Consider the following 144,179-nt stretch of genomic DNA (forward strand, 5'->3'; position numbering starts at 1 on the left):
GTATTAGTGTCTTAATTTGCTAAGAAAGAGGGCAAATATGTCAAAATGTATGACGTGATATTGCGCTAAAACGAGACCAAAACATCCTCTATGTCACAGTCACACTCACGAATCGGACAATAAAGCGATCAATGGTATGTCATTCGAGATAACACAATCTCAACACAATAGCTTCCATCGGCTTCTCGTATCGCTTTTGTTGGTGTGTCTGCCACACCGTAATCTGTAATACATACGGGCAAAATGCACTTCGGTATCGGTAAAACACTATTAATTTTGTTTTATTTGTTTCTAATTGGTTTCTCTTGGAAAATTTACAGGAGATATTGCTTTGCAGGTTACTGCTTAAATGAAGCTCTGGCACATGAATCATGACGAATGTACCCCACATCAATCCATATTTTAACTTTGTTAAAATTTATGTCTTTTGGAGACCCCGAAGTGGCAAAACTGCATTCCCCCGCAGCATTCTCGCTACTTTACAAAACCAGTTTGACTTGTATTATCGACTTGGAAAAGACAGATGTATGAAACATCAGTGAACATGTTTCCTGAAGAGAGTTTTTTTTTATTATTATTTAAGCCTATACGTCCACGGGAGCCCTCCGAATTTACTCCATCCTCTCTCTGTATTTCGACACTAAATAAAAAAATATCGTGTTTAAAAACCACCGGCAAGGCAAGTTGCGTTTTTGGTATAATAAAGCAACTTTTATATCTATATTTCATATTTATCTATATTAATAATATTATTAATGTTATTATTATTATTATTATTGTTCTGCAGTTTGTAATAATGTTCTAGCACAGTAAAGGCTATAACCCAACAGGAGCATGCCTAGGATACCCTTTTCCCTTTTGGTTTTATGTATTCAAAAATAGTTTATTGTCTTTAGAACTCTTAAAAGATTACTTCTCTTTGTATCAGGGGCGGAAATTTCTCCCAAAAGGTAGGGGGACAAGGGTCTGGAAAATTTGACAAGCAAAAAAATGAAACGCTATTACCTAAAAATTAAAGGTCATTTTGACGAAAATATATTTGACAAGCAAAATGTGCTGCGTGTGTTATTCTCGATAGATAGCACCCCCTGGAATTCCGGCAGATGTGACAAAACGAAAAAGAAACGTTACCCCAAAAATCATTTTGTAGTGCAATCCTTTTTGTTTATTTCCTGTAAAATGTATTGATGTAAATTTGAAAAACGAAAAAGGTTCAATGTAAAATTTTGGTCCCAAGAAATCAAACAAGCTTCAGCCTCTTCCAAGTGCCAAGGCCTCCTCTATATAATGTAGATGCTGCCTTTAATAAGTGCCCTTTTCCAGATGAGGGCTTCATTTAGACGATATTCTAAATATATATTGTCAAAACAAAATAAACGGTTTTTTGGCAACTTCGACAGGCCACCGTCACGTACACGAACTTATATTATGAGAAATAAAACAATGCCTTCTATGTTTTTTTTTCAAGAGGAGAACGCAAAGAGGCTTTACTGTGTGTAGTAGAAACAGTGGCGTAACTACGGGGGCATGGGGGGCACGTGCCCCCCAATCGGCTGGCCAAAAAAAAGGGGGGAAAGGAAGAAAAAGCGGGAGAAAGGAAGAGAAACGTAGTGGGGTAAGAAGAAATTATGTTCATTATAAATGTTATATTATATTATAATTATGTTATATTACATGAAAAAGCATTTTTTTCAAACTTTATGAAACATTATTTGCTCACAGGGCCTATGACTTTATTGTTCCTGGTGCTGGCATATACCGTTTAAAGAGATAAAAAATCCTGATGTACTAAAACCTCCTGTTTTCAAATCAATACTGTACACCAAATACATTACCTCGCAATTCGAGTCATAATTTTTTCATGTAGTGACATTTGCTATTTTTATGACTACTTAAATTGATTGCCCTATTTAAGGTCTAATATAAATCATTTCCTGTCCGTGCTAACGTTCGCATTAGTTATTTGGTGAGATGTCTACTCTTCAATGAATTTCTAAAATCAGTCCTTAAAATGTCTAGTTTTCTGATCTCAATATCAAAAATTTTCAGCTCGCGCTTCGCGCTCGCATCATTTGGTTAATGAAATACGTACAGTCTTAGTGAATTCCTGCAAACAAACAAGACTTAGAATGCCCCTCTTTAGGTCTGAATTTCCGAAATTTTCAGCTCGCGCTTCGCACTCGCAGTATTTGATTAGTGAGATGCGTATGATAATCATGATTACCATGTCTCCAAAAAATGCTTAATGTGTTTATATGTAATTGTAACAAAATCAACAAAGGTTGGTACTAGCATTAGATGACTTTGCTGAGATATGTATAATCTTAATGGATTCCTAAAATATATTCCCCATTTTGGGTCAATATATACAAAAATTTCAGCTCGCGCTTCGCATTGTATAGCGAGGCAGGTACATATCATGATTACAAAAAAAATTGCTTATAATGTCCCTTTTTAGGTCTGAATATCAAAAATGTTCAGCTCGCGCTTCGCGCTCACATTATTCAATCAGTGAGATACATATCCGTTTAATAGCACTGCATGTCCTTAAAATGTTTCTATTAGGTCAGTATACCTAAAAACTTAGCGCGCTTCGCTCCCTAAGTGACTCGATTTTTTTGCTGGTGCCCCCCCCCCCCATTGCCGTGGCCCACGGTACGTCACTGAGAAGAAATGTATCTTTCTTCCGATTGGGCTCTCAAAATATTTAAATTCAACATAAGAGTGGAATCAATAAAGGGCCGTGTGGCTGTTCTTCAATTTACCACAGCTCCTCTACATGTCAATTGAAGAGTATTTTCTCCTCAATCTATTCCAAGGTATCAATACAAACAAAAGTAATCTTTTAAGAGTTCTAAAGACAATAAACTATTTTTTAATACATAAAACCAAAAAGGGAAAGGGTATCCTCGGCATGCTCCTGTTGGGTTATAGCCTTTACTGTGCTAGAGCACTATTACAAACGGCCGAACAATAATAGTAATAATAATTATAACAATAATAATATTAATAATAATTATAATAACAATAATAATATTAATAATAATTATAATAATATCAATAATGATGAATGTAAATATAAAGATATAGATATAAAAGTTGCTTTATTATAACAAAAAAACGCAATTTGCCTTGCCGATGGCTTTAAAACAAGATATTTTTTTGTATTTAAAGTCGAAATACGGAGAGGGGATGGGGTAAATTCGAAAGGCTCCCGTTGGCTTAAATAAACAAAAATATTTTTTTTTCAGGAATCATGTTGTCTGATGTCTCATACATCTGTGTTTTCCAAGTAGATAATACAAGTCAAACTGGTTTTGTAAAGTAGCGGGAATGCCGGGGAGATGCAGTTTTGCCACTTTGGGGTCTCCAAAAGATATATATTTTAACAAAGTTAAAATATGGATTGAGGTAGGTTACATTCGTCAGGATTCATGTGCCAGAGCTTCATTTAAGCAGTAACCTGCAAAGCAATGTCTCCTGTAAATTTTCCAAGAGAAACAAATAAAACAAAATTAATAGTGTTTTACCGATACCGAAATGCATTTTGCCCGTGTGTATCACAGATTACGATGTGGCAGACACACCAACAAAAGCGATACGAGAAGCCGATGGAAGCTATTGTGTTGAGATTGTGTTATCTCGAATGACATACCATTGATCGCTTTATTGTCCGATTCGTGAGTGTGACTGTGACATAGAGGATGTTTTGGTCTCGTTTTAGCGCAATATCACGTCATACATTTTGACATATTTGCCCTCTTTCTTAGCAAATTAAGACACTAATACTGTCATGAAACATATCGATGTTTTCGCTTATATATTCTCTTTCATGTAGAATGTTGACATTTCGTATTAATTGCCGTTATTTCTAAAACAGTTCAGGATTCTTGAAAAAATACTCTTTTTTTAATTATAATTTGCATAATTTATGTAAATTAGGTAATAATAAACAAGGATAGCCCAATTATTTTATGACAGTTTTCTTCCCTGTCTTACCCTAAGTCTTTATTTCCAATTTTAGGGCAGTTCTGGTGAAATATTTATTCTGAATTACTTGTTTTTCCTATATTGACATAATATGCAAATTTATGCAAATTACTTGCTTATTTGCATAGATACAGCGTGTCTCTTTGGATGAATCTTTTTCTTTTGACTCAAGGAACATTTGTGCCAAGTGGGACATTTGTACTCAAAAATGCAGCGTTCAACCTCTTAACAAGTCTACTAGTACAGCCATTTCACTTATGTACGATGGGAATGTATGGTGATAATATAATTACAAGTCCACCCCAGAAAAATTTTGATTTGAATAAAAAAATAGAGATAAATCAAACAAGCATAACACTGACTATTTCATCAAATCCTATGTAAAAATAAGAAAATTATGACATTTTGAAGTTTCGCTTATTTCTCACAAAACAGTATTATGTACAACTCAGTGATATGCAAATGAGAGAGTTGATGATGTCACTCATTCACTGTTTCTTTTTTTATTGTTTGAATTCTACAATATTTCAATTTTCTCAGATTTGAAAATAAGGTCCCTCTTGGTTAAACCACAATATCTTCAAACAATGGTAATTCCACATGTTCATGGAGAAATGAAACCTTGTTTCTCATGACAATAAAGAGAAAATGGAAATATTTCATATTTCATATAATATAATACAAAAGAAATAGTGAGTGTGTGATGTCATCAGTCCCTTCATTGGCATACCGACCTGGATGTGCATATGACTGTTATGTGAAATTAAGCGAAACTTTAAAATCTCATAACTTTCTTATTTTACAACCGATTTTGATGAAATTTGCAGCGTTATACTTGTTTGATTTTTCTCTTTTTATTCAAATCAAATTTTGGTTGGGGTGGATCTGTCCTTTATAACAAAGCTTAAACCAGATTTAAGATTATCAAGCGCTAGTACTCCATGTACTTTGAATTAGTCTTGCGATGAGCGAAAAATCGAAATTTTGGTTTATTTGACGTTACACTGACGGCTGTTCATATGAAAGCTGTATCATAAACAAAACGGAGTGGAATGGATACACATTGACAGACATGACGAAGAATGTGTTTACATTGCATGTTACATGATAACAGTGATAACATGTGAGATATAGACAGGTGTAATTAGTGTATGATTTTATCTTTCCTTTTTAAAGGGAATATTATTTGTCTCCCCCCATCCACTGTGCTATTTAGTGGAGTTGAAAGAAACTTTTTTTAGAAAGAGTTAATGTTGATAATGATAAATTCTATTTACCCAGCTAGGGTGGGAACTTGAACTATTAATTCATATTCTAACGGGTCTACATATTAATTCATGATATTTATTAACTTTATCCATTATTCAAAGCAAGAAGGGAAGGAAGTCCTTTTTTTTTTTGGGGGGGGGGGTATGACCCGACCGGGGATCGAACCCTTGACCTTTCCTTCACGAGGCGGGCGCTTTGCCTCCGAACCATCATGTTCGGTTTTTGTTTAAAGTAATGTTCGCTCGAAAACGTGAATATTTGGTTCAGGTTTATCTAATACACATTAATGGGCGAAATCATCTATAATAAGTCAAGAATGTCATATGATAATGCAATTTCAGATTTTTGATTTTCGGATCAATTATGTAAATTGGCTATTTTTGTGACTTGAAACATAATAACTATAACCACATTACCCACTCCGATTCCATGTGCAGATGTTAGAGATTAGTTTCTCTCTATTTCTATGCAAAATAATGGGGGGGGGGGAAGCATAACTTCGTGAAACGAAGATTTTAAGTGCTGTGAAATCATTATTTCACACTTTCACTTTACAACATGGATAAGAGTGTTTATGGGAATTTCGACATGTTTCATGGTTGGACAGTTTACCAAGTATGTTCATTTACAAATGCAATCTTCATGTTTTGTTGATACATAATGGACTTTAAATCTCCCTCTCTCTCCCTTTCCCTAGCCCCCCTCTCTCAACCCCTTTCTACATATCTCTATCCATTTCTCCTCCTTCTACAGTCATGAAATGTTCTCGATCTTTTTTTTCACGAAACATTAAACCCATGTCCCATTGACACATCCATCACTTCTCATTCTTTCAAGACACAAAATGCTAATGGATTTACGACAGCTTCTGACGGAAAACCTCGCATATAATTTCCATTATTTCTCCTTCTGTTTCCTGATTTCTTCGAGTGTACAGGTAACGTCTTACGACTATGAGATTTTACAGAGAATATTTCATGAATTCTTCTTGAATATTATTATCCTCTAAAAACCGAGATCCGCTAATAAGAACAATTCTGTTCTGTTCAAATACCATTTCTTTTATTTTTTTTGGTTGCCCTTCTGTTTACTTTTTTAAAATCGTGATCTTATTTGCATATGTTTTGTTCTTCGAGGCCGAAAGCTTGTCGAATAACATCTCATTTGAAGGCTACGTATCGCATCAATCCAATCATTTTACATAAATATATTATATTTTCTCTATCTGTCACACTCTCCGTCCTTCACCCTCTCCTCTCGATTGCAATTACATTCTCCAATCATTAAAACTTTCACTTGCCGTTTACGAAAAGCAACAAACCATGGGATCAAGCAGAATTCGTAAACATCTCGATTAGAAGCTTACCAATAATCCTATCAATTTCCATATTCATATTCTAGGGATTAAACGGGACCTATTCATGTCGAGGGAAACTCACAAGATGGATGAAGAAGCGCGGGTATAAGCTTTCGGGATGGTTTTTCGCATGCATCTGCATTTGCAGAAGATTATCAGGAATATGACTTTTTTTCTCTTTATCTTGGGGGAATTCATGGTCATTCGATCAATATTCAGAAATGCAACTTGAATTAATTAGGAATGATACGTTGACACAAAAAATAATGACTTGCATGTTGCTTTCTATAGCCAGCAGTCCATACTACGAATTCGTGTTTAATTTAAACTCTGGTTTAAAGTTATGGTTTAATTATGGATAGCCAATCGTGACACAATTCTCTCACAAAAGAGGTTCTATTTGTCAGCACGAATGGTGCTTAAGTCATTCTGACTTAACTGACTAAAAATAATTACTTATTTTTGTTCCACCATTAAAAGATGGGGGGCGCTTAATACAAATATGGAACATACCATGTAAACTTATTTTTTTTATGTTGGCTTCCCATAATTTTGATAACAAATTAGAGCTACGGTCTCAGATAAATAAGGGCCAGTGGCTACAAAATCGCAATATACACATGTATAGCATGGACCAATCTCTTTCCATTAGCGTTCCATATAGAGTGACAGAGGGCAGTATTGGTAATTGTCAGTATTTGCTTTGCTTTTCTCATATTTTAAAATCGCTTTCATCTAGGATTAACATGTTGGTGATTTCTTAATGCAGTGTTTGAAAAAAGGGATTTCTTAACCTCGTATTTTCTTTATCAAAAGGTAGTTATAACCCCTTGTATTAAAAAAAGGCATATCACATTCCGAAGAGTATAATAGAAGGCAGTATATCATCATTATTCGCTTTGCTTTTCCGACCCATATTTTTGTATAAAAATCTCTTTGATTTGGGACTAACATGTTTATAATCTCGCATAGTGTTCGAAAAGCTTTCTTAACCTCATATATTCTCCAACGGAACGTAACATGAAAGCAGCTTCTATAAGAAAACGTATCAATGTTGCCATTTCATGATACCTATTTAGACCCTTGTAACCCTCGCGGGACCCTCGTCGGTGTTTACCTCCTCGAAACATCCTTGGTCCCCATTCTCTTCTTGATAATTGGACGGTTCCACCGCCGAATTTGACGCGCGCTATTTCTTCAATTCGTTATTTTCTTCGCGCTATGTATTTCCAACCTTAACATGTTCGTTGCCATGGAAACACCTGAAGGCAATCGATGTTTAATTGTCCGAGAGTCGTCCTAACGGATAATCACGATGGTTATATTTCTCTTTCATCTGTATGAAAACTGTATTCCCCTAAAGAATGAATTTTATATACATGTAAAAGAAAGGGATCGAGGCTTCGCCGTTTCATTGTCGTGACAAACACACGGACAGAAGGGTAATTATGCCTTCTCTGGAGATTAACGTTAGAGGACGGAATATGCTTAGGCTGACTATGCCGAACAAACCCCTTTGATTTTACCTTTATGCTTATTTTGAGCCCCTGCTGTACCCAATTCACTTATCAATAAAATTTAATGATGATTATTCCCAATAATTACTATTATTTTCTAAACAAATATGTTTATAAGTATCAAAAGACCCCTTGGAATGGAATGTTAATTTTAATGATAATAATTACTGTATATTAATAACAGTTTTGGTAATTATATGCCTATTGATAAAATATGATTAATTGGTGTTGTTGATAAGAATAAAGATGATGATAAAAATAACACTGTACAGATTATTGATAATCACGCTAACGAAAATAACAATAGAATAACAGTGACAACAATGATGGCAACAACTGATAACACACAGGTATTCATGACTTCACATTTTATTTATGTTTCCTTTTCTTTCCTCCGTGCTTTCTTTTATCAGAATTATTGTTATCTTCAAAATATTTTTTCTTCTCTAACAACAATGTTAAAACCAAATATTATATATCGCCTTGTGGCGTCTACCTACTGCAACTATATTCTTCCTCATCTGCAATACCCAAAGAAATAAAGCAGGGAACAAGAAGAAAGATTTGATATAAAGTATAATTGACCTAGATTTCATGTTAAAATGAATCATGCGGTTTTACTTGGTGAAGTTCTGGATGGCATCAATCGTAATTTTGTCGTTCCAGTACCATCTTCGCCTTCTCTCTTTTAAATCTAATAAGTCTGAATCAGTAAACGAAAGCTAAGGTTTGCTAAAGGATAAGGTTACTCGACTCTGCGGCATAAATTCTCTTGAACTTCTGTGTAATCTTCATTTCGGCACGATGGTACAACATTCAACGGAAGGAATGAGGAAGATAGAGACTTTATTTCCTCTTCTTTTTTGCTATTTTATTTCAAACTTGAGTTTTCTAGTCGCTATTGGGAAATCTTCTAAATGGAAGCCTTTCCCTGACGTCAAATTGGCTCTAATAAAACCAGAAAAATGAGGTCGACATATCTATGAATTTTTTTTTTATACTAAAACACATATAGAATAATCGAATTATGGATTTAAAGCACCACTCAGACATCGTGACGTCAGATGAGAGTTTTCCCTTCGCCTAAATAACCATTGTGTAATCATATATGATTGAATCTATTTGTTGTCTTATACATGTTTATAAAAGAGTGTTTGAAGCAATTTGTTCAGTTGCATTATTCGGTTTGCACACAATAAAAAAAAAATGTTAGATCTCTGTGAATAGCTCTTATTTTGATGAATATTTCATGTGACGTCACAATAGCAAAATTAAAAAAAAACCTTCATTATGTTTTTTTTTTCTTTATGACATCCGAATACATGAGGAAGAACCCGCTCTTACATTTATCTCGTGTTTTTTCATGTATCAGAATACTGCCCTCTATATAGCAATATTTGACACATTGTCTGATGGTCACCCTGTTGCAGGTGTCACACTATGTATTGATATTTTCACCTCTACTCGCGTATTGAATAGAGGAAAACAAATCAATCAAACAAACAATGAATATATGAAATAAGAAGGGAAGTAGTCTGGATGACTAATGTTACTAATTCTACCACTGTTAATGAAATATATTTGAAACTCCATATTTGACCATCAAAGCAATTGTTAACCACTTCATTTTGAAAATAAATCAACTTGTATGGGAGCATCTCTAGGTGAGATCTCAATCATTTTTTGAAACAATAAAATAGGCCCAATTCCCCCTGTTAAGAAGTTCCAAAAGAAAAAAAAGATATATAATACCCCCCCCCATTATTTTGGCTAGGGAACTTTCAGCGATTGCTGTTCTTAAAAGTTTAATGGCGAATTATATAACTGCATACATTTTAATCAATCAGCTAGATCAAATTAAAAATCTTGGGTCCTTTCAGAATACATACAATCTTGATTTAAAAAAAAAACACATTTTCTTTGTCCGATGATCATGATGATAGCACTCATTTTTCAATTGTGTTTAAAAGTACAATTCGAACTGGGTCCATAAGTCTGAAATACCTTTTACACAAGATAAAATATAATGAATATTGGAAAGCAGTGACTAAAAATATACTTCCGTGCCGAAATTGGATGCATTTTTGTGACTTTAAATTATTTTTGTGTCGTAGAATTTGAAGACTTAACCCAGATTTTCGGAAAACTGGTTCTCAAACATGTCAAAAGCATGAATACATGAGGGGATTTTACAAATGATTATGAAAAAAATAAGAAGATCTTATTCACATGTACACGCAGTACTTTGCGTAGATCTCGTGGGAGGCAGTGAAATACAATCTTCTTATCGAGTTCCTATTTACATCTTTCTTTTTTCCCCTTTTTAAAAATTCATTTTAAGATGTTTCTTATGTCATTTCTTCATAATTTATTTCCTCTAGTAATTGTTGTATTCCATCGCATTCTTTCTGATTCTTTCATTTATTCACTCTTCATGCTCGTTCTTTCATTTATCAATTTAATTGTTTATCTGGCATTTCTTCTTTTTTCCATCTTCCTGTCTATATTTTTGCTTCTTGCATATTCTTCACCTTCTCCTTCCTTTTCTTTTTCTCTTCTTCTTCTTTTCTTCTTCCAGTTTCCTCCTTCTTCTTCTCCTCCTCATCCTTCTTCTTTTCTTCTCTTTCTTCTTCTTTTTAATCTTTTATTCTTCATGTTCTTCTTCATTTTCTTTTTCTTCTTCTCCTCCTCCTCCTTCTTATTCCTCATCTCTTCTTTTCTTTTCTTTCACGTCTCTGCTCTCCTTCATTATCTTATGATATTACATTTTTTCCTACTTTTCCTATCCTGATATCTTTCTCTCGATTGATCCCCATTTCTGCTTACTCATCCAAAAATTCAATTGTCAATTTTCGTCCTTGACATACTTTCCAATGCTTGCTATTATTTGAATGAAATAAGGGCGACCTATCATTAACATATACATCATCGGGATGCGTCGGGAACGTGTAGGCCTATACAATGTTAGTGAAAGGAAAATGAATATAACGAGATGTCAAGATATACAAAAGCAGAGCAAAAAGTCAAACCGCAAGGAAAGAAGTTCGTGCAGATACAAGTGACCCGGTAAGTAATCACAGAGGAAACTGTTTTATATATTCATCTTTATCTAGGTATAGATTAGAAGAAAATATAAGGTCGTGTTAAAGGGGAAGTTCACCCTGAAGAAAACTTTGTTGCAAAAATAGCAAAAAAAATAGTAAAAAATATTGGTGAAGGTTTGAGGAAAATCCGTTAAAGAGTAAGAAAGTTATTAGAGTTCAAAGTTTTGGATTTGTGACGTCATAAACGAGCAGCTGCCCCATGTGTTATGTAATATAAAATGCATGAATTTCAAATTTTGCATGGATCCTGATGACTTAATTTTGTTTTCTATTCATGATCGGGTGTGAAATAATTTGTCCATTGATATACAAAAGGTACAGTGAAAACCATTTTCAATTTTCTGAGAAAATGACATTTTATTGATTTTTTACCATTCGCAATGTAGGAATGCTGCTCGCATATGACGTCACAAATCAAATAATTGAAATTCTAATAACTTTTTAATTATTTGAATTTTTCTCAAACCTTCGGCAATATTTTTTATTATTTTTTCTGCTATTTTTACAATAAAGTTTTTGTCAGGGTGAACTTCCCCTTTAAACAGACACGATGGGCGAACGAAATAAGGGCAAGTTGAAAGGGAAGATAATGGGATTCAGTGAGGGGGGGGGGGGGTGGGGGAGAGACAGGTCCCTTCAAACGATTTTGTTAGCAGCGAGCGATGGTTGAAATTTGAAAAGCCATCCCCCCCAAAAAAGAAAAAAAAATTAAAGGGGGATGCTACCTGAGCACCCCCAGGTGAATCTTAGTGGTGCTTCTCAGGGCCATCATTATCAGAGAGAGAGAGAGAGAAAGAAGGGGGAGAGAAGGGGGGGGGGGGGTGTAAGTGCAGAAAGGGGGCAGAGAAGAGGGATAGGGGGTTCTGAAGTGTGAATTGAGATGGATACTACCTTAGGAGAAATTTATCATTGATTTAAACTTTTACCCCCCCCCAAAATGCTACATAGATGGAAACCTTCATTCCCTCTTTTCGGTACACCATTACCATTTCAATTAGCTATTTTCTTTAGCCTTCAAGTAAATTGATTGAATTTACTCGACACTCATTCTTGATGTCTTCCGACTTTGCATGGAAATATATCAGAGTGCCATTATTTGCCACGACTTAATGCTTGACTTCACGAAAAAGTAAATAATGAAGTGATCTAATAATTTTCAGCCAGTAGTCATACTGTTTACAATCGTTTTCAGGAATTAAAGAGAGAAAGTTTGTCACTTAACACGTAATATTTTTATCCTGTCAGTAACCTAGAGTCCATTTTTTGAAAATTGAGGGAGGCAGACATGCAGTACGGGGCAAAACTTCTTAAGAAAAAAAAATGCGAGCGAACGAAAAGCGCGAACAAAAATCTTAAACCTCGTATTATAAAAATCTGTTTTAAAATAAAGTTTGACGCATCAATTTTATAAAAAATACCATCATATTTCACCTTTTCTGTGTCCCTTTCCTCTTTTTACTTAGCATGCTTAGTGGTCTTGACAGTTTTAGGGGATGCATGTGCCCCGCCTTCAACCTGACTGCACGCCAAAACATCTTATTGGAGATTGAAGCTTTATTTTCAAGTCATGATTTTACCAGAAAATTACATCCCATAATCTTAGCACCGGAGTTTACCTCTGCCATTATATTTTCTTTTTGTTTGTCCTAGTAGAATACTTACTACAAACCGACCGATGGTATGTCATTGGATATAAAGTAAGATCTTTGCTTGGTCTTGAGTAGGTTTCACCCGTTTTGTCATGTGACATGTCAGCTGACATTGATTGGAGAGTGACTTCCGGCAGGCCATTCCATCCAAGCATCCCGAATCATCCTCGTCCCTCTACTCTCACATCTTTCATCTATTTTTCCTCTTTCAGTCTATCTCCTTATCCCCTTTTTACCTCTCCTCAATGCATTGTTACAAACTTCAAGAGAGAGAGAGAGAGAGAGAAAATTATGAAAATGAGAAGTTGATGTGACTTTGGGAAGAGGATGTACGAAATTTGAATATATTTGTTTAGATCAATAAGCAAAAAAAAATACTCTGAGAGGGAATATATTATGTTATTGAGATACAGTGGAGAGTTTGATGGAGAGGGGAGGACTTATGTATAAAAATATTTATAAAGAAGAAAAAACAACATAAGCACGAACACTCAAACAAACAACCAGGGAAAAAAGCAATCACAATTAATTTGGTACCAATAAAACAAAATCATTTTGATTTTATTGTACTCACATAGTCTCCTCATGAATATTCATCAGCTCACTGAAAGCAAAAAAAGAAACCATACACGATATAGCAGGCCCACTGGAGATATATCTTTGGATAAAACCCGTGAACAATTTGTACCATTATACCATTTTGATTTTGCATATAAAACAGACTAGTATTATACTCCATGAATTTCGTGCTCCGCTTGCTCGTGGGCAACATCAGTATAAATACACAGATGCATGCGACCTTGTACGCAATCTTGAAAAATTTACATACATTTATATTTTCTGTACAGTTCAGCGTCTTAGTCACAAGAAAAAAAAACAAAATCGAGACAATTTGGCGTGGAATAAAAGTACAAAACATGACAAAGAAATACAATTCGATAACTGTGCATGGCATTCTACTAGCAAAGAAAGAATAATGATATGGTATATAATATCTACAGTACTGTTTGAAATAAAACTATCCGGCTAAACCTAGATAGCGATTTCTTCTACATGTTAAAATATAATTATATCTCAAATACGATAAAGACTATAGCAATATCACTGTAATGAGCGTATAATAATCGTAAACTCTATCAAACCAATAACTAGTTAGAATATTATGCATCAAAATATGGCAATTAATATGTATATAACCATCATTATCACAATCCTATCACTTTCAAATATTGAGAATTGTTATCAGCGATAAAAAAAAAGAAAAGCAAACTAAAAAAAAATTTACATTCATTACATTTTTTGAAAGAACATGTTATTCCGTCTATTGGCAGCCTCGGATCTTGATTGTCACTACTTTTTTTTCAAAACACAGCAAAACCTCGACGTAGTCAATGTCTATCATAAGGATTGGTGTGGAGCCGGAAAATAATGATAAAAACCCATCAGGTTAGCCTAACAAAAACCACATCGTGCTATGTTCAACCAATAGGCCCATGGCTCAACGACATTGACTATCAATTTTATAACATACTCCTATAACCATGATAACTGAGAACACAGGGATAAATTGATAGAATGATAGAAGCAATAATTGAAAAGGGGAAAATAAAGGGACATTGCTTCACGTAAAGGTCTATATATCAGAGAATATGTAGTCTAGTGTGTGCTGGATGATAGAAATGAAATCAAAATTTTTGAAAAGTTGAAGACACTTCTACCGAGGTCTGATATTTCATGATTCCTCGTGGAGAGTCAATACACCAAGACATCAAACTAATGGTGCAACCGATAAAAACTGTCTCGCAATTGAAATACTATGGTAATAAATAAAAAAAATACATTTCTCAACCATTACCTATAATTGCACCAATACAATGACACAATAAATTCTTGACGTAATGTTTGCTTTCGATACTGCATTTAATGGAAGACCTATTTTTTTCTCTCCGATTCTATATTCATTTTGTTTCTGTGAAACTTCACATTTCATCATGAAATACTGACGTTTGAAAAAGGTTAAGGTACGAGAGATATTCACGATGTGGACTTTCAAGCCATGTTTAGTATTGTGGGTATCACATGAAATATGGCGCTTCGTAAAGTTGTTTTGGAAGGACAGGAATAGAGTGAGTCATGATAAGTTCTCAATAAACATACTTTTGAAAAAAATAATATTAATGTTGACGAATATTCAGACTTTCTACCAAATTTGTTTTTATAAAGCACACTCTTAAAGAGGACTCATCCAAAGAATATAACTTTTCAGCAAATATTTTCCACTTGGAGAAATTGTCAATTGCATCCAAATATCGGACAGCAGGACTTTAACCAATAATTTGCTGGGATAAACATTTCTTAATTACATTCACTAAATTGATTGGTCAGTTGGTTATTGTGAAAAAGAATTTTAATGCTATACGGAATGCTAGAATTTTTTTCTCCGTTATTTAACATTACTGACAAGGATGATTTAGCGAAATAATCAGTTTCATTATACACCGTGGGTTAATGAGCAGCAGCTGGCACACCATATGGGCGTGACAAAAGCAAAATAGCCCATCATTTCTATGGTATAAAACCATAAAAAACGAGTATTTACTGTTATAATCGAACGATGTTTACATGTTTTACAAAGTACGTCAACTGAAGCAGGTAAAGATAAATTGTTAACATTACTAAAGAAAGATTTCAAATAAAAATGACAACTGCACGATGAATACATAGCAATTTGAAATTATATACTCTAAAAACACTGAGTAAAGTTTTACCCAATATTTGGTAGAAAGGGAACATGCATGTTTGTTGGGTATTTCTTAACCCCATATTGGGCTATTTCAACGCAACATTGCGTAAAATTTACAAAATATAGGGTTCCACTCAAAATATATTTTTACCTAACCAACATGCATGTTCCCATTTTACCCAATGTTGGGTAAACCTTTTTTTATAACTTTACAGTACTGAAGGCACATCGATAAACGCTTTTATCTTATTTACACACATTTAATTGAAATATTTGTAATTGGGTTATCTAGAAAATGCTATTTTTTGTAAAATCCAGTATACCACACAAACATTACGAAATTAAATTTTCTGAATAGTAAAATAGAAAAAATAATGTAAATTTCGATAGAAGAGGTTAAAATCATATTTGTTTCCAAAATCCATGCAAGCATAACTTTGAACATGAAATGCTATTATCACAGTGGAATATTGTAAATGAGTTTATTGAACTTACTGTACATAAGATTTTACAAATACATTCTTTCAATCCAAAGCCTCTTGTTTCCATAATATTGATTTCATTGCTAAAATATTAATATCTATCTGAAGCAAACATTGTGATCCTTACTAATTAAGTGAAGACCATTCGATGATTACCATTAACATTTGACATCAACGGTTCCCTAATAGTGTTAATGTGCAATTGATATGCTGTATAAAAGGACAACTTTTCTTATAATGTAGCATAGACATAATGGTATTTTATGTAACTTTTTACACTATTCAAACGAATAATTTCATGAATGTATTTTCCCTTGGATATTTGATTTAATAGTTACATCCCAGAAATCATACTTTAAAATGTAAAAAGGGGTGTAGATCGGAGTGGGTACACTGTAAAACAATTGTAACCAGCACATGCATGGGTAATTATGTGTCCAACCAATTTGGGGCAGTATTTGCTTATTGTCTAGTAAGCTAAAAAAAAAAAAAAAAAACAGCAATTACTTTAGAATGGGATAAATTTTCATCACACTGGATAAATAAAAATGCCTTAAAGAAATGCACAATGTTGGTTGGACACATAATTACCCACATGGAGCATTTTTACCCAACATTTTTTCAGCGTATGGGGGAGGGGCGCGGTACAATGCAATGTTCACTACTCGATGGGGATCCTAGGTTTGCGTTATACAACGTAAGGTATACATTAAAATCAGCCTGTATAAGAGCCTATGTGAATGACACAATTCAGTAGTCAACAACGACCAAAACCACCACCCGCCCAAACACACACAAAGCAGACTTAACATTTTTGGGCACTTTTGGGAGATCTGTAAAAATTTCGCTTACCCACTCCCCCCAAAACGCGAAGACATTATAATGAATAGCATCATGTGTTGCTATCATTCAATCAAACTTTTTCTCTTTGCACACAGCGTGGCTCATTGTTTGCAAAACAAATGTGAATTTAAATTTCAGTACATGTGTCGAGAGAACTGCTGTTTATGTTGCATTAGTAAATCGATAATCAATGGTTGCTGTTCAAGAGGAAAAAGCCATCTGGTCTCTCCAGTCGCCATATTGAATTTAACCTCGCATTTCTTTTAGTGACATGGTGCATGTATGATTAAAATGAAAATTCCTCTAGTTCAATCGACATACAAGTTAATAGTGACCAAAATGGCCAGTTTGTCCAAGAATTAGCCAAAGTCAATCGTCGACAAGCTAAAATATTGCGAAAATATTAGAGATGATTATTCATTTATAATTTTCAGTTTCTTCAATTTTGGCTCCACAATATGAAATTGATTCATGAAGTGAAACTGTATGAAAACGATTGAAATGAAGGGGTGGGGATGGAGAAAAAAATTATGGTGGCGGAAAGAATAAGAAAGGCCACGAGTTTTTTTTTTTTAAGTGTAGTACATGTATGTGCAGATGTGGATGGAATACTAATATGATGAATGAACTCTGTCGTGGATTTTCCCTTGCCAAAAATGAAAATAATAAACAAAGTGAGCCATTTATCATCAATATTGTATGGGAAATTAATTAAACGATTTTCGCTCCATGCCCGAAATCGTCCAACAAATCGATTTCAAGCTGAAGACTTGACTACGAGGTTGCAATCCATTAATCGCTCTCGGGGTGCGATTTGTTAACAAGAACGTGATGAACATCTTAAAAAGCTGCTCTGTCCGTGACATGAATACGTCGAAGAATCGAAAATGATTCCCGTTGTTCACCATATTCATTGTTTTGGCTATCCACAACATACCTGCCATGCTACGCTGTTTTCTCTGTTTAACAAAATGTTGAATAATAAAGTTTGAAGGTTTGTATGCGAGCCAGATGGGGAGCCCGCGGTCTGCGGGGTCGGTCGTGTAGGGGCGCGTTTGCCGGTAAGGGGACTTCATGGAAAGTGCACAAAAAAACAATATTTCAGGCTTCCCCGACTCTCTATATTTGTTATCGGCCCTCCTTGGGTTTTGGTTTCCCATTGAAATTCTGAACTGTTTTTTTTTATAGATATTATCAGAGGACAATGCATCCGGGTATAGTATGTGACCGTTTGTAATCATTTATTGAAATGTTTTATTCTTTTAATGTTGCATTTACTTCACTTGTATTATCCAATCAAGTATAGATTTGTTTTGTATTTTTAAAAATATTATTGTATATGTTTACCGACTTGCTTAAAAACAGCCTACCGGCTGAAAGCAGTTTAACCATTTGTCATTTGTCTTAATTTCGCTCACTGAATGCTATGACATTACGACTGTTCCCTAATCATCAAAATGTATTAATATAGAATTATAATTTAAAAAGGAACAAATATAAATAACTTTCATACGAATTTTTTTTTTAGTATTGGCCATACAGGCCATAACTTGGCATTTAAACATTTTTACCATGGAAGGCTATTAGTGCAAATGACCAATTTTATATGAAATTGGATTCGATTCTCGCACCTGGGGACTCTGAGAACTGAGCATGCGCAGAACTTTAAAGTCCATGCCCCAATCTGATGCTTCGTGATACCGTCCGAGAAACGAGTGTCGACGTTGGTTTTTATATTTTCTTCAAATTCTTTGTCAGCTGGTTTATAGCTGTATAACATTCACTTGGTCTTTTAGCAGATAGTCTGATTTTAATGTTGTCTGACATCATCGAGGCAAGACCCACATGATCTTCTTTTAATTTGAACCATGTAATGGCCAACTGGCTCGACCATCATTGGTCGAAGGCTCACTTAGGTTATACACTCTTAAAAAGTTGGACAACATACTGTCCACACAACGATTGGCTATTTTTTTTTAAATCCAACTCTAGGGGCTAGTTTTCAACCACTACTGTGTAGTATTCACCCAAAGCACACATGAACGGTTTTAAAACTACCCAGAATTTGATAAAGTTTCAACCAATTGTTGTGTGGACAGTATCTTGCCCAACATTTTAAGAGTGTACATTTGGTTAAATACCCAAATGGTATCATTTACACTAAGTTTATATTGACTTTGCTCACACATTGATGAATATTAACCATTTGATCATAATTACATATATGCATGGACAAATTAAGGTTTATGTGCTAATTAGATATTTGACGAAATGGGTTATAGCCTATAACTGGAAATAATATAAATTGTAAATGGCACAGCGGCCACGGTGTAGGCGAACTAGAATTGATACACGTGGAATGAGACCGAAATATGGAAAGTCCAACATGAGTGTATAGGCCAAGTGATAACCACTATGTACGTTGAAAAGTGGTGCAACAAGTTTTAAATTCTGGTCATGTTTAAATTGAATTTGCGAACACTAAGTCTTACTTTATTGTCAGACAGAAACAGTATCGCTATGTGACCGGTATATATACGTCACAATATGAGACCGGCCCTTTAAACTTATCGGCTTGCCTGGATGACGTGCGTGCCTGGATGCTGATCATAGGTGTGTGTTGACGACTAGCTCTTGGCGGTCATCACACCCCCTAGTTCTTGACAAATTGTCCAATTATACGAAACCCTACTCCAATTTCTCATGTTAATTTTCGTTTGCCAGCTTGGACGTATGCGCTGTGTATTTTATTTAGACCCATAACGACGACAAATTTACATTCTTGTCAGTATCAGGGAAGACCTCTAACAACAAAATAATTCATGACTAAATAACATTTCATTGAAAGCCTACAGCTATAATATATCATATTAATAATTTTTTTTTTCAAACTAGAAAGAAATTCTGATTAGGTACATGTATATTAATGTGTGTGTGTGTATGGGTGTTTGGGCAAGGTGGGTGGGAGGGGTAGGCCTACGTTGATGGTTCCATAGATAAATAAAGTGTACTTTTCACGCGCTTCAAATCCAAATTTCTTTTCAAGATAGTATAACGTGTAACGGGTTATGCTCGAAGCAGAAACTGCCAACATTGGGAAAGGAGTCGTTTTGGATAATTGGTGTGGAATACAGTCGGATGCGAGGAATTTCCGAATGAACAGATGAAGGCATTTGGCAAACTTTTCTGATTCCCTTTCCCCAGACCCATGGAGATCGCCACTCGTGTGGTCAACCCGCCTCTTGCATCTTCAAAAGCATTCGATTTCTTCTAATTTGCTCTAACGAAGACTCTCGCGCCTTGTGGCGAAGTCCAGCTACGCACAATTTACTCTCGCCATGGGAGGGTGGAGACAGGCATCCGCATAGCAACAGTACCGCAGCCCATAGCAACTGGATCGCATCACCGGCATTGATGGACTGGTCAGCGATCTTCAGTCGCGAGCGGAAATGGTATTCCATGGGGGCGCTGGGTGGAACGAGAATGTTATTTGTGGGGGGGGGGGCGTCCATCTTTGTTTCAGTGATCTATCGCCGAATGACTTGAGCCCAAAATGTAACCAATAATTCGCATTGGAGGGAGGGTAAATATTAGTAGTACATCAGATTATTATCCTTTTGTTGCATTCTGCGTCATTTCCCGATACTCATGGTGGTGTATACCCTTATTATCAGGCCACGGTGATGGAAATGATTACAGATAACCGATTCATACAAAATCCAAGGATTATTACATAACGCTTGCTGCATTGTAACGCATGACATCGTGTTTATTATTAGCTACTATGCATGGTGGATTATGATGGCAAAATGTACACAATCATCGATTCTACATGTCTAATCCGACACGGCCTAATTGCTATAGCCTTGTACAAAAAATACAATCGATTGCAGAATCAACATTGAGCATGATAAGTCCAATTAAATCTATGTACAAATAATAGCAAACAGTTGTAATATCATCTGGATCTCTTTAAACACGTCTATTAATGTAATATCTTTAAAAAATATAAAGTTGCAGAAAAAATTCAATGATGACCAAAATGTTGATTTCCTTGAAGAACTGAACTGCAACATTTTGCCATTACAGAGGGGTTTGGATGTGTAAAGTAGGAAAATGTCATCAATGTTCTTTTTGTCACTAGATTAATCTAAGGGAATACAAAGAAAAAAAAGGATGGTTATCACGATTGCGTTCACATTCTCAATTCGAAAGCAGGCAAGGACAAGAATCACGATCGAATTCTAGTCTGCAGGCACAGACCCTGATTGAAACTGTGATCAGCAAGTGTGTCTCCGCGCAAAGACTAGCACTTGCTGTTTCAATTCAGGCACCAATTCAGACCCTTTACTCGAGTGAAGGGTTTGCACGGCAGACTAATCGAATTCACTGGTCAAAAGTCTACAGAATTACGAGGTTAGTACACCCTATGCCGGGTCACTGAATTCATGTTATCTACCCTCAACCTGATCTGAAGTTTCACCTACTATTAATGTAACTCCCTTTAAGCGAATTAATCAATTAGATATCGTATTTCAACTACAGAACCATTTATCAAGAGCGATCCACCCATGGTCACGACGTCATAACTTGCCATTAGGCTCTTTTAGATATACCCTCGATCTCTTTTTACGTCAATTACAGCGTGGCTTCTGGGACTATTCAACTGAAAATTATTATGTGATATGATGTCTGGAATGATAGACACACTCTTTCTTCATTGCACCAAAACAGGGACCAGCATTTTGACACAAATATGCGTGTGCTCAACCGTAAAATGCAAATACTCGTTTTCCACTGTGACAGTATCAATGGCGTCATGCCTTCTTGGGTATTAAAAGGAAAAAAAGAAGTATTTGAATAGGGAAATAGAATCAAAACAGATATTTATTTGGCGAACGGGAGGTACACGTGGGAAAACGCTGATTTAATAATGAACAAGGCCTCAACGGTCTCGTGAACTGGTGAAAGCGGAGAATCCCATTTTCGAACGTTTGGGATATAATACATTTTTCTTCGGATTATCATACTTCAAATATCAGACAAGACAATGCAAACATGATAATAAATGGCTGTTCCATGGAATGCATTTGATAGTTTGCCGACTCCCATTAAGCCCTGTTATCTTGTTTTTGTTACATGCTTGCCTTTCACATTATGAAAACAATACATTTTGAAGTCATTAATATACTCGGTTATATACTCTTTTTATTCTTGACCATGTTGAATGTATCCCTGTAACTTCATAATTAATATTATAGAAACTCTGGTTCCTTTTTGGCAGGGTAGAAATCTAATGGTATCATACCTGGACAATGACGATTTTTGTTTTCGAAATGAAAAAGGGTGATGGTTGTATGGCTGCCGATGATTATAAATTTGTACGAAATTTGATTCATATTTAATTTAATAACCGCTAGTAAAGGGTGCTTCTCTCAGATAGCCTGTATGTAAACTGAAGTAACTTACCTAGTTTCTGTTGGAGATATATAAATGAAAGCCAACCCAATTTCGTCATGACCCGGAAAACTTTGTACAGCAGTTGTGGATAGACAAACAGAATATAGCTATAATCAATTATTCTTCGATCAATTAAAATTATTCCGAAAATGATTCCAGAGCTAAACAAACAGCAGTTGGCACGCACAATATAAACGCGAGTTATTGATCAATCTAATAAGTGTGTGTATTGGCAGCTCAAAATCGATGCTTGCTCTGGACACATGCTGTAAATGGCGGAAAATGTCTACATCTGTCGGACAGAAGTGTGTGTTTGCTAAACGGCTTCTTAATGTATGATAATCTTTAAACCACCAAATCATATGAGTGACAATTATTGTTCAAAATGATATTATGTGATTCGTATAGGCTTTGTACAATACTGTATTCGTGGTATTAGGCAATTGAGAATCATAGCAACCCAAGATAAGAATTACAAATTGTGATTTCATGAAAAATATGAGAACGATCAGTCATGAAGGACTTAAAACAAATGGCGTAGATGTACATGCTCCTTGAACCGATGTGCTATAAGCTAAAACATAAACATTAGACCCTGTTACAAATAACGAAAACGGCGAATAATAACATGCAATCACAATTATCATTGTGCTCATAAACCTAAACATGCTAAATGTAGAACTCTGGAGAACCGCTCAAAATATTAAAACCTATTACGGACTGTATCTTCTTTGTGTAATAATAGGGCTAACTCGGTCAAGATGGGTTTTTTAAGCAAAACGATATAAACCTGGGCACGCTTTTGATACAGTCACGACCGTCATTTTCTTTTGAGATAAACACGTCACCACACAACAACTGAACAAAATGCTATGTATGTAAGCTACCAGGTACTTATTTCTCGACATTTGTGTCGTGCATGCAGAGAGAATAGAATCAAACAACATGGTTGAGTGATCAATTTTATTCATTTGAGTAGATACACGTCATAAAGAAGAAGAAACACTCGATACTTTTTTCTAAGATGAAGGGGACAAGGTCAAGAGCTGTCATTTGTTATAATCATAATAACCTTTCGATTCATCTCTTCTCGGTCATTACTGTTTCAATTTAAGCACGGAAAGGGAAAAAAGGACAACCCATGCATCTTCCATAACTACATGTAGTCAGTGGTATCAAGTATTGATGATTATTGGTTTCAACGAACTTATTCATGTTCGATCTAAATAAAGTTTAACGCTACACGTTTGACTATAATTCAATAAAAATGGCCATCGATATATTAATACGTTGTAAAGATGTTAGAGGGACAATACATTGAGTGTTGACACTTCATCTTAAAGAACAATCTGAGAATTAGTTAGATCAATCTATCGGTAAAATAAATCATACATTGATAATTCAGCCAAAAAGTGAAATTCCATCCAAATTTTTCCGGAAAGAACTTCATGTAAAAGCACGTAACATCTTTGCATTATCTAAAGAGGCTGCCCCTAAGTTCACAAGTACTGCGCGAAGAATTGTGGGCTGTAAGCATAAGTTGTGAAACGGTGACCTTGGCAACGCTCAAATATTATTCCAAGCATGGTTATGCAGGTGTGAAATACTTTTCATCTATCTTCCAAAAGCAACAATGTTGACAATGACGGGGAACAAAGGTAAAATCTAGATGTTTGACGTTGTCAGTGTTTCCAACATTTCAAACTGATGCAATATCCAATTGACAAAACATTCCATGTGCATGTAACGCCAATTAAGACGGCAAGGCGAAATCAATTTCAGTTACTGGAAAATCCACTTGTTACTTCCACCTGGTTGTTTTATGGCAATATCCAGATATTGTACACAAGGACACCACTGACGAATTGTAAAAACGCAGACAGGTTTGACAAAAAGATTATATTCCAAGAACTGATTTCCATTTGATCACAGAATGTTCACAAAAATAGGACACAAAATCTAGTTATTTAGTAGAAAACATCGAATGTGATGGCCTTATTCTCCGGCAACCTCCCCAAGTTCCCTTCTCCAAATCACAGTTGCTTTACTTGAAATTCCGCCAAAATGACGGAAAAGGAGCTCCCAAGACTTTCCCCAGTCATAACTTTAACAAGATAGCGTGCTGATGATACAAGTTGTGAAGAAAAAGAGACACCAGCTTGACGGGTGTCATGTTTTTAAAAACGCAACTGAACTTGTTCTTTCTCGTAGTGAGGCTTCCCTCCTCATTCGTTTTTGCTGTCTTTCCTCAAAGTTTGATTTGAGTACCCAAACTATGAGTCCTATGAACGCACTGACGGCCAGTAAACAGATAATGACCGATTCGTACTCTGCCTTCGGAGGTAGCTCTGCGTAATAGCTGTTCTTAAAGCCCGGTTCGTTCCCGGGCTCTTCGACAACCGAGCCTTGCCGGGACATACCCGGTGCTGCCGTGCTGTTTACTGGTAGAACCATGATACACACGAGTAGCGCTGTAACCCACCTGTGGAATGTCATTTGTGCCGCTGGACTTATAGCCAGCTTCGACTCACATCGTCCCCGAGGCCTCCCCTCTCGGGCCTCCCCCGTTAATCGTCTTACCGAGTGAAAAGCGGAAGGGATCGCTCTTGAGACACCACTCACTAAGTTGAACATGAGACGTCCAACTCTTACATCTGTCCATTGGGGAAATGTTGGACGCAGTCGAGTGTGGAACACAACATGGTCCTTCTCGTCGGGTGCACCGTGGCTGGGTAGTTGACATCGTGGCGTCTCAAACTTGGCGCCACCATCATCACGGCTCGCGACACTGGACGTAAAATTTGATCGAGAGAGCCTGTCAGGTGCATCGCTTGCCAACACCATATCTCTATGTAGTCTGATATTCAACGAATCCCTCTTCAATAATCTATCATCTTTGTATGACTCTGTATTCGTGTAAGAGTTAGAGGAAGTATCTATGAGAGATGAAGTGTTCGAATGTAGATACGTCTCATCATCCTGTCGACTGTGGTGTATATGAAGCTGTTGAGTGCTTCCCGCGTCTTCCTGTCCAGCTACCAGCCTTGTCGCCTTCTCGCGATGTCTCCGAGACCACCTCTTAAGCAGAGCCCTCCTTCGGTGGAGGCAGCAACAGAAATGAGTCAATTCACCGCGATTTGGCGACTTACAACACGACACACGCGTCACAGGTGACGTCACACTTTGAGTCATGGGTCGTGCGTTTGTGTAGAATGGTATTTGGTTAGTCGGCGAGCCATTCTGCTTTACGGTCCTTCCCGTACGCCTACTCACGCCCCAGTAAGGCTGCAACTGCTCCATGGCATGGCTGCTAAATCCTCATCCTCAAACAGACACAGCGAGCGCCCTATAAAGACAAACAAGAAAACAGAGAAGATATGAGAGTAGATATTGGAGTAGAATACTCTCACGTCTTTAGATCAAACAGAATAAAGGCAAACTAAAAAGTAAAGAGATCAGCATTTCTTTCTCTCCTTGAAATGTTCAATTGTGAAGCAGCGAGGTTGAAAACCCTATTGTATTACAAATCTGTGTGTGTATTCACCGTGCTCTGTTTGTCTTTTATACATGCACAGCGGAACAGGAATACCGAATTAGCTTTTACACATGTACATGTATAACAATCATCATTTTCACCGGGTGCCTGGCTGAAATTCTATCAAATGCCAGGTGAACGGTGAACGAGTCTAAACTTTGAATAAAACCAGGTAAAAGTTCGTCTGGCAGTAAGATAGTTGGTATGTTGAAAGTGACTATAGCATAGGAAAACATTAATATGGAACAATGACGTTGAAATCAACCAGCAGTAGAAATTTGTCATTATGTAACAATAATGTTGTAAGTGACCAGCAATTTAAATCTTTTAATGACCAGCAGTAAAAAATGTTATTATGTAACAATAGATAATGTTGAACTATGACCAGCGGTAACCTCCGTAATGATTACGTAGCAGTAAGTTTTCTTTATAATACTTTTTAGCACCACTTGCCACATATTCGTTGTGCTTGATTCCAAATAGAAAGCCTACCTTTCAATATGAATATCAGGGGGCGTTTCATCAACATTTTTGTCCGACAAGTTGTCAGATCTGACAACTTTCCTTGATAATGATTGGCTGAGAGTCACTGTTACCATAGTAACTGTCGGATAAAACAGTACTTGTCGGACAAAACGTCCGACAAATCCTTTCATAAAACACTCCCCAGGAGTCAGAATAGAAAATTGTCTTTGAACGTGTGAGTCATGTTTATGAAATAAAATTTAATTTGAATTTTAAAAGTTTTACTTTCATTCCTTAGAACACTGATCAGACTCTTGCAGGGGATGCAGGAAGTCGGAGATCAGTGTATATATATTATGTATATAAATGAATAAATAAATATATATATATATATATATATATATATATATATATATATATATAGTGGAAATGTTTTGCTCGGAGTTGGTCCAATAAACAATTCAAAGAGATATAAAAATTCCGTAATGAAAAGTACTTTACATTACGGAGTTTTTGTTTGTCTTTGAATTATATATATATATATATATATACCAATAATCTAAATTACAACAAACACATTGAACGAGAATAAGTAAAGGAAATTCCCTTCATTATCATGATTTTCTAATTCCTACAATATATTTTTGCGACAATCCTAGCCGCCCCTCACAAAAAGTACAACTGACCCTTTTCATGTAGGCCTATTTGGATTGGAAAACATACAATACTCATAATGTAGTCAAGGCAACTTTACATAATTCAGTACCAGCAACATTCATCGTCTGCATCATGTTGGTTTGCATCACAATCGAAATGTAATCGTGGCAATACTGACATGACTGAGATGAAAATAAGATACATACTAGAGTGACCTTGCCATATTACACATTACACCGTCTACTCTCATGTGCGCAAACCCTCCCCAATTTCCCTCACTCGCTCCCCCCTCGCTGAACATCCTTTCTCTCTTTCCTTTTTACCTTTCGCTTTCATGCGTATTGGGTGTAACCACATTATATCAGAGGCGTCATTTTCGGCTGGCGCTCTATGTCTATACTTTCATGACGCAATGAATGATCCCGTGGAAACAACGTAGAATTAAAATGATATTCCTTTTTATTCATTTAGTTATGTTACTATTGTAATTTTTGTCGCGAATCGGCTGAATAGAACAGATCTCAATGCAACATGAAAAGAAGGGACGAACGGGGAAAGAGGTGGAGAGGAGGCGGGGGGGGGGGCAGAGAAAAAGGAGAAAAGAAAGAAACAGGGAGGGAGAGGGGGCAGACAGAGACAAGGAGTGCGGGTGGGGGTGTGGAGAGAAATGTTGTCTATTGTTATACCTAGTGCGAATCATTCGACACGAACTTGGTTATCTATCCCCACCATTATATTCAGTGGTAGCACCATGGGATGGAAGAGGCACGTCCAGTTATCATCTCTCCACCTCGCGCTTCGCACTCGGACTATTTATTTGTTGAGATATCACATTCATAATTCACTGCAAAAAGTCCTTATTAGGTCTCTTTCTGGAGAGTATTATGTAGGCCTACATGTATATAAAAAATGCACACGTTTTGCGCTCGATTTTGTGCAAACAAATGGCCCAAAAATGTGTCCGCCTTTGCCCAAAACGTTCCTTTGCCCCTTAATTGCCCCCTAGTTTGAAAAATACTGGTGGCGTCACTGAATACCCAGGGTGATACGGAGATACCAAAACGTGTACAGAAAAGTGAATTATATAATTAAAGTTGTATACATGTGAAATAAAGTACTTTTTAAAAGCACAACGGAAAGTCGTGATAATTAAACAAAAGCGCATTTTGGCGTTTTGATATCTAATTCGTGTTTTGATTGAAAAAAAAGAGACAGGATTGTGGCTCGTCAAAGCAGTCAAAACTGGGTCACATTATACATGTAGGCCATTATACTACTTGTGTGTATTACTACATTTTCAGATCGACAAGAATTATAGTATTTGGTTAGGATTCCGTAACATTTAATTCACGTTAACATTGTTAAAGCATGCATAAGTCACTCGTATACCGTCATTATGTTTTGAAATCACATCATATAATTTCATGCCACCCCTCCCCTTTCTTGAAAAAATAACAGGCTATTTTGGAGGAAGGGGCAGAATATTGTGAAAAGCAAAATATGACATAACGTTGGATAAGGTTCGCATCGTTGGATAAGCTTGAAAGCAAAACAATAATAATAAAAAAGGTTACCGGCAACCATGGCAACCCTACACAATTGCTATTTATAAACGAGATCTTCCAAAAATCTGAAGTTTATCTGACATTTCACTCGGTTAGATATATGGTCAGGTAAAGAATATGTAGTACCGGGCAATATATAATTCTATTTCATCGTTGTTAGCATATTGATTTTTATCTTTGTTTTCGATGTAGATGCACTTACGGATTGAATCTAGATGCTGATTTAATAAAACATGTGACCACAAGGACGTTCAATCTGGTTGGAGATGACTTTCAGTTATTGGATTTCCATTTCTTGCCAAAAAACATTCTACCTTCAAATGTTGAAGCAAACAATCATTTTCAGAAAATGTCAAAATATATTTATGAGTTATTTTGTTAAGAGCTTGGAAGGAGAATGAAAAAGAGGGAGATATCTAGAAATAAGAGCATGAAGATGGTGACATTGAGGGAGAGTACATGGAGTAAAATAGGATGCAGAAAGAAATATACAGAGTGGGGAAAGAATGACAGAAAGAGAGAGAGAGGGTGGGGGGTCACATAACAAGTGGAAAAAGGCCATTCCCAATAAAAGGCTTTTAAAGAAAATAATTTCAGTTATCAACTTGATATTAATTAGTAAAACAGACAATGATGTGAAAACACAGAAGTGTGTGAAAGCACATTATGAAAAATTAATGAAAACACAAAATAGGAGAAGTAAATATATTGATTGAGTATACAAAAAAATATATACACTGTAAAAATGAAGTGCTAATTTATCACGAGTGCTGATTTTCTAGTTCAAGTTTAAACTAGAAGATTAGCACTCTTACTACAGTCACTACAAGCGCTGTAAGTGCTAAATTATCACTTCATCTTTTACACTGTATATATATATATATATATATAATATATATATATATAATATATACGGGTTAAAATGTATCAAAATTCGAATTAAAACTTGGCAAATTACAAGAGAGCCGAGTGAGGGTGCCCCACAGTCATAACAGTGACGTCACAATTCTCCATTCGAGACTTTTCCTACTTTCATAAAAAAAACTAGAACGTCAGTTTCAGTCTGATATGCCTATGGTTTATATCATACTTCATTGAATATCCATCATTCAATTGATGGACGAATTATCATTTTTTTTTATAATTTGAACAGCTAATCGAGTTAATTTAAATGTTAATAGGAAACAACGAAACTCATTTATTCATGCAATTTTCTTTGCCACAATCCCCAAAATAATTCCATTCCAATTCACAATTATTTTTTTTACATGGAATTGCATTTAGCGAGGGACGGGAATGTGAAAACAAAGCGAAACAAACAAAACTCGATAATCTTTTAAAGCTTGCTTTGTATAAATCTCAGCGAATAGAAACACACCATCAAAGGAAAATCAAAGAAATAAAGTTAAAGATGGCTTTGCATACAATAAAACTAAACCAACGCTGTTAAGTAAAACAAAGGGGGGGGGGGATGCACCAAGCACCCCCGTCAGTACACCCTGGTACAACGGGAACGTGAGTATGGTGGTATGTTTAATGTTATGTTTAAATAGCCATATAGAACATCACGGAAGGCAGAACGTTAAATCTCACGGCGATATGTATAGTAAGAACATAAGTCATCAAAATAATAGCATTTTACTTACGGAATTATAATAATATTTCAATCATATCAAACATTTCATCTACCCATGGTTACATATAACCAATGATTTGTATTTCATAAACAAAAGTTTCATGTATGGGTCTGTACCATGCACGCGAAGAATAATGGCTCTCACGGTAATAATCTATTTTCCAATATAAATCCAACAGTGCTTATTTTAACGACCTGCTTCCATATGTTCGACTTTGTCGTTGTTCAAATCCTTGTTTGGAAAAGCAAAATCAATATTATTATATTCAATAGACGAAATTACTTTCTACCATGTCTGCGCACCTCTCACCGTATGGTATATTTTATATTACACAATCACAGCAGATGAGAATATTGTTTTACTTTATTGTTTAATATGTTTGATCAAATGTGTTTCAGACAATTCAACATCGTACACAGCAAAAACTGTGGTGTTAACCAGTGTACATAGAGGACCACAAAAGTTTACTCCGGTGTTAGTTTAACACGCTTGGTTGTCACATTTACACTTATTGGTGTTATGTTCAATCTCTAGGGTGTAATTTTAACACCTTAGGGTGTGGTCATCAATTACCACCAACTGGTGACCACAGTTTTTTAAGCAGCATCATACAGTAATATTGATAATCTCACCTTCGTTAAACATTAAAACTTTAATTGTGATGAATATTCGATTACCTGGATAATAAATCTAATTTTTTTTAACCCAAGCTGAAAAATCACGCTGATTTCAGATGCATAAACTAATACGTATATAAGTGACATTCAGACGTATGGAACGACGTACTAGCATTATTGTGATTATCAGTAGTGGATTCAGATACGAAATAAAAGCCTTTACCAATGCAATGTATCCATGCGATATGAATACTCCTTTATGTCCTTGATTCCATAATAATTATTACGATTATCCCGAACGGGGTAAAATAGCTAAGCAATACATTCATATTTTGATGCTTTATAATTATGAACTGCAGGATAAGAGGAACGAAGACAGTGACAATTTGCCCAAACATTGAGGGGGTAATAAAAATAAAATAATGCATGTGAAATGAACAAAATGAAATAAGGGAGGATACCCCCATTCGGCAACTGGAGTGCTGGTCTTTACCGAAGGCCCTTCATTGCTACGGTGGCTTTTTGTTTTCTTGCCTTTTTATTTTTCCCACTCTCTCTTACTTTCCTTGTTTCATTCTTTCTCTGAGTCCTATATTTATTTAATTATTTATTTATTTATTCATTCATTCATTGATTTATTTATCTTTTCTTTCCTTCATTCTTTCTTTCTTTCTTCCTTCCTCCCCTACCTTCTTTCTTTCTTTCCTTTCCTTCTCTCCTCACTCCCCTTTCCTTTTGCTACATGGACTATCCACCCTTGGACTGGACACCTACCCGTTCTCAAGGCATTCAGCGTGTATATCGCATAACAAATTATGGTCAGCTTACACTCTTCGGTGGCATTTGCTTACACTTCAGAATAAACATTCCAAATGAGCCTATCCAAAATGTTTACATGAACATGGACATCTTTCGTAAATCACCATTTTTAATTTGCTTAGGGCCAGCATCCAAAGATAAATATCTAGCTCTCAATGATACCCGAGCCGTTCTACCCAATCTCTGAATTTCAAAATGATATTGTTTCTTCACAATTAGGGGCATTGTATAATTACACTGTAAAAAATGAAATGCTAATTTATCACGTACAGTGCTTGTATAGTGACTGCACTACGAGTGCCGATTTTAAAGTTCAAATTTAAACTAGAAAATCAGCACTCGCAGTGCAGTCAATATACAAGCACTGTAAGTGCTAAATTAGCATTTCATGTTTTACAGTGTATAATTCTGGAAATATTCTTTGTTACTTTGATAAGCTATTAAGCTGATATCTTACTACACAACTTAGCACTCACAAACATGTACATGTATCACTGGTACATAGCCCCCCCCCCCTTACCCATTGAAACTGACATTTCCCTTACTTTTGCATTTATTTTAACACATATTATTAAGTACAAACTTTTCTGCTCGATGACCGCTTCATCTGAATCAATATCGAATTAAAAATAGGAAGAAGAGGAAGAAGAAAAAGACGACGAAGACGAAGAAAAAGAAGTAGAAGAAAAAGAAGAGGAGGAGGGAGAAGAAAAAGATCCCTCAATATAGGACTACATGTCTAATTCCAGCTGATGCAGTAATCATGGTCTAGGCCAAAGACTGTGAGTACAGGAACGACGCACTGGCAATCCTGACACATTGCAGCTCACGGAGAGCCGACGTCATACTCACGGCTGCTCACACATTCAATGTTGACATGGCATACTTCACATCATCGCTTTCGTCATGCGCATCAAGGATACGTGAGAGAGAAGGGATGGGGGGGGGGGAGAGGAGTGTGAGAATGGACACTATCCTCCCATCGGAAAAGTGGCAAGTTTGATGTAGATACTACTGAAAAATTAAATGAATTGAATTGGAGACCATACAAGGAGGATACAAGATAAATCTTTTAGCTTCTCTTTCTACCTTTATTTTACATAAATTTTATGTTTAATCTTGAATTCGTCGCTCAACCATCTATCATTTTGACCGTCTTCCTCCAGTCTGTTAAATTCTTGCTTTAATAGACTAAACAAAATAATGCATTCAATTCTACTGCACAATTCAGATGAAATCTCATTAGGAACATAATTTGAAGAAGTTTAAGAAAAGACTCGATAATAGGATTCGCAAAAAAAAAAACCGCCTGTAAGGAGAGACACATGCAATTCTTTCTATGAAACACATCATGTGAAGTACACCTATACACACGTTGCAATTAAAAAAGAAATATTTCATATAATATTTCATGAAAGATCAAGGAACGATGTAAACTAAAAAATGACTTGGTCAAGAAAATAGCATGAGTGACGGGGATCGAATCACGAATTTCATGTCTCTAACGAGGTGCATTGAGTCACTTAACCAAAGCACCTCAGTACACCATCCCTACCCCCAGCACCACCGCCAGAAAAGAGGAATAAAGAGATTTTCACAAGCTTGGCCACTAGGGAAAGGTCTGAAGAGATAAAAGTTAGAAGGTACAGGTGTGTATAGACAGGATGACGTGATGCCTCCACGAATCGTCCTCACACCTTCCTCTCACCTAAACACACACCATAGTACCATAGTATCTTTACTTTTGACAACTTGACACATCTTATACCTTATTCACATCATAACTCCATCTATTGGCAAAACTTTTATCATTTGTTTTCTATCTCTCTTAATATTTCCCTCTCTCTCTCTAGCTAGCTCTCGATGGACCTCCTTCGCTTTCCCTCTCTTTTCATAATGTATTTTTTCCAATCAATTCCTCTATCTATCCATCTATTTATCTATATCTATCTATCTATCTATTATGTGTTCATCCATTCTCCTTCTCTCTATAAATATTGTGTTATCTTTCTATCTCATTCCATCTATTAATATTCTATCTCTCTCCCTCCATATATACATATATTTAACCATCCATCCGTCCCTCGTTTGGAATATTCAACCACTTCTTACCCTGATAAACATCTAAATTTCCATGGAGTTAAAAAATGCATCAAATCTCAAAAATCAACTTTTTTATTATCAAATAACTTCATATCAAATTATCATTCCATCTACTTCCATTTGTACATATTTTCTTTCTCTAATTAAGTTAATGACATAATCACTTAGCAGACGTGTATAGCTTTGTCATCTACGTGCGATTCTCACAGAACACTTTCTACATTATAGTCTCTAAATTAGCTTTAATAGAGCTATAAAAAGGTTATGATATAAATAACAATGACAAACCGATGCATAATTTTTAGTAGCATTTTTGCACACATTTTATATCATCGCTGATGCGTAAAAATATATGTACTTTTCATAGATGCCTTAGTTTATTTATCAGTATTGGAAGTTGACTTTTAATGTATTTTACCTATTTTGTCGAAGAAAGTGAAAAACGAGCCTGCTTCATTACAAATAATATTATATTATTATATCAGTAAATCAAAAGTACACATCAGTGGTGAGTCGAAGGTAATAAGCGAGGGTGATGTTTGAATATTTGTGAAGGTATCATTATATCTAAAAATTTCGGATTAGAATGATGGATATTATTTCTTAAAATAAATCATGTAGATGATCCATACATTTAACCGTTAAAAATCCACACGTTAGGTGTAGATCTATATCTAAGTTAGATATGGACTAATTTGTTTTGGATTTATTCGCATTAGATATTATGTAGGATTAAACGATTGAGGGGTATAAATCCACAGATTGAGACATTCATCAAATCGAATATTTTTAATTTCTATCGACTGTCAAATCAAAATATTGACAGATTCAAAGGCACAAAAAAGAGTCTAAATCTAGTCAATAGTGTTTGTTCTTAAATATGTTAACAGCACTAAAATTTTAAAATCAACAAGGATCTATGAGATCGCCTGTGATTGCAATTCATACAGATGCAAAACTTAGGTAAATCTACACAAACCTGTACATCTGAACTAATTAAAACAGCAGTGCAACAGTCACAGCAATGAAACCGACTCCAAGCCGACCGCTGGTCTGTCATTGGTAATAACGTAATAGCTTGCACCGGTTTGTAATCGGTTTCGGTGGTGTGACCGTGCCCTAAACGCGGAGTACTGAAATACCCATATCCCGTACGCGATGAAAGTGTCAATGACCGGTCCTATTTATGCAATATCACCCGTTTGGTCAAGATAAATACCCGGTCTCAACGGATCGGTGGCGTAACTAGGACGAAACAGCGCTCGCGGGCGAATACCTCATATTTCTTCCTTTCAACATATTCAACATGATACCTGGGGCATGCAATAAAGATTCACGCTACCTAAGTTTGACTTTTGGCATGTTTGGTTCTGTGCAATATTTCGTCGTTAAAACATGCTTTCCTTCTTTTTTCTTCTCTTTTCTCCATTTTGTTCTCCATCGTTTGACCACGCCTTTTTTTCTTTTTTCCCCCTTCTCTCCATACTCTCTCACATTTTGCCCTTTTAACCCCTCCACGAATGTCGAGATAGAGGAACGTACCACTTTTGCAGCCCACTTCAATATACCGCTGCGACCAATGGCTCGATTGCAATCAGTTTCACTTTTCTGACTATTATTGCTTGAACTACGTCTATATGCGTATTCAATATCACCGGTAACTGTGGATTCTGCATTTTTTTCTGTATCAGGAAGTAATACACAATCGTTTTCTTTGCTGCATCTATCCAAAAATAAACTTATTTACACACTGAAGTAGGTATCAATTTCATTTTGTTTTCCATGTTTTCACTCGGGTAAACCCTTATTTATTCATTTTGGCGATGGAGTTACATCTTTAAATGAAGTTCAACCTTGTTGAATTTCAAACAGATAATGATCATGCTGATGTGAAATAATAGATAGGAAAATCATTAACTCTTATTTCAGTCAAATAATTTATAGGTGTATTTAGAATTTGGTGAAAAAATGATACCGAGGGACATGTGATACGTGTGGGAAGTGATTCGTGGCAATATTTCTAAGAAAATGTATTTTAAAAAAAGATGAAATGGGAGGTCGAAGAAAAATAGGAGATGTTAGATAAACGATGTTTGTTGCTTTACAAGCACTATATAGCATGTCATCACATAACGTTCGCAACCTGTTGGTATCCAAAATACGTAACGCCAAAATGGTAAAAGAAGAGAGATTGGTACAGGCTTTTAGTTACGATACACATCTTAATTATGACCTTAGAATAGGGATGATTAATATATTTTAATCATGATTCCATATTGTCAAAAATAATGGTAAAGCATACGCATAATCATTCATTATGTAGGCTATTTATGGCGTGCAAAGCTTTACAATACGGCAACATTTCAAGATCAACAAATTTGCCTCAAGGTCATCATTGTCAAAGGAATATCGATGAATGGCTTGATGACAGACTAGTCGATCAATGAATAATCAATCAATCATTGATAATCAATCAGTCCATGATTAATAACTATGTAGCCACAAGTATTAAACACCTCCATATGGTTTGGCATTTGTAGGCCTTATTATCACCAAAATATTGTTTTTGTCAGTTCAACTTTCATAACGAAATTATTCTAAAAATTAACGTCATATTGTATTACCCTGGCGATGGTGACGTTTTATTTCACAGTTGGTTGATTTTTGTCATTGATAAACTGCCTTGCGAGAAAAAAGTCGGTCATGAACGATAAAATGCTTTCGCCTCAACCCAACATAATTATAGCGGGACAACGCAGTCATAATTATGATGTGGAATGGCGATAACGTCAAACAGCGTATAAAACAATTTCAACACCGCATTTGTCAAGTTTATATTGAAAACACTTCTATCCCCTCTCCCTCTGCAAATGTTACTCAATATTGCTATACGTTCCAACTTTCCGACTCCATGCGCCACCTCTCTCTCTCTCTATCATAATCATGATTATCATTTTCCAAAGATCCCTGTCGCCTTTTTGTTCATTCACAGCTTTTATGAATAGAGGAAGAGAAGTGGCATAATGGAATAAACGTCATGCATAATTCACAGTCACGTAAGGCTTATATTTCGGCGTCACCTAACCATATACATTCATCAAAGTAATACTTTAGTCACATTTGATTTCAGGGCGGCAGTACGGCGAGTCGAAAATAGTTGTTTTATCCATTTTCATTCAAACCACCTATATTTAGCTGGTACAAAAAAAAATAAGAAAGGGTTGTTTTCGAATCGCCGTACGGCCGCCTTAGAGCAAATGTGAGACATAAATCAAGTTGAAAGAGAACTAAAATTCTGACATGAGTATCGAAAAAACGCCACTAACTCTTTCCCCTCATCCCTTCTTGAATATACTCTATGGTTATATTGGTTATCGTCATTATCATGTCAAACGGAAAAGTAACATTTTTCGGTCGTCACGATTTGTATATTCCTCCCTATATTAATATCCAAAACGATGAGAATAAGAGTTCTTTAAGTATAAATTTTTTTACTTCAATAGTACAAAATGCTTTCATTAAGTTATTTCATTAAGTTGATATAAGTATTAACTCCTTGTGATTACAAGATTTGCAAAATTTAAGTTATTTCGTTCGTAATGAAAATACAAGGAATATTTTCAAAATGTGTACATGTACATGGCCACTACTAGCATAACAATGGCATTATTAAAATGGCTGCCTAAAATCGCTTTATCAGTACTCCGAAAATATGTCTTACCATAGCATATCATCAATGCATTAATTGAGTCTAATTCATGAATTAGCCATACGTCATAAAACCAATTATTGCATAATGGGTGACTGCATCGAGACACATATTCAACAAACATCACAATCCTCAATAGTTGTATGTTGTGATTATGTGGAGTTACACAGACGTGGCAAACACATCCATGTATTTTATAAAATCAGTCAGGAATCTCTGCTTGTACAATCGATCAATACTTCTGCTTGCTAATTCACTTTTCCATGGAACTAATCGATTCGCGTACATCCCACTAGCTTTGGAAAAATGGAATCATGCACGATTTAAGGGGAGTGCTATCGTTATTACAGTCATACAACCGCCACGTCGGTCATATATCGTGTATAGTTAGAACATTAACTATAAGGAATTGTTCAATATTAACATCAAAGTAACAAAGAAATTAATTACAGGATTTGAATTTTCATTCATTATGTTCGTATGTATCTTCTAATTGCACACTGATGCGAAGTAATACAGTATTGGCTTCACAATCGAAGTATGTATAATATCCAGTCTTCAACCTATAGAGTGTATCATGATATTAGGTAACATTATACATGGCTTGTCACCAAGCATGAAGTACACTATTATTAAGATTGTTATCAATAAATAGTATTTGATCGGGCATACCAGTAATAATGGTAAAGCCATAATTATAAGCAAAACATCCTGGCTAACAAAAATTATTCCTGCTGAAAAGAACAGAGTGACAGCGTGTTTACATAATTAACTATACATAAAGAAGCGATTCACACTGGTGAAGCGCTGAATTTCAAGTGTAAAGTTATTCTGCACTGTGAATACTACAAGTACCATATTTTGTGTGGTCGCAGTGCATGTGTTCATAATAGGAGACAGTGCATTGTTTCACACTGTTGGAAATAATCAAATTTAACAGTGTGATGATGATGATTTCACAGTGTGTTCCACACTGTGGGACACACTGTACACTGTAAAAATTGAAGCGCTAATTTAGCACTTAAAGTGCTTGTATAATATATACTACGAGTGCTGATTTTCTAGTATAAATTTTAACTAAAAAACAACACTCGTAGTGCAGTCACTATGCAAGCACTGTAAGTGCTAATTTAGCACTTCATTTTTTAGAGTGTTGGATTATTGGATACGTCGTTAGGGTTGTTGGATACTTACTGCTTACATGTAGTTATTTCCTAAAGAGATTCATTGATAGGATATGACAATGTTGTGTTCACTGATATGGTTAATTGTTTTTGATATATCAGAGATAACATACTGATTTAAACAACCATGATTTTACCCCAACACATTCACTTTAACCGTCATTTTAAATTTCATTTTTTTGTGTACATCTTTTTAAATGGCATGTCATTCTGTGCGAAAGAACCAATGAGAAAAGAGCGTTTGTGCAGCGTGTAAAATTTAGGTCTAAAGACGGAGGCCTTTGAACATGCAAAAGTAATTTGAGATTCAGCAAAGATCTACTCCAACACACTTCAGCTTACTTGATTCACTATATTGCAGTGCCTGCCAGTACATTTGAATATTTTGTCAAAACCTGAACCAAACTGCTTACCCTATATCTGTACAACGAAACGTGATTTGCACAGTCAATGTACCATGCCTGCGTGTGTACTAGCTAGATATCTGATCAATTTTCCGGCGCACTGACCTCCAAGTTCATCAACGAACCTAATCCACATCGAAGCGATGTTAACATCTTACGAGGGCACTCCAATAAAACAAAAGTAAATCGAGAAGAAAATCCAACAATTATTCCACAAAAACACCACGATTGAGATTAAATCGAGATCACGGAATGCATTACAGGAGGTGATTTGGAGAAAATACACGAGCAGACGACTCGGGCAGGGTGGTCGTAATGCTAAAAGATGTCACGGTGAAATCGCGCGCCTTTTCCCTCCCCTTTTCTCTCTTCTTATCTCTCCCTCACAGCTGACGGTTCGCCCTTAAACATCACAGTGTGTAATAGACAGAAAAACACACACAACCCACGCACGGTCACTTCTATATACATGTACACGCCGTAACCAACCTGCAATTGAACGTGCAGTTAATTGCTGATTCTCACTAACAAGTGTGAAGGATATCGTTAAACCATATGGGTTTATCGGCGTATTAAATCGTCAAATACATGACCACGTGATCTTAGCGGGGCGCCACTATTATACGCACCGTTCACAGAACGGATTAGTTATGGATAGAGGGGTATATAGAAATGATGATTGCTTCGATTAAACGCATTATGCCATGTATGCGAAAGTAATATGCAGACATTGATTTAATTATGCCAGGTGTGCCGATCAGACGAGGGGAAAACACTGCATGGAAGTATTAAAGATCAATAATCGTGATAATGCTGTGGAATGATTTGTTATTATTACATCGCAATCACCATGTTTTATTGTTATTGTCATCAGATAGTAACTATGATATGTGACAAAAGATTTAAACATCGAAATATGCATGTTAATTACTAGCACATGCTATTATCAGTTTATTTAATTTCCTTTCATAGAATTAGTATAACAGGTATGTGGGTGTGTTCGTGTAGTATATATATATATATATATATATATATAGAACAGGTTTACAATTATTATCATGTATTAATCAATTCCCTTCTATATGTTTTTCTGCTAAACTTTGCTCCCTCCTATTATGCTTGTTCATATCCAGATAATTCATCTTCCTATCTATCCTCACTCTCTCTATTTCTCTCTTCTCATTTCACTCTCCTCTTCTTCGCCTCTCTCCCCCTCTCTCTCTATCTTCTCACGATAGACACGTTTCTGCAATCATCATTAAAAAGGTACCCGCACATTTTCTTTCAGAAGCATCATCACTATCTAACAAGGTCTCTTTTTATATCTTTTCCAAGGTCATGAGTACAATAAAAAATTGTATGTGAAGTCGGTTATAGCATGGATGGTTATAAATCCACACAGGATACAGTCTTGGATAACTAGATAGCAAGAAAATGATGCAGTTCCCGTAAATAGCCACTCAACGCACGCATACATGCAGCGTAATCATGGAAATGATAATACAGTTACGCTGTAATTGGAACGAAGCGTATCACACAGCAAAAACTGTGGTGTTAACCGGTGTACAGAGGACCACACCAGTTATTTTATACCGGTGTTAAATTGGTGGTGTTAGTTTTACACCTATAGGTGTTATAACAACACCTTTGGTCGTTACATTCACACTCTTTGGTGCTATGTTCAATCTCTAGGGTGTAATTTTACAACCTCAGGGTGTGGTCCTCTATTAACACCAATTGGTGTCAGTTTTAACACCACAGTTTTTACAGTGTAGATTTTGGTTGGTCTGGTGTCGGTTTCCCTCTTGTGACTGTGAGGTAAGGTTCTGTTTAAACACGGACCTCGGCGTCACCGGCTGAAAGGCGAGACGCAGGGCTCGAACCTAGAACCTCCTATTAATCGGTTTGTAATTTGCACATGTATTTGGAGGATTACAGCCACATACATGTACCGCAGATTCCATCTATTTTCAATCATAATTATTTTACATGTATAAAACAAAATCTAGGGGTGCGAAGAACGAATAAAAATATCCGAATATTAGAGAAAATCATATCGATGCATGTTGCACAAAAATCCTGTCCAATTTAATAAACTATGCTGTAAAATTACGGGATTTATTTTGTCATATAATTATAATAATCTTTATTCAAACATTGTTTCAATAGTCAATTTTCTTTTCTGTTCGTTTTGTATCATGCCAAAGGAACCGTTTGTCAGGTGATACAAAATACTATTCCTCTCACAGAAGATCTCACAGTTTGCATGCTTAAAAATATTCTTATAATAGGTATATATATATATATACATATATATATATATATATATATATATATATATATATATATATATATATATATATATCCTGCATGAAAAGGATAAATTCTCTCTCAAGTGAGTATTTAAGTATACGTATATATATCATTAACACAAATAATCGTTAACATGGTTAATATTATAAATTTTATAATTGCAACGTAAACATCGAAGGATAACCTCAATACCTTAACCCAAATTGAAAAAAAATGGTACAAATTTTCCCCCAAAATGGGAAAACAATAAGTTTTGGTATTGAATCCTATTCGGTCCAACTAGACTTCAATCTACGTTATAAAAAAAAAAATCACCAGGGTTCGTTAATATTTTCATCATGTTAATACGTCACCACCTGCAATGCTTTTGACGATAGATGGCGATTAAAAATATTTAACGGCACAGTAACATTGTCTGCACATCTGGAAAGACCCTGGTTCACACGACAATACACCATACATACTTCGAAAAATTATGATCCATTAGTGTCATTAATACGGACAGAAGAAACATCACATGTTATCAAAGATTCAGAGGTTTGTAACAATTAATAATTCAGTGTATCAACCCATTGCCTGACCGCATGACGTGCGTAACCCATGACAACGGACTGCATAAGTTCGTGAATTCATGTTTAAGATATTTTTATGAGGATGAGTCCGAGAATAAAGAGTTTAAAGTGTCCGTTGTAATACTGAAACGAGTTCATTGCACCGTACTTTGCGAGCTGGAAATAAATAATAAATATCGAGGCACCAGTGTATTGTAGGCTAGCTACCGTTTTTAACAAAATTTCGTCCATTCAACAAACAAAGTACTATTAGTTGAAAAGAAATGCAAGAATGAATAATGTATATACGAAGCAGAAGAGTGGGTTAGATTTAAAAAAAATCTTAAATCCAACCTTCCCTAGAAAAGGAAGTCACGGGAAGAATTCGGAAAGATAATGAGTGATGTATCCATCAATGTTTATGCTTTTGAACTTAATATATAAACGTATGACATACTGTACGTTTGTATTAACTCAAAAAGCATATACATGTATTATTTTCAGTATTACCTTAGATACATAGTCTCACAATTCCTCAGCACCATAGCAGTCAAAGACAAGAATGTTCAACGAAAAGCTTGTGTATGAGATTTATTTGGTTTTCAATTGGGGTGGGAGGGGTGTAGTATATACCCCTCCACCTCCTCCTATGACACCTATCGTCGTTCGCCCCGATAGAGACGGGCATTAATCTTGTCTGATGCACGGGTGTGATGTCGATAGCGCACGATGTAGGCGACCAGGAAATTGAATATCGAACCCCACCACCATCAAACCAACTCCAAGGCGTTTGGGATGTGTGAAATAATATCGTAAATATGTCGCAAGCCCGCATTCCGTTGGCATTTTATGTCAGCAATTTCTCAACTCCTAATGGGATTCGTGTAGGAATGACGTATAGTGTAGACAAAGATAATTCAATGTGAGCCTCTTTTCAAGCGATGCTCATAGAGCTGATGAGTATCAGTCCCACCCCCATCACCCACAAACACACACACACACCCTCATAATACACAAAGACAATGTATATTATGAATTTATTGACGGATAACTAACACTATATATTTCCCAGTCCGCTCCTAAAAGGAATAATGTTCATGATCGTAACCTTAATGGATATGCTGGCTTATCAAGGAGATCCCCCCCCCAAAAAAAACCATGCTTTCCTAATCCAAGAACCACGTCGTGACCACTGCATTCTCTTAAAGTATGTTGTGCCCTTTAAATTTCTTCAGGAGTAAGCACACAAAAAAGAATAGATAGAAAAGTTCACATTACCCGTGCCCGGTTTCAAAGTGATAAGTCATCCTGTCTTCGCAGCTCGTTTAAGCCCTGTATCAATACACTTTCTCCTCCCCCTTGTTTGTTGATCTGTTCGGTGATCATTTACACTTGTGAATAGGGAGAGCTAAGCAGCTCGTATGTTTATATTCACTAGGGGAAAATTGACGTAATCATCAGTTATAACGGCGAAGCGTGTTTTGTAAGGGGGCGGGGAATGGAAGTTAACGTGCCCTATCAATAGAGAGCGGAACTGCTCCACCGCAGCCCCTCAGTTGGTACTTATCATACCATGCACAATTCCAGGTTGGAGGAGGAAGCGGGTGGGGAAGAGAGTGGTGGTGGAGAGGAGCAAAAAATAAAGAGAAATGGTTCCATATTTCATCGTCATCGCCCATAATAATGCATTTTGTGCATGTTTTTCTTTAATCTTATATAAGGCGCCATTTTTTAGGGAAATTATTCCTTTCCATACCTCTGGCTATGCGACCGATCTGTCATTCCATGATTAAAGCCAAGTGCCAATTAGGAGCCAGTAAATCAAGATGAACTGATGAGGGCGAAGGAGGGCTGTTCTATCTTCCTCCACGGGAACGCATCGGAACGACCACAAATTAACAACTGTTATTCCTCCAATAATGCATAGCCTCTCTTGAAACAACGGCAGTAACAGCCGTCTTTGCTTTTATTGAACATACCAAGAATATTTACTTCCCATCTCAGCATTCCGCTCGTCAGCCCAGATGAAGGGGAGGATGCAGATGCAACGACTTGTGCGCGTCAATCACGGGCATGTGTAGTCCCGTGTATAGGCCATTTGATTTGTTGATACATCTTGTAATGGAATGGTCGACTGCTCAACAAAGAACTATTGCCAAGGATAACATTTATAACCCAACAGTATATAAATATCGATTTATTTAAATTCGAGGTTGACATTGGACACACGAATAAAAATTATATATATACATATACATGTATGTTTCTTTAATGTAAGTCAATTACGAATCATGGTTTTCCTGAACAGTTAATTAGGTTTATTTTCTGACAATTAAAATTTTGGTGTTGTTATTGATGCTGTGTGTACTTGTGCGTGGGTCTAATGGGGAGCTTTCACTCAAAGGCCATCTTTCCCGTCTTAAAAAAATTGACCTCCCACTCCAAAACCAACAATAAGTAGCAAGGGAAGACTGTTTATACATGTAAATAGCCAAAAACAACCACTTTCTCTTCAAAGAGAGAGAGAGAGAAAAAAAATTCTTCTTCATGATGTCAATATTTGAAGTTGTAAGGTTGAATAATAGATGAGACAGGAAGGCTTCTTCGACGCCTTTTCTGGACTGTTTTAGTAGTTTTATAGAGATAGCACAACGTGCACATCCATGACATATCATGCTTGAGTGAACTCGAAACTTCAAACCTTGTTTTCTCCTCATTCTCAGCAGCTCGCACTGATTTTGTTTCTATGTTCCGCCAAGTAATAATTATATGGGTTATTGTTGACCGTGTTGATCAATTTGGACAAGTTATAAAATCATCTTAAAGTTTATAGGTTGCGCCTTTCCAAGCTCAATAAACTCTCAAATTTCAGTTTAAGTAAATAATTTTGTTGGTTTGGAAGTGGTAGGTCACAAACACAAAAAATGCTCAATTTTGAAAACTATCAAAAACTCAATGTCAATAATCACTCCCACAGCAGATGTAGACCTCATATAAGTGATATGATCAAGACCAAGAAATATTTAATTCGATCGGGGATCCCAGTAAAAAATAGATGCTACAAAATTAAGGAGGATCTCAATCAATCAAGGAATAACCTTAGTTCTATCTGAAGGCCACCGCATATCTTACGATTGGTCTGCGACCCGGTTTTGGAATAAAACGTAATAGAAATTGGTGCTAGTATTGAGACATGGAATATCTTACTGGGTAATGTTCTAAATTCATCGTACAAATACCTATGTACAAATCAGTGACTATGCTATCATCCTGATTAGAATAAATGCGAGTTTAATATCCAGCTGTAATTACGTCATAGCGGTCGTACGATTGGCTTGTATATACGATTTTAAACTAATTTATAATTTACTCCAAAAATAAAGGCTTTCAAATTATGGCAGTATTCTTCCAGTTAATTTAAACCCAAAATAAACAAAAATGTAATTTTCATTCAAAGTTTCAGAAAATGAGCATTGTGCGATTTGTTCCGAAATCGGATCGTGGACCAGCCGTAAGGTCTGCGGTGGCCTTTATGTATACCGCACAGTCATAATAATAACACACGCATACTAATGTAAGTGCTATCTACGTTAGGTATCAACATGTTTATCTTACGGAAACAGATTAATGCAATAATAATTAAACGGTGTATGTACATTCAACTTTGGTAAGGAATTTTAACTCGAGCTTTATCGTTTGATCTGTTCAATTCCACTGATGCATCAAAATGCTTGTTACGTAATCGATAAATAATCAACATTTAAACATTTTTCTTGATCGTAATCATGACAATATTTTCCCTATAAACAACGACTGACGTCAGACGATTATAGTTAAGTGAACTATGCACGATTAGAATAGAATCAATCAGTCAAAGAATATGCATTTGATTTCAATTGACATGACTGTACAAATTGCAGTATTTTTATTTTATATTTCATATTTTTTAATAATTTAATTTATTATTTTCTGTATTTTATTCATCTATTTTTACTCATTTAGTTATTTATTATTATCATTATTTTGTGGGTACTCAGGATTCATTACAAAATATTCAACTTCGGTTGCGACAGTATATTGTTTGACAACGGAGAAAGATTCGGGAAAACGTCCCAAGGCTTTTCATCAATAGCAAATTGCTGATCTCACTATTTCATATCATAATATATTGAAAAGCATACAGCAATGATCAAATTTCAAAACATATTTACATTACCCGAACCACCCACGGGATAATTGTTATATATTAAACAACTAAACAATACATGCTATAAAAGGAAATGCCTATACATTCGGTTGATATTTACTTTTCTATAGGAATTATATATTTTTTCATTTTAGACACTTTACAAAATTGCTATGCTTAATATTCTTAATGCAGATAGATGTATATCCAAGGATTTCAAGAAAAAAAAGAGAAAAAGTTGAATTAGCATTCTCGCTTATACCCTAGCGTTCCTCTGCTGCTTACAAAGCTGTAATGTAAAGAAAAGTTATCACATTAGATTTCAGAATCGGGTTACTCCTTTTTATACATCTACCTACATGAATGCCTGCCCTGGGAATGTAGCCTCATTTTAACCTTAACGATTCTGAATGATTTTGAGGGCCGGTGTCACGTTGTCCTAACGTCACTAAATTTGATAAAGTGAAAGCTAAAGAAGACCTGTTCCCGTTACCTGCACCGCGCCCTATGGTTTCATTTTATTTCATTAGGTTTGTGCTCTTTTCAAACCCACGTTGAGATGGTGCCTAGGGTAGTAAAACAGGTGAATTTGATGTGAGAAACTGCTTCGGATGGTGAATTTCCTTGTCCTAACCAGCCTTTCCATAAGATACATTGTTTGAATGGAAGAGTGTCTGACAGGAAGCTCCAAGACCTTTCACCTTTCGAAACGAACTTTGATTAAATGTGGATCAATAGTCACATATTGGCTTCCCACATGTCCCTTTTTTGCACTTTCCTTTTGCCCGTTTAAAGCCACAGTCATACAGACGAAACCTACTCCAAACCGACGCATATCGTAAATAGCGTTTGTTGGTTTGGGCCCCGTTGCATAAAAGTTATTATTATGGTTACTCTGCCACCTCGTGGTATTACTACCATGGTAACAATGATCAGCAACCAATCAGAATAAATGATTCCATGTTAGTTACCATTGGATTGCAAAGTTACCATAATTTTTATGCAACGGGTCCCGGAGTCAGTTTTGCTCGTGTGGCTGTATATAGCATCAACGATATTTCGAATATTTCGTTTTGGTCTTGCTTTTACTATTTTTTCCGTTTTCATGCAGTAGAAATTATGGCACGAAAGAGAAGTTATGTGTGGTCCGTTGTAGCAACAGATCTATTAAAAAAATACTTAGAGACAAAATAAAGAAAACAAAATAAACACAAATATCAGATGTGTGCATTTTTGGTCTTGTGTGTGTTTTTTTAAAATAACTGACAAATTTGACGACTGATTTTTTTCCACCACCCCCGCCCCCTGGTTACAACGAACTTGGTCCTTAATATATTTTCACCTGTTTTGATATTCAACTCTTATATTTCCTAACTATGGAATTAGATTCAATCAAAATATATTTTTTATTTCATTTGATTTAAAAATAAGGAAGAAAAATATGCAGCCAGTGAAAAACCGCTTTTTTTTTTTTTTTTTTTTTTTTTTTTAAAGATGACTACTTCACCATCACGAGTTTATTTTTCATCCAGTTGATTTGACACCTAATGAAAAATGCCTGATAATTCTATTTTGACTCAGGTATTTTCTTTTCATCATATTCGACAGAAAAAAAACAACATCAATCGCTACTGTTTTCCTGCACATTGTGACGTAACAATGCAATCGGAAATGTGCCCATTGAGCACGCTTCCACCTCGCCACTTGAAATCGATAATTGCAATCGAAAGAATTGCAGTGACCGTCTGCTCCAAGAGTCAACGTGTCCATCAAAATACGCAAGGCAATTCAACGTAACTAACATCATGAACATCACAGTTCGATAAATCACCCCAAAGTAATTTCAGGATTGCTTTGAATCTGTTGTCTTTAATGTACAAACTTGCGTGAAGTTTATTTACAATTAAAGTGAAAAGAGTAATGTCTTCAAATTTACATGGTGGATATATACTAGATAGAAAAATAAACAAAATAAACAAAATTAGATTCTACACAACTTATAAACAAAAAACACCATGACGACAAATATATTATTACTACTACTACTACTACTACTACTATTACTAACTTGGTAATACAACCTTACCTAAAATGACGTCTTTATCCTCAGTTCAGAGAGAAGGCATATTCCTATATCCATGGAGCTGAAAAAAGAAAGCAGAGAGCATTATTGCAAACTAAGTTCGCGGTCATTGTTTTATTTTTGTAACAAACTGGTGGAGCAAAATACGCATGCGCGATGTCATTCTGATTGTTACGCAATAAAGGTAGAGTGCACTACGGTGCGCACAGGTTACGCACCATAGATCTCGCTAGAAATGATTATTTTATCGTTATAATACTTCTTAAATTATAATAGCTATTTTTAGATTTTCAAAGGGACGATCTGTGCTGGTACTGGAGGTCAATAACTGAGTAATAGCGGAGAGGGATATTTAAATATTTGAATATTACATTTCGCTGTTTTAATTTTTTACTTGTAACACAAAGTTTAATTCTGATTTGGAAATCTGGGGGTGCTTGAAAAATTAAGATTTTTGTGCCCCCGCAGACCGTCCGTCCGCCCCCACTTGGTTTCCGCGCAATAACTCGATAAATATTTAATGGCTTTATTTTTTTGTGTGTAGGTAGATGATGCCAAAATACAGGCTAAATAAGAATTCGGAGTCCGCAGGTCAAAGGTCACAGCTCATTATGTATACGAGTTGGTTTCCGCGTGATAACTTTGGAAATATTCACCAGATATAAAAAATGTTTGGTGTCTGGGTAGATGACACCAAAATACAGTCAGGTCACATCAAATGACCTGACTGTCATATCTTCTGTCAGAGATTATTATGGAAAGGGATGAGTCTTTAGTTCAAAGTTCTAAATTTGTTCATTACTATGCACATTGGATCTGCACGATATTAAGTTCAATCATATTGAATGCATTTCTGATCACATTAAGCGGGGGCATCCGTGTCCTTTGGACACCACAAATTTTCTTTTTTTTTCAGCTGACATGGTAGTGCAATACGGTGCCATACTGTTAAAAAATCACTAGGATATATGGTAAATATGAGAATTAAGAAATAAATGTTTATTATTTTTTTAAACCACATAATTAATGTAGGTCAATAGCATGAATAGTCGAGAGACAAGTAGAGGGAATAACATTGTTGAAATGTATTTTTTTTTATTTCCTTACAATGAGGTATTTTCAAGGATTTGACTTTCTTCAGGAAGTATCATGAAAATGCAGAACACACACACACACCAAAAAAAAAAGATAAGAACGAGATGGCCATCTCTCTTGAACCAGGTGGCTCCTGTTTGAGACCTGATCCATGGCCAGGGTCGAATTCGTCTACTTTCCATCCACAATTAGGCCAAAACCCTAAGTGCTAGACTAACATTCAAGATGGCTCTCTTCGATCAGACCCTATTGAATTTAGAGGAGCGCCGATCGAATCAATACGTGCGAACGTGTGAAGCAATCAATGTCAACATGTGCTGGCTTCGAGTTTCTATCCAGGGTCTGGGGCGATAAAGAAGGAAATTAAAGACAGTTCAAGATCATGGTGGTGAGAGCTAATGTGGGAAAGAGAGATGGACTCGCTCGAGAAATAAAGATGTATCCAAAGAGTGCAAGGGATTTGGTCTCATCATTTTAACCCCAAGAAAAAAAGTAGGTTTTTTTCCCAGCGCCCTTTAGGCACCACTTCATGGAAGTTTGTGGAACTTTACCCGAAGTAGAGGCATTATGCATCCTCAGGGGTAGATTGCTTGAAGAATCAAAGCAACATGTGATATACTTTTAAGGAAAATTAGTCGCGATCTTGTAAACGTGTCGCTACCCTTTCCATTAACCATGTTAACATCCCAATAGGTTTTCAGCAGTCGGTTAATGAGTCAAACGTTTTGAAGGGGCAAGATATGGCGAATCGCGTAAAATTCATTTCAAAAAGTTGCAAGCGAGCTAAGCGAACGAAAAAAAATCTTAATTATTATAACAAAATCCAATTCTGGGATATATTTCGACATAATAGAAAATTATTATTTACAAAATAATATATTTTACTTTTCTCTCTTTCCATTTTGTTCTTGGTGGTTATGTTTTTTTTTTTTTTGGGGGGGGGGGGGAAGAACCCAATCTGTACGCCACTGATACATCTGGAAACGTATATTTACATAAGAATTTTTTTTTGGATATGATACAGATCTCAAATAAATAGTAATAAACAATTTCGGCCAGGGTATTATTTGCTCTCCCCTTCTTCTATATGTCGTTAAACATTGCCAGGGTGTCAATATATAGGACATATAACGATGTGATAATTTAGCACTTACAGTGCTTGTATGGTGACTGCACTACGAGTGCTGAATATCTATTTCAAATTTTAACTAGAAAATCAGCACTCGTAGAGAAATAACTATACAAGCACTGTAAGTGCTAAAATAAGCACTTCATTTTTTACAGTGTAACTAAAACCAACTATGTCAGGTACTTATATCTAGCCATCGATGTTCAATGATGTTCAATTCGCCTAACAGGCTGATACTTCATTATGCTCCTGAATTTTGTGATTTTTTGTGTAGTACTACCCACTTGCATTTAAATTAGAAGTCGCCAAAGTATTTTCGTAGTTACATGGATGCTGGAGGACAAATCTGGGTTGATATTTCGTGCTATCTTGAACAGAACTTAGATTTGAAGTTTTGTATCTCTGCCATGAATCTTCTACTTATAGCCATTACTCCATTGCATTACACACTCATGCTTGACCATCACAGTGATACAACAACCTATTGTTAGCTTGAATTGAGTGGAGAGTGAACAATGGATCCAGTGATGCTCATCACTATTATACTCATTGCCAACCTATCCATGTATCATGCTGGGAATGTTGAAAGCCCAAGTATACCTCTTCATGTTCTACCAGGACCATTATCTAGACACCATGTACTACCTTTTAATACCTTGAAAGGAGGCAGATATCTACATACAAGGATAGCCTACTATGCTAATTCTAGTGCAACATTTCAGTCTCAACTATTGGTGTCTGGAGATGTGAACCCAAACCCAGGACCAACCAACTATGGTAATTATTCTTCAAACAGTGGCAGCCAGTTGAATGGAGAAATTAAACGGATAGTGTATGACCGATCCTTCCTATTGAGATGCAACCCAACTTGGAAGACCGGAAAGAAAGGAAGTATTACAGAACAGACATGGAACAATATTACTGCACTTGGTATCTGTCCATCTCGTCCTTTTTATCAGAAGAGGACAAAGAGAGGTGGAAGGAGAAAACAAAGGAAGATACAAATTTTAACTACACCATGTGTCAACAAACGGATGCCAATGCCTGGACAAACTGGACCAAATATGAACAACCTTCGCCACATAACGGTTTCTCCTGATAGAAATCTTGAGGTGTGGAATTATTCAGAAATTGAAGTCGTGAGGCGTGTGCGAGATCAGCACCCCTCTGGACACAGGAAAATGTCAAATCATGCCAATCTTGTGAGTGTAAATATTACTAAGAGCCATCGTGGACAAAATAGCCAACACAGACGTATGAATCTTCCATCTGTTTTACTTTGCAACGCAAGATCCCTCAACAACAAATTAGATGAAATGGAAATCATTCTGAGAGAAAGGAAAATCGATGTTGCAGCTGTAACAGAAACTTGGTTCAGATCTGATATGCCAACACACCTTGTAGCAATGACTGACTATAATCTGTTCACAAAGTCGCGTCTACTTAGACAAGGTGGTGGTGTGGCACTCTATGTACGGAACGCATTCAACCCAGTGGAGATGAAAGTTGAAGTTCCTACGCAGCTAGAAGTTCTCTGGGTTAAAATGCGACCGGATCGGCTTCCTAGAGAAATATCACATGTGGTTGTAGCAGTAGTGTACCATCCACCCGACAGCCTGCTTACAGACATGCTGATAGACCATCTGCAGGACACCATGGATCAAATCATGGGTCAGCATCCAGACGTCGGTATTGCAATCATGGGGGACTTTAATCAACTTGATCTATCAACCCTGCTTGCTAATACCAATTTCAAACAGGTCGTCGATTCGCCGACAAGAGAGAATCGGATCCTAGACAAAATTGTGACTAACTTCTCTAATCTTTACCATCGGCCACTGATATGCTGTCCTTTGGGAGCAAGTGATCACAATACAGTTATCTGGTCACCCGTTGCCCCTACTCGTTTAAAAAATTCTACTTTGAAACGAACAACAAGGCCACTGAGAGATTCCGACATGAGACGTTTTGGGTCCTGGATCACTAAGTATGACTGGAGTTCAGTGATCACTGGGATTTCATCAGATGAACAGACAGAATCTTTCTACACCATATTGAATTCCCAAATTGACAATTTCTTACCAACGAAGACCATTAGAATGCACTGTCGTGACAAGAAATGGATTACCCCTTACATTAAATCCTTGATTAAGGACAGACAAGCTGCATTCAATGATAATAATCGGGAAATGGCAAGGAAGCTTGCAAATTGTGTCAAAAGGGAAATACGAAAAGCCAAACATGATTATTACAATGATCGTGTCAGGAAGCATAAGAAAGCAAATCCCGCGGAGTGGTATAAGGAAATCAAAATCATGACTAATATGAAGGATAGTAATACTTTTATCACTGTTCCTGGTGTCGACAAGGATGATATCCCCGCAATAGCGAACAGGATCAATGACTTCTTCAGGTCTGTGTCTGAAGATGTTCCGGCATTGAATGTTGGGAACCTACCTGCATACTTACCTGATCCCTCTCCACCACCTAGCATCCAACCTTGGCATGTCTACCAGCAGCTGAAGAAGGTGAAGATTGGTAAAGCTGTTGGCCCCGACATGATGCCTTCTCGGATCATCAGAGAATTTTCGTGTGAACTCAGTATCCCCTTGGCCCATATCTTCAATACCTCACTCGCTGAAGGTGCCGTTCCGAAGCTGTGGAAGAGAGCTGTAGTTGTCCCTGTGCCTAAAACATCCCCTGCTACTATCGACAAGCTCCGTCCAATCTCCTTGACTGACACCTTCGCTAAGGTGTTTGAAGGTTTTGTGTCGAGATTGCTGATGCAAGCAATTGGAAAGGAACTCGACAGTAAGCAATTTGGTAATATAAAGGGGTTATCAACGACACACTGTTTAGTAGATATGCTGCACTGCCTCTTCCATCATGCAGAAAAGGGTAAAGCAGTGTCTACTCTTGTGATGACAGATTTCCGCAAGGCTTTTGACCGCATAGATCACACGGTTGCCATTCAAAAGATGATCTCACTTGGTATCAAACCCACACTGATCCGCTGGATAGCCGATTTTCTTGCAGAACGGACTCAGTGTGTTCGGTACAGGGGCGTTAAGTCAGAGTGGGTGACCCTTAATGCAGGAGTACCTCAAGGAACTAAACTTGGGCCCATTGTGTTCCTAATCGTTATCAATAATGCCCTACATGACAGTGATAATGCATATTGGAAATATGTTGAGGATGTGACTGTGGTTGATACAAGATTTGCAGGAGATCATCCAGATGTCTTGGAAAGGACACTGCACAATTTTGCTGAATGGTCCACATCTAATGGAATGTCTCTAAATCCTTCCAAATGTGAAAGTATGCAGGTGTGCTTTATGAAAAAGCCACCCGAACCAGCGTTACTAGCAATACACGGCCAGCCATTGAAGCAATCTGTGTCTGTCAAATTACTGGGAGTTCATATTCGTAGTGATTTGAAGTGGAATGATCATGTCGACTTCATAATAAAACGTGCCAATGGAAGGATACATATTATTAGAATCCTAAAAGGACACGGATTGCCAACTGAGGACCTGTTTGAATATTTTTTGTGTCTTTATTACCTTGTAAATACATCGCAATTTGCCTTAGCCGCGATGATGTCTTGATTTTTATTAATAAACCATTTATCTATCTATCTATCTATCTAGTCTAGTCTTGACTCGAATTTGTAGAAACTCGAATGTCATATACTGGAGAACATGCTAGTTGCATGCGGTATATGGACCAAACCGCGAGCATTGTTTCCAGGAGCGAGACACTTGTTATCCAGACCAGAAAAAACACCACTGAGACAAATATTCATCTCCGTCTTTGGCACATCAGAGTCATAGAAATGAATTAAAAAAAGAGTGACGGCTCCCCGCATCTTAACCATCATGACCATGCTAAGTTGTGTGAATGGCAATGAGGCACCATGTGCCTTCATCGCGAACAGATAACACCATTTTCCAGGAAGAGCCTGTCAGTATTATTATGGTCAACTTCAATTTTTACAAAGTAAGGTGAAGAGCTCATTATTTTCAGCGGCACTGACACAATACCCATGTTCTTCCTTAGTCTCATTTCACATGAGAAACTTACAAATCTAGATTTGAAACGAAAGCGTTATATTTACATTCTTTTCAGTGTTAGGATTTTAAGCAAGCATTTTTTACATAGACCATACTGGATTTATAGTTTTAACATTATTTTGTCTAAATGACTGTATTTTAAGGAGGAGAACCCCCCCCCCAAAAAAGAAAACCCACACCAGTTTAACCAGTAACGAAAGTATTACGTCAAAACCGCGATCCTCATTCCATCTAGAAATAAGATTTTAACTTGAATATATAGCACTAATGTGATCTCTCTCCGGTCATTTCCATCCATCAATGTCGATAATTGACGTTGCTTTTTAACATTTAAGACGTTTATGTGGTAGATCGATCCATGAGGCACATTAAAGAAGAATACTCCATCGTTTGATGTCAATAAATGGCGGTGCTTTAATAAAGGGCAGTGGGCCCCTGATGCATTTCTGGATATCAGAGAGGACCTCATACAGAAGCGACAAGGTCAGGTTCAATTCCGTCAAAATCTTCGGTGGGAGCATTTAAGGTAAGATGAGAGGAAACAGTCGTGTCAAGTTCGTTATCAGCGTGAAATGATATGGAATCAAAGCGTCGACTTTATTCAATATCAATAATATAGTCTACTGTACACGAATTTGAAGCTAGTAACCAAAGGAATGAAAAATGGAGTCACGTTTCATTCTCCGCATTAAATGGAAAAAAAAGAATAAGGTAATTATCATGCAAAATTTAATACTTAGTAGAAAAACGTGTTGATAATCATAATGTATATCATAACATTAAATTATAAGATGGAAAGCTGAAGTTACAATGTAGATCGGAATAGACCAAGAAGCCGAGTGAATTGATTTCAAACTTAGACGAATAAGACACTCTTTTCGACAATATTGAACATAGTGAACATGAGAATGAACACCCGCAAGTATCACAATTGGAAAATTACACGCATGTTGAGATTAGCATTACGGTACCTCACACAAATGATTGATTCCATGTTAGTGTGAAGTCGTTATCCGCCACATTATATAAGCATCACAATGCCACCAGCGATAAGAATGAGGTGAGACATTTATTTCTCAAACACTCAGCCTTGTAACGACGTATTAAAAATTAGCATAGTATAGGCTCCCTACTACATTCTTACCTCCATGGCCACGGTCACACGAACGATACCAACTCCAAACAGAATGATATGTCATTGGTAAAAACGTATCGATTTTGATATCGATTTCGTTTGGTGTGACTGAGCTCTAATAAGTGTGTCAGGATTGAGAGAGCAAACCCAGGAGAACAAATCGATCAGTGATGGAGTAGGCCATTCTAAGACAAGGTGTACTTGGAAAACAGGTGTACAGCAAGCAATTCGTCAGTATGGGGTGGGGCGTTTGATAAGAAGGAAGGTTTCGAACTAAAAACCCACGAAGTGGCTTATTTATATAAAAAAAAAATGCACGTTGTGTAAGCCTGTCACTCTAACAACAGGTTGTTAAAATGTTTTTTAATTGTAACTTGTTTAAAAAGTTTAAACAGTTGTTTAAAAAGTTTAAACAGTAGTTGTTAGAGTGACGGGCTTAGACAACGTGTTTGAAATTTTAAACAGCGTTTTTTACAGTGTAACGATTATTACTTTTTTTTACATTAGAAAAAGATCCCGGAAATCAGAATATGACTATAATTATGCCCTCTGATGAAAACAAACTATCAAGCATTCAAACAACTGAAACAAGTATCATCGTATGTTCTATCATAGCCACAATGTACAGAAGTGGTATACAGGCCAAATCGCGATGAAGTTTGCAAGCTTCTCAAGCTAAAATTGAGCGATGTTTATCTGCTTTGCAAACATTATTCTTGAAAAATAGATTGGAACTCCTATCAAGATAGATAAGATTGTATCCTCAAATACACACTTCATCAATAAAAGGGGTGATTATTATACCTCTCCCAATAAAAAGAAGAATATCTATTCCCACAAAATGCAAAGTATCATCAACCTTAATGTCCTTTCTTTAATATGAATTTCATTCGTAAATAATCTGAGTATAGATAGAAGATGTTACACAACATTAAAAAAACTACAAATTGTGTTTAACAGTTTAATGTTACAACTCTTGATTACTAATTAAAATAGTATTCGTATCCGATATTGAATATGGCTTGTATTTGAGTTTATTAAAAAATTCTACGGGCTTTAACTTGGCAAAAGTAAAGAAAAGCGAGGGAGAGATAGAGAGAAGGAGGAGGAAGATGATTCTCACCCAAGCACAGCGTTGATTTACCATGCTTTACCATCAGTTCTACTACATTATATGTATGTCACCGTGGTCATAGCCAGTTCGAAAAACAAAACAACTCAAGACCGACCACAGATTAAAGTTATTACCAATGACATACCACCAGTCGGTTAAGAATCGGTGAAGTTGGTGTGACCGATCACCGCGATAAACATAGGGCTCTTGCGGTTGGCTGATAACGCCTGAATTGGTTAAATACGTCAATTTCGCCGCCATTTTGGTTTGAACTTCAGCGCGAGTGCACGCAGGGTGAACCAGCAAGACGACGAACACCCCCTTCCTCCTCCTCCCACGCGCTCTTGCACTTCTCGAAATCAGATTGAACAGGGTGGTAAGAGGGGAAATTTGGTCAGAAGAGGCACAAACAACAACTTCGATTTCTGCTGAGGAATAATTTGATAAGGACATGCAGTCACGGGAGGGTTCTCTATTCGGGTCTAAGAAGCAGGCGCCACGAGAAACCTGCCCAATGATCGACAATGTTTATAATACTTTGAAAGGTGGGTGCTGTTTTTTCCTGATCAATGCCCATTTGATTATAGATTACCTTATTCTGAAAATTGCGAACTGAAAAACGAATGAGAGATTAATGCATCAATAATCAATGAGGGAACAGTGTTTTTTCTCTTCCTTGAGATTACATAGAAAGCGAAGAAAAAGGTTGAAAGATTGAATTTTATTATATCTCGAAAATTACTGTCAAACATTAGTTTTCCACTGGCAGAGAAAAGGATGCCGAAATGCATCGGTTTGCTTATTGGGAGCGAATACTTTACAAAAAAGAAGAAAGTCTCCAAGATCATCATCCCTTTTTAACTTTCCCTTTCTTCACTGAATGTTGTGTAAAGCGTGAGATAACATATAAATATATAATGTAAGCAAATATGATTATTTCAGTAAGACCTTGCTGAAGGCGCAATTCGGTATCTATATCAATTTCCTCGAAGAAGAGGCGTTAATACAATATATTTCTGACGTCTGAAGGATTAATAAGTCTCGAAGCAAGGATTGAAGACAAATGAAAAAAAAACACATATATAACGAGGGAGGGCGGGTGCAGACAAAAGTTTACAGACGGACATTAATATGGCTGGACAAAAATAGAGTAATTTTGATTGTGTTAAAATTTGCGAATGCGAATAATCATCGCAAATTGAATAATTCTATATTTTACTGGTGCCGTATCGCACTACGTTTATAATAATAATAATACTCAATACAAAATACATAATTCACCATGCGGGTATACATGTAGCACAGACAGAAGCGTAGCTAGATTTCGGGGCAAAAGTGAGAAAAAATGTCAAGAATTTTTGGTAAGCTCCGCGCGCAAATGTGTATGAAACAAAGGTGTGTCCGCGATAAGCGCCGAAATGTTGACACATTGTAGGGTTATTTTTATTTTTATGCCAAATTCAATTGTTTTATAAACTTTCCAATGCTTTTTTAAGCATAATATTTGCAAAAACAATGCACACTACAAATTTGTTCATGTTGACCTTCAATATTTTCATGGGGGTGGCCAGGGCGACCACCAATGCCCACATAATCTACACCTATGCTGCAGAGCATATGCATTGAAATGCTATTAGACATAAAAGACAGTAGCTACCTACAGGAAAGTCTGATGAACTAGTTATCACGTTTTGTGTCACGTTTCACGACTATTGCCCCGTAATACGAAACGCAAACTGTTTGTGCAGATTTACATAGAACAAACATTATCGCGAGAGGACGGGACAACTATATCACGCATTTAAAAGAAGGGGAAAATGATAAAATGGTACCGAAGCGTCGTCTCATTCTAAATGCAGGCACTAAGCATGCTGATTAATATGATGTATGACAGCGTTACATCATTAAAAGCGCTGAATATTCGAGATGATTTGGGCGGAGAGACCTTAAAAGTGTGTGTTATCGAAAAGCAAGTTTGAATATAAAGGTATATTTTATGATAAGTTCCAAATAAATCAACAACAAATCAAAATCCTGACGGTCTAAGACCTCTTTAAACTGAACTGGAAAAACAAAAATCGTCCACAATTTTTGGATGAATAAACAAAATTATTTAAAAACAAACATACCTAAAAGTGTAATACATCTCCACTTCTCTCCTATAAATGTCATATATCTCCTCAGGCAATTCATCCCATCTCTCTATATCTCCACCTCTGTATTTCCTCCCTCTCTTTACTTTTCCCTCCTCCTCACCTCTTCCTATTTCAATTTGCTCTCACCATCTTTGACACTCTAGAATAGCACTACATGAATGGCGCCATCACTTGTCTTGTATTGAAAAGTCCCTTGGCATTACTTTGATACTTTCTTGTCTCACATGTATGGTGACAAAAACTTGAAAAAAAAACTTATTAACCTCGTCAACATCGATTGCCCCATTAATGTTCTATTTTCATAACAAACTAAAACTTAAATCTTTCTTGTAATCTAAGGAAGATATGAAAATAGTGTAGGGGCTATGTTCATTGTCATTCAAGTTAAAAGTTGGTAACAAAGGCATATTTTACCTCTATCGTTAGCTTGTCTGGTCTGTCATCTTCGAACACATGCTTATTTACTTTGAATTACCTATTTTATTTCTGTCATCAGAAAAATTGTTTTTGTTCTTCTTTAAATCTTTATTGATCAAAATTAATCATCAACATGATTTAAACAAGTAAAAAGCTCTTTCGAGTAGAAATATCCTCCTAATTTACGGTATATATAAAAGTAGTGATTAAATTGCATGAATGATAAATGAATTCGAACATTATTGAGTTATCTAAGGTAGATGTAAACAGAGTCATGAGTTGTCTTACCGATACATTGTGAAAAAAAATATTGATGTTTTCCGATTTCTTTCAAGAGATTTTATATCCAATCTCGTATAAATGTTTGAAAAAAAGTTAGCGAAGCTGTTGTGTTAATTAGAATAATCTGTGTATGATAGTTTGCCTTGCAATAAAAATATTAAGGGGATTCAATTGTGCAAATAATAACGAAAAACATGTGGAGGGGGAGGTGATGTCACAATAGAGAGGAAAGAGAGAGAGATGGAGAACAGAGAAGAGAAAGAATGGAAAAGAGGGGAGGGAGAAACAGATAAGGAGAGACCTAAACAGAGAAGGGAGAAGAGTGAAAAAAAAGCCCTTTGCGAAAGAGAAAATGATAAATTTCTAACACTGCAAAAATTGATACATCTCACCGACGTGGGATTTCAAACGAAAATTGAAAATGAAGGATGAGGACATGGGGTTGATTTCATCCCCTCTCAATCTTAAGTGTATACGGCCCGTCTTTTTGAATCCGAAGGAGATAAACTGGATGGAGTCACTTGAAATGAGTGACCCCTTTCCTCTTAAAGGCATTGGCTTACTTTGTGAACAGTCGATTTAACAGATTATCAAACAAAGATGAAACATGATTGTATATGGAAAACCATGAAAATAACCATTAGAGAGAATGAAAAGGTACAAGTACAACGCAGTCACGATTTTATAATTTCGCGTCTTACATGTAAATACAATACATATAGTGTATGTAATGAAATTAATATGGTGTTTCCGGTCATGTTATACTTCTCTTTTTTGAAGCACTAATTATTTTCAGACGAGATTTTTTCTGGGCTTTATGTTTGTAACATGTCAAAGACACATGTGAAAAAGTTTGACCTTGAAGCTCGTATTTTATTTTAAAGTCAAATCAATGTTTGTCTCTAACTTTAAGCTTGCTGCCTGCCATCACTACTTCGTAGTGAATTCAAGGCACAGGATGTTAGATCTTTCCTAACGGAAGTACAACCACCTGACGGGCGAAGTGTATGCCCCATTTTCGTCTGACCGCTTTGTGTTTATTTATAAAAGCCCCGGGAATGTTGTCATAAACCAAACTACGCCATTTGGGATGTGAGGCTACAAGGCACTGGAGTTTTTGAGACGGGAGTGGCACTGGGGATCTAAATAGTTTTACTATCAAAATAAAGCGCGGTGTGAAGCTAACTATTTGCCATGACAAGTGAGGATGAAGAATTTCCTGCAAATCGTCATTAAATTATCTCAAATATACAGAGCAAAAACTGTGGTGTTAACCGGTGTACATAGAGGAACACACCAGTTCTTTTACACCGGTGTTAAATTGGTGGTGTTAGTTTTACACCTATAGGTGTTATTACAACACCTTTGGTTGTTACATTTACACTCTTTGTTGTTATGTTCAATCTCTAGGGTGTAATTTTAACACCTGAGGGTGTGGTCTTCTATTAACACCAATCGGGTGTCAGTTTTAACACCACAGTTTTTACAGTGTAGCATGTCATAAAACGGTTTGCAGACATGCTAATGATAATGTAGCACAGCAGGTGTATTGAAATCCTAGCCATTGCTAAAACTATATAAAGCAAGCTCATAATATCGTTGAAAAACGGATGCAATAAACATTATTTAAAATATAAAGTCAGTTAAAGTTTAAAAGAGTAACCAATATTGTACATACGTGTACATAATTATGCATACTATAAAAAAACAAAGATCATGATTATTATATCTGTGGTTTTATTTTAGCTTTATTTTAGCATTATAACACAATTTATGATACTTTACGCATCGGATTAACCGATTTAGAATAGTGTCAGTTTAAAAATAAAGATAAAAACGGTTCCAGATTACTAGTGAGACGACCGACTGACATAATATTGACTGGAAAATGAAAAACAAAATCAGTAAGGAATTCGTTTGACCAGATAATGAATCCGAGCATTTCTAGAACAGTCAGGTCACCAGATATTGATCCTGGATAGAGTTCACATGTCATATACTGATGTTGATATTGTATATGTGAAGTCTGCACAGAATTTAAAATGATTTCTTCGTAAAAAAGAAATACCCCCCCCTTGAAATTATATTCCTACTTTATAGACTTGTTTATTTTTGGTCAAAATAATGATTCAAATCAAACTGACATGATTCTTAATGAAAACGGATTTCGTATTTTATTTTTATTGTTTTATTTTTTTATTCATCTATTTATTTTTTTATTTTATTATATATTATATATCTTAATTCATTGATTTATTTATTTCACTTAATATTATTTTTTATTTATTAATTAGTTTATATTACCATTTTTCACTTCTATTTTGATTTTGTATTGCTTTATTTATTATTTTGTTATTGATTGGTTGATTTATTACTATCATTATTTTTAATATTATCTTTATATTATTTTTTTGAGGGGGTTGCGATTGCATCAGCCCAAGGGATGATATTATGGTTGCACCACCTGAACTTTCGAAATAACCCTGGTTTTTCTCACGGATGAGAATAGTGCTGAATTATTGACAATGTCATCACCATGATTAGATCACGGTCAGTAAAAGCTGATGATGGATGGTGTCTTTGAAAAATATCTTTATTTGTTTTTTAGAGAATGACCGACATCTGTCGGCCTGCTTCTGTATTATTCATTAGTGCTCTACACCTTGGCAGTTCGTTAGCAGATAGACGGATAGTGAAAGAGAGCTGGGGGGGGGGTATTGCATTAAAAGGTGAAACTAAGGTATCTTCGATCAGGCAAAGCGGGTAAAGTTCAGAAACGGGAATCTATTACAATTTGCCTTTCATATTGCGAGATACCGTACTCAACAAAAAAAAGAGAAAAAGAAAATGTGATGCTAACTGACGCACACATAGAGGGCCGTACCAGTACATTATCTTCGGTATTACATTTACGTTTAGTTCAACACCCATGAGAGTTGTTTTTATACTCTTTAGTGCAATGGAGGTGTAAATTTAACATCTCAGGATAAGGACCTCTTGACGATTGGTGGTAGAAATGACCGGATTGTAAGAGGAAGTAGATGGTCAGATGATGACGATCATCATCATGGTGAAGATCCGCTGAAAACCAAAAGAGAAGTAGAAGAAAATCCTATACAGAAAAAAGGTAGATACAGCAGATATCGCTAAAAAGGGCTAGAGGAGCAATGTCATCAAAATTTGTCCAACAAGTTGCGAGATCTGACAAATTTTGATGATTTGTAGTTTTATTAGCATAGCAACTCTTTTCAGATAAAACGTCAAACAAATCTTACCTACATTGTCAAACAGGATTAATCACGGTCGCAATGTTGGGTTTCACAGCATTGCATTTTCACATGTTTAAAAAGATGTAATCCTTGTCTAGTGCTGTTCAAACACACTACTTTGAGAAAATTTACATACATGTATAACTTTTTATTTCTACACAAGTCAAATTTGCCCGAAATTGAATCTTTATGAAAATCCTACTATTCATGTTGTTCTCTTGCTTAACCCTTTTTTTTAGGAATAAAACACGAGGAAAGTCAGATTTTTTGTTGCCTAAAATTTCGCCTATTAATGATACACGCGACTATGTTCTGTCTATGACGCAAGACGAATTATAAATATGGTAAACGAGAAGCATATAGATCGCACAGAATATTCAAATAAAGACGAAGAGAGGAAGCCACCTGACATTTTATAAAGGGATCCTATTTCAAGATACATATCCATATCCAGCCATCGTGAACGAGGATCGAGTATTGCGGTGACAAGCAGACGAACAAAATATTTGAACAGCACCATTGTAAACTTAGAGCAAGTTGGGATAACGACAAGAGAAACGGAAAAAGATGGGATAAGAGGAAAGAATACAAAGAGGGGTAAAGAACCTGAGTCTATACCAGTCTTCTCCACTATGCAGAGTTTCATGACCTTAAAAAAAATGAAGACAAAATTTTAATACACGGCGCCATTTTCTGCGTTTTACTTTATATAACATATATTGACCAGTAACATCCTCGATACATAAAAATGAAAAGAAATTCTAAAATGAATTGCAGTTCAAGAAGATACCATTGGTAAAAGGATGAAATAACATGACCCAGTCCCCGAAAGTTTGAATCCGATGAAAATAAGAATCATATTAATGTCGCCATTTTTTGTGAATGGGACGATTTTCAGACCTTGTTCAACACAAGCAATTTTGTAAGCCTCTTGACCTTATTACCCAAACATGCGATTTGATTGATTGATTGAATTCATTTATTTTCCATTGAGAATATACAAAGTACATTGCAAAGTATAAAAATGAGACATTATACATATGACGTATCATACACATACTCTAAAAAATACACAATTCATTATATGTATATATATATCAGGAAAATTATATCAAGAAAAATATCCATGAAAGCAGTATGCTTGTTAGTTGGGTCACCCAAAAATATATTAATCGGTAAATGATAGAATACAAAATAAAACTTCTATTATTTTTGATTATCATTGAAATAGCATGTTTACTTTCTTAAAACATCTGAAAATAAAAAGCTGACAGATCGACGAACCTGTAAAGAAGAGCGAAGACGGAGAAGAAGAAAGATAAGAATTCAATTATCGATTCGCAGACACCATAGCGAATGACATTCCATCCTGAAGAGACTCGATGGTGTATCTAGTCTAGTCTTCTTCTAGAAGAAGAAGATGGTGTATCTAGTCAATACAATACAACATCATCGTACACTGGCCCAAAACATTCAATATTGCGTGGTGGCGTATCGTCTGTAGATACACAAAACTAGAGATTGCTATCGCTCCATTCGATATCGGTCAATAAACCAGGTTTCTAGACCAAAATCTAAAAAAAAACAAAATGGTTTCCAACCGGGCAGAGATTCTGGAGATCGAGAATGGATTTCAATTGAGACGATATCTTATGGATAATGTCAGATGGGAACCTCAGAACAAAGTGAACGGGATTATCTTTTCAAGACCTCGAAAATCGTTCAATTTTTCATATGCCTAACAATCTCTAAAACAAGAGCTTATCGACGAAAATCTGATACTCTCCCTTGATTTCTGTTGAAAACACCAGCTACGGATAACATTTTATTGTGAATAAATTCGAAGTAAATACTAAATAAATTCTAGTGCGCCGTGGTTATGACTGAAAAATGGTGGGGGGTGGGGGTTGGAATATCAAATCTAAATTTCCAAATCTGGTTCGGATGAGTTACGCACATGCGCACACAATGACGACTTTTGTGTCATCCCAAATGACATGAACGAGACAGCGTCAGTTTGTAGACCCGTCAACCAGTCTTACTAGGGCTTTCACAATAGTGCTTCATAAATTCAAATTTATATCAACTATATCGCAAACCGGTTACGACACAATTCGTTAAGTGTTTTTCTGTCAACAGTAGTTAAATTAGCGAATAGTTATTCACGTAAAACTACGAGAACGGGGCCCAGATTAATAGAAAAATGTGAATATTTAAATTTTGATATACCATCTTAATCGGCACAGAGATATCTCGAGGCACCAAGTGGTGAGTTCGAGCGGGAAATTATGACATTCTGCTGAATTTCCTGACCTTTCTTAAGTGATCGATGAGCAACGGAACTTATCCAACCTGTTTGAAAGCATCTTATCCATCAACGTCTTCAGAGTAGGATTCGATTGAAGACAGCAAAGGAAAAAAGAAAGAGGAGAGAGATAGAGAGGAAAGAAAAGAGAGAGGAGGAGAGGCGCTGGTGGAAAGTAGAGATGAGGAGATAGAGAAAGGGAGAAGGAGGGGCGGAAGATGTAGGGTGGAGAAAGGGAAAATGGAGGAAACAGTGTTGAGGTTTATGAGAACAGCCGTGGAAGTATCATCAAATGACAAACTTTTCATACTAGAAGAATGAAGTGAGAGGTAAACAACAATAATAATAATAAAAAAATATGCAATAGAAAAAACAAGCACGAGAATTGCATTATTGCTGTTAAAAAATAGGTTCCAATTAATAATTTTAAATCAAAATATAGGGCTTCAAAATAAATTAATTATTTCAAAATTTACCCCCATTTTTAATTTTGTTGAACCCAAATCGAACAGAAATGATAATTTATACAAAATCTCTCATGAGTTATCTTGTTTGATTTTTGTATCTTGAAGTGAAAAGCAATCAATGAATTAAGAAGAAACCTGTGTTAAAACTCCGGTTTCTTGAATAGTCGCTCTCAGTCAGCACGAGGGTATTTTCGGCAAAAGGAGAAAAATATGACGGGGGGGGGGTGTGGAGAGGGAGAGACAGAGAGAGCGAAAGGGAGTGTTTGTGAGGAGGGGCCCTGGGACTTGCGATAGACGCATCATCTCAACGAACTCTCAAAAAGTAAAGTGGCATTCAGATTTTCACGGCTAGATTAAAGGTAAATGTGTCAGAGATACGAAAAAAGTATACCGATAAAGAGAAGAGAACAGAGGGAGAAAAAAAGAGAGAGATGGTGTGATATAGAGAGGGAGGAAGGAGGGTGGAGAGAGAGAAGTAGACTCGACTAGACTGGAAGAGCCCGAGGGAATAAAATAAACGCTTGATCCGTTTAAGAGGCACACCAAAGAATGAAGAATTAAGCACCAAAGCGGTGTTAAGACTTTAAATGGGTACATTAAGAGTGAAGTGTTGCAGATTCTGAAGTTGATTCTTAAGGGAGTGCGAGAGAGAGTTCTCAAGAGAGAGGTGGAGAAGGGGGGGGGGGGGAGGAGAAGAGGAGGGGGAGGGGAGAGTCAATAATTCCAAGGGACGTACGTCAACGCTTCTTCCACGTCAAGAGGATACAAAAGCCCTTCAACTGTTTAACGGGTAACCTGCCTTGACAGGTAAAGATTCCCCTGTGAAACGGATTTAACGTTGGGTGGGAGCAGAGGAGGAGGGGGGGGGGGGGGGGGGTGGGCGAAAGAGGGAGACCGAAGGAGAAAGGCAAATGAGAGGAGTTGAATCCCTTTCCCATTCGGATTAGAATGTATACCACGCAGCTAATGGAGCCATATTTATTCTTTTTTATTCCATAATTCAACACAAATTTACAAAGTAAGGAATAAAATGTTTCTCTCTCTCTATCTCTTGCAAAATTAGAGAGATGTTATACGGTATTTTTTTTAGTCTTTTAAACCAAATCAAACGATGAAGCAGCTACCTTTTTTATAGGGGTCAGTGCAAGAACTCCAATATAATACGAAATAGGAATATTATATTATCGTCCCCTCTGAGAATTAAGTAAACGCACAAAGTGTAAACGTATTTGATAAAATGAATGCCCACAAAAGTTTAATAAAGTGAGGGGGGTATAGAGATAGACATATATAATGTAGATAGAATGATAGATATATAGATAGAAAGACATATATCTAGAGGAGATTGAAGGAGGTAGAGAAAGGGGAGGGGTGGCCTTCGAGAACGAATTTCGAAGTAAGTAACTTATGATTAGCCCATGATGGATGGTTAGAGAGATGAGCTTGGAGGATATCGAACTGCTTGAAAGCAAACGATCGATCGGACCTCATTCTGAGTTAGGTAGATTAGGGGGTCATGTCCTTCATATTGTGATGCCATGAGGAAGGGAGAGAGGGCATATAGATCGAGTAAACGGTAGAGAGGGGCTGGAAGGGGGAACGAGGAATATTAGTGGAAGAGAGAGAGAGGGGAAAAATAAAAGAAAAAGATGGGGGGAGACATAGAGGTAGAAGAGAATGGAAGATATATAGAGAAAGTGATGAAGAGAGGTAGAGAGATAAAGAGAGCGATAAAGCTAATGAGAAGGAGAGAAGGAGGAAAGAATGAGAGAGGAAGAGACGGACAGAGAGACAGAGAGAGAGAGAGAGAGGAAACAATGTCTAGTAATAGTAATAATAGTAATAATAAACAAGTAATAATAAACAAGTAGAAAGGGGAGTTGGTTTATGCATTTTTATGACCAGACAATACATATCGCGAAAGAAACCTCGTAAAAATCCCAATTACTATAAATACACTAAAATGATAATAATAATTCTTCTTACATCTTTCATATTTTGGAAGATGTTTCATCTTCACATTAACGAGTTTTATTAACTATCAAGCCAACAACATACATACTATGTATTTTTTTAGACCTTTTTGTTTTTCAATTAAGTTTATTTCATATAAACCTCGTGGTTGTACAGTAAATATTAACCACCGACCAAAACCAACAAATTATTTCTTGCGAAATGTGAATATCATTAAACTTGTGCAGTCTATTGTAATAATAATGTGAATGTCACCATGAAAATGCATCTCTTCTGCTTCTGTTTGAAAATGTAAGATATTGGCTCCATTATCTTTATTCACAAACAATTTCGTTCAGTGAAATGGGAAATCGTGTTTGTGTTTTTCCCGTTCATTCCCGACTCATATTACGTTGTCTGTCAGGGAGTTCACCGGCCATGCCCGCCCATTGACGTCATGGGGTCACGCGAGGTCGTGAAGACACTGCATAACACCGATATTATGTTAGGTATAGGCCTAGTACATTTTTAGAGTGTGCAATTATTTCAAGTCACCATAAATCAGGATAAAAAGGGGTTTTACCAAGGCTATTTCGTCCACGAAAAAGATGAACAAGCAAAGAAAAAAATATTTACTTTCAAAAGTGGGAAGGGGGGGGGCACACTTCTGTTTTAACAGCATTTTTACATTACAAATTTGTAGAGTGCTCTCAAGGGGGGGGGGGGCACGGGGCGGCTGTGTCCCTTAATACGCCAGTGCTGTATATATGTCATAAAAATATCAAGAACCGATACCTTGCATTTTCAAGCAGAATCGGAAAAGAATGATATTGACAATCACAAGAAATTTCAAATTCTTATTTATTTGCTTTTGAGGGACGAGGGGAAGATTTGGGGGAAGAGAGAGATGTGAAGGTAGAGAGAGGAAGAGAGAGAGATGGAGGGTGGAGGAAGCGAGAGAGAAAGATGGAGATAAGGAGATGAGAGATAGAGGGGGATAGATATGAAAAATCGTGTTATTGAATTGTGCATGATAAAGACTAGAGGTTATCTTGACATTTTGATGCATCAAAACCCCCAAAGCTATTTCCAGTCACGTGATACTATTTGTTCTCCAACCCATCTACTTCCTATTCAACCTCCAGCTATAACAGTACAAGCTGTTGCTGTGTGAAAATTACAAGAGGAGTATCTATTAAACATTATTAAATCTATTTATCATATGAAATAAAATCACTAAGGTGAGCAAATATTTATACCTTTACTATAAGTCATCATTGACCATTATGATGAAAGTCGGGTAAGCCACTGCTAAATTATAAAATTCGTGATTTAGCAGGGGCTGACCCGAAATATGCTATATTTTAGGCGTACATGTAGATTTAATATAGGCCTAAAATATAGAAAACACAGAGCATACTGAAAGCATGTAATAGCTCCATGCTGAAAGGTAGGGACAATGGTCAATGGACAAGGGGTCAAGGTCCCACTAGGAGGACCCAAAATCCACATTGCAAATAACTCGTCCTCTTATTCTCAAAATATTCATTACGTATTGGCAATGATGTGTCTTAGGATGCCAACCGGCTACATGTAAATTTATCCAATAGGTGTGAAGTATCTACGTGTAATTCTAAAGAGTATCAAATATTGATTAATTCCATTCAAAATGAATTTATTTAATTGAACTTATATAATGCAAAGATCTGGAAAAAAGATTTCACTCTTGATAACGGCAAACTATTATTTGCCAAGTCCATATCTAACGAAGATCCTGGCAGTGCTCTTGCAGGCAATTCTTTTGAAAATATATATAACATTTTTTTAACTTGTCAAATATTGCAAAACCGGTCTAATAAAATCACATGACAACTAAAATCCGTGATGGAGAATCAAAAATCAAAACATATTTTTCTGACAATGGTGTGAAATATGTTCTATGATATACATAATGGCGTCTGCACATACTCGATCGAAACCCATTTCCCTAAGGCACAAAATAAGACATCTTGTGAAAATGGTTGGCCTAAATCAGTGTGTACGTGGTGCTCAACCCAAGGGGGACCTCATGAAGAATCTGTTTACTATTGACCGGATTAAGAAGTAGGGAAATAATGCCTCATTTACCTACGAAGTGATCTGCTTATTTTCATTACTGATCGCTTCATTTCGCAAAGGAAATTGAAAGTGAAAGGTGAGGTCAGTAGCTATTAGGTTATCAAAATATCATGCTATGAAAAACACTATCCCACTTATTACTGACATACATTCAAATTTCTCTCTCACCTTTTAACCTAAATATGTATTATTTACTGCAAAAATCGTAGAGGAAACGAGAAATACACAATAATGACAATAATTGGACAAAATAATATAAGGGAAATGATCAATAACAATTTATCGACATACTTACTTATCCCATCAAAAGTTTGAATCTCGTTCTAAATTGTTTGACATGTTTGATGGAAAGGGCAATATATCATGATTTTCAATATGCTGCTGTGATCAGTTTAGTCATAATTAACAAGATATAAAAAAAATCATGCACACCCATACACACACATCCCTTAAGTCTTAAGTCAGCCATCAATTTCGCTGTAGCATAACACTAGGGTGACTGGTCATTTTAAAGATCTCTCTCACGCATTTCAGGACAGAAAGACTTATCGACGCGTATGAAAACAATCATAATGGATTTATTACAGCCTGCGATGACCCCACCCCCCCGAAAAAAAAATACATACATGATAATAGTAGATTTCAAAAATTCAGTATTAAAAAAAGTAATAAAAACAGGCGACAGAGGGCGTATGCGAAATAAGGTACATATATATATTTTTTTCAATCCAGGTATAAAGATTTAGGCCGAAGTATCGGAATTATTCTGAAACACTGCAAGAAGGGTTAAACCTATTGAGAAGGATGGTGAAGTAAGGGTGAGAAATAAAATACAACTTGATATCGGTCTGCGTTAGCAATGAAAGGTCTTGCTTTCCCAGCGGTCTGGTGGAGTAGACATGGAGAGAGAATATGAAAGATGTGCATAGGGTAATGGATTGGCCCTCATTTCAACTTACGCCAGATCTTGACTGAAACCCCCCAAATCTACGCATTGATCAGATTGTTGCTGATCGATTGGGAAAGAGGATAATAAACGAGAGAGAGGGAGCACTAAAATGGGAGACAGGGATGGGGAAGAGAGATTTAAGAATGGGTGCACAGCAAAAACTGTGGTGTTAACCGGTGTACATAGAGGACCACACCAATTATTTTATCCCAGTGTTAAATTGATAGTGTTAGTTTAACATAGTTATTACAACACCTTGGTTGTTACATTATTTTATACTCGTTGGTGTTATGTTCAATCTCTAGGGTATAAATTTAACACCTCAGGGTGTGGTCCTCTATAGACATCAACTGGTGTCAGTATTAACACCACAGTTTTTACAGTGGGGGAGGGGGAGCGATAAAGAGGGGGCTGAAAGAGGGAGGGGGTGGATAGAAGAGGTTTTGAGGATTCACGGAATGATCGATTTACCCCCTGATAAATCAGGGTCGTAGTCGCCCGAGGGGGCTGAAATTAGATCGATAGATCGTGATGTATCCTAAACTGCAGTATGGAACAGGATCACGTAACACAGCGTGTGAGTTTACACGCAGGCTTATAACCTCATAACTTAAAAAATAAATGAGTCTGAATTATGAGATAACAGAAAATGGTGAATTGCATCATGTTCATTGATTTGTTTTTTCATCAAACCCGTGCTAATACAATGCCACAACAAAATAAAAGAATAAAAAATGAATTGCGGTGTATCTCATCTGATTATACATCAGTCACATTAATCTGCTCTACGGGGGCCATATGGCGATTCGAAAACAGTCGGTTTTTTTTTTCATTTTTTATTGAAATCACATACATTAAGCTATTACAAAAAATGAATTAAAACGGCTGTTTTCGACTCGCCGTACTACCATCGAAGAGCATGTTACTGAGATATATTACTCGGCATGTTTGTCACGTGGCGTGCATATATATTTCTAAGCGTCAAGTCATCATTATTGCTATGGGTTTGCTAAATGATAATTCAATAGACTGAAAATGTCTGAAAACTGACACATTTTCACAAATATTGGAGTCTTTAGTCATAATGATTATACAGGCATATTTGCGAATTATAACCTTCTTTTATTTTTCAGGGTTATCCACTGCGTAATATAATCTAGGTGGATCAGGGGCGGTGCCATGGAAAAGGAGCCGCCCCCTCGGGATTTTCCAACTATTACGGAAAAAGGGGAGGAATAAAAAGGAAGAAGATAAAGAGAAGAGAAGAAAGTGTATTAACAAGAGTGGTATGGGTCGCAGAACTCTATACTGCCTGTGCAATTCAATGGGGGGGGGGGGGGGGTGGGCTAGGTCCCCCACACAAAGCCACACATTAAAAGACTTTGACGCCGCCCCTTGGCTGAACTTTGCCTGAAAATTGTGTTGTGTCTATGTTGTAAAACGTAATCATTGTTTACACAGTTAGTTAAAAAGTTATAAGATGTTATAGGCCTATAAAAATGGAGAATACTCATTCAGGAACTTTATTTATCTATGAAGGTTTAATTTAGATCGCGAAAGAAGGGATAAAACGAGATGAAACTTACCAAATTTACACGTAAAAATGCCTGATGTACAGAAATACTCCTCAATTTATAAATATCCAGCATATCCTTTGAGAACTGTTGAAGAAATGAGAACATAAATCTAGTTATAATCGTATCCGAAAGATGAATGAAAAGGCGAGTGAACTACAGGCGAACGCCATGTTTTTAAGAGTGCATTATGCCATTACGCATGTTGAGCATGTTTAGCGAGCGGTTTGGTTACCAGGGTGTGAGCACGCACCCCATATCATTGTGTCGTCACAATAGGCAAACTAATGTCCAAGCTTGGGATTTTCGGTTCTGATAACTCTTGCAAGCCTAATCAGATATTTTTTTTGTAGTTAAAGAATCCAAAAAGTAATACAGAGAAAGGAGTGCAAGGATTCACAGAGAGTGATTTGTTAGAGATCTCTTTTTGTGTTGTAATCCGATAAGAATCCTTTATCACGTTTGGATTCCAAAGAAGAAAAACGATGGAGTATTTTCAAGCTAAATGTTCAAAGCGAATAGGGGGAGGGACACTGCCCTCGAATAAGCACTTAGATAGAGACATTAAACTTTTGATCTTAACTATCTTAACTGGTAAATTTACCTCCAGATCTACTGCAGTAATTATTTTAAAATAATATACCACCATACCTCCCCCCCCCTTCGCCCAACATGTTTTACGGGAAGATTCAGTTTACATTCGATCGACATAAAAAGGCATGCAAGTTCATTGTGAAGAGTTATTCACAACAGAGCATGCGGTTTTCTGTTGAGTTTCGCTTATTTGAATCTGCCGTACCGAAGAATGATGTCATCATTTTGTTTTACATTTTATTGCTTCATCATGTATAACCTTTCTACATGAATAATACTTATAAAAGACCTCGATGATTTTGTTAAGTCCATAATCTGTCCTATTTTATTTAAAAGATGGCTTCTCGATGAAGACTACAAAATGTCAAAAATTTAGGAAACATCTATAAGCTTTCTACATGATTAATATTTATAAAAGACCTCGATGATTTTGTTAAGTCCATAATCTGTCCTATTTTATTTAAAAGATGGCTTCTCGATGAAGACTACAAAATGTCAAAAATTTAGGAAACATCTATAAGCTTTCTACATGATTGATATTAATAAAAGACCTCGATGATTTTGTTAAGTCCATAATCTGTCCTATTTTATTTAAAAGATGGCTTCTCGATGAAGACTACAAAATGTCAAAAATTTAGGAAACATCTATAAGCTTTCTACATGATTAATATTTATAAAAGACCTCGATGATTTTGTTAAGTCCATAATCTGTCCTATTTTATTTAAAAGATGGCTTCTCGATGAAGACTACAAAATTTTTTTTAGGAAACTTCTGAGTTCCTTCTTTCATCTGCTTGATACCCCTCCCAACATCAAAGCTCTCTGGATCAATTTGCCGAAATATCGAAATTAAGCTAGGAAAAGCCCTAACAAAACAAAGATTTTCGATTGCCTGATACGCTCATTAGATTTATTTTGAATTTAAACCTTGACATCCCGTAAAAAAGGGGACTGGGCAGGGGTGTGGATATTGTTTTAGGGGACCCCCTCCCCCGGACGCTACATGATTGTATTTCTTGTCTGGATTTCTCCCGGGCCCGGCTCCTATATACACCAGGTCTACGACCATTAAAACGCATTGGTATTTCGTAAATATAACAACATATGTAAAAAATACATACTAGTAAGATTTTAATAATAATAATATTATACAAAAGAATCATTAAAACAACAACAAACAAACAAACAAAACTGGACTCAATAAGCTTGGAAGTAACTTTGATCATGTTGATAGGACGCTATCAGTTATTTGATACCGATGTCATGTTTACCACTTCTTCGATGTCAAGTTACACTGACAAAACCGATTCCAAACCGACCGATGGTATGTCATTCAAAATAATATAAAACAAATTGATCGATCAAGGCTCAACTCGATAGTGTGACTGCGATATAGTACGCCGGTCATAAACTGATAAACTGAGTGGGATGGTGGTGATGACGAAACGCAGTCATCGAGGAAAATATGACAACAGACTGTCAATAATATAATTTGAAGAGATAACCTTCTGACCCGATGGAAGGAGAAAAACATATTGATCTTTTTTGTTGTGACATTTAGTCATTGTGCGTTGGGGGTATTGGTGATCTCCATAATGGAAATTCTTTTGAGGAACATGATGAAAGGTGATGGCATTGTGAGATTATATTTTTTAAGAGTAAAAAACAAAAGTAGACTGTATAATGCGAATGGGATTATTAAAATTAAGTGCAGCAATCGTGGAAAATTTACAAGAAAAATTAAATTGGTATGAGAAGCGCTTTAACAATATCAAATAACATGAATGTAATTTATCTCATGTATGATTTTTTTTGTATATATATACATACATACATAAACGCACACATACATACATATACATATTTAGAGAGAGAGAGAGAGAGGGAGAGAGGAGGGGGTGGGGGTTAGAGAAGGGGAGAGAGGGGGAGGGGCTATACCGAGAGATATACATGTAGATGACAACATATGTTTTGGGTAGCGCTGAGGTGTGTGTGTGAGGGAGGGGGCTCAATAATTATAAAGAAAATATATATATAGAGAGAGAGAAAGTGAGAGTGATAACGAGGGGGGTTGGGCTAATGCTGAATAGTGCTTTGTAACAGCTTTCTATTCTGATCTGATACTCAGGTACCTTCCGCTGCGAAATGAAGGTATGCAATTTTCATGAGCAAATCAATTATTCAGGCTAAATCAGTGATCGATTTTAATGACATGATGTTGTCGACTGCTGCTCATACCACGGCAGCTGCCTGGCAATAAATGTCAAACCCTTCAATCAAATAGAAAAAAATATATAGGAAAGGAAAGAGATGAGAAAAGTGGAAAAGAGCAGAAGACTGAGCGATGAGATGCGGCAGAAATCCCACGGAATATTTGATCTCATCCGCACCGTTGCTGATGGAGGGATACCGCGGGGAGAAGACTGTTATGTCGATTACCTACGTGTGGCGACGTGCTGACACATTTGCAGTTCAGGTATATTCTGTAGGAAGGAATAAGATGGCGCCGCAGTGAGCAAATGCTCGTTACACCACATGTATTTTTAGGAAACTAGAATGATACAAGAGGCGCAACAACCTTTTGAATTATAAATGAAGTGTGATTTCAATGTGAAAGAGAGAGAATATCAGACGAGAAGCTCACAGTGATACATGTAGGTAGCTTTATAATACATGAAGATTTCGACAATCATGGCAATGCTTCGGCCAAAGCACACTAATTGATAAATGAGGAATGGGATGGGGGGTAGTACAGAATTGGTCGTAAAGTTGAAAATTGCTTTGAAATGGAAATCCGATCAATAATCATAATAATTGAGAAATTGTTAATGAAATTTCAACCTCATTGAGGAAAAATTGGAACCACCGTGGTTACATAATCTCAAATTCAAAGTATAGATCTTGTGAAAGTAAAAAGTCGGAAGAAAATTCTACAGTAATTAAGATCGAAAGATCAAACGTGATGATTTAATTATTGTTTTACACTTTCCGAAGACTATCCATCCGATTATTTGGGCCATTTGATTGAAAGGAATCGAAAATGTTCTGTTCATTCTATAGACGTCAAACAGACGGTCGTAAATGTAATGTTCTAAAGTTTTTAATTATTATTGTATTTCGAAAATGTTCGTGGAAAAAATAGAATAATAATAATTACCATGAAGGGGGCAATACATTTTTACGACATTTCACGGTACATGCCATTGGTACATTGACTGCTAACCTAGTGCGTGTATAACGTGGTAATAGACAAAGTATTATCATGCATTAGCAAATGTTTGACAGCAAAGGACACCCGCAGTAATGTTTATCATTCGGATGCTTTCCATGCCAGTACCCATAAATCGGTACACTAAAAAGAAAAAAAAATAATCAAGGGGGGAGGGGCTATTAAACACTCATTCGAAATGTATATTGGTTAGCGCGATACAGATACGATAAAAATCCCCAATCTATTTCGGGCTATATATACATGTACATCTGACAAGACAGTGTTCAGCACAACACAAAAATGATTTGGACTGACTTCTTAGTGATTTTCGGATTTCATTCAAAACTGCAGTGTTTGATAAACACATACCTAATGGAACGCTTCAAAGACACCCAGAAGGTGTTGCGAAAACACCTAGGTGAATATCGAGTGTCATCATCAGTAGATATGAAGTTCGAACGTACATGTAAACTCATTATGAGTTCACATTTTCGACTTTTAGTTTTAGCTTCAGGAACTTATTCGAAAACGAAAGCAAGTGAGACAGCATAGGTAAAATAACCGTTCGAGAAACATGTTTCAATAGATTCAAATCGACAAAAAGAATATCAATTTGATATTACAAAATACTTAATGAATGAAATAAACAGTATAAAAGCTGTCGTCCATTACATCATCGGCATTTTCAAGATCATGGCTGTACGCAGCAGGAAGTTGTTGCACCCCCTCTCCTGAATTCTGAAAACTTTCATTTTTTTACCGAGAATTCTCGCAAAATTGAACGGAAACTGTGCGGGTATATTTCATTTTAGGAAAAGGCAAAGGGCCTCAGTTGCAAGCTCGGTCGCTTTGCTCTCTCGTTTTCAAGTTTCTCAATTTTTTTAAACGCATCCTGCCCCCATTGAAAAAAGTGCATACGGCCATAAAATACATGAGAAGAGAGTAATCAAAACGAATGAACATTAACAGTCATTATACCATGATCATGTAGAAGTAGCCCTTCAACGCCCCTCCCCTTCCTCCAGAGTCGCAATGGAATAGTAACTTCCGATGTACATACACTGTTCCTTGTTTTAATGAGACTTTAACTAAGCAGAATTCAGTTCTCATTGTTTCTTTTGTCAAGTGGTCTTCCATCTTTCCTACCTGTCGTTCTTCAATATCTTTACCTCGATTATTATCTAAAAAGATATTTTAAACAATTAAAAACCTCATCCAAATACACTAAATATCTCTACCATGTCTACAGTTCAGCGTCACTATTATCATCAGTATAACTTTTTGTCTTCCTCTTTACGCATGCAGTTTCTATACCCCTTAAAGGACTAAGTATTATATTTTTCAGTCTCTCCCCTTCTCTATCTGTCTTTCTGTCTCTGTCTCTCCCTCTCTACTCTCCTTATCTTGTTTTGGTATCTATGACAGATCTTTCTTCGTCAGATGTCCCCAACCCCCTAGCTCTATTTATGGCTCTTTTCACACTCACTCACTCACTTGCTCAGGCTCCATCATAATTAAAATATATGTCCCACCCTCTCCTCCCTTCAAGCAGTCATGTCCATATATTCGACCAATCTCAGAACTTTCATATTCAACCTCCAGTAACGTTGAATATCAACGCAAACCTCCCCGTCTGATCTCGGCGCCCCTTTCCCCCTTCTCTAAGCCTCCCCGCCACAACGCCACTGGATGTCAGCAAGCCTGTTCATGACTTGGAACTAATTTTGTTGGAAAGGCCACAGAAATCGATGAGTCGTAACCAAAGAAATGCCGATAATCATCGGTCCACGCCGTTTGACCCGCGGCGGGATGCACGACAATATGGCCTGGACTCGGGATGAATCGAAGATTGAGAATATTTGACATCATATGGAATGCGATGTATTATCCTCTGTTTCTCCAAATGTCATGTTTTAATATGCAGTTTAAAGTGCAGGGCAAACATTACATTGGTGAATTGGCTAGAAGACATTTTATATTTATATGACTGCATAGTGAATATGATGAAGGTGGATATTAAACTCTATCTGAACTGTGTTCATATCGAAGTAAAGACGCGCGCATATACACTTTATATATTTCTTCCAAGTATTTGGTCGTCATTATATCTTTCTTTACCATTCCCTCATCTTTGTTTTCCTCCTCCACCGTATCCTACGCCTTCCTATTGCTCTTAATTTTTTCTTTTCCGTCGCATCTTTCTTCTTCTTCTCCTTCTCCTTCCCCTCTTCCCCTTCTTCTTCTTCTTCTTGTTCTTTTTCCTCTTCTTCTTCTTCCTCTTGTTCTTCTTCTCCTCCTCCTTTTTTTTTCTTCTTCTTTTTCTTCTTCTTCACCAGGAAGCTGTAAACGCCCCCTGACTTCTAACTATCACCATGGCCATGATTACACACTTGTTATCATTTCCATCAACATATCACATTCAAAGTTGTATATAAAATAGGCTCAGTATTGAGCCCCTACTTTTCCTTGAGGAACGTGTTTATTACAAGTATCAAGTCAGTCCGCAGGCCTTCTCGCCTTCCACGCAAACGCAACATCAAGGCCGGCGCCACCTTGCCACTCCGTGTTAGCATTTACATTATCCCAATTTCCTTTATAAATCTTACTTCATTAAAGTCTCATTTCCGCTGCAAGTAATGGACATCACAATCCTAATTTGATAATGAAACACCTTCTACCTTATAATTGGATTAGTAATTGAGATTGTAACATGCTTCCATCGATGATGATTAGGTTGATTTATGGGACTCTACAGACTACAGGGTTTAAATAAGGATTTGAAGGTACATGTGAATGGCGCATGCGCTGTACAAAGAACTAATCGATCGTTCATTTTTGTTTTAGTGTTCATTATTTTGTTAATTTTTGTTAGAGAGAGGGGCAAAACTTCAACAAAGCAACACATCATTCGAAGTTATCAGACAGGATCACATGCAAACATGTATTTGTGTTTTCATCAACATAGTTTCTCTAAAAATGTTTTTTTTTCATCGTTATTGCTAGGACTTTTGTGCCCGTTCAATTGTTTCAAAGGTGGCTTGATCCAGCGACATCGTGTTATTTATGTAGATATGCGATAATGTATATCATTAAGTTCATTCACATTCCGACACACCCCAAGTTCTAATTTTCAGCAGCTTTATCACTTATTGATAACATCCGCTTTTTTAAATTCATGAATAAGAAATCATGTAGTACGAAAATTCATTCTCATGAAAACAAAAAGTCAACTAATCAATAAAAAGATTATGTATTTATAAAAAATAGATAGACAAATAATAAATAATTTTGATATCAACAATTAACAATTACAGGGCAACAGTAAAATTTCAGATTCTTTAACATTAAATGAAATTAATAAACCGTATTAAACTCATTGACATGTCACTGTAAACACGATAAATACATTATTCATTTCCGCTCACGACTTCCAAACCAACCCTTCAGAAAATGCATGATTACTTTTACACACTCTTTAATTCACGACCGTGGCGCCTCAAGTTCACCGCAATATCACGTGACTTAAGACGAACCGCCAATTATTAGCGACAGGATCGCGCTACGTTACATCGTCCCGTCGCTGCGTGTAGGATCGCCAAGTGAAAAATCGCCACACATGAGAAGAAGTTTTCCCGCGTGTAGGATCGCTTTGCTTAACAACGATCCTCCATGCATCCGTCTTCTGTTGCTTCTTGGTGGGAGGTTACTGTACTTTAAGACCATTACGTGCTTACCATCCTCATGAAGAATACCATCTTGAATTGGCATTCCCTAAGTGACATAATATGCATCCTAACCAAAGTAGATTGAGGGGGAAAACAACCATCTCAGTGTGGTTGAGATGGGGCTTGAAGAAATGGGGAAAAAACTGAGCATTCTACTTTGAGCTCTTTCCTCCGAAATAATCGATCGGATGTGGATGAGTAACGTTGTTTTTGCCAACCTAAATATGATTTCATGCGTTTTTGGCATGACTCCCAAATTGGAGAATCGTTCACGCGCTAAAGAAAAAGAAGGCAAAAACAACAACAACAAAAATTAAATGAATGTCAATACAGTATATAGGCGTGGGTGAGAGGATTGTGCATGGTTAAATAAACCTGCGTTATTCACGAATCTGTATATAAGTTCTCGAACGATTTTACAAACGACTGCTTGCTGTTTATATTTATTACATGAAATGTAAACATGAATATTATTTTGAAGGAGTTTTAATCACAAACAAGTAATAACATAATTTGAACTGAAATACATGATTGTCTTAAAGGACGAATTATAAATAATCACTATCTGCATATTTCAACTTCAGCTAATGCAATTAAAACAGGTGTGTTTTTAAACTCCTGCAGTGAATATGCTCTTGCGATCATCAAAATAATATAACATAATTATCAAATATTCAGATAAACGGCTAAAATAAAACGCATGGTAAGGATGTAAAGACGAGCCAACAAAATAAATGATGCAGTCAAATGTATATTTCCTTAAAGGTCAAGTCCACCTCAGAAAAATGTTGATTTGAATCAATAGAGAAAAATCAGACAAGCACAACGCTGAAAATTTCATCAAAATAGGATGTAAAATAAGAAAGTTATGACATTTCAAGCTATCGCTTATTTTCAACAAAATAGTTATATGAACGAGCCAGTTACATCCAAATGAGAAGGTCGATGATGTCACTCGCTCACTATTTCCTTTGTTTTTTATGCTTTGAATTATAATATTTCAATTTTTACGAATTTGACGATTAGGACCTCCTTGCCTGAAGCACAAAATGTTTAAATAATGGAATTCCATGTGTTCAGTGAGGAATGAAACTTCATTTCACACGACAATGACGAGAAAATAAAAATATTTCATATTTCATATAATGAAATACAAAAGAAATAGTGAACGAGTGATGTCATCAACTCTCTCATTTGGATGTAACTGGCTCGTTCATATAACTATTTTGTTGAAAATAAGCGAAACTTTGAAATGCCATAACTTTCTTATTTTACATCCGATTTCGAAGAAATTTTCAGTGTTATGCTTGTTGAATTTTTCTCTTTTTGTTCAAATCAAGTTTTTGTTGGGGTGGACATGTCCTTTAATGTATTTACACGCTTTACCGCGAATTGATTGATGAAACGCGTAGAAAAAGGCCTGCTTTAAGAAGAACCAGCCAACATTTGAACTAATCGATAATCGTTTAATCTGTATCCTCACTAAAGTCAGAAACCCATCCCGGTTATTTCAACTAATCCTGTTTTAGGAGTATAGTGTAAAATATATTATTTTTATTACCTGGGGACTGGAACTCAAAGCTTAACAATGATCGCAGAACATTTTTAACGATTGATTGCATTGACTTCAATGTACAAAATTAAGCGTACAATCATTCGCTAACCTTTGTGTTAAAGGATGTATCGATGGCAACCTGTTAACTCTTCAAGCATGTCAATAGATAGAAATGAAAATGATTAGATACATTAACGTGGGAGAGAGGGCCAGGGGGTAGGATATAGAGAGTGTGGGGGGGGGGCTTATTGCTTTGTCTTCGAGAAAATAACTGGGAGATGGAGGGAGGGCACAATTTGTAAAGGTACACTAAACCACTTTCGCTTTCAAATACCAAGTTTACATGTGCAGGCTATATATCTACTTCTAATGGCTCAAGTCTCTGCCTCAAGCCACTGGGGATAATTCCTCTCTTTAAGCAGATTATGGGTTTCCAATCTCCAAAAGGCCATATGTTTTTATCGAAGGATAGCCATGAGATCTATTCAGGTCAAGGAATGAATGGCCATCCCATATATCTCTCATTGGAAAAAAAACCTCTGATAATCGCATTTTAGCAGGAGACTGACACTGTGGCAAGGTTGTTTTGCTATTAAAACACGTCACCACTCGTTGAAAACCGCGATGGTGAAATATGATTAAGAGAGAGGTTTGCGCGTATACCTGTGCCCCCATTTTAAAGAGCTCCTAGGAGTGAAGACAAGTAAATGTTACATATTACAATGTAATACAATTTAAAAAAACATAATGAAATGAAAATATTCCTTTCAAACGACCTAGCGACCCTCAAATTCCCGCCCTACAATACATATTTTAATGTCGTTGAAACTATCGAACGCCCCATAGGCATTTTCTGTTTGTCAGGATAAATACAATCAAGGGCGCCAGAAGCGAGGGGGGGGGGCAAGGGGGCACTTGCCCCCCAAATAAAATTGGGGGGGGGGCAAAACGAAATTTTGCCCCCCAACGTGCCCCCCTGAAAGATAAAAAAAGATAAATTATTTTAGGACAAAAGTAAATGAGGGCACTTTTCTGCCTGAAAATTGTGATTTCGATTGTCAAAAATGAAAAAATTTTGCCCCTGACGGGGCAAATACATTATCATAGTAAGCCCCGCGTCTTTTGACGAACAGTTCCTCTGTGAAACATAGCTTTGATAAGCTCCTTTTCCATCCTATTACAGTGTGATAACGTTTAACCTTTTATGAATACATTTCAGACTAAAAGCGAATGGCAAATTGATAGTGGTCCACCAATGATTAGGTTATAATTCTATGATGCTGGCTGTGTCATCTAACAAACGCGCGGTCGCCCAGAAACGCTCAGACCGGACCCGATATCACTAACGCGCGTGAACACTAGTTACTCGAGCAAGATATGGAATCTATGTCATAGCTGTCAAGCCCAGAAACCATAACATCTCGAGAAACTTGTTTCAATTATTTCATTTTCAACTAAATATAAATTGAGTTAATACAGTGATAACAAGAGAGCGGTGTTGGCTCAGTCGGTAACGCGTCTGCCCGTCGAAGTCGAACCAAAGATCGTAGGTTCGAGTCCACCCTGGGCGGATGACTGAAGTCAGTGCGTTGTGTGTAAACGTCTCTCCCATGTTTCATAGATGCAGGCTATGTTACAATGGAAAACACTCCGTCCCTCGGATAGGACGTTAAATGGAGGCCCCGTGTAGAGGAGAGTCACCACCTTTGCACGTTAAGAACCCACTGCACTATTCGTATAAGAGTAGGGGGAAACCCCGGTGTCGAGGTCCACCTGCACCCCCCCCCCATCAGTTATATCGGGAGGAGAGACCTGTGGATCATCAGTTCGCTTTTCGCCTCCCAGGCACAGGTGACGCCAAACAAATAATAATAACAATTCAGTGCCCTAAAGAAAATACCAAGGTCATATCAACTCAATATAGATATGTTATCAGAAAATTACACTCAGAATAATCATGTGTAGAGGATTATAATTTATAATTTGTAAAATGGTGAATCCCACTCGAAAGCAACTTAGAGATAATGTTTAGACATGAAAAAAATAAAATCATCTGTGAAAGTGTCTTCTTGACCGGACTCATATTATCCGAGATATGAATAAAAATGTAAAGAATATAAAAGAAAAAAATAAGCGTTACAGTACTGCTCTACTATAAAAAAAAAAAATCTTAAGATATTTTCACAGCCCCGTATTTTCCTCTATTCCTTTTCATTGGCATGATTGGAAGGCGTTTTGTCTGATACTATTTCAGCTCATATATAGCACTTATGTATTTTAGATTCCAAAACTTCTTCCCATTACCTGTTACTAATCAGATCGAGATGGCAGCTATGTTCTCTGGTTCATCCCAGCTTTTGTTATTCATGGACGTTTGCAAAAAAAAAAAACCCGGGAGTGGGTGGGGCTGCAACACCTAAATTTTCGAAGAAACGTAAGAGCGAGGGGATTTGTGATGGGGGAGCTTTTGCATTTTCTAGAATAAAATTGAAGGATTTCGTGCACACTTTTGGTGAATTTTGTGAATTTTGCCCTCTCGATCGGCGGCCCCCGGCTGCGTACGGTCATGTTTGTCATCTTAAAGTCTTTAAAAGGCCTATATTACATTGGTTTGAAACAATTTCGTTTGCAATAAGGCTCGTAATTTGCTGGAACTGCGACCCTGGTCATGAAGAAACACCAGGCTGGGTCAGAAGGGAGGAAACAGAAGGAGCAAAAAGAACTCCAAGACTGTTTAATTCTCAAGAAATTTATTTTTGAATGCACTTAGAAACGCAACTTTTATACTCCAATTTTACACAAAATCCTTACCGTGGGGGGGGGGGGTCCCATAGCCTCTCCCGCTCGATCGCTTCGGCATCTCACGCTGTCAAAAATATTGTGCCCCCTTCGGGATTTTGCCCCCCCCCCCCAAAATGAAAATGTTCCGGCGCGCCTGAATACAACATTTTGTTGTTCTTGTACAAATACAAATAAAAGAGATTGACAGGCAATTTACATTTTCGGTTTCGTGTTGCAACATATAAATTCTGAGCTTCCCCAGATTGCCAAAGGGTAATTTTGTGCCATCTCGTTCACATACAATAGATATGCCAACTATTGTATGGAATGTTGTAAACGTAAATCTTTCGAAATTCATAAATTTGTTCGAACACTATCTATTTATCCAAGTTTTCGAAAAGTTTAAACTATAATTGCTTGAGTGAGGGTTATCGATTGGCAATATTTTACTTACTTTTAAAGGAATCACAAAGCCGATTATATTTGATTGTTGAGCACTTCAAATTAAAATGTTTTAAAAACATTTCAAATAATTTAATCTTTACAAAAAAAGTAAAGTCTTAACAAATTAAAGATTTACGTATATCGGTTTGGACCAACAAAAAAAAAACCCAAACAAACAAAAATCATTTGGAGCGCCTCTGGCAGTCTCGCCTGCATTGCGCGATTTAAGAGAATTAGTGATACTTGATTACCCTTCTGGTTATATTTCATGAACTAGATCAATAAACATTCAAAGTTATGTACATGGCCAAAGTTCATTGACCTTGTTCATGTGATCTGAAACTCATGCAGGGTGTTCACTTATGCTTGATTACTCTTATGTTCAAGTTTCATGAACTATAGATCCATACTTTCTGAGTCATGATATTTAAAACATATGACCTTAGTTAAGAATTCGTATTGATTCCTTAGCATAATCTCAAGTTCATTGACCCTAAATGACCTTTGATCATGGTCATGTGACCTGATACTCACAACAAAACATGTCCAAGTTTCATGAACCAGGTCCATACATTTTCAAAGTTATGATGGAAATCAACAAATACCCCCAACATGGCCAAAGTTCATTGACCTTAAATGACATTTGACCTTTGTCATGTGACCTGAAACTCGGGCAGGATGTTTAGTAATGGTTGATTACCTAACATCTAAGTTTCATGAACTAGGTGCACATAACATGTATACATTATACATGTAAGTTATGATGACATTTCAAAAACTTAACCTTAGATTAAGATTTCGAAATCGATTCCCCGAACATGGTCTGAGTTCATCGACCTTAAATGACTTTTGACCTTGGTCATGTGGCCTGAAACCAAGGCAGGATGTCCAGGAATACTTGATTACCCGTATGTCCGAGTTTCATGAACTAGGTTCATATACTTTCTAAGTTATGATGTTATTAAAAAACTTAACCATAGTTTAAGATTCGATGTTGACGCCGCCGCCGTCGCCGTCGGAAAAGCGGCGCCTATATAGTCTTGCTCTGCTACGCAGGCGAGACAAATATGACCGCCAATCAATCATCGACCATTGGGTGATCTACACTATACAAATAAAGATATTGAAAGGAGTCTTGCACGAACTGTTGCCAAACCCGTATTTCTCATCCTCAAATACTCGCTTGATATTTTTATAAAATCGATAAAACAAATGCCGATCAATGTGATTTTCGCCAGAACAGTCTAAGTGATGTTATTAATACATCGTCAGAATGCTATTAGAACACACTGGCAATGGAGCATGCCGGAAAATGCTATGACATCTCGTTTTTTGTATGTGAGGAAAAGCTAACCACATTTTCTACATTGGAGGATTGATATTAGATTAGATTGAATCTAGTGGAATGAGGCGAAGATGAAGGACTGTTTGCTGGTGTTTGTGGATATTCATTAACGCAATAAACATTGTGTTTACCGCATACATTCGTAATTCCGATGCTTCGTTATTCCGAAGGTTCGTTATTCCAAAGGTTCGTATTTCCGAAGTTTCGTTAGTCCGAAAACGAAGTGAGGTTCGTAATTCCGAAGGTTCGTTCATCTGAAAACGAAATGAGGGCCGTAATTCCGAATGATGATGATGGTGATGATTGTAACAACAACAATAATAATGATAATAATAATAACAACATTAATATTAATAATGATAACAATAAAACAATAAAGTAGTATTAATGATAATAAAAACAAATAAAGTAATGGTAATATTACTACTATACTACTACTACTACTACTACTACTATTATTATACTACTACTATTACTAATACTATCACTAATACTACTACTACTACTACTACTACTATTACTAATACTACTACTACTACTAATACTATCACTACTACTACTACTATTACTACTACTACTACTACGCCCAAAGCTTGTTAAAGACTACACCGCTTTTCGTGCAGACTTAAACATGAATAAATAAATTTTAATCTTTGACCATTATTGAATGACAATGTCGGTTGTGGAACAATATTCAAGTGGGCAATGCTATTCAATCCTAGGTATTGTTTGATCAATTTCCTATGCATGATTCAATTCTGAGGCAGGACTGCAAGTTTGAAATAAACGAGGACAAAAATAATAATTAAATCTAAAATTCAATTTTACAGACATTTTCCTCTTGGGATTCCATGCAGGACTTATCAAAGATTAAACCAAACAATTTTCGTATAAAGAAATGAGCCTACCAATTTTCTAATCTAAATTCAATTTCTCCGAATAGAACATAATACAAATTCTATCTGTGCCACACTCTCTGTCTCTCCTCTTTCTATTCATATCTCCCTTTTTATTTTCCTCCTCTCTATCCCTCTCTTCTTTCCTTCTTCACTTTTCTAATTTCCCCACTGTACCCCCACTCAATTTCCCCTTATGTGGATTTTTTTTTCTTTCTATGATTTTCGAAAATGATATTCTTGAGAAAACGGTTAGTACATTGAAACGATGCGTAATGAAATGATAAAGTTCATCTTTGCTGGTGATCATTATCGTGGTAGATACGTACAGATGTCTACATGACATTTACCTGAGTTTGAGCCAATATTGGAATAAGCATTTTTTTACATGCCACCGGCACAGGTGTCAATAATTAATAATCTAAAATTAAACACATGTTATCTGTTAAGATCGAGCTTGATCCAGTTATGGGCTGATAGGAATCAAAGGAACTTATTTTGTTGATTGATCAGATATATCTAATTATCTATTAATCGCACCTGAACCAATAAAAAACAGAAAACACTCTTCTCAGTATGTTTGTATACGTACCAGTCAGTCCTATATTTTTTTTTATTTATTCTTTTTTTTGGGGGGGAGATGTTGTTAGTATTATTATTATTATACAAAATCATCTTAAATAACATAATCAGGCAATGCCGATCTTAGATCAAGCTTGGTTCTATTATAGACATGATCCATTTACATATTTCTTGTACCGATATGGGTATAATAGACTTCAAAGCTCGTTCTAATATTATGGAAAGTAAATCAAAACAAGTCTTAGCTCATGTTACAATGGTTTAATGGAGCTTGAGCCACTTTCTTTTTTCTTAACATCAAACCACGAATTTAATGAATAAGAAATTTGTCATCAAGTTTTCATTTTATTATCTCCATTAGATATAACAGAAAAATGTGTAATAATGTCCGATGCACACAGACACGTGCAATATAGATTACTATACCATGGTTTGTAACGGTAACACGTGCAATGCTTGTTGTCATTTACCATTATGAGTCACAGTATACTGCCCTGCTAATGAATGTGAAGTAAATAAAGAGGACCTCTATGGAATGTGAAACAGGGGTTATCTGGATATAGACTTATAACGACTAACACTCCATCATAAACAAATGCCTATAGCAAAAGGTTCAATATACATATTGCATTGTGAGAGAGAAGTGAGTTTATTTTCTTACTTTTAGTTAAAAAAAGCAACTAGGATTATTTTGATGAAGAAGAGGAGAAGAGCGATGGTGAGGTAGTAATAATGATATTGATAATAATAATAATAATAAAACATAATCGTAATAATAATAATGGTAATAATAATAATAATAATAATAATAATTATGATAATATTAATAACAATAATAATAATAAGAAGAAGAGTGACAATAATAATGATGATACCAATAATAGTAATAATAATGATAGTAATAATAATAATAACTGAGAATTCCTCTCTCAAAATAACTGCAAACAGTTCATTGATGGTGTGTAAATAATTCCACAGAAGATAAATATTCCATGTGGAAATAAAGTCTGCTCTGACATAAAGTCTGGCGTGAAACCCTTAGCTCTGATCTGATATGATCTGACCTGATGAAGTGATCTGGTATGATATGATGAAACTGCCAGCTTCACATTTCAACTATTCTAGATACTTCTAGTATTCACTTTAAAAAGAACATTCTCCTTCTTTCTGGAGTAATCACATTCTGGAAGACTCTTGAATGACCTCAGTGAAATTAACGTGTCAACAAAATAGCTAAGCCTATTGTTGACTTCCACTACCAATACAAGTCTATTGTAAAGCAATCCATATTGTTTAGCAGCCTGTATTGCCTCTCTTGGAACATACCAGAGATAACAACGATTATTCAAAGATTACTCATGTGTAACAAAGCTATACTATAGAGCCTTCTGGAACATTCTTGATCATTCTAGGCTATAAATATCTTTAAAGAGGAAATAACTAAATAAACTGAATGTAATTGCTTTTACAATTCTTCTTATACATAACAATAATAATAATAATAATGATAATAATAATAATAATAATAATGAGAATAAGGAGAAGAGGAATAAAATGATAATGATGATGACGATACCAATAATAATAATAATAATCATAAAAATAATAATGAAAATGATTATATTAATGGAGTGGTTGCTGGCGTTTTTTAGTTGACATATATGCCAATCAATCTAACTCTTTAAAAGGCAAATTATTGAGTTAAAATCAAACAAAATGGAATCGTGAGGTAATCGAATAAACAACACATAGTCCTTCACCTCTACACTAGTTTTTCATGATTTAAACTTAACAGGTGCTTCAAATATATGACCGTCCCACAAATTTGATGTCGGATCGGATACGTGTTAGAATTCATTACTTTTCTGCATCACCAAGTCATCAGGGAAGACTTCTGACACCTTCTTCGGATGATGGTCATTCATGGGATTACATGCAAGGTAATTAACTGACCAGAATTCTTTGGAAATAGACCATCGGACATTATACATTGTAGGTTGTGTGGACGGAAATATTCAAATGAATAAAGTAATACTACATAAAATTACTTACACTAGCGTACCTACGGAGGGGGCAGGGTCTGCTCCCCCCCCCTTGACGAGCCAAAACCCATGCAAAGAGTGGAAAATCCTAGGTACGCCACTGATTACTTATTGTTTGACGTAAACATACCAATAAGGGTTTTGTGTTAAATTATTTAGGACTGCAGCGAATACGAATTTGGAGATAAGCTTGGCAGAGAGAGAGAGGGGGTACATGTTTAAAAATCACATGACTCAAAATATCAAATTAAGCTTTCACAAAGCAACCGCTTATTACATACGGAGATGGACATAAAGTAGGGTATAACTTAAAAAAGTAAAATACATATTTGAAATCTACCAAACTATTATAGAAAAACAAAATAAGTAAATAATTAGTTCACAATTATTGACTGTAATGTATGATTAAAGCTACCATTAGGCAGAGGTGACCTTTAAAGTATGTTGGACACACGTAATGAGAGATGGACACAAGATTAATCAAGTACGTGACATATGCGACACCCAAGGGTCATGAAATTGTTTGTCATTGCCCATTGCTAATCAGCAAGACCGCGCATGCGTAACCACACGGTTATTGCAAATTTTGAATGAGGGACTTTTGAAGGTGGCGCTTTAGATAGTATAGCGAGCCTTATGTTTCAGATTATGCTTAAACAAAGATATGATTATACTTACAATTTTTATACATATGGCGGAAATCATGTTTGATTGTGGTAGCGAGAATTATGTTCAAACTGTAATATCATGCTTATGCAACAGTTTGTGTTTAAACCTATGCTCATTTTGTTGTGCTTATGCATCTGATTCTGCTCAGGATTCTGCGATAACAGCCGTAAAAATTACTCCATTGTTCTGTAGGATTTTTTTTTGTACGAGTTGAAACGGACATCCGAAAAATTGAATATCGTATAAAGGAACACAAATGGACAGTATTGAGTATGTTTAAGATCTGCCGATTATTCTCAATTACTTCCCGCTCTCCCTCACCCTCCCCTCTCTCTGCATCCACTTTCTTACCATTCCCTTCCCCTCATTTTATCTCTCTCTTCACCATGTTCTCTGTTTCATCTCCATATACCACACCGTCATGTTTTATTCAGCCTTATGGCAATATCGGTGATGAGTGAGGGAATAGATGGAATTGACTCAATCGAGAAATGGCTAGCATTAATCATTCCCGTATGGCCGGGGTTCGGGTTATAGGTGATAAGCGAACTTAAAAATGTTGGGGGTGACGAAAATCAGCAAATTCAAGAATTCAGAATAAATCCTCATCGGCTTTAAATAGTAATCAGTCGAGAATTGGAAATTAATCCAAAGGACTAATTTCAAATTTCATAATATTTTGATCTAAATTCTTTTTAGCTTTACATTAAAGTTTCCAAAGTTTAAACCTATTCGATTTTACTACAATTTAATAGAGTTTAGGTAATAACGCATAAAAATCATCTACCTCGATTTTAATCGTACCTTGTCAGAATGTCTCCTATCATAATTTCTATTTAAATTGGATGTTTTTGGTTCAAAAGAAAGGATCTATTAACTATTAACAATGTAATGTTATAACCTAGTAATGTTTACATGAATCCAATAACATTGCAAGTGTCTCTCTGCAAATGTGTATAGACTAATATTTCAAAAGGTATGGAATCAAGGGCAATATTAAGTCCCTCGTAAAAAAACATATTTAATACTTGTCATTGTTTCATGTCTTATTTGTGTGTGGGGGGGGGGGGGTGTCGGTGGCCTTTTATTTTTTTTTTAATTCACCATGTCTATAATGGAAGCAACTTTCATGGAATTCATTTGTTCGAGTCGTTGTGAAACAAGGTACCTCTTCAAATCATTACCATACACAGGCTTGGTATAAAAAAGTGTAAAAAAGACCTGTTTGGTGCAATTAATACATTCTTCGAAAATGTTATACATGTACAAACACGATATTTTAATCATCTTTGCAATGATGTCTATCGGGCCTTCTGAAATATCAAAATCTATGAAACCATATATGAAATAAATGAAATAAATTAATACATAGATAGATATATGAATAAACAAATAAAAAGATATATAGATAGATAAATAAATATGAACGTGAAAGGGGTTTCTCTTTCTAATTACTTAATTGCAGTGAAGATTCATTCCCCTTTCACTTTCGAATGAAACAAACTAAAACCAAATTTAAATTTTACTGCAGGTGAATTGAAGTAACAATACAGTCTTCTAACTTATAAATTTCAGGGAAAGAAATAGTACATTTATATTCATAACATCGGTGATGGAAAATACTTGTACACAGAGTTGGTCGAAATTGCAAAGTAAATAGGGTTTTGAAATCGCATTTGATATTCATGGCAATTCTTCGTATTTGTATTGAGTAAAATGCGCGGATGGCAGTATGAATAATTATGATCGGGAGACGGATGAGTGTGTCAACGCAAATGGATTGATTGTATTTAATAAATAAAATTTAATACGTTGTCGGAAGAGAAAACATTAATTGAAGGGAAAACATATTCGTGTCGTGAAAACCAAGAAAAGTGTATTGGCGCCACTGGTGATTTATGTATTTTGAAGGCCAGGGTTATTTGATAAGTCTCGATATCATTATTCAACGAGGAAACTGGCAGAGCGTAATGCTGCAATGAGTGTATTCGAGCGCCCCCTCCTCCAAATGACATTTATGTTCGAAATTTCAATGCAATTTTTGAAACAGATGACAATAACAAGAGAAAAAAAAGAAGACGACGACGACGAAGGAGGAGACAATGAAGGAGATGAAGGGGGAAGAAAAGACGAAGAAGAAGAAAATGAAGAAGACGAAAGTGCCAAACAGTACCAGCACTTAGGTCTACATGACTAGATAGTATTCATGGGCACGAAGTGGGTACAGAACATTTTGAAGGGCGCTTTAAAATGTCGTCTCATATTTGCCGCCTGAATGATATCCCATACATGATTTCATAAAAATGTCCTTGAGATTTGAGTGCTCGAGGGAATTCCTCGTCGCCAAATAGACGTCGCATAGGTAGCTGAACGACATCACAAGAGTTCTATGGGACCCTGTTCCACAAAACATTTTACCATGATAATTATGAAAAGTTAGTCTTCTGCCGACACCAAATCATGGGCATTCGGTGACCCGTTTTCTGAACCCAGGTTTAATCAAAACTCTGATCTAAAGATGCGGTTTAACCATGGATAACCAATTGTAACACTTAGCTTTACCAATCCAGGTTCAATTAATCAGCTCATCTGAATAGTCAGGTCATTCATAAATTTCCAGGAATAATAACAGAACCAGTTTCCTTCGCCATTGAATCATGATGGAAGTGCAGAGTGAGTATGAGAAACATACAATGGCTGTTTTTATACGACATCATGATCTAGATTTTAACACTATTTCGACATTTTGGGCTTCCCATGAGGTCTCTTTCACATTTGGTGGTACGACTGCTCACAACCGTTGGGATTCTGTGCAACACATTATTGTGACCAAATTAGTGATCGCAAAAAATCACACGAGCAATAGTGAAAACCCCGTAATGACAGGGTTAGGCAGTGGCCTGATATCCTGTCATGGTACGTTTCGTGAAACAGAGCTCTGGATTGAATGATTTTATTCATGAGGACGTGGAAGAATGTAGATTCATACTGCAAGCAACATAAAAATAACTGGTTGCAAATCTATCGCAATTTAATAATTGGCAGCCCCCCTTTACCGGTAGTCCAGAAGCATGCAATTACAGAGCGTTATCATAACACACATGAAATTAATGGATCAACCCACCCCTTCTCCTATAGCTTGGCAAAATTTCGCAATGGCCATTGTTTTTCAAAATTGAAGGACATTTTTTCAGTATTTATAAAGGATTTTCTATTCTACAGTGGTTGAAATATTCAATATGTTGACTTTTTTATGTAACATAATGTTATTTTTTATTTCTTAATGTGAAACGAATGAATATCTGAATACATCCTTTTGCCTCCCCCCTCTCATTAATTTTTATCTCCAGTGGTGGAGCGTTGTGGCCCAGTGGATTAGTCTTCGGACTTTGAAACAGAGGGTCGTGGGTTCGAATCCCAGCCATGGCGTAATTTCCTTCAGCAAGAAACTGATCCACAATTAGCTGCACTCAACCCAGGTGAGGTAAATGGGTACCGGTAGGAAGTAATTCCTTAAGAAGCTGTGTGCGCTATGAACGCCTAGCTTAGCCGGGTAATATAGGAGCGCCTTGAGCACCTAACAAGGTGGATATGTGCGCAATATAAATATCCTATATTATTATTATTATTATTATTAAAACTTATCCGCGTGTGAATGCATCCATGTACACAAAGAAAGATGGACGCGTGTCGACCCTGTACTGGCTGAGAATAAATTATCGAAACTAGGAGCATGCATGAATAATCATAAACGCAAGAGAATAGAGATGAAAAACGCCGAAATCAGTCAAGCTCTCCATAAACGGTAAAACAGCTACTTTAAATCGACAGCTGTGGTGTATTGGAAACAAAGCTTTTTGAGCGTGTAAAGTGCATACCATTTAACGCTGATTTGTTTTATTCCAGTAAAACACCTAAATCTGCAAGTAACTAAAAAATATCATTCCTAAAATAAAGTTTATTTAATGACACTTACCTTTTAATAAGATTCGATACCAGTCTCTAAGTTATGTACATGGACATGAGGTTATCTGAAGAAGTATAATCCATATAGAGCTGTATGTGAAAAATAAAGGAATATAATTTAATTTGTTTTGCTGCTCCTTTTTATTTGAAGTTACTATGATGACTTGCGCAGTTGCAATATACGCATGTGTTTCGTTTATGACGCAACAATGAGTTAATATAGGCCTGCTCGGAATAAATTGTGGAAATATTGTTTAATCCATCAAAATGATCAAATAATTTTCATCAAATCTCTTTTGATGTCTTACCTATCTGACGTTTAACACCCAAAGCTATCACAACATCAATTATTCGTTTACAATTTTGATATTAGAGTCACTCACTTCATTTGCTACTTTTTAAGCGCACCACTGTTGTTGTTTTCTTTTTGTTGCTTAGCCACCTTGAATGTTTGCCCCTTTGGAAATTAATAATTATGTCATTTTTTTAGAGGAAGCAAAGTCGATATGAAATGATTTTGTGGGATGGTATTCTGATTTAAAATTATTGACATTTCGCATTATTTATTATTATTTATATCTTATTTCATATTCATCATTTATGTGGAGAGAAGGGAAAACAAAATAGGACCAAGAAATAAAAAAAAAATAAATACAAGACACGAATTGAAAACAGTCCATCATAATATATAGAAAATAGCCATCATTACTACAATATGACTTGGGTGTTTTCCTAAGATATTACAAATTGCGTTATCGCCCACGTCATCCGAGCGTTCAAACCATATAACCTTGTACATGAAGTAGGAGAGAAATGTAATTAACAAACTCTATTACATGTATCACAATGTACAAGGTAAGAACGTGGATAGTCGGAAATTACATTCCAATGATGGAACATCGGCCGTCCTTCAAGGCTCTATTTGAGTGTATTTCTACTTCATGTTCCTGTGTCATCCATGCCCTATTTGCAAGATCAACCGCCCTTTCACATGGTAAAAATAAATCGTAATTTGAATGATGATTCCAGTGAAAAATAAGGCTAATGACGAATATTTAGCACGTGTGAAACCAAACTAGAACATGATTAGAATCATGAAAGCTAATCACAGTCAAGAATACAATAGCAATCATCATTACAATGATGATTTAAGATTCACGTGTGAAAAGGCCCTATGTCAAGCACACACAACTATTACATGTACAGTATATAAGTAGTAATTACCATGGGTTGTTTTAATTTCAATTGGTTGTCATGTATACCCTAGTTTGTCTAAAGAGTAATCTATTAACATTCCTGAGAAATCCAAGCTATAGATATCTAGGATTGACAATGAGTCTCGGGAGTATTTCAGTATAAATCTGTGTTTTCAAGGTTTGTGTGTAAACCGTATGTCTTATTTATCTACGTTTGTGTGGTGTTTTAGGGTCGCTTTTAAACATCTCAACGAAATGTTCCCTATATACTCTATATAAAAATGGAAATGTATCTATCAAATACCTTTATGAGTGATATGAGAATGATATTAGAGTAAACGGATGGATTTATTTATTCGTTTATCTATTCTATTTATTTATTCATTCATTTAATTATTCATTTATTTATTTATTCACTTATTTGTTTATTTATTTATTATGTATATATTTATTTATTTAGGTTAGATTCATTCATTTCTTTTATATTTTATTTATATTTACTTGTATCTACTTTTTATTTGTTTAGGAGGTGTCATCCTTGTTATTACGATGGCAAACAGATCACAAATTGTTTTGATGCATATGCTCTTTATGAAAACCACTTTTGATTTTGTGCAAATCTGCTTGGATGATTGTGATCGCGTCAGTGTGTCTCAAGGCACGGTTCCTTAAAGAGAAAATTGAGTTATAGGGTTTCGCCAGCAATAAGACAATAAACCTTCAGCCATGTTAGTTGTAAGAAATATGTAGGCATTATTTTGTTTCACAGTCTAATTATCTGTCTGGGTTGAAACATTCAAACAAGAAGGTCATAATGATTTGATCAGCGTTACCCTTCATGACTCGAACTTACATTTCATTATTGATAACGTGAAAGTCATGAAAGTATGTTTTGTAATCTAAATAAAGAGGGGAAACATCACAAATGACAGAAAAATCAATTGTTGATTACTAATGAAGATAACACTAAAGATATTAACCACATGGTTTGACAGCACATGCATGACTACATAGATAGGATGTTTACGAAAACATAATTGTTCGAGTGGCTATGTTCTTCCTCCCCCCCCCCCCCCTGATATCAAAAGCTTGATCCTTTTTTGAGGGCAAGTGGGTTTCAAGTGACGGTATTTTCATACCAACATCATAGTCAGATTGAAAGGTTTACATTTCAATGTGTCATCTTATCGAAAATTCGACTGTTCTTTTAAGCTCCAAGCGGGGAGATGGTAATTTATTCGTTTTTGGCGGGAGATGCCTAGATCATGGTCAGGTTATGGAATAGAGAAACGATGTGGCAAGCTCATCTTCTCATCTATGTTATTACCATCATCCTACGCATAGTTAGCTGCTTGACAACATTAACGGGTGGTAAGGCAACACCGTCCTTTTTTCCCTCTCTCGATCTAGCTCCCCCAGCATGCTTTTAAAAAACCTAGAGAAGCTGGGAAAGGGGATAGGAGAGTGTATGTGTACAGGTGTGAGAACTTAGAGGGCAGAGAAGATGCAACATGTTCGATGTGATTATCATATACTTCAGTTTGCATAAATGGACCATGTTACACAAAACGCGTTATCAGTAACATACGCTACTGATTTATGAAGACGTACATGTATGGCATAGGTCTGACGAAATTTAGAAATCTTAACCTTAAAAGTTAGTCAAAAACAATATACTTGTAGGATAACTCGAGATATTTGATTTTAAATCGGCAGTTTGTGTACCAACATAATAGGGCTAAAGGGTACAATGTGTTTGCTTCTGCTAACTACAACACGGAACTATTATTGCACACCATATTTACACAATGTTCATTGCGAGTTGAATACCTCTGAAAGTTATCATATCTGTACAAAATATAGTCATTTTGATCTTGAGAATTTTATCTTGAAAAGGTCAATATAGGCCTACAAAATGAATTCATAATAAAAACGAGGGTGATCATGATGCCGATATCAGGACAGGACAACAATGATTATGTAATACAAATACAGTATTATGAAGTCGGTCATGATTGAGATCTTCAAAGTTTTACTCCAAGCATTTCTGACTGCATACGCACCACGCCCGGTCAAATCAAAATACTATTAGGCCTATACAGAAATATATATGCAGAAAATCAATAATGCTTTAAATAGGCATCCAGATATGAGGATATTACAGGCAAAACAAAGTAAAATGTTTACTGTACATCGAAGAGGAAATTTCAGACGTCATGTTCGAAATTCAATTCCAACATGCTTATAAGGATGTTTACGAGTCATCGTGCTCCAACACGCAACTCTTTTTGTGAATTGTCCTGGCGCCCTATGTGTTTGACACTTGAATGAATCCCCTTTCTCTCTATCTTTCCCTCTTGATCTCCCACTCCCTCTTTCTCTCCTACTCTGGGTTTTTTCGTTCTCTCTCTGTTTTCCTTCCTTTTCCCCTTCTCTCTCTCTCTCTTTCTCTTTTGCTATCTGCCTCCCTAACTCTCGATTTTTCCCTGTTTATTTGCCACTCCCCTATCTCCCTCCTGCCTACGTCATAAGATGAAAATGCAAGAAGATTTGGTTCTAAATAATACCAATGTGACGGACCCTCGATGCTTTTTAAAGCCTCTAAAGGTTAGATTTCGCTCGCAGTTGTTTACGGAAGAAAGTTTACTGCATTTTGAAGTCTTAAGAAGTGTTGTCTGAAGGCAGATTTACCTCGGGCTTGATAGCTGCATGAAAATTATTTGTTTCAAGAATGTTGTTTCTCCGAAAAAAGCTAAGACTTTCGTCAGGCTGTACAGGGTGGATTAAGGTTATGACATTTTCTGTGATGATAGATTCCTGGCCTACAATAAAAATTTTATTAAAAACCAGGTAAGGAATATATAAAGTTGAGCGGTAATGATGGATAACTATCGCCGCGATTCCATCCTGCACCACTGAAATCTATTGCCATTTTTTATCCGGAGTGCGATTGTGTCACGCAATGGCCCTCTACCTTCGGCTTCGAGGTTCAAATCAGTACCATCGCACTGTTTTCGTCAGACACTATTAAATCCACATTTCTTACACGTTTTTTCCTTCTTATTCATTCCATGGTCCATCGCAGTTGAAGATCCGCGTTCCTGTTATCGATGATTGTACAATTTGTGCAAAAAATGCCCTTCCAATAAACTAATGAAATGCAGCGTTTCATTAGCTTTGATCATATTGATAAGATGTCGTTTGTTAAGTGAGCTTCAGTAATACTATTTTCCGATTTTCACTCATTATCAAAAATAGGGAATTTTCTTGCTATTCCCCATCGCACAACTTGTATAGGTACTTTCTGAAAAGGTAAATCTATAGTTCCAGACAAGGCTATATTTCAAGTATTTGGTGTCGATGTCGCCATTTTTGTAAAGCTGCTGTTGAACTACAAAATCACGACCAACTGCCGTTTTTAGTGTAAACTTAAGTTTATCGTCTCGGGTCTTCTGTTCAAATGGCAAACTTATTAATGGCAAGGCAACCTCTCGGCCAACCTTCATCCCTTTGTCATATTGCCATGCCATGGACAAGCCCTGAGAACAATTAAAAAGCTGCCGCCATGTTTGCCTGTCAAAATAAGCACTTGTCATCGACTTGACCCGACTCAAGTGTCTGGAGGAGTAGACCGTTCAAACGGCCTAGCTTGCTCCCCAGCCGATAGCCTCTGAACCAAGAGTAAATATCCGATTTGATGACCAGTTATCACCCTGATTACATTCTAAAAAGGGTTTACCCAATATTGGGTAAAATGGGAACATGCATGTTGGTTGGGTAGAAAGATACCCAATATGTTGTAAATTTTACGCAATGTTGCGTTGAAATACGTGTAGCCAAATTTTGGGTAAAAAATAAAACACCCAGCAAACATTCATGTTCCCTTTCTACCCAATTTGGGTAAAATTTTACTCAGTGTTTTAGAGTGTAACTCTTTATGATAGATAACTTCTGATCTAAATTGAGTTTGTCTGTTTTTTGCCAGATTCATAATTACGGTAATAATGTTTTGGAGAAAGTTTTGCTTGATTTAGGATATTTTTTTTATATAACCATGGTAATGGTATAACGTAATACAGCATGATGAATTCTATTTTTTTTCTTCTTTATTGAGAATGAGACGTTTCAGCCGCTTACATGGATGGCTATGTGAATAATATCTTTCGAATATCAAAATGTATTAATTTAATATCGTAGATTAGTCCAAGAATCTTAAATTGCAGATTCATGTTCGCTATCATTACACGATGACGCAGTCTACGTCATTTTCCCCGCTGGTCGTCTATTAATCATAGGAGAAGGCGTAAACACTATTGAAACGAGCTCTAATTTGATTGGATTTTCGTAACTTAATCTTCTAAATTTACTTATCCAATCATTATAAATTAACATTCGATGGGAGAAAGAGGCTGGAAAAATAAAAATCAAGTTGAGTCTTGGAGCAAGTCTAGTTTGAAAAACTCTCCCCGGGCTGATTAGAGTAGACATCGCTATGATGCCCTTCAAATCGTAGTAAGGGGGAATGACGTCATAGTCACATGTGTTATTTTCATTGTTTTAACCCTAGGGTATAGGCTGTATTTAGTAAGCATACATTATACATAAGCACTATGTTTATTCGTTACTAAAAGTAACTGACTCTGTCGACTGATAGTAGGTTTCCAGATACAAGCTCTACATGTATAATGGAGATGGTCAATGATGCTTTTTTTAAATTAATTTAAAGGCCCTTCATCTCTATTCATAAGTATTCAGAAAAAAATGTATTATAAAACAAAGTACATTGCAAAAACTCCGGTGTTGATTTAAAACCAACCCGGAATCTATATATGTCCACACCAGAAAAGTGTTAAACAGCATCAGTTTCGTTTTGGTCTAACACCAGAAATGTGTCTAAACAACACCAATTGGTATTAAAACAGCATCCGTTTGATTCAAAACTGGTGTTGTTTCAATACTTCTCTGGTGTAAACATAATTTGTATATATAGATTCCAGGCTGGTGTTAAATCAACACAGGAGTTTTTGCAGTGTAATAAACTTTTTCAATACCATTTGTATCAGCTAGTACACTGGATTCAAAGTAGTGTCTAGTCATTACCCACAATGAAATTATTTCATAATTATAACTGTGATTGGGATATATATTATTCATGATACATACCATTTTTATTACTAATATTATTATAGTTATCCTTGCAATAATCAACGTCATTATCATTGTGATGATTGATACCGATGACCGATTATCAATAGTTGTTATAGATGATGAACGTTTGTAAATATTTTCCTAGCAAACCTTGAAAACAATAGCATTGAAACAACATATATTAGCTTTATAATGAAAACTAGATCGTTTGGTCAAAATAAGGCATCACTTCTTCATTCATTATATTATTAACATACACACACACATAAATATATATATATATATATATATATATAAAAGAGGCAAAGAGGTATGCATTATTCTAGTTCTAACAGAGTTTATTTCAAAGTAAACTGCTGGAACTAGAATAATGCACTACCTCTTTGCGACTGTTACCGCTTGTCAATGTTTTTAATTGCAAACGCTATATATGCAATTGTTATTGACTTCAGAGACTTGTCTCTTTTTTATTTTAATGCTCCGTCGTTTCTCAAGCACACAAACATGCCAAATCGGTCATGGTCATCTCTCTTCGAAGAATTATGAAGTATATAGACAGAGATGAGACATCAATATTAATTCAATTTCGATTTATAGTGACGTAAATGGGGTTTCATGGAGGATAGAAGCGAGTGTTTTTATTACGCGGGTGTTTCTGGGACCTCGGCTAGATCAGTGATACACATCTCGCAAGGTTGATGTTGGCATCTTCGTCTGGAAAAGATATTTATCGGTCACTCCCTTGTGTAAATTTCTGTTACAAGTTGTTGGCATTTATCGAACTTGAATTTAAAAAAACATGATTTTAAAACAAATCGTACTATTTTATCACAGTGTGTTTTTATCTGAATGTTTGCGGACAGCAACAAAATTTAAAAGTAAAATCAACGATCAACAGCAAGCTCTGGAAACATTTGATTGATTAAATACCGTGTTTGCTCTCTTGAAATATTGAGTAAAGTTTACCCAATTAAAAGGGGATGTTCATTTATATGTAAAAGTGGGGAAAGAGGATATATTGATGAATTCCTCATAATATTTCCTAAAATATATGCATCCAAAAGTTGTATAGTCCCATTTTAAACGATATTGGTTAAACTTTCTTTACAGATACAGCATGTAAGAGAAATTAATACCGGTTAAGCCCCCCTTTCACGATTGGCGGTGCGACCGCTTGTAACAGTTGTGATTGTGTACAACATGTATTGTGACCAAATTTATTGCAAATGGTCGTATGAGCAAAGGTGAAAGCCCCCTTAACATTTCATTTGTTTGTCCTGTTCACATTATGATTGTTGAATCGCATGAGGATTACACAGGTATGCACACAGATATTACAACAAAGCAAGAACTTGTCTCAGTCATTTAAGGAATTAATGAATGGATAGATTGAATGGGAAGACAATTAATTATCCAGAGCAGCCCTTTCCAAATCCATTACGATGTATTGGCAGGTAATTAGCTATGACGTTAGGAAGAGCTAGTCAAGGGATGCAATAGGAGATGGGGGGGGGGTCTTTGAAGGAAAAGAAATTCTAGACATGCTCATGATACTCTCGCATATAATGAACAAACGGAGCATAATTGACTTTATATTCAACAGAATCACAGTTATCAGTATACACATTTTAAACGTTTCTCGCCAAACGGATCATACATGCTACATCATACAGACATGAAACGAGTCCCCTCCCCCTCCTTCCACGCGCGCACGCACACATAAAAGGAAAAAACGTCCATACCCCCCTCAAATTTTACAAGACAAAACAATAATTAAAGATGTTCTTCAAAGTTGGTCCAGGGACATCTATCCTTCACACGCCCCCTTCCTGGATCTGCGTCTTCATTTATCTTCTTCCACTTAAAATTACAATATGATGTAGAACGTGTGCTCCCTCTTCAAACTGTTACTACCGACTACGACGTTTGTTATCATCATGTCGTCATAGATCTTAGGTCATCATAGCCCGGCCAAGGGCTTCGGTCACCAACGCAGCTTGACCGACAACCATGACCACGGGTGGTCATCATCGTCGTCATTCATTGGTCATATTGAACCAAATATAAATTATTAACCCTTTACAACGACAGGAGAATACATATTGTGTCGTTCCATCATGTTCATGATCTGACTTAAGTTAAATTTATGATTGCTGTAACAATAATAATAATAATAATAGTAATAATAATAATAACAATAATATTGATAATAGTAATAACAATGATAATAATAGTAACCTTAACTCCATGGTAAAAGTCCATTTGATGCAATAGACATGTTAGAGCCAAAAAAAAATCTTGACGGAATTAACAAGAAATAACAGATCTGAATATATAGGCCTATACGGTCACTAACACCGTCATCGTAACCATCGATGAGAAATAAAATCCCTCTTGTTAAGATTCCTTATTGCGACTGGAAAGGAGAAAGCGATAGAGCTCTAATAACGATAAATCAGTAATCAGTACCTCGTTTAAAAACAGAACCGTTATTTTTATCATAAAAAAAAATCATAATATAGCTGACGAGTTTCTTAACACTTCGGCTCAGTGGCTTCGAATCGTCGTCTTTGCGTGATCGACAGTAGAGCGCTGCATTTTTCCATAATTACTAAACAGAGCTTTAGGAAATGAGGGAGATTTATAGCTGAACAAACCACTCTTCTTGCTAGCGGCACAACTGCCAATCAAAGCCGACCAGGCTGGGAGTAAACTCTGCTTGCCATTATTACAGTTGTCTTGTAATTTAGAAGGTTAACATCCGACGAGCAACGAAATCACTTGTTTTTCATAGGAAGGGTTTAGACACGAGGGAAGTTGGATTAGAGTGCAATAACCTTTCACTTTCGCCCATACCAAGCAAAGCGCCATTCGTCCTGCAGACTCCCAGCGGTAGGGTGGCAGTTGGTGTAAGGCGGACATTTGGGGTATTATGTTTTTAGCATCTTTGGATGGACGTGGGAGTAGATTGTGGAATGGAGCGGACACGAAAGTGAGGATCTTGGTGATTTTTCGTTCGATGTGGTCATGGGAGGGGTTGCTTATCTCAGGCATGTCAAGGGGGGGGGGTATCCACGGGATCAGATTAGTAGCCTTCAACTGACCGTGGTCATGTAATGATGACGATGTAGGCCTTCTCTACAATAACTATGTGTACATCAGATACATCATCGTGCTTTTCTGACCTCCCCCCCCCCAAAAAAAAAAACATAACCAATTCATGATGACAATAACATCTTCTACACGAGAAACCCTATCCTACCTCAACTGCCTCACTCACGTCAATTGAAAATGAAACATAAGCATGAAAACTAAATTTTCAACAGGGTATGATGAGACAGCAGTCGTTCTATGATTATACATAGTTCATGTGATCTAGACCAATTCTAGGTGCTAAGCTGGGAAAGCATTTCTGCAAATTTCCAATGGGAAGACTAAGGGAAAGCACCTTTTTAAAATCCCAATTGATGTCACCTCAAAGACCATATATTGGGTTCAAAAACCAAAATACAAATTAACCCTGAACAGGCTTTATATTATACTATTCCTGCACAATTAATCTATTGTTCCACAACAGATTAATATGTCCTAAAACTAATGAACAGAAATAAATGTCATTTTTCACACAACAGATTAAAATGTATTAAAACTAATGAACAGAAATAATTTTCATTTTCCTCGAGCGATGTTTCAATATAAGCTACCTGTATTTGCCATCACTTCCTTTTTTTACAAAATGGCAGCGCATTTAATTTTACCTTATTATGGAATCATGGATTTTCATTCGGTTAATAAACGATGGTATCCTTGAGATATATATATATACATAAAATCAGTTCATCAAAGTTATCATCCGGAAGTTGCACAGAAAATGGAATAACGAAGACATCGCCTCTGCTCCTTATACCTCATTCACATTCGCTATACAGCGGCCGTACGGCGAGACGAAAACAGCCTTTCCATTCATTTTTATTCAAACCACCCAAATGTAGCTGTTTTACACACAAAAAATGTTTAAAAGACTGTTTTCGACTCGCAGTTCGGCCGCTGTAGAGCAAATGTGACTGAGGTATTAATCATTGCTGAAGGGAATCAATAGTACGATCGGCAGTAGATATGAACTCATTCCTTCGGGATTTCCCTCGTCGTCGCCGTCCAAAAATCAAGTTTTTTTTCTTTTAGCGCCGAGTTCATCACAAGGAGATCAGGGCCATGCAACACAAAACTAAGCAATTGATCGTAGAGCTGATTTGTATGATTGACCATACACAAGAATCAATGTAATCAATCGTAGATGTCATTCGTCCGATCAATCGTTAGGATTTATGTCACCGGGCTTGGGACATATTGCTCCCGGCGTTGGGATCAAATAACTTATTACCATGTTGTTATTGTGAAGGGTACAATGTATCATTATGCTCCAATTTTCGTTGTGCCTATGGGCAGTCTGGCCGATACAGCCCTTTGGGAATCGCCCACTGTTGACTCTCTCTCCATTTTATTCACAATCGGAAACGACGTTCCAATTGAGCGATTCCTTCAATCGGCAACGCGGCGACGAACACTCGAAATCTTACAAGACTGTATTGTTGTTTTAGTTGTCGACGCGTGATGTTTCAGTGTCCGACCGGGCACAGCATGCGTAATTAGTGACGCAGTGTGGAAAGGCTGGAAATAGCGTTACCTGTTCCTGACTATAGATTAGCGGTGTGCTGCCGAGGGTTCTTGTTGACGCCTTTAACGTGAAAGTCTTGGGTAAATTTTATTCCGGCCTTTTTGTCAATCCGTGTCAACTTCTTGATTGAAGGCAAACTGCGGACAGACTGAGAAGGTTTAAACCATGGAGGTAAAAACGGATGTTCAAACTTTACATGGTATCATAAAGTGTGCCGTCGCGCATAAAAAAGGAGGGATAGAAATTGATGCGACGATGGAGATTCTCTCACTTACTAATTGACAGTAATCGGGAAGATTTATTTTTACAAAAAACAGAAAGTGACGAGAACATGCAGATCTTCTCACTTAGACACTTTCTTACTTTACAGTAACAAGGACTTTTTTAAAATTGTACAAAGATGACTCAATGAGTGTTGTAGTGTCTCAAGATTCCGTATTATACACCTGGGCACGGATTCACAATTTATTATCTCGTACAAAACCGACAACATCACTCATAAAATCCGTAAAGTCAAAGGGAAATTTGGCCGGTAACTTGGTAAAAAGGGCAAAGCCATCAGAAGTATAAGTTAAGTCTTCAAGATCTAACATTCTTAAATATGCTGATATATTCATGGAAGACAAAGTTCATTGCATTAACTTTAAGTAAGTTTTTGATTGCATCTCAGCGGTTGTAGCCGGGGGAGAGAGGGTGGCACTAATTGCCGCCCACGCGTCTGCCCTTCCCTCATTAAAATAATCGGCAGGTTTGCAGTACAACAGTTGAATTCACATTGGTAATAACATGAAGTGTGGATGGATATGGAAAAACAGAACGTAATAAAACATCATTGGATTTCTAAATAAAAAATAGGAAGGTCAGACGGGCAAATACATCACTAAAATATGACACCATAAAGCATAACTAAAAATGTTTCATAATAATAATAATGATAATATAGGGTATTTGTATTGCGCACCTATCCACCTTGCTAGGTGCCCAAGGCGCTCCTATAGCGCACACAACTTTTTAAGGAATTACTTCCTACCGGTACCCATAATACCTCACCTGGGTTGAGTGCAGCACATTGTGGATCACTTTCTTGCTGAAGGAAATTACGCCATGGCTGGGATTCGAACCCACGACCTTCTGTTTCAAAGTCCGAAGACTAATCCACTGGGCCACAACGCTCTACGTCAAGAAAAAGAAGTTTACGAATTATAAATTAAATCGAACAAATACAATACTGAACAACCACAGAAAAACGTGTTGGTGAATATAATATATCTGACAAAATATTGGAAAAGATTGATTTGTTGGTTACCAAAATTTATGATGATTTTGATACTTTGGGAGAGAGGCTATAGTTAATGTATTGTTACTTTGAGCCAATCCCGACGAAAAAACATTTTATGTTAGTAGGTTTCCATACATCATTCTTATAAAAACAAAAGCAAAAGTAAGAAAGTATGGAAACAGAAAATGTTTTCAAAGCATCACTTCAAACCTCCTTCTGCGCATGTTTTTTTTTAACAATAGAACATTAAAAAGGGGACGATGATTTTCTATTGGTTTGGCAGATATCACAAAAGTCATGAAAGTAGGTTTTTATCGATTATTTAAACAAACACAAAAAAATTTCGGGGCTTAGATTGGAAAGTCCATTATTTTTACACACGCGAGTTTTTACAGTGTCCCCTTCATTGTCGGCTGACCCACCCATTCCATGTTCCATATCAAATTCGAATCGTTCATTTTGTGTTAACCTTTGAAATGAGATGAGATCGCCATTTTGATCACATTTCTATTTTCTGCCGGTTCCAATCTACGGAATAATTGGAAGACGGATTCAAAGACTAGACGCCGGAAAGATGTAATTATACCAAAATGATACATTTTCCTGTTCGTAAGCATTGGTTTTATCTGATATGACCAGTGTTATCTTACCAGCGCTCTGGTTTGACGTGGGATTCATAAGGTGTCACAATTATGTTATCACAAAGTCTTGGCGAATGGAAGGGGAGGGATAATGGAGAGATTTCCTATATAGGATTGCTAGACTAAGACAGTCGTGTTTCTTTGTTTTGACGCAGTAAAGTGTAATGGGGGGGGGGTATTTCATTGCGAATTAATCTGGCTTGCGTTGGTTATTTTGACTGAAAAATAAAGGTAAACAAATGTAGTTGCAATAAACACTGATTTCATGAGGAAGCTTGTAAAATCAAGGTTAACTATCAATATCATCATAGATGTAGATCTAGTATACAGTGATATAATGAATCAGAAATCTAAGCTGATTTTTTTTCATAGGCAATAAGACATCCCCGGAACTTCATCGGGCCATACGACCCACACCCCGCCCCACGCCCCTTCATTCAGTGCTTGCCACTTCACCCCCCCCCTCAGCTCAACCATCGATCACTTATTACATTTCATGTAAGCGATGAGGAATCATAATACAATGATAATACATGATTAAATAACAAAGTTGTAAGATGTCAACAATGACCGACACCTCTTTTACGACCGGCAAGTGAAGATTGTGTACCGCGTCATGATAACATCTATTCAGATCATATATCTCGAAAATATTTCATTTGTCGATTCGTTGCGATGGAGACTTCCTTCATGATTTCCTTTGGTGTAAGCGAAGTTTAATGATGAGGAAAATGTATTCATTTCATATGAAAATATGACAATTCCCTCACTCAATTTCCTATAAATTATAATTTTCTTGCGAACGTGAATGACTGGATGACTCGTATATACGTCTGAAGTGACATTTATCATTCTAGCGTTCCACGGAATTCTGCATAGTATGATTTATTTTCTTCATTATTATGCTAAGGTTATGCAAGACTTGAGTAGGCATAGGTACATGATGTATAATAAAGCTCGTTATTTCATGTTCTATTCAACTAAATCATTCTTAATTTCACACGGATAAATAGTCACAACAATATTCACAAATATGTAATCCACTTGTTTAGTTTTTTTCTTGATTCCTTTATAGGTCTTAATAATTCTTACTACTATACAACAACTAACCACAACATTCGAAGCACCCCAAAAAAAAGACAAGAAGAAACACAATGAGCCTACAACAACAACGCGATCATCAACAGCAAGATCGTCATTCTTGTATGCTGGACTATTATCCTACCTCACTAAATGATCAGGGGCCCGTTGCAGAAAGAGTTGCAATCGATCGCAACTCTAAAAATCACGCGCAACTTGATTTTCAACCAATCAACAGCGCGCATTTGGGACTTGCGTTTGATTTTTTGACTTGCGTTTAAACGCAACTCTTTCTGCAACAGGCCCCTGGTTATAGCTTATAGCAAATATAATAGTATGAATCATAAAGAAATGCGTGTCTAACCTATCTTGCACTATATTGCTGTAGCATCGAGTATCTCCATATCTCGTCTACATGCGATAATAGCTCTTGCTTTACGTGATCTTTGAAGGTATACGAGAGAATGAGACATATCTTAGATATAATTATATAATTATATGCAGACGAGACATGGAGATACTCAATGTTACAGCATTACAGTGCAAGATAGGTTAGACACGCATTTCTTTATGATTCATACCAACATAAAATACAAGACTGACGATCTTGCTGTTGATGATCATGTTGCTGTTGTACGCTTAACATGCTTAATTTGTTTCTTTTTTTTTTTTGGGGGGGGAGTGTGCTTCGAATGTTGTGCTTTGAACTATTAGTAGCACTAAAAGGGAATTTCACTCTGGCGTAAAGTATTTTTTTTCAATGAACGTAGGGGGAAAAAACAACAGATCATTATAATTAACAGAAATTTGTAGTTTAAAATGCAGATTATTCGTTTCAATGCCATTTTGATCATGATGCCAAAGTTCAATAATATCGATGACAATGATGCTTCAATAATTAAGACGACAACAAGAAAGGCTGCTGCTACATGTACAACAAGGGCAACAACTGCTACATGTACTTTTACTACTACTACTACTACTACTACTACTACTGCTGCTGCTACAACTACTACTACTACTACTACTACTACTACTACTACTACTACTACTACTACTACTACTACTACTACTACTACTACTACTACTACTACTACTACTACTACTACTACTACTACTACTACTACTACTACTACTACTACTACCACCACTACCACTACTACTACTACTACTTCTACTACTACTACTACTACTACTACCACCACTACTTCTACTACTACTACTACTACTACTACTACTACTACTACTACTACTACTACTACTACTACTACTACTACTACTACTACTACTACTACTAGTAGCAGTAGTAGTACTACTACTACTACTACTATACTGCTACTACTACCACTACTACCACTGCTACTACTACTACTACTACTACTACCACCACCACCACTACTTCTACTACTACTACTACTACTACTACTACTACTACTACTACTACTACTACTACTACTACTACTACTACCACTACTACTACTACTACTACTACTACTACTACTACTACTACTACTACCACTACTACTACTATTACTACTACTACTACTACTACTACTACTAGTACTACTACTACTACTACTATACTGCTACTATACTACCACTACTACCACTGCTACTAGTACTACTACCACTACTACTAGTACTACTACTACTTCTACTACTACTAACTACTACTACTACTTCTACAGTGCATTATCTAAAACAATATGACCATGTGCTAACATAGTGACACTGTATAACCATAACTATTCGCGCATGTCAAAATTTAATGAGACTTACACTATATTATAAAATTCGAATTCAAGGTTTTACATATTTCTAATAAGAACACACCCCACTTGGCACCTCATAGCCCGAGGTATCTTTCTGATTATAGACTTGATGCTGAGTGAGATTATGCGGAAAGCAACCTACTACATGTTGGTTGGGAAAAGCAACGGTGAATATCTCGAATACCAGTATTACAGTTCTGTATAGATCTAGTCTTGAACGTATGAAAGCTTTGATTCACAAAAACATCTAACATGTCCACAGAAATTTCAGACTTGACAATATTTTCCAGACTTTACTCCCTACTATTACTTGTTTTGCACGTTGATATAAACACGGAGTCATTTGTATTTAAGCATTGGATATTGCTGTTCATACAAAATTACATATCTGCATGACGAGCCTTATATCAAGCAGTCCATGAATTTCATATTCCAATAAAACAAACATTATCAAAGCCATTTTTGAACACATAAATCTATTATCGAAGCCATCGACACTTACCGGAAACACATAAGTGATATTTCTTACAGATTATAAGAAAAATCTTTTCTTTTTGTTTTCACTATTTTTTTTTATAAAACTCCTTGTACCTCCCCTATATGCCATTTATATTGTATGCATCAGTAGTATTGAAACGCAAATATCTCACGCTTGTCTGGACCGTATCATGTACGAGTGACAATCAGAACTCATTTCCCGTCGGCATTCAGCCCCGTCATTTTTCATTTTATTTTTATCATTTATGATTAAGAAAAACATGCTTAATAAGAATTGAATTTTTAAGGGATTGCCTAGTCAACTTGGCTATATCGATTCTCCATTTTTTTTTTTATATAAAGGTCTATGAATAATCTTTATACAATGATTCATCATAATTATTTATTAATAGATAATCAGTGTTAATGATGCATTTCTCAATCTTACTTGTATGATATTAAAGTGAAAATAGGAATCGAGTTTGGGTATAATTTCAAAATTGTTATGCATTTACGTGTTTTTTGATAGTTTTCCGGCTATTAATCAGACTGAAGGAGAATGATATACGAAAAAGAGCACTGAACTGATTAGTCGATTAATTAGTCACAAAATTATCAATACAAAAAGAGAGCATTCCTTCACAATTGCACACCAGGGCGGGGGCGGGGCGTCATCTAGACGTAGAAAAATCTTAGTACACGTATTTTTCTGTATAGCTTACGAAAATATATGTCTGTGTATAAAATGATGACCGTCATTAAGTCATTATTGTGTATTGGCTTGAATATTAATGAATGAATATTGATTAGGCATGCATATTTACATTTATACAAGTACATGTATATCATAAATTACTCGCTTTTTACAAAGTCTAATATTTTCACGAAGTAATTTTGAAAATTCTTTCACTATAACATTCACAGCTGTAATTTGCCTTTCAGAATATCCATTGAACAAACACGGGTTGGATAATTGTATAGTAAAACATGAGTTCATATGACATAAAATAGGCATTGAAGTTACCACACAAATGAAACAACATATATCTAACCCAAAGCATCGTTCCCTTTAAAAGACCTGCATATATATATCCACGTACGTCTGTGTGGATTTCGGAAACGCTACAGGCTAAAAAGGTCAAATGCAATTGGAGGCAATGTTGGGCTATGAATATGAGAAAAACAGCGTAATGCAAAGATAATATAAAAACCATTCATTCAACCAATGTATTTATTACTGAATATTCCCTGCCATTTCTGATTATTTGGTTTTCTCTTCATCTTTAACAAATATCACATTTAATTGTTTATTGCATCCAAACTTAGAATTTGATTCTCCCTATAGGCTATACTGAAAAAAGACCATAGTGTTCCACAGTGTTGGCCACAGTGTGAAACACAATATGAAATCACCTTCACATTGTTAAATATGAGCATTCCAACACACCTTCACTCCATACACATATCCCTACTGGACAGAACACAGTGTCCAACATTTTGTTCACAGTGTGAAACACAATGTGAAATCACCTTCACATTGTTAAATTTGAGCATGTCAACACACCTTCACTCCATACACATATCCTCATTGAAGAGAACACACTGTCAAACAGTGTGTTCAATGTGGTCACAGTGTGGTACACAATGTGAAATCCCCTACACATAGATAAATTTGAGCATTCCAACACACCTTCACTCCATACACACATACATACTCGAGAGAACACAGTGTCCAACATTGTGTTCACAGTGTGTTCACAGTGTGGAACACAATGAAATCATCTTCACATTAAGCATTTTAACACACATTCACTCCATACACACATCCCTACTGGAAAAAAACACAGTGTCTCACATTGTATGCCACAGTATGTTCACAGTGTGGAACACATTGTAAATTAACCTTCACATTTGAGCATTTCAACACACCTTCACTCCATACATATCCCTACTGGACAGAACACAGAGCCCCACAATGTGTCCACAGTATGTTCACAGTGCGGTACACAATGTGAAATCACCTTCACATTGCTTAATTTGAGCATTTCAACACACTTTCACTCCATACACACATCCCTAATGAACAGAACACAGTGTGCGCAACAGTGTGTTCACAGTCTGTTTACAGGGTGGAACACAATGAAATCATCTTCACATTAAGCATTTTGACACACATCCCTACTGGAAAAAACACAGTGTCTCACATTGTATGCCACAGAATGTTCACAGTTTGGAACACATTGTGAATAAACCTTCACAATGGAGCATTTCAACACACCTTCACTCCATACATATCCCTACTGGACAGAACACAGAGGCCAACAGTGTGTCCACAGTATGTTCACAGTGTGGAAAAAATGTGGAATCGTCTACACATAGTTAAATTTGAGCATTTGAACCATCAAATGTTCACATTGTCGATCACGTGAACAGTCACAGTGTAGAGGTGTCCACAGAGACTGTTGAATTTGAGCATGTTAACAGTATGAATAATATTTTGACATAGTCCATTATGTGATCACATTGTATGACACTATGTTCTTTCCAGCACTATGTACCTAACTATACATTGTCATGATATATATATATATATATATTAGAGAGAGGACATCCGTTCTTCATGCAATAAATAATATTTTTTGCAGTACGATCGATTGTAATATGTTGCAACATTGAACCAATATTTGTTTTGGTCTATTCAGACACACATGAACTATAAAACACTTAATAAATGACTTTTCACATCGGATGCTACCCTAATGTATCCCACTATACTGATGAATGTGAAACGCACAACCTCAATGTATCCCACTAAATCATGAATGTGAAAATGTGCAATCACCGCCTGGCTGTAGGCATGTTGAAGTATGGAGTAAACAAACAGATCAGTTTATCACACGTATCCGGTAGACATTTTGAACAGCCTGGATGAAATAAAACACCCCCTTCATCAGTCCTCATCGGTAGCATTATCAACATACCTCCTGAAACACGAGGGTTTGAATGGAGAGAGGGACTGGGTATCTAGCTATGATGAACATTCGCAAAATAATTCACAAAGGTGGCGCGTCTAGATCTCATGCACATTGTGTGCAGTTCGGGGGGGGGGGGGGGTTTGTGTAGATCGTCTGGGAAATGCTGAAAATTATATACATGTACATGAAGCTACAGTTCTCCCGGTAAGAGAATGAATGAATGAGGGAGTGACACTCCAAAGATAAAATGGTACACTACCCCAGTAGCTTGCAGCGGGTTTGGGCCCAAAAACACACCGAAGTCCCCCCCCCCCAAAAAAAAAAAAAAATAAATAAAATAAATAAAAAAAAAAAATAAAAAAAAATAATAATAATAATAAAGAGCGGGAAAGGAAAGAAGTAAAAGGTAAAGGGTGAAAATTATCGGAATATCATGTCGAAAAAATCCATCAAAATACTACCGTATATTTGCATTAAACAAGGTCCTCGTGCGCTTCACTCGCTCCCGATTTTATGAATATAAATTTTGCCCCGAGTTATATCCCTACTAAATTTGTGGTTCACTGCGCTAAGTATACTGCATTACCCTGAATATCCAAGCCACCCCTCATGGAGACGCTAACCTGGATCACCTAGTGGGAAAGAACCAGGATAAGTAGTCATCCACATATATGTCATAAACACAATGTATCTTCGGAGGGATGGACGCAGGAGGGATGAAACATGCAATGAAAGGTTAAGTCAATAAAACATTTGCAGAAAGTGCTCTAGAAAGCAGGCATAATAACAGGGGAGAGTGGAATAATTCCAGGCTTTAGTACGGACCGTTGGGGTGCAGAAGGTTTAGGTTTCCTGACTCTATTGCGTCTTGTTCACAAGGAATCTATGCTCGATCGGAATTGAACAGAGCAATTTCATAATGGAGTTTATATAGTACAATCATCAAATTTCGGTAAGCACCGTATAATGGTTATTACATAAATAAAGAACGATGGAAAACGTCGAGAGTGATATTATGAAATAAATACTCGCCCTGAAAACTTTGATGTTACCGCGGGACATACTGTAATTATTGATGAAATAAGCAAGTGAGTTATCATGATAATGGTCAATCCAAAATGAACACAATTTCGTAAAGAAACGTATGGTCGAATATTTATTTTATCAAATAGTCCGTGTGGCACATGTGTTCTATGGTGTATTTGGCTATAAAATGTGGTGGTGCATTAGGATATGAGGTGGTAGTATTGGGAAATTAAGAACATAAATCCTGTTAAACAAGCCATCTCTCTTTACCAAATCCCTCCTTTCATTCCCCCTTCTCTCCCCCTCTCTATCTCTCTTTCCCTCTATCTCTCTCTCTCCTGTCTATACCACCTTCTCCTTCCTTCTATCTCTCCAACATTCCCTCTGACAGTCATGTCCTGTATGACAGGTATGTTTGGCACACTTTGAATATAGTCAAGTGCAATCCGCCACCATGTCAATTGTTATTAGAAACCATTGATGGATTTAATGTTGAAGCTCTCCTAGCCTCACAGCGCTGTTTGAATGTTGCCGTCTATGCTACAACAGGATAAGGTATAAAGAGTGAGGTGAATATTCAACACACTGCTGATCAAATGCTACACAACACGAACACCCCACGGTATAAGATGTCTAGAAGCAGTTCTACAAGAGTGTGCGGGGAAGGGATGTATATAAGCTTTCCAGGTACTCAAGTAGTTTCGATCAATGCAGGTTCACGATCACCGTATTCACCCGAGAATAGGTTACAGAGAACAACATGAATATCAGAACCGCCCCACCAGGCAAATAGAGAAGAGAAATGTAAGGGTTGAGGGGGGAGGGGGAGGGCGTCCCACATCTTCCTTACTTGCAGGATGAGCCCCCGTGATGAATGCTCTGTAACGCTAGCTATTCAGCTAGGAGAGTGTGATGACCTCTCACTAAACACGCGACCTAACCAGCTGCCAGCGCACGATCCATCCAGAGAAATATGGCAGCCGAAACAGGGCGTCTAAAATAATCACTGTTATCTTTACGTGAGTTAACACACTGGTACAAATGGTCAGTGGTCGGAGTTTACGACTGAAGCACGCTTGACCACCGCAGGCGGGGAAGTAGCCCGTGCTCGGACCGTTTGACTGACCGCTGATCAGCAGTAGATGTGAAGAGACTGCCCGGAGGGGTGACCTATAGTCTCGCTATACATTTTAATTATACGCAGTAGTATATACCTCAGAAAGACAATGTTTAGAGAACATAGATGGCTACGAGAATAGGTTGGCTTGATGTTATGAATATCGGACGTTAATATTAATAATGTACCTCACCTTATTTCTATTACACTATATTAATTAACATAAAGGTGATGACGATAGTTTGTGCCGGTTGGTGAAATTTATTCTTAAAATGATAGCTGTAAGGCACCTTATGAATTCCAACTACCTTACTGCTTAAAACTGTTCATAAACACAGGGTTATCAGGTATTTACCCCTGAAAATTGCTCTTGTTATCTTTCAAAATACTGAATGATCGGGTAATACATGTACAACATCATTTTAATCGCTTTTAAAAATGTTTTGGCCATTTTGCCGTGTTTTAACATCTTTTTAAGTGGACAACATCTTAAATTATATAAGCAGCAGTTCACTGTTTATGAATCAATAATTGTCTCGATTCAGCTAAATGAGTAATTGACTTTCTCAAACTTAATAAGACACATCAATCAGATAATACTATCATATACACATGCAAGCACAGCAAATCGGCTCACACCCAGTTTTCTAAGAAAATCCCATAAAAATAAGCGGATTTTAGACACTCTCTATATAAATCCCTCCTCGCCCACTCGGTGACGTATATACACCCACTTCAATCATGCTTTTACAGGGTGAGGGGAATAATGGAGATAAAACAGTATTAAAATCAACAATAATTAGAACAACACTTGGCATCTTGGATTCTCAAGCCACTGCCAGTGACTACATGACTTGTATAGGACTATTTCTATACCAATCTTTATTACACGTGATGGATTCAGCTAAAGTGACCTGACCTTTCGAATGTTTTAACAGAAACCCCTCTTTAATAGATATTATTTAAAACTAAATGATGAAAAGCACGATAGTTGTCTTTACAATGCGTTTCAAAACTTTCTTAAAATCTAGGCAATGCCTTTTATCCTATGGCAGTATGCATGTTGCGCTGCAGATACTGCGGTGTTGACTTAATGCCAGTCCGGAATTATGAGCACAACAAAGAAGTGTGGTAACAACGCCAGTTTGGCTTTGGACTAATTCCAGATAGGCGTTTATACAACACCAATTAGTGTTAAAAACGATTTAATCTTAAAGTGTTGTTTCAACACTTCTCTGGTGTGGTCATAAATCATGTATATAGATTCCGGACTGGTGTTAGATTAACACAGCAGTTTTTGCATTGTATCACGAGCAATTTTATGAAAACTGATGGTGATAAAAAAATGGTCTACATCATAAAGATAAGTTGCGTTCGATCCAATTAATCTCAATTACAGTAAGCCAGCCATGGCATCATTGATATATTTTTGTTATGTCCATGAGAAGGCTTTCTTACTTGTGCATTGGTTTGTGTAATAAGCATGCTCATTTTGCTATAAAAACTATACGGTAAGTTTCGCTTCTTCTCATACATGTATTACACATTGTGATATCGACGGCTTCCCCGTGGTCAGGACTGGTTTTATTAATTAAAACTTCTTTTAAGTCAAGGACATGGCAATGATATGTCACAAAACAGAGACAGTCTGTCTTAAAAGTGATGGGCAGACTTTAAGTTGAAGTTTTGTTAAGTTGTGACAACGGACAGCACCAAGGTGCTGTTAAGCAGGGTTACCCGATACACCACGTGAGCAAAGTCAACTGAAAAGGATCTTAAAGTGTCCGTTAAATATAAATTTCAGTTTTAGTAACGATCTCAAAATGATTTTGACTGAATGTAATATAATGACTACCCAATTGTCTTTTTATATGAATAAAAAATATGTGCCAAAGGATTCTGGAAGAAATTGTGTAATTGCTGAGAAATAAGGAAAATAGGCGCGGATTCGGTCACTTCCGTCAGGTCTTTATTCCAACAACATTAATACACTGTCCCATGTGTGCCTATCTGTGTTGGTGATCTTCAGTGTGAACATTTTTCAGCGTAGATTTCAAGATTTCTCAAAGTTCAGTTTATAACTGTACTAGATCTAGATTCGCAATGATATACTGACAATTAAGCCTGGTTTTACAGACTTTCTCATGAAATCAGTGTTTACTGCAACTACTGGCATTTCTCTTTAACAAACTCCTGGGTCCGTGTCATACGCTGATCGCAGATCTACGAGCGACGCAGCCATGATCGATTGTCAAGACTATGAAGTGCCAACTGGAGACCAACATAATTATTTTCAAAGGAAAATTTAACAAATCAGAATCTATTCTCAGACATCTCTTCTAAATTGCAGTCATATTTACCAAAATAATGAGGATTCAGCTCATTGCAACTTCTCTTGTTCATCATGTTCAATGTGATCTTGATCATATTGAAAGATATGTGGCAATTCATATCCAACCCAAGCATGCCAAGGGTGATAGGCTGGTTTGAGCACGGGAATGTGCACATCCTGGTGAGCTAGTGGAACTAAAGTGGTACAGGGGTGCACATCTTGGGGAGGTAGAACTAAAGTTTGGAAAATCAGTTGATGGAAACAGAAGAAGGGGTAAAAATCTCGTTGGAAACAGAAGAGGGGTAAAAATCTCGTTTTTCTTGCCAGTGTCGTAACTCCTCTGCCTCAGCGGGAGGCGCACGCACGTGCACCCAGTGCACCCCCTACGCCACCCATAGTAAAGTAACTTAAAATCCAACTTTCCTGATCACCCCGTGCGCTAAATTAGCATGTCTTGCAATGCATATCTTCAATCAAACCTAAGACGCCATCCTTTCCATGCATTAGCAAAACAGAGATCATGATAAGACAAGCGTAATGGTAATGTGATGACAAGCATGACTATACTATCCCTCATTAAGTATAGGTCACTCATGACTGGGCTGTGAACAGAGATCGGGTATTACAAATATAGAGAGGTCTGTACAGGAGGGGCGGGGATGTGTCCAGGGTAGGGATGGTCAATGGGCTGGTAGTGGTCACGGTGGTAGTGAATTTTGCCGGAATTTTGGAGTGTTATAATGTTAAAAAAAGACTAGAAAAAGCAAGTAGGTGGAAGTCAACCTTCAGAAAGACCATACTGATCATGCTGATAGTGCTTTTACAATCATCGTGGAAACCAACTGCAGACCGATTAAGGTTATCGCCCTTACCTACAACTTGATCGGTCAGCCTGGGGCCGGTATCCTTAGTGAAAATGGAGCATGAGATTTACAGGTTTGTTTTGGTTGGATGTAGGGGCGATTTAGAGAGGTCTGTCACAGGTCGAGCTGAAAAAATACTTAGTGTTAGAGATGTCACACCCTCGGTAATACAAAACGAAGATCTTGATCAACTCTCTACCCCCACTCCAATAAGAACGCCTCAACTAATTTTATGGTCCCAACAAACTAACAGGTGACAACATGCGGGTCCAATTCAAGTTTTTGGGGCCGCTTCATAAAGCTGTTCGTAAGTTGAGAGCGACTTTAAGAACGACTGGTGATTTTTTTTCTTGTGGTGAATGATATTCACCATTTAATTTGCATTGATGATTATTTAGCGCATAAGGAAGGTTCACCGGTCATTCTTAGAGTCGCTCGAAACTTACGAACAGCTTTATGAAACACTTACCTGCAATCAGTGGTCGATATGCACCCTTGGAAAAGTTTAACCGAGCTAAAAATTAAAGTATGACCGTTGGTATAACAAAATTGCATGCAAAGTGAGTTGGGATTTCTTAACCGATGATAGTAGGTTCATATTAGAACAAACTTTCGGGTTGGTTAAACTAGTTTGAGATTGTAGGATAAGAGCTTCTAGCCATTTAATGAATTTACCTTAAAGATAAATGCCAGTTGTGGTAACGATCTCGAAATGACTTTTTACAGAATCTAATATAATGACCACCAAAGTGTCTGTTTTGTATGTATAAAAATTATGTACCAAAGGATTCTAGAAGAAATTGTGTAATTGCTGAGAAATAAGCAAAATAAGCGCGGATTCGGTCACTTCCGTCGGGTCTTTAATTCCAGCAAAAATATTACACTGCCCCACTTGTGCCTATCTGTGTTGGCGATCTTCAATGTGATCGTTTTTCAGCTTAGATTTTATGATTTCACAAAGTTCAGTTTATCAGTTTATAACTGTACCAGATCTAGATCCACGATGATATAGTAACTTGGTTTTACAGACTTTCTCACAAAATCAATGTTTTACTGCAACTACTTTCATTTAGCTTTAAGTAAAAAAAAGTGTTAAATAACTGACGGTTATATCACACGGTTGGCTCCATCTCAATATTCCGGAGCGCTCGTGCACTTCATTGCATTAATAAACACCGCATCAATAAATCCTTGACGAGAAAATAGAGAAACCAGGCAAAAAAGAAATTCGTGACATTCAAAGTCGAGGAAGTATATTCGGTCTCTGCTTCTGCTTCATGTGCAGAAAAAAAAATGCCAGACCAAGTGAAATGTCTTAATGCATTTTCGTTGTAATACATTTTGTTGGATAAAATGGGGGGGGGGGGGAAGGAGACAATTGAATATAACGAAGTAGTAAATGCAGAGGCACCTTTTTCAATTTTTATTTTGTATATGCTTATATTGTTAATGTTTTGGAGAAAAGGCTGAGTGATTGAAACTGGAGAATAGATTGCGGGCTTGGGACAATGGATCCCCCTACGGAAAAAAGTTTCAGAACCATGTAAACTAACAAAAAAAAGAATACAAATAAGATCAAACACAATTCACTAAGTCATAATTTTTCTTCTTTTTTTAAGGGGTCAATTTCGTTTCATACGCCAGGCTGTGCCCCTGTCAGTGTGTTGGTTCATTGCCCCAATGACTACATTAATACTTTAAAGGAAATCACATGGACTAATGTATATTCTCAATTTCGACAACGCATATTATGCGCACAAAGTAGGTCGAACGTGTCAAAAGTAGGATCATATTTGTTTGCTTCAGGAGGATAAAGGGCGAGATGGGGTCTCATGAAATTTCATGTCATAAACTTCATCATCTACAGTGACACCCCATTGGACCCTCTCATTGAGAAAGGTCACGTGATTCAGCTCAGGGCATCTCGTGATACAGGTGCATCTCGGTAGACTTGTCTATTAATCAATACCCTCCATTGCGATCGATACCAGAAGCGGAGGTAGCCTGCCGCCATCTGTCCAGCGGAATTGATCTCTATCTTATTCCAATTCATAAAATTGCAAGATACGCTTCAATAATAATTATTATTGCTACTTGGACCGCGTAGGTGCATGAGTCTTTCTTGGGGCAAATCACCCAGATCCGTATATATATCACAAAATATAGACTAAATCGAGACCTTGGGTGAGTTATAATAAACACTGTATATACTGCTAACGGCGGAAGCAGCTCCAGTCTGTAAAAGGCATGATGGGTAATGATACAGTAACACCACTAAAGAAACGGCCATAGACTCCAGTTCGATCAAAACCAATACATTATTTCGAATGGTGTATCATCTATCGCTTTAGAATCGGCATTTTGGTGTGGCTCCATCATGGAGATCATTAGCAGATCCAGGAATTTCCCCCCCAAAAAAACGATTGGGCTTTTTCTTTCCCGAATTTGAAAAAATGAAATAAAAAGGGTACTCAGTCACCTATTTATAAACGGCAAATTTCCATTAAAATTTTTTTTATGACTCTCAAGGGGGGGGGGGGTCCGCAAGTGATGGAAATCATCATTGCCGAAATATGTTGAAAATCCTTGGTTTATACAAGCATTCACATACTGCTTGAATGCTATCAACCCTATCTATAAACATTCAGAAAAAAGGAGGCCAAATATAAAACCCTCAAAACGCACATTTGATTTTAAATTTTGAGTCACGTAAGATCATCATAATAAGATGAAAAGATGGTTTGATGTTATAACATTTTAACAAACTTCGAACATTATCTTTCATAACTGTTAAAATGTCATGTAAGCTATATTCTGAGAACAATCAGAGTCACTTGAAAAGATTCAGATATTCCCGGGAGGTAGTCTATATAGCTACAAATAGAAAGGAACATATACTATTCGAGAAAAACAAAGAAGCATTTTTTTGTGATAAACAGCGAAACCATTTCTATGTAATTTAGCATGCTATTTCCTTTAAATTTTCACTAGATCTGAAGATCTGTAGATCTTGGCAAACAACAGGTTTAAGGCAATTTGTTGAAATACTGCAGTATTATTTCTATCATACTCATTTTCCCGCATTGCTTTTCCCCTTTTATAATCGATTTGAATAATATTATTATGTAATCTACCAAAACAATGCCACATTTTCTGAACTGACTATAAATCTGCAGGGTCGTTTTTTTTCCTTTGTAAAAGTGTGATTAAAGTAATCAGTTTACATCGCACAGGGGACTGGTCTCAAGACTTCTAATCAGATAAAATGATTAGACGTAGACTAAGTGTTAAAGCGAATCATCAAATCTGCGAGATCACGCCATGCAATATTAATACCGTAATTATTCGAAACAAAATGGAATTATAAGAAGTCGGTTTCCATAGGGAAAGTTCACTCGAAGTTCATTGTACAACAAGTATAAGTGTCGCCATTATGTCGTAAAGGCACAGATTTATGAAAAAGAGGAATAAACCAATGCACAATTTACGATAAATAAAATTATATTCTTATTTCTATTGGTTGAATGTATTCAGATTTCATAAATTCATTTTAACTTCATAGGCTCTAACATGCCTGTTAAAATGCTACATGACCAATATGTAGGATTTTCTCTTGTTTGTGAATGTTCTCTTTTAATGTGAGCCCTTGAAAAGCCAATCAACAACAATATTATTGACACTTGTATTATTTTCTCTTTGTGTGTGTGTGAGTGTGTGTTTTTTGTAAAATGGCAACATTATTCATTCAGTCAGTTAATGAATGGCAAGCACGTGGCTAATGGATGAATGGAAATTTACGAAATCAACAAGCTAAATGTACCCCACAAAATGTTGAAATGAACGCAGTATATACAACATAAATATGGATAGAATATTCAAAGCACCTGCTCGAAATGTACGCTGTGAATAATATCATGCGCCACACTCCATCTCAAAAGACTGAACTCTCTTCTCACACACGACCTTACGCTACACCATCCCACGGGATGATACGGATAAAGGATCGATGTCTGACCCGTGTCATGAAGCGATAAGTTAAAGGATGCCCCATCTGACTTTAGATTTCGTTGAAAGATGGAATTTCGGCTAGTGACAGAATAAATTTTGATAGACAAACAAAGGGTAGACTTAGTTTAGCTGAGAATAAAATGTTCCATTAAAAGAAAAAAAAGTATCGGCTACGTAACTAGAGACCATGATAGCGTGCAACTGCATTTGGCTTATTAATGCTATTGTTTTTTTTTAGATTGCACTGGTAGAAAAATTCAATGAAATATGATTATGTGACAAGATGCAGAAATTGAATACAGAACCAAAATTTCCCAAAGCAGACCGCTCATTGAGCACCAGTTTAAAAACGTGTTGTATTTTTTTTTCAAAATTACTCTAGAAGTGGTCAAATGCAAAGTATGAATAAACCAGATTTTTTTGGTCCAAATAGCCAATGGGTTTTTGAATGAGTCCGACCGATTTAAATGTTGAAAATCAAGCAATACTTTATGGATTAAAATCGGAATTTTGGTTGATAAAACTTGGTTACTTTGACCAACCCTTATATATAGAATTCATTTAAGCTTATGTGTAGTTTCATTTCGTATACAAGTAAGCATTACGTTTTGTTTGTTTCTTTTTATGAAGATCGTACAAAAATAGGGGCATAATTTACATGATGATTTGACTACTTATATCAATACTCATTGGTTAGTTACATTAAATTGCAAGATTGAGATGATGTTTCATGAAATTGATGAGAGAACAAATTAGAAGGATTATTTGAAATATGCAAGTATTTATTTTTAGATAATGCTAATCTAAACCTTTTACATAATTCATCGATGAGTTGGCTGAATTATGTTCTGTTTGATAATGGGAAATTATCAAAATGAACTGAAATTCTGGTACGTTGGGATCATTGTGTACAACAATTGCTATCATGTTGCGGTACACTGTAAACTGTAAGCTAACACCCTAGAGATTGAACATAACACCAAAGAGTGTAAATGTAACAACCAAAGGTGTTGAAATAACACCTATAGGTGTTAATCTAACACTGTCATTTTAACACCGGTGTAAAATAACCGGTGTGTTCCTCTATATGTACACCCGTTAACACCACACTTTTTGCTGTGTAGTGACTTAGCAAAACAACCTGTTCAGGTGCTTCCAATATATCACAGGGTTTCAATTTTACAACACTCATTATCCTTATTACTGTGGATGAAAATATTTCTTGTCAATATGAAACCGAGAGTATCAAACAGTGTACAATAAATGTGCATTTCAAAAGCGAATTACATGTTATGTTAATTATGTAAAGTTATGTAAATAGAACATAGTATTGATGATACGAATTCGATGTATCTATAAGACCTACGTACAAACATGATATGAGTATGTGGAGATGTATAACAATTTTGAATAGATTTTTTTTATTATTTTAACAGAGAACATCCGGGAAGGGTAAAAAGTTTATTATGCTCATGATGCTCATTTTAAATTACATTGAAAATATTAGAGTATATGAACGTTACGCGAGACAAGTTTGTATTATTATAACATGACCATAATTATCCCCAAAATATGGAGTATTGGTGATAAAAAAAATCATTGTTATTGCTAAATGAAATAAGGTTACGATAAACGGAAATATCTAGTCACACTGCTGTCTTACTGTATACAATACACTGAGGTCTTGAGATCAAGTTTGTTATGATTATACACTGTATTATGAACTGCACCATTATCACTCACCAATTCTTTAGATCCTTCCAGTATCCTTCGGCAATTTCCAGCTCAACATATCCAACTCCTGACAAAATAATTCATTCCACGTCAAGTGCACATCGACCCAACCAGATAAAACTAATCTCCGATTTCGGCGGTCATTTTCTATTACTCCTAAAGTAGCGAGTTTGAAGAAAACACACAAAAAAGGACCTGCATAGTCCGCCGTAGTTTAATTGTATTCCAAATGGTCGGTGGATATAGGATTGCGACTCACTCGCCAGCATACCGATACAAGCTCTATGTCTTGAGATGCGTTCGTGCTACCCCCGTAATGTATACGAGGATGAAAGAGATTCGACGTTCGGAGGAGAGAAGGGGAGAGGAGAAGGAGAAGGGGAGAGAGAAGAAGGGAAAGACATCGAGAATAGGAGATGAGGAGGAAGAGGAGCATATCCCATATTGATTAGTGTTACGGGGCTGGTGCGGCTGCTGCGCCTGCCGGGAATTCGGCCCATCGTCGAGGTATGTCGACGATGACGTCATAATTTGTGGCAGAGCAGTGCCTATATCGGCGAGCGGCGGGCGACCATGAACATGGAGAGAGCCAAACTAGCCTCGTATTGACAAAACCCGACTTTACTGGGCTGTCATTTGTGACTGATTGGGAACTTGCATGAGAATAGGCTCCTGCCAGGGTTTGCAGTGGTAATCTTACACTTGGTGTGTGATAGTGTATATTTTGGACGTCTGGAGCAGGCATCGTGGGGGGTATAATTTATGGCTCTTGGTAGATTCCTCTATTCTGAATCATGATAGTCGGCTTCACGGGTACTTAGACCTTAAGCATATCGATAAGGCTACGCTGTGTTCATACATGCAGGTAAACATAAGAACTTGATTGGCCTTTTATAGCAAAATAAGTGAATGTGTGAACAAAATATTCCTTTAAATGGTTATTTAGCATGTTCACATCTAACATAGATAAAGGTCCGTTTCATTAAGACTTTAAAATTTCGTAATGATGCTTTCGTTAAAACCAAATACCATGGTTACGGGGTGCATCAACCAATGATAGTCAATGCTTCCATTGTAGTTAGAGTGATGGCAAAGCCACGAAAGTTTTAACAACTGGGGGGGGGGGGTCATGAAATGAAGAGTAATTGATTTTCACTTATAAAAATGATAAAAATGTGAAATCCTAGTAATAAATGCATCTGATCATGGACAAAGGTCTTCATATACATGCACCCCATGTGTATATATATATACATACATATATATCTGTATACAACTTTGAAAAATCAAATACCATGATCTTAGCTTTGCTTTTTATTGAAATTGGGGGAAAATGAGGGGGGTCAGACAGAATAAAGTCAATGTCTTTATTTTTCTTATCTTGCCACCCCACCCCCCCCAAAAAAAAAAAAAAACACCCACGCATTTTGACTGTATATAATATCTTGTTTGGCAATTTCCCCAACCATAAATGTAAATATATGTCCAATCAATGATGCAATTTAACATGATAGCTTGAAAGGTGCCTGTCAGGCGCCTTGTCTGTGCTGGATGCGATAACTTTGCTACACATTTGAAAACATTCGTTTATGTATAGACCTACTGGAAAGTTTGCATTGTTTCTGCTCGTTACTCTTCGCTCCATTGAGCATGTTGAAGATTTTCTTCAGGTGTATGTGTTTTCTTTTACTCCTGAGTCCATTAATAAATCTCTTAAGAGTGACGCATCGCGCGAAAAGTGTAAAGTGCAAACAATAGTTTGACAACTTTTTTTTTCACCTGACGTTGCAATATGTTTCCTGTATCAAAATTCGACAATTTTATTTAATCGAGTATAGTCTTTTAAGGAGTTTTGGATGTCTTCACTATTGTCCTAAAATGTTTTTTTTTTTACAGAATATACAAGTCCATTTTACTACCAAGGTATTACTCCAGTTCTGTTTTAATGGCGTTTAATGCAGATGAAACAACGCAATTCATAATCTTAGAGGCATTTTACTAATTTTATTGACATAAACGAACCAGGATTAGAAGGGACAAATAAAAATCAAAGCCTTTCAAACAATAATAAACAACTATAAATGACAATTACAAAAACTGATGAGTATAAATCAAGTGTTGGGATCTATATAGGCCTAAGCTTTATCTTCGAACTAAATACTTAAAAAGGGAGGTCCATTGGTATAACATATTTGAAATAAATTGTCAGAAACAAAATTGCGAACATTATACAAATGAAAACCCCAAAATGTCTGAGAATGATTAAAATGGTTAAATCTCTTGATTGAATTAGACCATTGTCGTTTTCAGATATCCATACCATCTATCAGCATGATCATAGTGATTTTTCATATACCCTTTACTTGTAAACTTTCCTCATAGCAATTATTCTGATGCAAATTTCTTTACCTTGAATAGAAAGCTGTTGGTTTCATTTACATTCGAATTTATTACCCGTTTAGAGCAATTATTATGCTTCATTATTATGATAACGTCTTGAAATATGCATGTAAAGGTTTGTGAGCTTCGATTTGTCCGCATGTACCATTAAAGAAAATATAGACATTGCATGCAAACCTGACTAACATGTACTTATTTTTTTTTGGGGGGGGGTGGGCGTTAAAGTAAGATAACGGAGCTTCACCATTCTTAACTGACCATATCTTCTGGGAAATAAGTAGAAAAATTCCTTTGTTAAAAATTTCCCTCCTTTTCCACAATTTTTTTTTTATCAAGATGATGTTGATATTGATAATAATCGTTGATAATAATAATGTTAATTATGTGTAGACAAAACAAACGAACATACACAAAAAATGAGCGGACCAGATATGGCGTATGGGGCAAAGTTTAAAAAGCGCCGAGCGAGCGAATCAGGCGAGCGCCACTTTTAACCTTTTTAATTCAAACATTTAATTTTGTATTTTATGTATAATATCAAGATAACAACAATTAAAGTTCACCCCTTCCTCCATATATTCATTTATTTATTTGTTGTTGTTTGTTTATTTATTTATTTAATTTTATTTTTTGGTTGTGGGGGGGGTCATGGGCCCAAGCAGTCTATCTCTATACTGGTGAGGGTGATCATTATGAGGAGTAGGAGAGAAATGGGGATGATGATTTGGATAATAATGGGTGAGGTATACCACATTTTTTATGACAGTGATAGAATGGTGATTTTACGACGAGCAAGAGGGGAAGGGGAGGACGATACATGTTATCGGAAGATTAAAAAAGGGTCCGGGAGAGGCAATCATGGGATGAGATTTGGAAGGTTGGACTAAAAATGATGGACACATGATGATGATGACGATGATGACGATGATGATGGTGGTGGGGTGGTAGTCGGGGTGGTGACGACGATGATGGTAGTGGTGGAGGTAGTGGTGGAGGTGGTGATGATGGTGATGAAAATGGCGATATGGTTCTGAAGATTTTGGTCATTAGGATACAAAGGATGCGAAATTGTTTATTGAATTATACCTTTTATTTTGTGAATGACGATGATTTCTACCAGAATCGGCACATTCGTCGAGTTCTCAGACAGTAATGGTGATAATGACTGGGCTTAGTTGTCGTGTGTAATTATATTCACATCGACATCAATTTTCTCCTATATTTACATTATGTTAAAATTATGATTAAGAAAATAAGAATTATGTTAATCACTAGCATAAAAAAACCTGAAATCTAAATAAGGCATGTTTTTAATATGATTCACACCATAGGTCATTCTTAACAGCGTTACAATACAAAGCTAACTGAAAAAGCAAATGTTTATGGTGATCTAGATTGATATTCGAACAAAGATTAATGTAAATAGCACTCTCGAAATCAGGTTATATATGTAGGTCATAAATGATCACACCTGAAAATCTGTTTGCCAGATCACTAATAATTCCTTAGCAAGATGAACCGCTCTCAATCAACTTTAATAATCACTTTCACGGAATAATAGTGGCTAGGCCTATATAAAAAATAAATAAAAAGGTTAGAATCCACGCAAGCTGCGAAGTTATTAAGCCTATTATCTAGAAAAAAATAGGCAGTGTGATCATCAAAACAGAGGCATTGCCTTTCATGAAATGATAGCTATTGCCTCGGATCACCCAAAGCCACGGCGAGAAATCGATTTAAACCGCACACTATATCATGTAAGAGATTCCCTGTTTGTTTTATGTAGTTGTTTGTTGTAATAACCCGGTTGGGTCTATTTTCTTGGATTGTAATTTGTCTATTTTCTTTAAAACCACTGGGCTCTTATCAAACCTGTTAAATATTTTCTTACTTTTTGACGTCACCGTTACCATGGTAATTGCTTGATCGTCTTCGAGGGCACCGAGACACGTTCCTTTCCCGCCCTTTTTCTTCCAGCGACAGGACAAATATTGTATTGCTTTAACGTGTGCATGCGTATAAAGGCTGACATCTGCGTTCAACCGTATGCATTGCAAATCGGTTGGTGAGTATCAGTGGAGCAAATAAATTACATTATGATTATTCCTCGGGGTTTTGGGAAGTGTAGACCCCCCCCCCCCCTCCCCTCTGTGAAGAAAATAATAACGCATCAGACCTTGTTACCCAAAACCACTAATGAATTCACACCATTCTAGGTCTGTTTAATGAGATTATGTCATTCCCTCTGCAGAGACACAATGGAAAATACATTTAATTTCCATTCAAACACAAAAGAACTCTTAACTTCGCCACGAATTAATCGAGTATTATTATGATTATATGAAAAACGTTATGTTTCCGTTGCTTGCTTTCTGTCATCAATTTGAAAATAAAACATAATTTTGGTTCTCTATCTTCCGGCCCTACTAAATTATGAATATTACCATAGAGGCACAGAAAAACATTCCATGATTTTTTTTAAATATATTTTTTATAAATACATGTCATCAATTTCAGAGACACAGGCATGCATCCATTGATTGCAAAGTTTGAACAAGACAGGTTGGTTCTTTAGTGGAAAAAAGGTATACAGAAACTGGAAGGAAAAGGCATCAAAGAGGTTTACAACAGGGGCCGCGGAACGGTTATCAAAGTGGGGGGGGGGGGTGCCAAAAGTGGGAGGCTGACCACAATCAAAATCACAATCTTATGGTCACTTTTACTTTTTTGTACATGGTTTTGGAAAAAGTGGAGGGGGGGTTAAGCCCCCCCCCCCAAAAAAAAAATGTTCGACAAAGCTTCTGAACATAGAAATAAACAGATAAATGAGGAAGATCACTGTGTGGGAGACATTTTAGGGTGTGGAAAGAACGGTACGAAGACTGTGAGGGCGCTTTCCATGCCAAATATCACCCTGCCCCACTTCTCGGATTGATTTGCGTACGCAAATGGGCCATTCTAAAACCAAATTCACATACCAATGTATTAACTTGGTCGTGAACATTTACCATCGTGAGATGGGTATGGAATTTAATGACAGGAAAATCAAAGCTATAAAACCACGATGTTCTTTCTACTAGAAGTCATTGTCCTCTGGAATTGTACATTAGCGCGATGTGCGGTCGACTGTGGTTTTCAAGCTTTTCGCTGAAATATGACTATGATTTAAAAAAAAATGGTTTGAATAGTGTGATATTCATGCATTTCTTTCCTTGCAGAATTTAACAGGGCGATAAACCTAATAGGCATCATTATGGATAAATTGAGGCGAAAGCAGGAGAGTGTATGACAATACCTAATTATGTGTTGCTGTGGTGGTGTTGGGGGTAGTGGTAGTGGTGCGAGGGGGGGTGTAGGTGTGTGTGAGGGTGTATGTGTGTGTGTGTGGTAGGGAGAGATCAATAAATCATGGTGTCTGTTCTAATTGTCTACTCAAAATACATGTATGTCATTGCAAAAAAAAATATAAGTCTCTTGATATACGATCCAATCTAAAATTCAGAAAATAAAGTGACTCTTTTCTTAATTTGTTTTGTAAACTTATATTTGTGTGATTTGGTTTCAAGGAAATAAATATTTTGAATAAGTTTAATATTTTAGTGTTTCTGATGTTTTGAAACGTTGAATGTTAAATAATGAACTACAGCTATTACTGAACAAGAGTTGCTTCAATCAGAAAGGACGGATGTTGATGCAGACAGTGCATAAATGTGTGTTAAATTATTAGAAAACAAGAAAGTCGCTTCACGTAATAACCTTTTCCAGAATAATTCGTGTTCATATGTAGATATAATAAGTTAGACCTAATTCTAAACTCATAATGAGTAATTCCCCAAGATATCAACGATGACACCTTTTCAACGTGTCCAATGTGAAGTGTTATCCAACCTAAATCATTTACAGAACGAGGTTAATGCTTATTCCAGGTTGTAATGCTGTATAAAAATAAATTCTCGCAATGAATTAAACGATGAGGACAAGAATTGCCAAGCTTGTCAAAACTCATTTACCTGTCACAATTCGATTTCCTAGAATTGATTTATCTGTTATAGGAGTTGATACGAAACGTTTGTGATTCCAAAATGTGTTTTACACCTTTTTAATAGTTATACTAATTAGTACGTTTAATTGTGTCATTCAGTTATTGAATAGCATATATCTAAAATAAAGTTATTTTAAATCTCACTCCTTCAGATTCCCCCTAAATCCTTAAATGATTGAAAAAGAAAAAGTTTCTGTAAATTGAGGATTACCAGACTCCAGGGGGGTACTTCATTTCCTAATTTTCTTCCTGTTCCTTCCTTATGTTTTACAAATATACTTAACATTTTTGTCTGCCTGCCCCCTCCTCTATACAAAAGTAAAGTTTCACTTTTTTCCAATCTTGACCCCTCACTCTGTCTCTCTGTTTGTCTGTCTCTCTTTCTCCCTCTCGCACACCCCCCCTCTTCCCTCTTACTTTCTAAATCCATATACCCTTACTCTCACTCATCTACCCCCCATATCATTTCCGTTCTCCCTACCCCTCCATCCTGTTTTCTGCCACTCCATCCCCCCCCCCCCTCTGGGTAAACAGGTACTTGTGAGGCTCAGCCTACCTTGCATAGGTAAGGGTAAGTCGATCTCACTGACCCAGAAATCTTTGCTGTCAACCGACAATAGTTTATCATGACAGCATCACTTAAGCTACCGTCACATCGGAGAACCCGATTCCTGGCCGATTGAAGCTATTACATTACATCGAATGGTATGCAATCGGTTGTTTTGGAATGGTTATACGGTGGTGTGAGTGGGGCATTCTAAGTGGAGCAAAGAGGAAGACGGAAGCAGGTATTCAAGAGTTTACAAAAGATCCACTTTCACGTGTCAGTGCAAGAGGTGGCATAATGTTTGACATCCAGAATCAGGAAACGGATTGTACAGCATTTGTAGCTCAGACGAAGGAGTATCATTTCTTCATCTAGGAAAAAGTATGTGTCATGGTAGGCGTTAGAATTCTGTTTTTTTTTACTTTATGCGCATGTGAATAGTTTAGGAGACAATTCAGTTTTTTGGTATCGTAATTTGTTTTGATTTCTTCAGTTTTATGTTTAATTTGATTCATTTTTATTCATTTATTTGTTTATTTATGGATTTATTTATTGGTGTATCAATGAATTAATTTATCAATTATTTATGCAGTTTAGGCGTATTTGTTCATTTTTATAATTCATATTTTTGTTTTCATTTCTTTTAATTTGTCTATTTTGATTTATTTTTTTGAACTTTCTAAAATTGTAAACATCTCCATTTGCTTTCGCTTCCAGACGAAAGGGGGCGCTCGTTTCGATAGAGATATCATGGAATTTGGTAATCCTTCACCGCTCCCTCTGTTTGTCTATACCATTGTATCCTAATGAATTTATACAAATATCGGATATGAAACGGCTTACAACAGTATTATGCTGTTGATTGTATCATACCTTTATATATATATATAAATATATATATATATATATATATATATATATATATATATATATATATATATATATATTATATATATATATATATATATTATATATATATATATATATATATATATATATATATATACATATATATATATATACTTTCCCAATCCTCAAACAATATACATGATACATAAAAAAGGGAAATCTATAAAACTAAGTCATCATTATTAGGTCGAAGTGGCATGGGTTAGGTCCTAGTTTCATGCACCCTTTGTATTTTATGAATTTTGTTGAATTAATTTACAAACATCGTGAATACTGCAGATATAACACCCTTCAACGCAACGAACCGCTATTAACTAATAACTAGTTAAACCAAAGGGCTGAATTAATTAATCATGAATTAACTGATATACAGTCATATACAATGTGACGTCCTCGTGTATTAATTCACTGTTATTGGGTCTACAGTTGCCCCAAGCCTGTTACATTCATTTACTCACTGTTATGTCTGCTATTATTTAACCCAAATTATTCTTAGAAATTGCCACTTTCAGCAAACTAAGTTTGGATTGTCGTTATCCTTCTAAAAAAAGCTGATTTTTTTCAAATCCTTGGTAACAACATCGACCCTTTCTTGATAGCGTATATGTTTCATTTATTGGTTATAGGTCTACGTGTGATACGGCGAACGAGAAGAAGTACAATAATGAGACACATCTGACTTGTAATATGTTTCGTAAACATGCAGAAAATATGCGGTTTGATATGCATTCATATAGAATAAACAATGATAAGCAATGCGTACTTACTAAACCGAATCGATCATATTGTTATGTAATATATCAAAAAATGTATAAATTTATATAACAAAACAAATAGCTTTCAGCTCACGTTACATCTTTTAGATTAAGAGACAACTGTTAATGACCTTAACACTATTTAAGATCATAGCAGGTACACTATTATGTAGGCCATGCGTCAGGTACCTTTTATTCATCTGTTTGACAAAGAAACTTCTAATTGCCAAAATAAGCAAAATGTGTCATGCATCTTCAACAATAACGGGGTCTCCTTTATACTTCTTTAGCATGCAAATTACAAGCTCATGTCCGACGGCGCCTCATTCACTACACGACTATACGTGCAACGGTGCGCTTTCCATTACGTAATATTCACGTGTGCACCGTATGGAATATTTTCGCGTGAACAGCTCATTCATGTCCGAACTTTCACTCATCATTTTAGCTACTTTCAGTTTGTATTTCATCATGCCACTCAGCTAAAAAAAACAATATAACTAATAAATTTCAAAATAACAAGTAATTCTACTCACGTCACTAGGCTTGTATCACGAAAATAAAACGAATATAAATCTTGACAACAATTTACCCCACGAATATTTTGTTTTGTTTTGAATAATATTTTATTTTCTTCCCCTTTCAAATCAATAAGTTTACAATCACAATTCATATTAATAAAGATTCTTTGCATGTATACAATCAATAAACAATCAAACATAATCAATGATATTACAAATCTTTTTTTAAATGATTACAAATGAAATTAAACTGCCAAATTTCTCTTCTATAACAATGTGAAAGCAGAGGGAAAGAGAGAATCAAAGGAATATGGCGACGAGGCAAATTAGCAACACGCCCCCATTAGGTCAAAATCAAATCAATCAATCTCATTGCCGCTTCTGGCGTCAATTTACTTCTTAACTTGAGAAAAAAAACGTTATAACAAATTTAAAAGATATTTCAACTTTATCCTACACAATGCACAATGCTTGAAACAAAACAAAACGAAAATTTCTGGTGTAATTAATCAAATGGCTTTGTGAAAGAGAGAATCAAAGGAAAATTACTTACCTTAATTTACATAACCTTCAAAACTCCATAATAATTCCCAATCCGTTTATATATTCCATACAATTCAAGATAAAATTACAGGCCTCAAGGTAACCATAAACGTTATCACCGTGTTTATGAACGTTGTCATAGATTTGCGCGCAAGTGCGATTACGCCATTGTTACGTCAAAATAATTATCCATTACGTCATAATTCCAATAATGCAAAGCGCAAAGGTTTTGTATTTTTTCTTTTGTTTTGTTCTGTATAATAATTGGAGAAAAATATGCATCTCTCATTACGGCGCATTCGCATTTTCCCTACGGCGAGTCGAAAAGAGTCGTTTTAATACCAGTTACGTAGGTGGTTTGACTGTCTTCGACTCGCCATATATCCGTCGTAGGGGAAATGTGACTGTTGCATTACCATACCATATTTTCTATTCTCTTCTCCTTTTCTACTCCTCATTTCTTCTCTCATTTTCATGATGCTATCCGAACATCATACACCGTCCTGAAGTTCTTAAGATGTTTTCTTTGAAGCATTTCTCTTTTTTTTTGTTATCGTCACCACCATCACTTCTTCTTCTACTTCCTTTTTCTTTTTATCTCGCATCCTTCTTTTTCTTTACCTTCTTCTGTTATTCTCCCTTTTCCTTTTCATATTTTCTGTCGTATGAGAAATATCCAATATCATTACAAATCAGGATCTCGATTGCGAGATGCTTGTGATGGCGCCCTTCATGTTGGATATAAGACTTGCATTGATCTTGTGCCCCATCTTTCCCATCCCGATCCTTACTGGAATAATTACGAAGGTCCTGAACAAATATTTCATTATGTTCAACTCTTTCCTTTTCAATGTCCTGTAATTAAAGGGTCAACCACTCTTGTACGAGAAAGGAAATCAACACAGAATTCAGGGGCGGATCCAGCTTTTTATAAAGGGGGGGGGGGTTGGGTTGTATTCGTGGGAGCGTAGCGACCGAGTCCATGCGAGCGGAGCGAGCGAGGGGGGGGGGAATTTTTGAAAATCTGTGTGTGAAAATGGCGTTTCGTTTTCTTGCATCTAAAACACACTATTTTTGGTATAGAGGTCGTTGCCAAATTAACACCCATGAAAATTTGTAAAATTAAGTTGCATTTTCCTGCAATGTAAGGCCAGTTAACAACACAGATACAAAGAATTGGGGACCTAGGAATAAGCACTGTTAGCCTTATACTTTTATTATGAATAATAATAATAAATGAAATAAATACATAGAAATATAATAAAATAAAATTACAAGTTAAAAAAAATAAGATTTTAAAAAATGGTCCCCGGATTTTTTATTCATTTATTTTTTTTTGGGGGGGGTTGCAACCCCCCAACCCCCCTCTAGATCTGCTTCTGGAATTTGAATCTTTTTTGGCGAAAAAATGGTAAATTACCTGTACATTTAAAAAAATATAGAATTGATATTTAATTTGTCTTATGTATCTGTCTCTACAAACTTATACATACTTAAGTGCTGCTTTATTTAATCATGTAAATAGCTTGTTGATTTGTTTGATTTATATTGTAATTTGTATTTTGATCAATAAAGATTGAAAGAAAAAAAACGTTATCGATGAGAGGTATTAAGTTTGAAAAAAATCCACACATAATTCTACAATTGCAATACATCAATCGTATATATGATAAATCTGATACCATTGAAGGAATCTCGGTGGAACCATTTACTTTTAATGGTTATCGGGGAATTGATTTTTCAAGAGCTAACATTATTCGCGAGTTTTTTTTTTTACGGGAATGTACCCTTTTGGTACAAAGCAATTGCCCAACAAGAAAAAAAAATCGTCAGAATAACATTACAATCACAACTTGTTCATTACTACAATGATTGGCCCTTTGATAGAAGCATTTATTTTCTTCAAAAGGTAGTCACACTTACCACACTTGAAAATCAATACAAACATACTGTGGTCCCTCCCCTTTTCTTCCTTCAAAACAGTACAGCTTGCATTGATCTCAAGAAATGTTATCGTTAAATTTCACCCTTTCAATTTCCTGTTGCTCCGTATAAAAAATCTGCCTCATACAGAAGTCTTATTGTTTTCCCCTTCATTAATTGTATTTGTTTATATTATTTTGTTTGCATGAATTCGATGCAAATGTACATATATTTAAAAAAAGAGTCTTGTCTCCCCGTCTGCGTAGTGTCGAAACCAGATATGAAAATTGAGGGAATGAGTTTCAAGTGCATTCATTTCCTGTTTATAGTTCCCTCTCGTCCTGTAACTGTATGAGATATGTGAACGTCTTGTGAAGATTAAAGGAGAAAGCCAAACCTCAAAAAGTAGATATAATGTTTTATAAAAAATAAAAAACAAGGAAATGAATTTGAGGGGGTTTTTAGGGAAGGGGGGGGGCAGTGGGGTTACTTTGTTCACTGTTTATTATTAATTGCCGCGTTGTTTTAATATGCGTGTCTTGTTTCGCCTTCTTGTGGTGAAAAAAAAAATAATCTTGAAAAAAAAATAATTATAGTGATGATCAATCCATTTTTTGTGGGGGATAAGAATTGCTTCAGATAAGTTATATTTGTTCTCCTTCAAAATACGAAGAAATAATTTGCATTTTCTGATGGAAAACTGTTTAATGCACGTTTCAATATTGGTAAATCCGTCTTGGTACTTCATTATCATGTTAAAACAATTCGAAGTCATGCACAAAAGAATACAATCTCTCTTTAAGTATGAACGCTGGTTGAGAGTTTCGACGCGATATCCGTTGGGAAACAAAACAGTCTGGTTGGATTTATTCCAGACTAGCACAGGCCACCGAGCGAGTTTAGGCTTCGGTCATATCGGTAATATACTTAAAGGTCAAGTCCACCTCAGAAAAAAGTTGTTTTGAATCAACAGAGAAAATCAGACAAGCTTAATGCTGAAAATGTTATCAAAATCGGATGTAAAAAAATAAAGTTGTGACATTTTGAAATTTCGTCTATTTTTCAAAAACTTGTTATATGCACAACATGCATGTGAGAGAATCGATGATGTCCCTCAATCACTCTTTCTTTTTTTTATTGTTTGAATAATACAATATTTCAATTTTTACAGATTTGACAATAAGGACCAACTTGACTGAACCATAATGTTAAGCAATGGTAACTCCACATGTTCAGTGAGAAATAAAACTTTGTTTTACAGGAAAATGAGGAGAAAATTAGAATATTTTATTTTTCAAATAATAAATACAAAAGAAAAAGTGAGTGATGTCATCAGTTCCCTCATTTGCATACCGACCAGGATGCGCATATAACTTTTACGTGAAATTAAGCGAAGTTTAAAAATATCATAACTTTCTTATTTTACATCCGATTTTGATGAAATGTTCAGTGTTATGCTCGTTGGATTTTTCTCTTTTATAAGGGGGGGGGGGTGTGGGGGTGCCCCTCAAAAATAAAAGTAAAAGGTACAGTGATTCCTCACTCTTTAACAGATCTATTCTTCAGCAGTGACCTAATGGATTTCACATTCCACTGTTCACAGAAAATCATTTAAGCCTGCATGTATGTCTATTATTTCGTATTCATTCATTCTTTGGGGTAAAGGGGTAGAAAATGCCCTCACTTCTGACTTTACCAGACAAATTTACGTCAACTTTTCCGAAGATATTATTGAATTTACTGCGGTCTGTTGTGACCTATTTTCAGTCACCTCATCACCTCGCGCCATCATGAACTTTGCCTTACAAGACGTTGAGAAGAATGATGACATTGTTCCACACAAGCCTAGTGCAAGAGAAATTAGGTCTTGCCCCTCAAACATCTGAAGGAAAAATCCCTCAAAATCCGCAGCCCAAAGACCCCCCCAAAATCTGATACAACCGAGCCTACTTATGCAGAGAAAAGTAATTCCAGCGTTGTATCTCAAATCATTACAGTTGTTCGATCAATGGAAAATGAAACACCTTAAACATGCTAAAGAATGAAAGCAATATACAGATCAAAATATATCTATATATTCTTTTTCCTTATTTTGTAACATTGTGCAGGTTGTGAGAATAATACAATTTTTTTGATGTCTTTCTATACTGTGACTAGATTTTTTCATTCTGTTCTATGCCAGTAACATACGAATATTCCGAAGGTTCGTTATTTCGAAGGTGTGTAATTCCTTAGGTTCCTCATTCCGAGAGTTCGATAATCCGAAAACAAAATAAGGTTCGTTGTTCCGACAATAAAATTAATCTAACTTTGTAACAAAAATGATGTTGTAATTAAAAAATAACAGGATATTTGTGCAGTAATAGTTCCAACGAAGGACCATACATGTGTATGTTGTGGTCAAAGCATGTACTGCATCAAGAACTAGCGCTTGGATTAAACTTTTTAATTTTTATTTTCTCTTAGCAATATCGAGCGAATGGATTAAGGATGTCGGGGAATGTGTGTTGGTCACATGTGAAAAACCCCAGGATAAGTGTTTTTCTTTCTTTTTTTAGCGGAGGTGGTGTCAGTTTTATACTAATGAAAACGGAAAAAATAAAGATGACGTGATTAGCAGATTGCTTCGCTCTCTCGCATGATGGCATGCTTACAAATTTTGGATTAATAAAATAATCGATAATGCCGCTCCAGATTAAAGATTGCGACTGCTCTTCTTCATCGTCGAATGCGTTTTGAAATTATATAAATGCATGCTAAATTCAACAAACCAATTACAAATATATTTTGAGATATGAGGGAACTTGACATCTAATCGACCTCTTAAGTTGTCTACACCGGATTAGTTGACTCATACTAAGTTAGACAATTGGTATGTTCTAAGGATAGCTTTGACATTGATTATCGGAAATACATCGTAGTCGTTGTGGGAAAGACAATTTGCTTTAAATGAATAGTTCTTAACCCGGTCAACCTACTTATTGTAGAATTCTATAACAGAAAGTAAGATATACGAGGAATGAAAGTCACATGTCGAAAATAGAAACGATGCCATGTCAGGCAACCATGGGTAATTCTAGCTGCACTGGCAGAGCCTGTTCCGCGTACCCCCATCTCTCTCTCTCTCTCTCTTGTAGCCCCGTTGTTCATTTCAAGTACCCTCCCCTCTCTTGTAAGCCAAAACATAACATTATTATTTACTTATTGTTTATTTAATCGTTTCGTTTATTCCATATACATGTAACCCACAATCACAATTATACTCGCTTTGGGAACGCCGGTTGCATTGTAGTATGATCATGATGATGGGAACCTATATTCTCGAAGATCTCAGTCACTCTTAGGAACAGCCGACTGAATACGACTCAATCAACACGGTTTCAGTTTTAAAAATGTATTTTTTTTTTTTTGGGGGGGGGGTTTGGCTAGTTTTTTTTGAATACTTATTTAGGGGCCTATTTTCTTGTTTGAATTAATTAGGTCAGTGAACCTTCTCGGTTTAGCGTGAACTCGGGTATCAGTGTTTAGTTTGTTGTCACTAGATAGTTAAGGGCAGTGAACAGTCATGATGACAGTCCTCCCCCATGACCACTCTACTTACTCTCACCCTTTACAAAAAGATTTATTTCCATGACAACGGAAGACCACAACCCCTTCTCAATACTTTCCCATACACTGATTCTGAGACCTAGAAAACTGGACCAGTTTTCTGGACATGTTGAACGCGAAACCATGCAGAGTTTATTGGCATTTGTAAAACATTAAAGATTTGAGGTCAGAAATTTAATCATGTCATCACATTTTTTTAATTATTAGATCATAAACATATAAATTCAAACCCCCAATAATGCTAAATAAATTCCTTGCTATACACTAGACTACCTTGCAACTTTTTGTTCTTCAAATTGACCTCCCTACTTCAACCACCATGAATGTAGCAAAATCAAACCGTAACAATGAAGTTTTAATTCTAAATTTGTCTACTTTTTAAAAACAATTATTTAGAATATGTTTAGAATATGTTTTCATCCCAACCTTGGCGTAATTTCCTTCAGCAAAAAATTGATCCACAATGTGCTGCACTCAACCCAGGTGAGGTAAATGGGTACCTGGCAGGAATTTATTCCTTGAAACGCAGCGCGCGTAACAGCTGCACTGCTATAGTCAGGGTAATTACAATGTATGCTGTATACTGTAGAGCGCTTATAGACTTCTGACAAAGTAAGTATTAAGCGCTATATAAGCAAGTATAATTAATTGTTCATAAGATAAATCGAACGCTATATTCTCACTGAACGAGGCTCAATTTATTAAAAACTTGAAATACAGGCACAGCGATGTCGATCCATAATTCAGATGGGGGATGGGGAGGGGGGCAAAATTTTAGTCGCCAAATCATAACACAGAATTTTACACTTCAGGAGCGCAAAAATTATTGACTAGTCATTTTCAACTGATTTGGCTTTAGAGTGTGGTTTACAAAATCTTCTGTCCGCCTCCCTTGTGCACTGTTCCTGATACTTAAAAGCTTCATGTTTTTACCCAGCATAGTGCATGTGGGGGCAGAACAAAGCTTTGACCCTACATTTTTCAATATGCATTCGAAATAATTCAGAAAAAAATATCGATCCCCTTTGCTTTCTATTAATGATTCAGTGATTTTAGCAATTTAACCATTACCTCAACAAAGTTTGACAAAATCGAAGATGATGGGTGATGACGGTTGGAGTCTAATCGGGCCTCCGAACTACTACAGGGCGACTAGACAGAACAGCCGTTATTGAGGCCGAACCAACAAATCAATCAAAATGTTTTTATTTCATCTATTAAAAGTTATCTGAATCTCTAAAGGGGCCTGATATTTATTCTGTCTCTCTCCCTCGGTCAGTGGTAATTTCCTCCATAGTTATTATTGTCCTGGAATTCGGTGAATACATGCAATGACAAATTGATCATTTCCTGTATTAAGTTGTTGCCAAAATATAATTTTTTGTCACATCGTGCTAAAATTCTTGACCCAAGAGTATATCAAAGAAATAAGCATGAACGCCAGACGTCGTCATGGTAACACGGGACAGTACCAATTTTTTTAAATAATAAAAAAAAACAATCGTCGGCTGTCTCTACCATACCGCGATTTAGTTAGTCCTTTTGTCTCCTTACTTTCAAGTTTCTTGGTCAAGTGGCAAAATTTAATCAAATAATACTGACTTTGTGAGATAATATATAATGATACTGCCAATCTTCATAGCGCAGTGCTACTATGTGCCTAATTATGCTCAACTGCGCTATGATATTTGGTATATTACCCCGGCAGTAGCTGAGCTGCTATTTCGGCGCTGTACAGCGTCAAGAAATGACTCCTCCCGCGGGCACCCATTCACCTCACCTGGGGTGATTGCAGCACAATGTGGGTAAATTCCGTGCTGAAGGAAAACATGCCATTGCTGGGATGCGAACCGACGTCCCTCTGATTGAAATACGAGAGTCGTAACCACTAGAACACAACATGGCACCCAAAGAGTTATGGATGCAACGACACACACCAAATATATAGCAAATATATATACCTTTGTAAAGTAATTCTAAAACACCAAAGTATGCTAATATCTGAAAATGATGACGATAAAGCCATGAAAGCCAAATCAAGTGCATTTAAACATGCTAAATTAAGAAATTCATAAAGGCATATTCTGTACCAATCTAAAGCTCCAATTGTCTCGTTAGTATTGTCAACATTGTAGACTGGTATTGCATGGGTATATATTTGCATCATAATAAACTAAAAAAACAAAAATAGTGTACAAATACAATATCATGTAAAATGGTTATTATATATATATTTTGGTTGATGGTGGTTGTTGAATTTCCTGCCGTTCCATCATCAATCTCATAAATTTTCCTGGTCATTTCAGAAAATGTATTGGCATGAGCCCCTAAAGTACGCCAGTATTACGCCCAATCCCTCTTCTACAAGCGAGACGAACCGGTCAAAATCAGCGTGCGTGCAAGTATCCGTTTGTTGTGATCAATCAATAACCAAGAGGAAACCGCTCAACAGGGGATAATCGGGGGGGATCCCATAGTCCGACTCGATTCGTTTGCCAGGAAATTATTGTCCTTAATCATAACACCTGCAAAATAAGTAATCATACTTCTGACCATCCCACGGACTAATTATGAAACTTAAAACAATAAAACAATATAAATGGGGCATTCTCACTTCATCTTTCGGGGTCATTTATTTTTACTATTTTTTTATTCAGAGAGAAAAAAGTATAGGCCTATACAGCGTCCAACATTCTTTTATGTTGCCAATGTGGATTACGTCCGAACAAAAAATAATTCTGGAGAGCAGATGCAACGCAAAAGATGCACTGTAAACATTGTCAGAAACAATTAATGTCTATCTAGATTAATTTAAAAATGAAAATGGACAAAAAGGGCTTTGCGCGTTGTAACTTTTAAGTCGAAAATAAAGAATATAATTTTAGCGACGTACAATTGCAAATTGCGTTATGACAAAACAAGTAGAGGACTCCACAAATACATGTCGTGTGTAGGGGATGCATATACACGTTTCACCGAAAATACAATATTTATCATGTCGTCATTCCTTGTCTGATTTTGATCAAATTTTCAGCGTTTTGTTTGTCTGATATTTATTAATCTATTCGAATCATATTATATTCAGCCTGGAGTACCCCTTTAAGTATAAGTGCATTTTACACCTTCTAAATGATCAAGCCTCAATTTGAGACAAGTTAATTTTAAATGCAAGAAGTGTAAAACAACTGTTGGCGTACTAAACATGTTTAAAGGTCTGCATATAGTGATTCCAAAAAAAGAGCATTAAGGCATTTTTGCAATTACTACACAGAAGATTTTATAACGCAGAGAATCTGTTGTCAATAGCTTTTAGTGATAAAACAGCCTTTGTCGAAAATCGGTGAATCAAACAACAGTGTCGGTCCTGGACTCTGGATTTGTTTTGACCTGTCTGAATCTTCGAGCAATCTGGGCCCAGCCTTACAAATCCAATCAACCACAATAATGGAAAGCTAGCAACGTCAACATCTAAAATACATATTAATTCAAAATATTTTCTAGATATTATGATCTTTATTCATACATTCACTGTTTTCTTGAAAATTCAGTAGGCTTCTCCTGACATCGACTTGGCCCAGCTTTCCCTGTCCAACAACTTTCGACAAAAAACCTCTCAGTTTTCCATTGTGATTTTACCTGCATTTTTCACAGGAATTCGTGCGTTTTAAAAAGTGTCTGCGTTATGCTTGCGAAAATACGTCAATTCCCTAACATCCACTTAATGAGCATCAAAACATGATCAAAGCCCCTCGCTGAATTTACTCAAGCAACCCTTCTCAATTCACTAGGCTTCTTAAGGTATATATTATTCATCGTGTTTAGTCTGTAACCTTGGAGCCGCCGCACCCTCGCTTTTTAGATTGGTTTTGAAACTGGTATATAGATTGGGCGGAGGGGGGGGGGGCTTGTGGATCTCCAAAAATTTTTCGACCAAAAGAGAGAGAGAAAGAAAGAAAATAAAAGAAGGGTGAAATACTTCATCATTCCATGAATATTGAATTACTCTATCATAAAATTAGTTGAAATATTGCCTTGCTACCACACTACCCCTCAACCTTTTAGGTGTCAATTACACCACTAGGCGTTGCAACCCATAATCTGTGTTTTAGCGATGGTATAAGTAATTTTTCACTTCTTATATCACTCTCGATCCTCAAATGTGAAAAGCTTCACCTACAAGATTTAGCCTCAAATAATTTGAGAACTGATCTAGAACTTTTTGTTCTATTTTGAATGCTCAAGGTTCGACGTAGCAGCGAGGTAATGTGTTCGTTTACTTCATATCAAACTTATACAAATTTTGTTTCATCTTGTTCCACGCACGATATTCATGTACAATTTCCTACTAAGAATAATAAGACGACACTGTTGATGTTTTATGTTTTAGACTCGGCGGTATTTACCTTCGCCGTATATAGAATAAGATCCCATTAGTATTTCACGATTGTTTTCTGCTTAATAACTTTACAGGGGAATAGAAATGAAAACATTTGGAATCATATACTTGAAAGGTCAAGAG

General features: G+C 36.3%; 1 protein-coding gene across 3 annotated transcripts; it reads right to left on the reverse strand.

The window, feature by feature from the left end:
• Nucleotides 1–24,033: 24,033 nt before the first annotated feature.
• On the reverse strand, nucleotides 24,034–94,179 carry LOC121413672. 3 transcript variants are annotated; one of them, XM_041606590.1, is made up of 4 exons: nucleotides 94,099–94,179; nucleotides 72,291–72,365; nucleotides 48,246–48,303; nucleotides 24,034–25,760 (listed from the first exon to the last, which is right to left on the reverse strand). In XM_041606590.1, exon 4 carries the CDS (start codon nucleotides 25,712–25,714, stop codon nucleotides 24,584–24,586), a length of 1,131 nt encoding a protein of 376 aa, XP_041462524.1. In that variant the 5' UTR covers nucleotides 25,715–25,760; nucleotides 48,246–48,303; nucleotides 72,291–72,365; nucleotides 94,099–94,179; the 3' UTR covers nucleotides 24,034–24,583. The 3 variants fall into 3 exon arrangements, with proteins under 3 accessions (XP_041462524.1, XP_041462525.1, XP_041462526.1); XM_041606591.1 differs by lacking the exon at nucleotides 94,099–94,179 and having other exon boundaries at nucleotides 72,291–72,470; XM_041606592.1 differs by lacking the exons at nucleotides 48,246–48,303; nucleotides 72,291–72,365; nucleotides 94,099–94,179 and adding an exon at nucleotides 39,119–39,586.
• Between the last annotated feature and the right edge of the window lie 50,000 nt (nucleotides 94,180–144,179).

This window comes from Lytechinus variegatus, chromosome 4 (genome assembly GCF_018143015.1).
Source record: "Lytechinus variegatus isolate NC3 chromosome 4, Lvar_3.0, whole genome shotgun sequence".
NCBI lineage: Eukaryota > Metazoa > Echinodermata > Echinoidea > Temnopleuroida > Toxopneustidae > Lytechinus > Lytechinus variegatus.

What these genes read in the sequence shown, in the direction of transcription:
- LOC121413672 (XM_041606590.1), bottom strand. Translation starts at nt 25,714, where the DNA reads ATGGAGCAGTTGCAGCCTTACTGGGGCGTGAGTAGGCGTACGGGAAGG.